Consider the following 133150-nt stretch of genomic DNA (forward strand, 5'->3'; position numbering starts at 1 on the left):
TCAAAAATCACCCTAAGTATAGCTGCCACAGAACTCTCAGGATGCTATTTGAGAAGCTACAGCCACCAGTGTAAAAGGGGCCCCTGAGCGCACGGCAGAGTGCCTGGTGTCTAGTCCAGGACCAAAGATTCTGACAGTACCAGTCAAACATCTCTGCCTGTGCTGTGAAAGCACAAGCTTAGAAACAATTAAGTCATGAAGGGCTTGGTGATTGATCCATCTCTGTATCTTAACTTCTGAGCCTACAAGAAAGATGGGGAGAGTGGCATGGGCATGTTGTGACAGGACAAGGAGGAATGGCTTCAAACTGAAAGGCAGTAGGTTTACATTAGATACTGGGAAGAAATTCTTCACTTTGAGGGTTGTGAGACACTGGAACAAAATACCCAGAGAAGCTGTTGAGCAGCTTTGCTGGAAGTGTTCAAGGCCAGGTTGGGTGGAGCTTTGAGCAACTTGATCTAGTGGAAGGCATTCCTGCCCATGGCAGGGGGACTGGAACTACATGATCTTTAAGGGCCTTCCAACCCAAACCATTCTGTGATTCTATGAATCAGTTTCACCCTGTACTTCACTGTGACACTGTATTGAGACACCAGTCAGAAAAAGGAACTTCCTAATCCATATACTGTCCCCATAAACAAATATATAGGTGAGTGCTGCAAGCCTTAAGAAACTGGAGCTGAAATGCAAAAACCTACATTTACATTTGCATAGTTGTGAACATTTATTAGTTACAGTGTAATGAAAATCAACTTTTTTTGATACAGGCAAAAGTAAAAACATACTTTATATAGAAAAAAATCACAGCTTTAAAAACTGACTTACATAGTTTAAAATGACTAAATTTGGTTGTATTTCAAGGCATTGGACTTTAATACTTAATTTTATGCCAAACCATCACACAGTGCAAGAAATATTCTGCAACAAATTCCATACAGCAGTCTTCAGAGTATTTAGTCTCACAGAATCTCATGGTGGCATACTGAATACTTCTCCATTTAAACAGAAAACATTGCTGAAGTTACATTTTCTTTCTTCACATACTCTCTATTACAAAAATATCAAATTGCAAATTTGACAGTGTATTCTACAAATAAATGCATCACAAGCAACAGGAATTGCAACTTTGGCACAGCTACTTTACAAAGTGTATTATAAAAATAAATTATATGGCAAATATCAAACAAAATCAAGCATGTGCCTTGGGCTTTGCAATTAAGAGTGAAATTCAGCTGGCAGAAAGACTGCTGCTCTCTCTCTGATTAGATACTTTTAAAATACCAGCAAGGCCATTGGTTTTTAAAGCTCTACCAAGAAAAAAATATATATATAAAACCTAATGGAAGCATTAATACTTCCACAAATAATCAGTAGCACAAGTGACCCTGGTGTTGATGGCAGAGAGCTTCTACAGTGGTCCATCCACAGGCATGGAAGGTAGTGCACACAGAGAGCTCTAGCGGGCGGTAACTCATCTAGAGTTCACGCGTAACTGGTGAATGATGACACTCTCTAAAAGAAAAGAGAGCAAAACATTCTGGTTTATGAAACTACAAACGCATTGCAGCTTACTTGAAAGAACAGTTACAATGGCAGTGCAAGGCATTTTTCTAAAAAAGTCTCACAAACTCACTCTCACATCACTGCTTGACAAAACTACCCTGGCTCATGCTACAAAGGGAAACTAAATTAGTACCTGTCGAGGGCTCAGAAGGCCTTGGCTTCCACCTCAATGTCAAGACCATAATTTGGTTGTCCATAATAAAAAAGGGAGTAATACAGTTGAATGGATTAAAGCAGAGGGACACCAAAGTTCCAGTTCCACATCCAAACTAGGTAGAGAAAGACTTGGAGCTGGGCATCTAGTATCTTGTCTAAGCAACTTCATCATAAATCTGGTGGCAATTCATCAATAGGGATGAGGAAGAGGTATGAAGTCATTTCTCATTTTTTTAAATTTAAACTTGGTTTAAAAACCTATGCTGTGTTTATTCCGTGAGTCTTCTTGAATTTTGCTTCTTGAATTTTAATGGAGATTAATTTCAGCCACAGCATGCAAAACTATGTGTTGACATTTTCTTTAAAAGGCTGGATTTAATTTTCCCCTGTCTGTAGTCACACACACAGTCCCAGTCCCTGATTAATCCCTGAGCTCTGCTGAAGTACTAATGGCCTGGTCTTCTGTTCTTCTACCTGTATATACAGCTCTTACTGCCAACTTATTTAATACAAGAATTTAACTGTCAGTTAACATTTTTATGTGAAAAGGAGAATTTTATGTATTTAAAATAATGTAACTGTACCAATACTAATTAGAGCTATACATTTTCAGAAATATTCATCTTAATTGAAATTACTTTTGTTACCTTCCTTTCTTAATACTCTGAAGATTTTTCAAAATTTATGGGGCCCAAGAAATGACACTATTGATATAATTTTTGCCTTTTACATTTTTATTGATTTTTTGCCTTTATCTGCTTCTTAACTAATATTTACAAGGTTTTTCATGAAGTTACATTCTAAGAAGAAAGAAAAATAAAAATATTTTCCATGTACTCTTACGGCCAGAACTTTGCCACTAGATGGCAGACCCCAGTGCTGCTTTTCATACGTGGTGAAGCAAGAGAAGGGCTGAGGCAACGTCCAATAAAATATATTAAGGCAAATTAAATAATAGAATTTCCCGAACTGAAAGTATTTATTTTCCATCCAACTTATCAATAACAAATTATTTTCAACAAGAAATTTACATCGGTTCCACCACACTTGAGCAGTGAATGTGAAAGAACCACAAACTTACTGCATGACTTCACCTTACAGCCAGTGCTGTTCTAACTTGAAGCTCTTGTGGAATATGATGTTAACAGCTACATTTACATATTCTTTTCTTAATATTAAAAATACTATTTTTAAAAAAATATTTTCTTAATATTCACTGTGCATATTTAATAAGGAGTTTAGACACAAAAATCTGAAAAATGGGCAGCAGAAAAATATCATGCTCTGTATGAATATATATATTATGTACACACACGTGTAGTTACTAAAAGAGGCGTCTGAACAGTTACTAAGGTAAAATTAGAATAGGGCTGGTTTTGTGAGAACTCTTTTGGGCCACCCTCTGTAGGAATATGATTCTATTTTAAAGATATTATTAAATATTTTTTTTTCAGCATTCCAGATTAGAGTATTTCAAGGAGCTAAGTATCCTCTTAAACAAAACAATTTATTTTAATTACAGAAAAAGAAAATGTAGTTAATGTAAAACAGATAATTCTGCTTTCAGTCCTACTGATGTAAAGCAGAACTTCTTGAGAAGCACATCAGGATACCAGTTCATATAATGAAGTACATCAAGTGACATTTTAACATATAAAGTTTAATTCCTCCTTACAATATATACAAGTATCACCAGATAATACAAAAATGAATGTACCACAGACAATGCACACCCAAGCAACAGAAGAGAATCATACATCAGTATTTCTGTTTTTAAAATCCCAAGGGGAGTGTTGTTTTGGTTTTTTTTTTGTTTAGAGAACCATTCACAACTGAGTGTTTCATACCCGAGAGCTGATAGTTCTGCACATGACACTAGTTAACCCTGCTTACATTTTAAGAAAATAAAAAAAAAAAAAAAACAAGGTAAGAGCAATGTGTAGGGAGTAAGATTCAAAGTGAAATTAATATCTATAATGAAAAATATTGCATATAATTTTGGCCAAGAGAGCTCAAGCAAAATTAAGAGAAAGAGGATAACTCACACTGACAGAGAGGAGAAAACCATTCTCCTAAATGAAAGCAAGTTCAAAAGATGAGCTCACAAAAACTCCTGCCAGCAAACTGTGTTTCAAAGCAACTCAATGAAATTGGCCACTGATGTGTGAGGGGAACATGTAATTGGTCTGAAAATTGTCCTAACTGTTGCAGCTTATGCCAAGTACCTGAAACCCAGCAGGATAGTAACTTACTCTATTACAGACCTGCTCTTCCACATCTGATCAGAATTACTAAATATTCATATAAACATTACTGAATATTCATGTAACTATTGAGCATATTTTAGAATCTGCATGGCATATTTCAAGCAGTGACATATGACTTGGCATCCTATTGGCATGGATCAAGATATTAATGTGGCTTTAGAGATTACTTCCATGGTGGCAATTACTATGTGCTGTAAGTGGTTTGAGGTTTAAATACAGTGACGCGTACTCTGGGCATATTACAAAGAATCACAAAGTGTTTGGGTTTTCAAAAATCACACTAACGGGTGTCACAAAAGAAAAAAGGTAACCAAAGTAAATAAAAATCTCTATTTTTCTTCTACCATTTGCTTAGGATGTTTGCTATTCTGAGAGAAATCTCTCTAGGCATTACACTTGAAGCTCTGCACTCCTTTTTCAGTCACACTCAAATGTATTTATCTACTAATGACTACATTAGCAATAGCCCTATGTAGCAGTAAGTCTGGCAATGGGATCTAACTGAGGGAACACAGTAGAAAACTTGTTAGGAACTATATTTAAAATCAGAGAGATCATTTGGAGAACTGAGGGAGCACCTTTTCAGTCCATGTGTGCTGCTCATGAATGGGCTGGAATTTTCCCTGCTATTCACCCTCTCCACCTTACTGCTGGGGCTAAACCGTGCATTACTACTGCTGGGCTTGAGTTATCACAACTGCTTATATATGGCCATGTCATCAGCCAAAACATGGCTTCTCTCCAGCTGACATTGATTATGACTAAAAGAACAAAGATTACACAGTCATCTTAGTTTCTTACAAAGCATTCTAACTATCATTATGATTCTGAGTGCATTATTTTGCTACTGAAATTGTTCCACTTCATTACAAAAACCAAAAAAAAAAAAAACAAAAACCAAACCAAATGACCGAAAAAAGTTAAGAGAGAGAAAGCATGATGATGAGTGACTCCAAATGATCATTTAGGAAGGCTGAGTTTATTATGCACTATAATCCAGTAATGGAGAATAAACATATGCCCTGTAAATCCCTAATATTATCCTTTGGATTGATGTGTCAGAGTTTGATTCTTTGGTGCCTAGTAAAAATTGAGGTCTGGACAAAGTTTGTCCTCGTGGCATTTGTGACATCACTCTTGTGTTCATTCTTTGATCCTGTATGAAGGTGAGCTCATGCCCTGCTCTTCCACACAGTGAGACACTGCTAAGGTCTTGCTCCTCTTCTCTGCCGTCCTTTTCATTAAACTGGAAAAACTTCTTATTCTGGAGATCCCTATTGCTCTGTCAGATTTGCATGAAATTGGTTGGTTGTTCAGTGTTATTCATTAGGGAAGGAGAGATGGAAGGATGGATGAACACAGACACTTCATTTTATAAGCCTCCTTTTCATCCGGACCAGGCTCAAAGGCAGCCTTCGGAACAGGGACACAACATCTGGAGGGGCCTCCTTCCTAGTTCAATATCCTGACCCCTCAACCACTCCCTTGTTTCTGCTCAGTGAATACTGAAGCACTCCATGCAGAACAGCACAGCCTTTCCAGGAGGGAATGAGAATGCCACCTTCTTCCTCCTCAGCTGTCAGTGCCACTAGTGAACCTGCCTGCAACTGATGTGGGTTTGAGTCTCCTCAGATACTGTCTCCTACCTTTTAAAAAAGGTTTCAATCAAAAGCTTTTGAAAGTAAGCAGCACTACCCCTGCATTTGTGTGGTATTTGATCTATTAGAAGGCATTCATGATCCTACAGTCACTTTAAAACGCCAACTGGTTTCCTTGTGCCCTCCTCCTTTCTTTTTCTGGCCTGTGAGTCTAGCACTAAGTTACATTAAACCCAACCTTTAGCTTTTTCTTTTGCTGGATTCCTTTAAATTCAGATCAGTTCCCCAGTTAAATTCAAACACCTGCACCAGTTCAAAGGACAACCACATAGTCAGTGAGTACTTTCTTGGCTGCAGGTGACAAAGCCAGGACTACAGCTTTTCAGCCCAGTGTGAAGTTATATCCTGACTTTAAGTGACCATAAAATTGTGAGTTGACTTAAAAGCCTCGGAGGAAATACAAGAATACCTGCATTATGGATCTCTGTAAGGTACAGTGGCTGCAGTGCTACATTTAAGTTGTAACAGAAACACTGGCTAGATAAGGTCTGTGGAAGAACATTAGGAAGATCTTCAGGATGCCTCTTGGGCTTAGGCATTGTTTTTAGATTTGGTTGTTTAAATTGCCTTTTGGAGCTGACCTACTGAATGGAGAATCTTACTGTAGTCACTAAACATAACTGTCTTCAGATTCAGAGGAAATTTCAGTGTAACACAAATAGGCTTGAACTTTTAATACTTCTGAACTATAGGCTTTCTTTTCTCTTCATGTTACCCTTCTTCTACCTTCAGGAAACAAGAATATTAGGTCAATTAAAACAGATGTCAAAGTTTTGAGTATAACAAAATACCTGGTTTTAGATAACAGTTTAACCAGCTGCCTGATTCCAACTCTTTAGACTTCTGCTGCAGAGCAAAATCTGGTTTTGTTGTGCAGCCCCTGGGGAAAAATAACAGGCTCCTAAGTCTGACCTCTCTGGAATTTCTGAAGTCTGTCTCATCTAATCCTACTGACTCTTCAGGAGCAACTCCTGCCTGCAATTTTGGCTGTGCCAGTCTGTGTGCCCTGGATTTCAGGTACTGTGAGGCTGGCTTGTTTTTTCAAATGAATTAGTTTCTTAGACTTCAAACAAAAACAAAATTTTCTACAACAGGCACACATAGAATATTGAGTATGGTGACAGTTAACTAAGGAACTAAGTTTTTTTTGACACAAGGAAGGCTTTAGGCAGCTGTATCAAGCTACATTAGCTTGGGGATCATGTTTGCAGTAATATTTGACTGTTTTGACCTTACAGCTTCCTTCAGTAACAGCATTTAAAGTGAACATGCAGAAAAAAGACATTTTTCTCCTTGAAATATCTGTTAAAAAGTCTGTGTTACAGAAAGAACAGTAAGATCTCAGCAACATTTTATTGACATACTGAGACTTTTAAATGATAAGAATTCCTTGAGAGGATCTGATGTATTTCTGACATATCAACTCACATTGCTTGCTGAAGTGCTGGGAATACGCGTTATGAAATAATGCTACTAATACTACTCTGATTTTTGAATGTCATAGGAACTAGAACCTTAAAATTAACAGGCATTTAAAGTGCTACACATGTGAAAAACCAAACCTATGCCCTTTATGTGAATAATAAAATGCCGCTTTACAATGGGATAATTGTAAATATTGGGTCTGAAATTGGAGAGCAATGCAAAGCAGATGGAAAACTAAACATTACTTGGATTGAATATAATTTTCTTGACCTTCAGTGACAGATTTCTTCCATCAAATATCTTCTCCCAGGCCAAATTTCGTATTTCACCCACCAGTGCATTTTCCTTTCTGTGAATTTATTGGTGGTCTGACCACCTTGCTTTCTGTTTTAACCACTAGACCATTCACAGCTTGCTGAGGTGGTTGAAGCATTATACCACTTTAAACCCATCATTTATTTTTCTGGTCAGCTTCATTTCTTTTGGTTCCAACTTTCTTCTGTGAAAATTGACCACTTAATGGAAACGTGCTTTAATAATTCTACTGTTATTAAATAAACAATCATAACAATCATCAGCATCCACAGTATTTCCATGCTGGAAAAATTCCTTAAAACATGCTTAAAAAAATGCAAACATACAGATGAGGAAATCACAAAGAGGGAAGGAAAAATGATGAATCACCATGGTATTGTAAGGTGGTCTGCATTTTATGACAAAATATTTTAAAACAACTGAAAGCTGAGGGTAATTTCCTTACCAAACCCTCTCTCTTTCACTATCTGTACCTGAGCTATGCCTTTAGATAGCAATTCCTGCCACCAAGCAGGCTGTGCTGACTTAGCCTCTAAGACATAAGGATGCTTGGCAAGTAAGGTTTAAATATAAGACCCAATCAGGAAAACTGAAAACCAATGGAATGAGTTGCTTCATAGCCTTTAGTGGTCTTTGGAACAGGCACAAATGAATTGTATTAATTTTTTCCAGATAGTGTTTCTCAAGCTTTTGCTGAGGACTAAACACCTTCTGGCTCACAAGCCTTCATCTGAGCCCTGAGCTAGCAGTATTCCAGTGTTTGTAAGTCAGGGACCTGGTTCTAAGTGTTGTCTACAAATGTTAACTCTCTCTGGAAGCATTAATTGCTGAAAAACATTGTGCAACATCCTTATGCCCCTGATTTTAGATAGTTATCTTGAGAAAGCAGCTCCCTACTGAGAAATGGTGATTTTGATTGGAGGCTCCTAGAGAGAAGGCCACATGGTGCCCATCCTTCCTCTCTTCCCCTCCCACACACGAGGTACTGGCTTTCATTAAAACAGGACCTCAAGTGCGCATGGCAAGTCTTCTGGCATTGCTTCCCTAGGCCGTGTGGCATTTCAACAATGTGATCAAGGCAGGAAGGAAAGCAGACCATGCAGCAGCAAAGGTGAAAAGTGATCCATTAAGGTGGAAAACAATCTAGTAAAAGTGATCAAACCTCCTTTGATCTACTAAAAAGTGACCAAGTCTATCATTAAGAATTCCTGAACTAGATTAATAATCTAGTGCAGTTACCCCATTCTCACTTCCTAGACAGAAAACCTTCCTGGCATAAAATTGCCTTTTTGACAGCTTTTTTTTTTTTTTTTTTTTTTTTAACTTGAGTAAGAAAACAAAAGGATTCTGTTATTTAAGTAGTCAGTGCACACACTTATTAGTTTGTTGTTAAGTGACAGCTGCTAGTACAGGCAAACGTGAACAACTACACAGACAGGGGAACTGACTTCCATGGCAGCAGTAAAACCTGCAAAACGTACCCCCTGAGCCACTGCCATCAGCCCTGACCCCCGCCCAGGGAGGCAGAGCTGCTGGCTGAAGATTTCTTCAGTTCTATTTTCATAGACTGAGTCTCAGCACGAGGCTCGAATTTTGTCACATTTCCTGCTCCTGGGGCTGCCACTACTGGCTTTCCTGCTTTCATACCTTTTGACACAGGAATTCGGGTGGGTGTAGGTCTCGGGGATGACCCATCCTGTCCTGTCTGCAAAACAAAGAGACAGAGAAAAATGCCACACATTAAGGACTTTCTCATACATGTTCATCTTACACCTTTCTTTGGTTCTTCATTTACTTTTCAAACAACAACATCCCAAATCACACCTATTAGCAAAGTAATATTCACACTTGGAATCTGGCCATGGCACATACTGCTAGAATACAGCCAAAGGCACAGTTGTGATCAAACTAATTTCCCAGAGGTGAAGTGTAGTGTTTTGACTCAATGTCACAAGGATGGGAATTTGTGCAAATTTCCCATTCTCCAGCATGACAAAGTGCAGGATGGCCTTAGAGGCAACTACAACATTGGCTTGACTGTCAGGACAGGCAAAATATTAGCATCTTCCTAATAGACTAGCATAGACACTATGACAGGTCTTCAAAACAGCATAGTCAGGTAAGGCTAACGATGAATGTAGGGTAACTGCCGAATTTTAGGAGCTGGGGCACGATCACTCAGCATTGTAAATAAAATTGAATTTTACTTCCCAAAGTATGCTAAGCTTATGGCTGGGGCCACTTATTTCTGCACTGGGAAGAGCAGGGGGTTGGGAGAGAAAGAAAAAGAGAAAATATTTGTATTTCCTTTTCCTGTGGCTATGACAGGAGGGATGGGGGAAAGGGTTCTCACAGTCCAAGCATAGATCATCACTTGAGAAACTCTAGCGAGGGTGAAGCTGCTAACCCAAATTTCCAAGGATACCTCAAGGCAGTGTGCACATGGCCATTTTACTATCTCTGCCAGTTTTCTGCCCTGGACAACAGCCTAGCAAGCACACTTGTCCTCAAGTTTGAGTACTTAAGAATTAAAAAAACCCCCCAAAAAACAGCCAAAGTGGTTGGCTTGGGGCTGGCAGAACCAACACAGCTCCTGTGTCCTTCTGGAGCCCCAGGTGGAGACCAGGCCAAAACTATTCCATAGCTTTGGCCAGACAATGATGCACATACTCTTCAAGGTCAAATCTGGAGCTACCCCATATGAACCATATAAGTATTTTCTTATATTTAAGAAAATACTTATAAACTTGACAATTGTGGAAGGAAAACAGGCTTTATCTCCTGCAGTGTGCAATACAGATACAAATGATAATGGCAACAACTTCAGTCTCTTGGCTAAATTTCCTACAAGACTGACATTTCTGTTCAGATTATGGATTAAGATTTTCATCTGACAAAAGAGAACAATTCTCCTAAAATCCTGGAATGCTAGCTAGACTTACCTGCTGAATGACTAAACTCTGCAACTTGTGACATATAAGCAAAGTAAAACTTAACTGCTCAAATAGACTGGATTGGGGGCCTATGTCAGATGCAACAAGCTTTTGTATACTTAAAAATGCTCTACAAATGTTTTTCAGCCAGTGGCATCAGAGCTTTCTGTCTGCGTCCTGAACATGCAAAGGAAAACCATTCCTTAATCTTCTAAGAACAGTTCAAAACCCCATGTGTACACTCAAAAAAATCACAATTGGAAAACTTGAATGCTGTCTGCCTGACAGGAAGGAAGCCATTTTCAATAACTAAAAGCAACATTTACAATAGTAGTCTAAACGCTAATATGGAACTCACATGTAGATGTCAAAACAAGTTAGGCGCATACAATTCTGTAGGGCAAAACATGCAAATGCATTCCATCAGCCTTGGAAAATATGTCAACATCCCAGGGGACCCAAATGACAAACATCTTGTACTCCCTGAAAGAGTCCCACAGTGAGTAAACATGAGGCAATCAAATGGAGTAGCTGGAATCTCAGGCATTTATTCAGCTTTATTCACATGTAAATTATTAACTAAGGATTTGGGCGCTTTCAAGTTACTCATTTCAAGCCTAAATCACTCAAAAGCACTTTGAAAAGAACTCTAACTTGCTTTAAATTTCTTAGTTGCCTTCATTCCAGCATACTAACGTGTTGATCACATGGAATCTAATGCCTGCTTCCCAGGCAGCTGCAAAAGCATTTTGTGTTTGCCAAGTGAGATGGCACAAAGGTGTCTCCCCAGCCGCTGTCCTCTTGGGCACGGGAAGGGGCAGCAAGCAGAGAACACATCCAGTCTGTAGCATCTGTGGCAGAGAACCCACACCACTGCCTGTCTCTCCATCACTTCTTCCAAGAACTCAAAGCCATTCCTTCCAGCTGTTTGTCTGCAGGCTGCTGTCTTCTGGTTGGTCTGGTTGGGACGTGGCTCCAGCCAGAAACTAACCCTTACACAGCAGGAATGGAGTGCCTGAGACCCCGTGAGACACTGGGTAATGCATGCTGGATCTGAGCTGGCAAGGCAAGACATGGTGCTGGAACAGGGACCCAGTGAGGTTACACAAGACATTAATGAGAGTGAGAGGAACACATGCAGCTGCTATGGTGCAGTCATCATCAGCTCTCACTGCAGACGCAGGTGCATTGACCTGTGAAGTTGCAGTAAGGCTGGGCAGTCCCATTAAAGGAAAAAAGCAAACTGAACATACAGAACATGTAGCATGTGTGAGTAGTTTGTAACAAATCCGGCTTGGTGCATTTTATTGACGCACAAAGAGAATGCTTTCATGCACATACTAGCTTCTGGAATATTTTAAGTAAAAAATGCTTTTTCAGCCTTTGTTCTCAATCTGATCAGGCCCCTGCTTGCCCTGGACAGAAATGGTTCAGTTCAGTGGCCAAAAGACACCTTGTGCAATTTGAAATGCCCTGGGCTACTCAAGCAATGTACACAGGGCTGGCAGACAAGACAGATGACCCAAGGAGACCTAAAACTTTTGATAAAGCAGCTGGAAGGCAGGTACATGATTTGACAGCACTGAAAATAGCACTAAAATAAAGTATCTTTAGGTAACTTTATCCTCAAAGGGTGGGACTTGAGATCTAGTCAATATAGTCAGCAGAGCCAGTGGGCAATTCAGCTCACACAGAAGCTAGCCCTGTCTCAGCTGGATCACCCCCAAGTCACCTCAGGCCAACACACATGCCTCAGTGCTGCCATGGGGACTGATGACTACAGATTGACTCAGTTGCCCACACTGATACTTCTCGTGCCACCTGAGGTGTCTGTCCCATCAGCTGCCACTGCAGAAAGGTACGGGTGGGTTATCCCTCCCAGCCTCACATACATCTGAGTTGCCACAAACACACAGCCAGCACCATAACACCTCTGCACAGGCTGAGCTGCCCCCTGCACCTCCAGGAGCTCCAGCAGCAGCTCAGAGCAGACATGGGACACCTACACAGAGCTACATTTAGATGCCAATCTCAAACTAAATGCTGTCCAATTGCAAGTGGCCTTACAGCTGCATAAACACTTGTCCCCTTCGCTCTGGCACCTAGCAGCTTCTCAGCTGGGCCCTCCTGCCATGGTCACAGGATGCCGTGCATGGTTGGTGCGGTGCCACCGCGCTGGCTCTGCTGCAGCCGGGATTCCCTCTGCTCCCTGCAGATTTGCATGGCACTGGAGTCAGTGCATACCCTGGCAGCATAAACAGATGGCACTCAGTGCCAGGCTTGTAGGAGGAGGGGAGCGCAGGGATTAAGGACTGACACCCATCATGGTAGCCAAAGAAGATCCACATTCACCAGTAATCTTATAATCAAATGTAAGGCCTAAGTCAAACAGGATGTAGGCACCACTGTTTTGGGCTTTTTTCACAAAGAATACTTGGGTTTATTCTGTGGGATTTTTTTTCTGCAAACTATATGAACTGTCCTGGGTACAGAAATGTGTGGCAATGTACTAAGGGAAGACTAACAAGCAGGCTCATTTTCATCTCTATATGCTCTGGTCTCTTTGGTCCATTTGCAATAAAAAAAATAATATCCTAGGTCTGCTAGGATAGTCCAAGTATTTTCCTGGGAGTGAGTTTGATTCTAATCAATCTAAGGACAATTCAACACCATTTTTTCTGTTTCTATGGGAACTATCCAAATCCATAGGCTGCCGTAAAAAAGGCATTAATACATTGTACAAAGCATCTTGTGTGAGGACAGTTAAGACAAAAATTAAAACCAGTGAGCTAAGAAAGCAGCTGTGTATCAGTTAGTCTTGTTCGATTTTATTAACTTAAACCCTCAAAATTGTATCTGTTGGTTTTGTCTGGGGTTACTGAGTAAATGATCACAGCTTCAGTTTTCTGACTAGGGGCAGTGGAGTGTGTTTGTAAAGTTGTCATTTGCAAAACAGATGGTGAATACACTTTTTTTCCTTTCCAAGAGGCCTGGGAGGAAAAGACACATTTGAGCTTGTTCAAAGTTGCCTGCTCAGCTGACTAGAGACACTAAAAAACAAAAGGAAACATAAGATAAAGTAAATCTTATGGCTGAACTATTTTCCTTACATTCCAAATCAGGGAGGATAAAGTAAAGAAAGAATCCAGTTTTTAGCCAGAAAAAAAAAAAAAAAGTTTTGTCTGCCATGGTTCACTGCATCATGACAGTAGAGACAGACATCTAGTTAAAAGAAAAAGTTTAAAAAAGTTTTCCAGGCTTCTGAGAGACAAAGGAGTTAGTAAATTAATTCAAGGCTTTAAAAAAATTAACAGTTGCCTCTAATATGTAAGGAAACACTGTATGATAAATTATCTACAATACATTGTATAGGTGGGAAGAGAGAGCAAGTGCATGTGTGATCCCAAACCGATCTGTGTAATGAATGCAAGCTTTCTTAATTCAGAGGCCTTAAATGGGAATGGCAGCTTCTCTCCAGAAGTGTGAAAGTGTATCCTAAATGCACATCGACATTTCAGCCTGGGAAGAGATGGCTGATGAGGTGTGTTGTAGGGCTCTGCTGACTCCCGAGCAGCACGGACAAATGAGGAGGGGATGACTATTCAGTATTTGTCAAGATAGAAGAAAAAGGCTGTAACCAATGAAGGTATTTCATAAAAGGTATCAAACAAAAGAGCTTTTCCCAAAGCCCACAGCTGAATTCACTGCCCCCTGATGTTGTGGAAACAACAGTGCAAATGAGTTCAAAAAGCAATTAAATGAATAAATAGAAGAAAACTCTGCCATGGTCTATTAAAGACAAAGATGTGGCTACAGGCTCTGGTTCAGAGAGAAATACCCACCTATTGCCAAAAACTGGGAACAGACACTGAGGGAAACATTACTGTGTGTTTATCCACTCAAAATAATCTTCCCCTAAGCATCTGTTGCAGACTCTGTCTAGCTAACTAAGTTTTTGGACTAATACAGTACTGTTGGTTTTCTGTTCTGGTTAAATTCTTTCCCAGGCTATTTCCTACTCAAGCAATAAAAATGTATGTCCAGTAATAAACTGGGGGAGGACTATCAATAAATACTGCCCACTATGATTAAAAATAGAGGTGACAAGTCTTTCACTATGAAAAAGAACCTGGAGTACAACAACGGGAGCCCAAAGAGAAAGCAAAAACAATATGCTACAGGAAGCTCTATTGTAATACAGCACTTAGAGAAGTTCAGAGGAACAGAAAGAGCTCTACTATTCGCTGGCTAAAGAGGCTTGGAGCTGTAAGCAATGATAACACATCTGCTTATTTTTCATTTGGAGCTCAGTAATATAGCAGATATTAACTGAATTATATGGGGATCATGGGATTATATCAAAGAAATGCCAGCCTGCATAATTAGAGTCCAAAGACTTGCCAGCTGAGCCAAAAAAAATGAGTGTATTTTCAAAATTTAGATATTGCACTCATAGAAAATAAAAATATAGTTTCCTGCTCTGTCATGCCCACCATTCTTTGTCCCTCTGTCTCTCACTTGTAATTTTGCTGGGTTGCCATTATGAAAATAACTTTGAAGAGTGTTCTGGAAGTTAACTGCTTTGGGAGATAATACCAAAAGTGTACCAGCATCCAACATTGGTACAAAAATACATGAATTGGGCAAATTCTGATTATATAATTAAGCTTGAGCATGGCAGAAATGTAGGGAAGACAAGAATTTCTCCTCACCTCTCCCATTTTCCCTGCTGGTGTCTCAAACCCGAGCTATGGTTTGTCCTTTACCCTACCATGAAGACCATACCATGAGACCACAGTGCTTACCACTGATTGTGTTCCTCGAGTGGAAGATGTTGTAACAGGCGTTATGGTGATAGTACTTGTCACCTTGCTGGCAGCTGCAGGTCGCTGGGACAGGTTGTTCCGAGGTGATCGAAGGACAGTACCAGTCACCACCTCTTTCTCTGCCGCGATGTTCACCGGTCGGACTGTTATCACAGAGCTCGTGCCATCAGGCGTGGCACTGGGAGAACGTTTAAACTGGGAACCCAAGTGGATGTGGATTTTGTTGTCTTCTGTTGTAATAATGTTGGCATTGGCATTGTACTTGCGGATTGGAGTCGGGACAGTTTGCTTTTCTGGTGTGACTTTGAAAACAGCCCTGCCCATGGTCATATCCTGTGACTGCGGAGAGACGGAGATTTCTGCCGGCGCTGCAGACGTCGATACTGTCATGATCTGAATTGGCGATGCAGGTCTGTCAGCGAAGGGTGCCCTCCCTCCCTCTGGGGACTTTTCCCTGGAGAATGTTGTTATAGTGACTGGAGACATGGAACGATCTGGGCCCATGGGACTTTCACTGCCTTTTCCTTTTTGTGGCATAACATTTGGAGAGGGAATGATGGTTATTCGTGGCTTCTGATTTCCCAAAGTAGGAATGACAGTGGTACTTGAAAAAAATTCCTCTGCGGATGGACTGGTTATCTCCAAAGTTGCTGTACTGTTCTCATGGTCTGGTGTCACCCGAATATGAAGAGGTTGACCTTGCTTTGGTGAAAGGACAACCTCCCCGGGATGTGCTGGACTACTATGGGTTCGGGCTCCTTTATCAGGAGCTGTCTGAGCCCCAGTTTCCCTCTTTTTCATCCATGGTATCCAGGATTTCCTCATAGCAAGCTCATTTGCTGCCGGAGGATATCTCTCAAGCACTGAAGAACGCTCCATGGGTTTTTTCAGACCTACCTGTCGCAGATTGCTCATGATATGATTCTCCTCCTGGAAGGATTTCCTTATGAACACTGCTGGAGTTTCTTCTTCTGCTGCTTCATTGCTCAGAGCATCTGTCTGCACGCCGGTGGACGTCACAGGAACATCAACCATTCTTCTTCCATTCATGCTGGGCCTCAAAGCGCGGCTGTAACGCTTAGAAAGCTCCAGCTCTCTTGTTAGGTTCAAAACTTCCTGTCCCATGCTCTTGTTTTTGTTTTCCTCTTCCATAAACCTTTGCTGTAGAACTGAATAATCGACTTGGAGCTGAGAAAGCTGGTCTTCTTTGTTCATGAGCTCATGGATTTTTTCCTTAAGTGCTTGAACTTCTGCTTTCAAATCTCTACTTTTGGCCTCTTCCAGACGAAACCTGTGTCTCAGCTCTGCCTCCTGGCTCACCACTTCACCTTTTTCTATTGCTTTCGTTTTGGCAATCTGGAGTTTCATCTCCTCCAATTGTTGAGAAAGAAAATTAGCTTTATCCTGCTCAGTCCTAAATTTCTGCTCTAGCTGATCATACTCATCTTCAGTCTTCATCAAATCTCCTTCAACCACTTCCAGTTGTTTGAGACGTTTTTTCAATCTTTCAATTTCAATGGTAAGTTCCTTAATCTTGTTGTCCTCATGACAACCATGCTCTGCTCCTTTCCTAGTTCGACCTCTTGTAATTTCTCTTTCTACTTCCTCCATACCATCAATTTTTTTCTTCAATAGGTCAACTCTACAGCTTAATTCAGATGATTTTTCTTCTTCACTTCTCAGTTTGCCAAGTAACTCATCCCTTTCCTTTGTCAAACCAGATACTTTTTCCTCCATTTCAGATTTCAGTTTCAAAAATTTCTTACTTTCTTCTATCAATTTCTCTGTTACATCCATAACTTTCCCTTGTTCAACTTTAAAATTCTTGTTTAGGCCCTCAACCTTTTTTTCCTCCTGTTTTATTTTTTCCATCATATTTTTTCGCTCATCAACCAACATTACGGTAAATGACTTCAGCTTTGTAAGGTCATCTTTTAAGCTTATTTCAGCCTTTTCCAACTTGCTTTCAGATGTCTCAAGGTCCTTCACTCGAGTCTTCACCACTTCCAACTCATTTATCAAATCTTTAGTCAAATTTTTTTCTTTCTCCAAGTTTAAGTGTAGCTGAGTGCATTCCGACTTACTTTTACTGAAAGCCTCTTCCAGCTTCTCTAATTCTGACATTCTTTTCTGCAGTTTTTCCACTTCAAGTTTCAACTCTTTGCTATGATGCTCTTCCTCTTGCAGTTTATTTTTCAGCTCTTTGCACTGGGATTCAGTTTTTGTGATCTCTTCATCTTTTCCCTCCATTTCAAGCACACGCTTGCGGAGGTTTTCCACTTCTGCCATTAAGCTAGAGTTCCCACATTCCCCTTTTGCTATTTTATCTCTTAGTTCTTGAAGTTCCTCCTCAGTCTTTTGAAGATTTTTGTTCGTTTCTTCTAGCTCCTCTATTCTACGAGTCAACCCCACTAGCTTGAGCCTTAGTTGTCTATTATGTGACTCTTGATTAGCCAGTTTAGCAGTCATCTCCTCATGTTCTTGACAAAATGATGATGTTTTATGTTCAAGTTCTGCCTCTAATTTCATCAGTTTTTGTCCATCTTCTTTTGTTTTTGCACTAATAATTTTAAGCTTTTCTTCTTCTTCCTTTAGTTTTTGGGTTAAGTCCTGTATTTTCTGGCTTTGTTGACCAAGTTGTTCAATATGCATTTGTCTTTCATCCACCAGCATGAGTGCAAATGATTTGAGCTTGACTAGTTCTTCTCTTAGTTTATTGATTCTCTTGGTATGCTCTTTCTCCTTCCGGGCTTGATAGATCTTCTCCTGCTCAAGAAGTTTCTTCAACCTAAAACAAGTCAAAAGAGATGCGTTAGACTAAAATGTATATATATATCTGTGCGTGTATCTCTCTATTTTTAAAATTACCTTTATTTTAGCTTCTTTTTTATTAATTAATAATTAATTTATTAATTTTATTTAGTCTTCAAGAAAAAACTACTAGAGTTGTGTTCCCAAACCAAGTATTTTGAATTACAAAAGTTAAATGAAAAATACATAAAATTGTCTAGAAATCTGAAACACAGTAACATTTTATACATGTACAGATAACAAATACATCAGGATTTAATTTCCTTACATTTATTTCTCTGTTAGGATGATGTTAGTAAAAGCATATAATATCCCAACAGCACAGGTATTATCTACTCACTAACCCTTTTATACCAAATTTGTTTTGCAAGGTGGATTCCTCTTTATGCCTTGCATACAGAAAAATAAGGTAAAAGATTTAAACTAATTGCCATATGCAGCCACATATAAACAGACCAATCCTGGTTACAAACAAGCCAACAGGACAGAAGATTACAGTAGCACACAACTGATAACCATCTGGGCATCACTGGCATATGAAATTAGCAGGAAGATAAATTTTCCAGCAGAGTGACTATTATGCTAAAAAGGTTTCTTCTTCTACATTTCATTTAGTAGATGGCTCTGGAGTTTTGTTGTGAACCACAAGCACCAAACTAGTCAAACCTTTGGCTATAGCTGACCTCTCTGGAAAATGCGCTTCTCTGTATGGTCTTAAAGCTGTGTTTTCAGACAATATAAAAGCTCACCATATATCCAAATTAGGTGTCTCCTTAGAAAGACAAGAATGGCATACATTACCCAGCCTTAGCCATGCAACACGGAGTAATAGAACTATTTTATACCTGTGATTTATATTCAGGATCTGCTGACACCAACCTAGCAAGTTCCTGCAGATGTTCTAAGCACAGATTTATGAAGCTAGTGATCCTCAACTGAAAGAGGTACAGATAACACAAGGATGTATCCCAACCAATCTAAGAGCCTTATTGTAAAAGCAGCAGTCTGACTTAGAAAGACACAGGTATGCACACTGAATTTACTATGAAATAATATTTTTTCCAAACTGCTCTCACAGTACCTACAGTCCCCACATCCTCTATCAAGACACCTGATAATTCAAAACCATTTGCTTTGCTTACCCTAAATCTGAAGCTTCTCAGCTTCCTTTTTATAACTGAGACACACATCCAGGTGGCAATAACAGAGCAATTAATGCCTGGTAATTAACTTGCAGTAACTGGAACATCCATATGCTAGCAAAGATCAACTTTTATCAATATTCTTCTCTTCCATGTTAGATTGTAGATGACAGCAGGTGGAGCACAGATATATATTCCTCTCTGCTACTCCAGCAATGAAGTGGTGCCAAGGGCCCCAGGGCACAGTCATACACAAAGGATGTCTCCCAGAGCCCTCACCTGAACTCTACACTCCTAGCAAAAGCCAGACTAGCTCGGTACTCAGCAACTGTTAATGTTTCACTCCTTGTTCCTGGGGGACGAGAATCAAAAGGAACTTTAAAGAAAAGCTGTAAGAAAAGAGAAGGAAATCAGAAAGCAGAACACAGGATGCAGTAGGTAGGGAAGGAGAAGGCCGAAGAATGCATTTCAAAACAAGACTCAGATAGGATGTGGGAGTAAAAGAATAGTAGGAACCAGCAGTAGAAAGAAAAACAAACAAACATTGCAGCCAACCTTGCTGGGTCACAGATTATTCTCAAAAGAAAAGTCTCTTTAGCTGTGGCAGCTCTTTGGAAAGGACTGAAAAGGCATGCTGGTGGATGCCTCATTATTGGTCAAGTTAGAATGTCAAAAGGTAAAAAAAGACCCACTGTCACTCACAAAGTGTTCACTTTTCACACTGAAGAAGGAACTTTATTAGCATGCAATATATTCCCTGGCTGCTCTGTCACAGTGCTTCATGTAAATGTTTCAGCAAAGAACTCTTTCTCATCTCCTCCAGGCTACATTTTTAAAGGAATAGCATGCACCCTTCCATAAAAATACTGTCTGCCATGACAGAACAGTGTAGTGAATCTGGTGGTCCTCTAAATGGTACATCTTCCACAGTCACAAACATAGCAGAATGTTTCCAGCCACCCTTGTCCCACAGAAAAATTTTAAGGTGACATCTATAAATTAAAAAAGCCCAGAAAACAGCTTTAGAAAAAAAAAAAATAAATCTTGGCACCCCAATGTCTAGAGATGCTTAGAAAACTGTCTTTAATTTGTAATTCCTAGGCCTGCACATGTGATTTTTACCCAGCAATTGCTCCAGGCAGTACACACCAGCCAGGCTGCTTAGCAGAGTGCAAAATAATGCACTGACCACACATGGTTCCACGTGATTACCTGAGAGTCTACTGGGGAATACTGCCAAGAAAGCCACTGGAAAAAAAGGCAAATACCTGTTAAACTAAGACAAGAAAATGTCAGTCATGAGGCTGAGCAAGAGAGGAAAGCATGTTAGCCCTGTCACTGCCTTGCAGGAGTGCTAGCAGTGGGGAATAAGCAGCTTGGTCCCTCTGGGAAAATAAAGCAACATTCAGCACTTCATTCTGCCTCAGCTTTAGCATGGGGAAACTACATGTCTTAGATATGACAAGCCAGCTTTCAGAGAAGATACTTAACAATACTTCTGTTTTTCATGTTTATGAGAACTGCTTCTAAAATCTGGATCTGTGGGGAAAGAATTGGAAGGCAGCATACAAATATATGTGTTAATTTCCAAAGTAATTTGAAAATCTACACCTTACCAGTGTTATTTCTAGACACTAAAATAAAGTTGAGTTTAAGCTTGCTCCCACTTTTCCATCTTTGTACAACTTTCATACCTCAGTGGTTAAACTGGAATTTCAGCGGACTTCAAGGTGAGGTTGTCCCCTGTTGACCCTCACAGCACATTTGCTGCTATCAGGCTTCTCATCGCACTGCTGCTGCTAATGTTTGCTAAGTAACACCGATGTACATGGGCTCCTATGCAACACTAAAAACCCTTCAGACTCCCAGCATCTGGTCTTCAATGTGCTAGCCAGAGCAATTGCATGCTGGATTGTCTAGAGGCTGAAAGCACCTGCATTCAGGATCAAAATCAAAACAAACAAAACCTTTCATACTGAAACATTAGATAGAACCAAAACACTGATAATCCAACAATTGATACCCCCAGCCCAATCTCTGCCTGTGGTGTCTTGGTTTGTGTTTTGTTAGAAATAGAAATGAGAAATGTTTGGATATGACTGGATAACTTTCATTCATCAGCAAGAGTCTCAGGGGTTTGGCATCTAGACCCCAGAATGAAGCATGCAGATGTGATCCAGCTCCCAGCCCAGAGAGGGACAATACTGCCTGCTCTTCTGTGGACAGCACTGCTGCAGTCTGTGTGGCACCTCTTTTCCCCCAAATTATTACAAGTACCACAGCAAAGTGTGCAGCCTGAGTCAGTCCCTGAATACGCAGGGACTGTGTATTCATTGCTGCCATGAGAGTCCTGGTGGCCTCTCCCTCTCCTTACTATCTGTCCTCCCTACGGTAGTTGAGGAACAGGTCCACTACTCAAGACAACAGGCCCATTACCCCGTGCAGTACTGTATAAATAAGCAGCAAACCCTCAGGTGTAATGACTGTGTGCAACTGTTAACTGCCTCAGTAAAAAACAAACACCCCAGGACACTGCTGATTTTGTTCTATAAAGAAAGTTGCCCGACTGGCATGGCGCAGGATGCTGGAGTACAGAAGCTACTGCTGCAAGCTGACATGGTCCCTGCTGCACAAGGAGCTGCCTCTCCTGGATCCCCACCAGCCTGAGCTGTTCACAGCCACACCAGGCAGTGCTAGGGCAGCAGGAGAGCTCTCTTGGCAGGCGTACTGGGGAGGCAGCAGCCTGAAAACTTTCAACAACCAATCTCAGTTGCAGAGCAAGCAGACATTGGACTGGAGGAAGAGCAACTATGGAATTAGTTTTAACAACTTTCATGAATGGTGTGCTGAAGTAGCAAGGAGGAATATAGGAGAGGATGGGCAATAACTAGTTTCTCCCTCTCCTCCTGCCTTTAGGTTTGGTGCTGAAGTGTTTCACTGCACAGCCTTTCTGCTTCCCCTTCCTGCCTCCAAGCTGTGAATCGATCAACAGAAGTGCAGTGGGATGCTGATAGCTACAACTCCCTCCCTCCAGAGATGTAGCTTCATTTCTTTAGTGATGGCTCTTCTCAAAAAAACATTCACTTCCACATGTTTAAAACAGAGCATGCAAAAGCAAATAGCCCCCCAAACATTTATTGAAAATCATATCAGGTGTGTATCTGCCTGTTTGTACTTCTGTCAAGATGAGAAAACATCACAGGTACTCATATAACCTTTTCCACCTCTACCATAGAAACGGGCATTCACCTACACAAGGAAATCCTGAGAAAGCAGGGCAAGCCAGATGATTCCCTGAAAGGCCATCAAAAGCTGCTCCCGTGGTTTGCATACAGATCAGCACCACATTTCAGCACCACAGTTCAGCTGTGTTGGCCTGTTTTAACCCCCTGCTCTGCAAACAAACAAAGCCAAGCTTCCCAAGGTGTCTCCCCAGTGTTTTATTAAGCACTCAAAGGAGGGGTTAATGTAGAGGGCAATCTGGAGAAGTGGAGAGCTATTTCTCCTGCTATCAAAACTGGCAGCAGGAGGAACAGCAGCCAGAAGAAAGAGGATGAAGAGACAAATAGATAAGGTCTCTAGGGGACCTTATATATTGAGTTCATACACAGCCTGAAGACCCACAGAGTTTCTCATTGCTGCTCTAGCACAAAGCCATGTGACTTACCATTCCTGTAGTACCTTACTTTGCCATTTACATTCCAAAAAGCCTGTTGCTATGGGGTGTAAGGACTTCTATCCCATTTCACGGATGGCCAGTAAGTGGGGGTTAAGGCAAATACGTTAATGAGGACTTGGTCACTCTAAGGATCAGCTGACTGAGGACTGATGAAGGCTGCTTCCTCCTGAGGGGCCAACAGCCTTTCTGTGCCACTCATACAGCAATCCCAAGGGAATTTCCACAGGGAAAGTAAATGTCTTCGCAAACTCATCTTTCCACTTCAAACCCAAAGTTTTCTATTGTACATGCAGAGTTAAAGAGACTGGACAACTTCCTAGTGGTAGCTAGAAAGCTGCTGCCCATTAAGTGATGTGAGAGTCTGTAATCCCAGGACAATGAAAACCAGCAAGAGGTGGTTTAACTCAATAAAGGAGTGCCCTTTTTTTTTTTCCTGTTTAATGTACAACAGCTGATTTTGAAGATTATTTCTACAGCCACTGGGAAATCCTCCACATGTCAAGACTATTTTCCAATGCTTCTGTGTTTGGGGCCAAGCTGAGATACCCAAAAGGCTGAATTTTGCTAGTTCTGAGTACTTACAACTTGAGCTAAAGTCAAAGAGAGCCAAAAGATGGTCTAGGGCTCTAGGAAACAAAGGGGCGCTAGGCTCTCTAGGAAACAAAACAATCGGACCTAAGACTTAAATTAGGTGATTGGATCACACTTTCGAATCACCAGCTTCACTACTTCGCATATATCTATCTCAGCTGGGAGAAGAAATATGTAAACGAGATCAGATCCCATGGCAAGAAAAAGAATAAAGCACATCTGTGTTACTCTCCTTACTATCCATTATATTTTAAAGGTAAGGAATGAGAAAAATATTTGAGTGACCTTACTACAAAACTTTCCAACTTCTTGTTCAGTTTATCACAGGGTCAGCTCTGAAAACAAACAAAGCTTGTATAAACAAAGCTTGTTTAAAAAATTTCTAATAAACCTGATGACAATTTTTTGTGGCTACCTAATATACAAACTCAAAGGGTAAAAAAGTGCATGTTCAGCTATGGTGCTAAATTAACTTTTGGAAAGTGATTGTATCAAACTATATAACAAACAAATTAATATTCTTGCTGCTTCTAAACTACATGATAGTTTCCAAAATATACTGAAAGTAAAGGAAATATTTCCTTCTGTAGGAGAAAACATTGTTTGTAATCTATAACAGTTTATCTTAGAAATAGTGTTTCTAACACTGATTTTGTAAAATTTAAAATCCAGTTTGCTGAAATACTTAATTTGTGTTGAAAGTGTCTTACTCCAACTGAGCAGTGACTGAAGGGTAGTATTTTGGAATACGAACACGTACTAAATTCAGTGTACTCCTCACCTTTCCAGCACAACGGTCACGTAAGAAAAACACTAAAGATCTTTAAGAACAAAACCCGACCGACATCCTTTCAGACTACAAAACAGTATCACCCACATTAATTCCGGAGGTTAGAGGAGGGGAAAGGGGATGTACAGAAAGCAGGCACACAGTGTCAGAGAGCGAAGGCGAAGCAGCATTCAGCTGAGATGAGAATCGCCAAACCTGTCTCCGGGCTGCGGTTATCCTTCCCTGACCCCTCGGTGCGCTGCTCGGGAGGGGAAACCGCAGAGCACAGCCCCACCAGGTGCACCTTCCAAGGCTCCAGCCCAACGCTGATCAGCCCGGGGCCGGGCCGGCTCCTCAGCGCTGTCCCGCTCCGTCCAGCCCGCCTGGAGCGGGGCCGCCGAGCATCCCGGCGCGCCCGCTCCGCTCCAGCTTCGCTCCGTCCCGCCCGCGCCTACGCCAATGCCCGGTGCGCTCTCCGAACCAGCCAATTGCGCATGCACACAGCAATTAGCGGCGCTCAAATTAAAAATACAGCTCAAAAAATAATTTAAAATGAAAAAAAAAAAATTCTCTTACCTTATAACTAGACCTATTTTTTCTTTTTTTTTTTTTTAAGCAAGCAGAAGAGCGAGCGAGGCGGGCGATGCCGGTGCCGCCGCTGCCAGGTGAGGCTGCGCCCCGCTCTGCGCTGCGCTCGCCCGGCCGGGCGGGGCTGGGCCCGCCTGCCCTCCGCCGGCGATTGTCGCTGGCAGCCCCGCCGGGACCTGTGTAGCTACAGCTCATAGGGGAACGATGAAGAAATAACAATTCGATCGCAGAGAACCGCTGGGAGTTGGTTTTGCTTAACTGGAGTGCGAAGCACGAAGCGCCGCTGCTTCCCAGTCCCAGCTGCCGATTCATTCCGCTGGCTCAACAAAAGTCCCTGTTGCTTTTCTCTTGTCTTGCCGGTGTTTGAAGTGCCGGTACTACTGCTGGTACGCGCTGCCTGATCTTAAGATCGGCTGATAAAGGCATGAATACATGAAGAAAATCCCCTGGGGATTTAGTATGCGGGCGTGTTTGTTTTTGAAAATCCATGCATAGTAGCAAGCCTAACCAAGTCTGGTGAGGTCTGAAAAGCACCATTCTGCTAGCTCCCTGCTTTAAAGAAGTCCTAAACCAGCTCTTTTGTTCCCAGAAGAGCATAAAAGAATTTGGAGATTCCGTCTATTTCCCTAATGATTCCCTGTATTGCTCAGTCACTTTTTCATACTTCGTGAGGGGAGCTAGGAAGAAGGCTTCCCTTCTCTTTCCCTTTCTCTTTTGCCTTTGCTTTCCTCTTTCCTTTCCCATTCACTTTCCCCTTTTCTTAGGAAGCTTTCAATAGCCGAAAGCACTGAAAGCATAGAATTTCAAATATTATCCACAAAAAATGGATGTGAGTTTACATTTTTGAGAAACTGTCTAATTTAATGATTTTTCATTATTTTTTTCTTAGGACCCTTATTCAGCACATAGACTGGACAGGGCTCATTTGAAATGCAGGTGCTTAGAGACTGAATTTATGCTTTTTATTCAAGATGTTATGTACCTCACCCTATTCAGACTCTGCTGAGAACAGAATTCTTAATTTCTGGGTGGGAGGTATAAGTACAAAGGGACCAAGGTTTTGCTTGGGATACCTGCTCTGCAGTACACTGGGTGTGGGCTTCAGAGTGCAGCAGGGTGGTCATGCACGCAGATCACAATCCCTGTGATTTTGCCTGTGTCCAGGAATGGATGCTCCAGACTCCTGCACATCTGAGCCCAGATCCAATATGCTTCCCAAAATGAGAACCATTCTTAGAGTAAAAAACATTCACAATCCATGTAAATTAACTTCACATGACTTAACTAGGACCATGTAGGAAATCCGTCGCACCAACGCAACAGTAAAGTCACATTTTCCAGGGAAATCTACACTAGTCTTAATCATTCTCTCCCATTTCATATTCCTTTACCTCATTTACTAAATACTTTCCAAAAGATGAAGCTGGGGTCCTACAGAGCTCCTGTGTGCTCCCTCCTGTGTGCAAAGTTGATGCATCCTGGTTTGTTTCTATTTTTCCAGTGTCAGAGGAAAGGCTTCTGTACCAAATATGTTTGATTGTACAATTACGAATGATCACATGCATTGAGCATACCAATGTTCTGCTTACTCTACTTACTTTGCAATCCCAAAAATTGTTTGGTAGAGCTAAACATTCTTTAAAAAGAGGAAATTGCATACACAATGGCAAACACTAATATATTGACCAGTGAAATATAGTGGTGTGGCACTTTAATAGATCATAATGTATGATATGCGTAAAAGTCTGCACTCTAAGTTAATAAAATAATTTATAGCAATAGCAGGGTGTCAGCCTTGAGGCAGTTTGATACTAGAAAGGCAGAGAGCACTTTGCAAGCAAGTTTCAGAACTATCTGCTGACAGATGGGTTTGGCTGTGATCAGCAGCCAGGAGCAAGGCTCTGTTCCACCGGCACTGCTGGCTCGGGAGGAGGATCCCTGGTCACACACCCCATCCCAGCTGGCTCTGGGCTTTGAGCTCATTGCACAGCTCGTCCCTGTCCCGCTGCACCCGCTGCCTAGTCCCAGGTTCTCCTCACCTCTGCACTCCATTTTTAGCTCCCACCCCTCCCAGAGCAACAACCCTTCTAGGTGTCCTCTTGTATCTGTTCTGGCTGTTCTTTTGTCTGTGTTGCCACGCTTGGGCCAGGCTGGAATTGCAAGCGACACATGTTCCCTCATCTGTGTATTCGTCATCTCAGCTCTGAGCTGAAAGGTCAGGGATGTCAAGAGGATGTTAGAGAAAGTGCAGTGTAGTAGTGGTGAGCCTACACACCTGCACTGGTTAAGTCTGTACCACCATGAGATTTCACAAAGTATTCTCCCATCACCATTTCACCTACTCCGGGTACCCACCACTACACCAGTAACCAGACCTATAGGGGTATCAGGTAGGATGTCGCAGCTAAGGTCAAGCAGGCCACTAATATTTACAGCTTTTCTTTTACTGCTTAGAAATCACATTGTGTCTATATAAAAATAGAAAGGTACTCCATAGGTTGTTATTTCTCAAGAGTACTTCAACTTCAAGTCACTTCAAAGGCTGGGAAAATTTAACTTGTTCATGAATTTTTTTGTTCACAATTTAATTGGGATGAAGTAGTTCAAGAAACACATTCCTGAGTAAAGCAGCACTTGCAACATTGTGAGAGCAGATAAGAAAAACAACAAGAAATAAAAGCAGCAGAGGGAATAGATAGGAATCCCAAATTTCAGGTCATCTCTGAAAGTCAGAAATGATACTTTGCATCTGGCACAATTGCCTACTACAGAGGAGAGTAACTGAGAAGCAAAAGATGGAATTGGAAATAAAAAAATAATAATGTGCTATTAGACAACACATTTCTGTGATAAGCTGCTCTCTTTAAAAACTTCCTAACTATGCAGCAGTAGATTCCTCTTGTGGATCTTTGAGATTTATAACAAATTATTGCCTGATTATAAAATTCTCTTTAAACAGAGCTTTGTAACCTTCCCAGCAGACTGCCCCTGCTCTTGGTTGCCTCTTTACCTTCAGTGCAGAAACACGTGTAACATTTATAGTGAAGGCAGAAAGCTTGCAACTCTCTCCAAGTTCTCAAACATGTTACAAAAAGCCCAGAAATTTCTGTTTGTGCAAAGCAAAGCTTTTCCTAAATTTGTGTTTACTTACATACATGAAAAGGTACACTGTGTGCTTGCCAGACTTTTTTTCTTTTTTGTTCATAAAAGCTTCAAAGCAGTGAAAATCTTCCATCACTATTTTGTTTTCCTTTATTCCCCCTTCTCTTGGTTAAGTCAAACTCATTTGGTAATTCAGACCTGACCTCCACTTTCTGCTTACAATTGTCTGCTCTAAGTGCAACAGATACAAATTGATTGAGTGACATCTTGGTAGAACAAGAAAATTTTGAATGTTTAGGGAGGGAAGAGGCTGATTTTAATTTGCTGCTGAAGATATAGTGAGCAAGGTGATCCATTGGGCCTTTTGGAGAAGAGAAATAAATAATGAAGATAAATGCAGTAAATTCTTGAAACATGACTTTGTAGGAAAAGCCTGAGAAAAATACTTCAAGTTGGACTCTGTGCTGTTGTATCTCAGGCAATACACTTTATATGGCATACGTCATGCACATTAAAAAACTTCATTTGGTGAGCTGCCCTGACAACTGGCTTTGTTCACCTTTGTTCTTATTTAAAACAGGTTGTTCCATGCAGCTGTTAAAGAAACTGTGCACACACACACGTTTGCACACAGGCTTTTTTATTACTCCTCAGATCCTTCAGAATAAGTTGTGCTGCCTATGTTTTAAATTATTTTTTTGTTTATTACAGCATGAAAATCCCCCTATGTTGGGATCTGCTGTGTTTTGTTGAAACATGATTCAAAAGTTTAACAAAAGCATTTCTGGCTTTTTTTTTTTTTTCCCCTGTTGCACTCTACCCCCTTCCTTTTGGTTTTCTGTTTTCTTAGCACTTGTGTGTATTCTTTTGATAAGTGGAAAGCTCAGTATCTTCAATAGCACTGGGATTCTTTTAAGTAAAAGTGATTACAGCTGAAGCAAGACCTGCCTATGCCATGGTTATTTCTTCATAGTATGATTTGGTCGTATTTTGGGAATAAGCACCAGGAGTCTCATAGAAACCTGTTGTTCCCTTTAACAAGAGTGTCTTGGGAGCCAAGGGAAAAGGTGTCTGGGAGCTTAGATGAGGACACCTGGCAGATTGCCATTTGCTGCCCTGGGTGCACCCACCATTGTTAGTGCCGGCTGCTTCACCCACCTGTGCTCTGTCAGAGCACCTCACTGACACCTCTGCCTGCTCTGGGCTCCACCTTTGTTCTTCTAAGTTACTTGCTTTTGAGGTGCTAGGTGTTCATGGGGAAAAATTAGGTGGAAGAATGAGCTCAAGTCTTTAAAAGCAGGGAGAACTATGCCTATTCTCAGTTTACCCAGAGAAAATTTGTCTTGGACTCTTTGCTCCAATTGGGTCCAGGGTGTGAAATTAATCCTGATTGATTTTCTCCTTTCTGTTGCTTTTGTTCTGTTGGCTTCAACCTGTCTCTTTGCTATTCCTCATTTTTAACAATCCAAGCCCATCAGTTTAGTTCTTGTCACATTGCTCTCAGTTCTGCTGATCTTTCCTGGACTTTCTTTTATGTTTCTTCACACTGACCCTTCCTTCAAGCAAGGTAACCCAGTAATTCACTAGGATTGAAAGGCACTTGGGTCCTACACCTAAAACTAAAGGTTTCTACCTCACTGCTCTGCATTTGATACACCACTGGAATACAGAATTTGATAGAGTGAGTAAAACTAGTGAGCAGGAAAAATGAGAGAAAACAGAATTCAAAGAATTCCTGCTTCATTTTAACATCAAACCATACAAGTGATGGAGTGTCTGGAGTCCACCACGAGAGGACATTGGAAACATTGGAAAGTGCACCAAAAAAAAAAAAAAAAAAAAAGAAAAGAGTGACAAAATTTAAAATCTGGATTTAGGAAATAGCATCATTAATATAATTGCACACACTGGGCTAGTCAAGCATGGAGTAGCTAACACAGCTGTACAACAGCAATGCAGCTTGGGAGCAAGTAACTATTCAAGTGGAGTAAGTATAAAAACTCATGTCTGTCAATGTAGGATCTCAGACTTTTTTAGAAATACAGCCTTTGTCTGCATTTGTTCATATCATATTCAGCCACTTTTGTCACAATGACATAAGAATAATACGATGCACACCTCTAAAAGCAGAGAAAAATAATCTTATGAAGATTCCTTCTTGATTTTTAAATTACTTCCTTGTGAGCATTATATTATCAATGATTTAGCAAATAATGAATCCTCAGAAAAATTTTCAAGCTCTGTAAAAAGCAGCCAGCAGCTGCTTTTATGATCTAGAGAGGGACTGATAGATTTTAATAACATCAGCATCAAGTAATCCTGGCTGTCACAACACATCCTAATATGTCATGTCCCAGCTCTCAGTCTGAAAGGCTGTGAAGGTATTTCCATTATTTTTCATGCCAGGCCCCTCAGCTCTTGCCCTGAACACATAGGAGCACACACTTGCCTACCACATCCATCCCACAGCCCCACATTTGCTAGTGCTTTGTGCCTGTGCAAAAAGGAGGTGCAGCATAAATGAGCACATCTCCCCTCAAAAATCAAACCAAAAGAAGAACCAAACAACAAACCCATCACAACTGTGAAAAAACACCAAATAAATCTCCCTGCACCTAAACAAAGCTTTTTGATTACCGCATAGCTATTTACTACAGCTCATGCAATTCTAAGGTTTGCTGATTGCATTAGATTTGTGTCTATTGAGGGACAATTAGAGAAGAGTCTGTCCCCACAGCTCCCCTCCCCAGCCAACACACACGGCCTAGACTCACCCGAGGTTTGAGCCTGCTATTTTAAGCTTTTACTTCTAGTTACTTAGAGCAGAATCCAAAAAAGACTCCCATAAATATCTTGAATGCAATCAATGAAGCATTTTAAAAGGAAAATAAAACAAACAAAAACAAACAAAAAACCCAAACAACCCAAACCAAAAATGCCCAACCAGTACACATATAAATATGAATGGTCACAGGCATCTGATTTTTGAGCAGATCTGTATTTTGGTTGCCCAGATCTGCAGTTGCACATCCTTGGTAGTCCCGTCATCTTGCCTGAACTGAGCATCATTCTTCACCTGGGATTATTTGGGTCTTATGAAGTACATAAAAGTCTTTAAAAGCAAGGGCCTTGTTCTGAGGATGAGGGAGACATGGGCTGACCACAGCCCTTGCACAAGAGCAGGAGCTGTCAGTGCTTCCATTCAAAGAAACACTTACTTGCACCAGCCCCTGTGCATCCCTTGCCACAAAAATAAACGTGTGGTTTTCTTTCTCTCCTCAGTCTGAAATACTTCTAAGTTTGCACTACCGCTTTCCAAGATCATGTCCTGACTGTAGCCTGTTGAGTATATGAACAGCAAAAAAAAACAGGTCAGGGAAAACTCAGGTTCTGAGATGGAGACCAAGCAAGAAGAAACTGGGCCTATTTCATACAGTAGGTGGGAATTAGAAGGTGCTATGCTTGCCTTTGTCTTCAAATTACTTTCTTCCATGTCTGTATTGTCCTCTGAATAACTGCAGGGCCTAAGCAGTCTGGCCCTGTTGCTCTCTAATCAGTTATTCAGTCGTTAGCTGTTGACTTCCACTGAGCATCCTCACTTAGAAATCACTATTGTTTTTTAAAATCTTCTAGTGACATAAGTGCAAATGATCCTCAGGCACTAGGAGACAAAAGCTTACAGCCTCCTTGGTAGAATCAATGGGCAATACTGACCAAAAATAATTCATAACACAAAGGCGTAATTTGGTTGTGGAAGTTATATCAAAAATTATAGTTATTAAGACTATGGCTATTATTATTGATGATGTTGTTTTTATTGTTATTGTTGTTATTATTACTATTATGGCTTATTGTTGTTGTTGTTACTATTGTTATTACAATTACTATGATGAACCAAAATGCATATCTAAGTTCTATAAAAATATTATTTTACAAGAAATATATACTGCTGACAAGTTAATTTTCTGGAGAGCAGACTCCCATGCAGAAGCTATAATTACACCCAAGAAACTGCTGTATGTAACACATTTATATATGCATGTATAGACTTCTACAGGTACAAGCATACACACATTTTGGAATTCCTACTCCGATTCTATTAATCCCATTAATCAAGAAGAGCTCTACTGACTTCAAAGGAATTGCAACAATGCCAGCTTTGTGCTCATAAAATACAGCATCAGGATGAATTATTTCCTAAGACCTGAAGAAGATGGATGTGGAAAGCTTGGGTGTGTTAATGGTTGGTGCAAGGCAATGGTGCTTGTCACTAAAAGCGAGTTGGAGCGACAGCACCTGTTCTGTCAGGACGAGGACATGAAATAGTGACAAGCCATAGGACACGAGGCAGTGAAAGCAGGACAGGCTCTCCTCTCCTGCAGCATGAGCTGTGCTCATCTCACATGAGCTGTCCTCCACTCCACACCGCCCGCCTGCCTTTCGCTCCTAGGACACTGCTCTGCCCCTGCTGCTTTTGGAAACCACGCCTGTATCCCAGGCAGTAATTTTCAAAATGAAAAAATGTTGAAAACTATGCATCATTTTAAAACAAGTTAAGTCATCTAGGAAAAGCCTGACATTTAAATGATGAAAGAGAATACATCTATCCTTTTCTAGTTCCTCTGAAAATGAACTTTTTAAATGGAATTGTACAGGAACTTTCATTCTATGATATACGTACTTGTCACCAAGAGATACTTTTTCAGCTATGACATAATTGCTATCATCAGAAAAACATTGCTGTCATTGGGCTATAATTTAACCTCATTTTCTGCTCATTTCTTTATCTTTCCTCATTAAGGCATTACATGATCAGCTACGTTACTATTAATCATTCCCTAACATAAGCAACTGCATAACAAAGCTGTGTGAGTAATTGATTTTTCAGTTTCAGAGCTAAACAACAACAACAAAAAATATTTTAAAAAGCTTAATTTTTTTTCTATCATTCAAGTTAGAAAAGTGTTTCATGTGGATTTCAGTGAAACATTTGTTTGTTTCAGATCAATAATTTAATTTCCACTTTTGTCATTTTAAGAAAAGCGGGGCATAGAAAGGACTGTAGCTTGGCCCAATTCACCAAACCAACAAGTGAAAAATACTCTCATTTTCAGAACTGATCTGCCTGGACCAGTGAATTCCTCTGTCTGGGAAATTTGAATACTCAGGCCCTGATCTATAAGAAGATTTTCATCTCTTTGGTGAAACAAACCCCAAGTTATATAAGTGACGTAAATAGAACAATTAAAATAGAACAAATTTTCCCATGAAGAATGGGAACAGATGCCCCAAGGAATCAGTGATGTGACCAGGAAGGTCTCCTCTGAAAGGTGGATTCAGGTCCCAACAAGTTGACAGAAGGATTAAAAGTCTATCGTGGTCCAGGTGAGTGGCATAATCACAAGGTTATTTGATTTGTTTTTTTGACTAGCTGGTCTTGTGAATTAGGTCACCAGATCTTCTTTGTTGATATTAGTAATAGTCTTACATCCAAAATGGTATGTCTTAATAAGTTTTTAAAATCAGTTGAAATACTACCTATGGAAACACAATATTATAGTCAGGCACTTACTCAGGTACATTACAAGTCAATTATACATTTTGCATTTCTCTGGCCTCACATTTGCACAGGCCTTGGCAAATTTCACAAAAACACTTTGTCTGAATATTTGCACCCCCTGGATGTTTTATTTCTGCCTTAAGATTTCTTCATATACAAGCCTTAAAAAGAAATGAAAATTGAAATGATGCAAATATATAACTCATTATTTCTAATCTCCACTGCCGCTGGAGATACTGCAGGAATGAGAAGAGATGCACGACTAAGCGCCCTTTTGGGGAAAGAAGATGGAAAAAGCAGTACATCTGTTTAGGGTTAGGAAAGCTTCCATATAGGCTCACTGATCAGAATAACCCCCTAGTCAGATGATGTCTTGAGGTTCTTCATACAACTTACAGAAGTTATCAGACCATGCAGAACAGGTCTTGGATATTAGTAGGGCATTAGGGCAGTAGGTCATATACTTCATTAATTAGACTGTGCATCTCTGCACAGGTAAACTTTCATTTAAACATAAAGCAAATATCCAACATGTTCAAGCTCAAGAGCCTATTATATATTTATACTTGTAAATAAGTGGTATCTATTTAAGTTTTTTAGAAATTCACTGAAACCTAGCATTTCAACAGAAACCTGTTTCTAATCTTTCTGAATGAGGAAGCAATTTTCCCTACATGACCCTGATTCAATTCTTGTTTTCTTTGCCTAAAAAACGACAACTTAAAAAGATGGCCTCAGTAGAGCTGTGAAATGATATTTATTTCAGTAGTATAATAACTCTGAAACTTGCCAAAGGCCCCTTAAATGTTAAAATTGTTACCTATTGCACCCTGGACAGAGTTTGAGTTCGTGAGTAGATTTTGAATGAAGTAATTTTTTCCCCCTGTCTGACCCTGGGAGCATTTGAATTGATGATTTTAGCAAGCAAACTTGCTAGGAATAATGAAGTACATATAGTTTTGTATAATAATTCTCTCTCAAGGGCTGTGAAGCTGATGCCTACTTAGAAAAAATTTTGGAAAAGTAGCTGAAACAACACATGATGCCATTTTATATAATCCCAGAAGTGACTGAAAGACTGGACAGTTTTGAGGACTATCCAAGTGTAAAGAGATAGATTTGGATTAGTCCCAGCTCACATTGTGTAAGACTTGCAATACTTTCATATTGTTTCTCCACAGTCAGATGTAACTGTTTGTTCTCTCATTTTCAAATTTCCTTTGGAAGCATTTTGTTGGAAGCTGGGACCAGATTCATTAGTTAAAACATAAACTTTGAGTCGTCACCGCCTTGCAGTCAGCTAGAACTGTAAAACAGGACATGCAAAATGGATGACCTTCAGATTTACTTAACTGTGCAGAAATTGTATTTGTCATTGCCAGGATTTTTAATTCATTTCTTTTAATAGAGTACCCCAGAATTTCTGATCTGTGATCCTGTGAATATAGTACATTGACAGAAAATAACCAGCTTTTCCAAACCATACCAATAGCATGTCAACCTGAAAAGAAAAGAGCAAAAATGCACTGCTGCCCTTGTCTTCTACATTATAATATTAAAAGTTTAGAGGTGCACTTACTGAAAAGTAGACAGAGTGACTCAGTGTTCTGGTAAGGCCAGTAATGTGTGGTAAGATGAGTAACTGCTGTAGGCAATTGTGGAGTCCCTTTGGGATGGCTTTTCCTTTTTTTTTTTTTTTTTTTTTTTTGGTCACAATTTGGGAACCAGGACACAGAAACAATCTCCATATAAGAAAAAAAGCCAGAGTACAAATATGGCTAAAAACTCTTGGGGGAAAAAAGAAAAAAAGATAGCAAAAATATTTCTGTAAAGTAACCTAATTTCCAGACTTTAGAGGAATCACCAACAGATTACAGTTTATAGGCCAAAATCTGTGCTATATGTTTGGATCTTATACCTCACCCCAATACTTCTGTATGGGCCTATTCTTAACACAGAATTTGGCTTTATGGTGGTAAGTCACAAAAATTTATTAGTCCTGAACACTTCATATTTTTGGCTTGATTGTTCTCTAAACAAGTAATTGACTGATGGATACTCTGCCCTGCTGTCTTCCTGCCAGCTCCTTTATTTTACAGACTTCATAAAAATTGAGGGAAAACACAAACTGGAAAGGCAACACACACAAGATCTCCAATCTGTATCACACTCCAGCCTTTACACTTGCTTGGATCCATGAAACACAGGGAAACAAAAAGGCAAACACTTCCCAGTGACAGGCTTGGTGCTGCCGTCTCGTGGGAAAAGGGAGAAGGGAAGCTTTGGTAATAAAATCAGAAATGCAAAAAGAGGAAAAAAGGGAGTTTGAAAACTTGTTATCATCAACACTCGCATTTTTGTTTCACGAGGGCTGTGTGCTTTATAGCTCACAGATCAGTTCCCTTTGCAGGTGATGTGGGCCCAGAATTACATCACCAGCAGAGCAGCCAAGAGCACCTCAGTGCCAGCATGACTGAAGTCCAGAGGAATGTATTATCACAGACCTCCGAGGGCCTTGCCAGGGCATTCCTTGCTGGGGGTGCTGCAATGGGGAAGGCAAAGAGGAGACAATTTTACGTGAAGACTGAAAGGGAACTTTGTGGAGGAAAGAGCTGGGGTCACAGTCTTGCTGTCTCCTCTAGGCAGATCTAATTATGGCCATGTACTTCAAAAAGAGGGTTTAACTAAAACCAGATTTAGCAGGGCAATGCTTAGTAAGTACAGACTGAATCCTCAGCCTTGCCTTTGAGGAAAACATGAAATGCTTCAGTGCACTGAGAACACTCGCAGTGGTTGTAAAGAATAATTTGAAGCACTGAAGTAAGCAAGAACCAATATTTAATCCTCATTACTTCAGTGAAGTCTTACAATAAAACATATCTATCCTTTAGTACAGACAACACTGAGATACTGGGTGTATATTTCCTGATCACTGTGTGGTGGGGTGACAGAGTCTCAGCAGTCTCAGGAACCATGCTGGAAATTATCAAATTATGCACAAAGCAGTCGCATGGATCCCCCATAACAGAGCTCCAACAGAGCCTTTCTGCCACATCACACCCTCTGTTCGGCAACCCACATCTCATCCATATAAAAAAATTCCCTCCTACTCCCATTTTTGCAGGCTTTCAGGCTATTTCTTCTATCCATCCTGGGTGGCAGGACTGGCTCAGTGGTCCTCACCTCAAGCCTCTTTCTGAACCTTTAAAATCAGTGGGAGCTTTCCAGTGCTTTTAATAGCAGCAAAATGTGCTGTCAAACAACAGGATTAAAAGAAGGGCACAAGAAAATAATATTCCAGAGATTAGGACCTCTAAAAATGTCAGCATTATAAACCTCATCTCCTAGGTTAATCAAAACGTCAAAGAAATGCTGAGATTACAAAGAGCTCTACCCTTTCCCCCCAGGAATAAAAGCCCTGCTGATCAAATGAAAAAGTTTACATTTGATAAACTAAAGACTTCCCCCCAGCCCTGCCCCCAGTTCCCTAAAAGGGAAGGCAAGATAGCTGGGACTAGGCAGCGTAGAGAACAGCTAAGTACCATTTCATGTTAAGCCTGCTTTATACAAGAATTTTTGGGATCATGAAGTACCAATAGCTGGTTTAGCTGTGCCCAGCTCAGCCAAAGTCATGCCAGCAGCTCCTCCCCAAAGCACTGATGAAGTTCAGGAGGGTGCCTGTGCTGGGAAGACTTAATTTTATCCCTGAGGCTTCTGATGCCTGCTGTGCTGCTCTCCAAGTGCCCACTGCAAGCCACAGCATCAATGCAAGTTCTGACCAGACCCTTCATCCTCCACTTCTCAGATCAGAGACTCCTTATACCACCTTCTATCATCCAAGTCTTTGAGGGGGCCTGGGAGCCTTCAGCTCTTCTCCATATTCCTCAGCCTCCTCAGAGGCTCCAGGAAGATGTCTGCTTCTGCATTCCCCAGAATCGGAGATACCCAAGCACAATTTGGTGTTAGAGGTACAGCAGCTGAGGTGGACAAGTGTTGAAAAGGGAAATTTGATTGCATAGAAAAATAGAAAATACTGTCCATAACTATGGACATTTTCATTAATAAGTCCATCATTAAAGACTATTACAGCATACTATAAGGGAATTTTTAAAGCACTTCAGCCACCATGTCTGTAGAAGCACCTCCCACTAAAAGTACCAGATTTCTTTCATCTCCACCTGGCAAATAGTCATCACTACTCTTTTCCTGTAACATGCAAACCTTTTCCACAATCTTTCTTCAGGTCAGTTGCACTTGGTCTTGCAGAGCCAACAACAACAGTGAGGCCCTTCAGCCTTCTCTGTTTAGCCCCACATCCCCAGCTGCCTATATTTTGAATATCCCAGTGAACAGTTTTCTCTCTTTTATACTTTTCATGTGTCATTATTTTTGAGAAATCATGTTTTCCTGTTACATCCTTCCTGTATGAGGCTGGCCTAATAATTAGTCGCTCATAGGAACTGTTTGCTTTCATGTCATGTTGTTGTAGATGGATCAGAGATAACGTATGAAAGTGCATGTAAAAAATATTCCAAAGTAAATACATTAAGAGAATGTTAGACATACATTAGAACTGAAGCATATTTCTTTCTTAAAGAATTCCCTTTTTGCTTTGTTCAAACTTTCGTGAAACAGTGAAAGCAGACGGCCTGCGAAAGTTGATGTAGACAACAATGGTTAGGGAAGGTTGATAAAATACTGTGAGGAAAGAAACTGCTGAAATTATTTAGATCCAGTATAGAAATGATTACTCCTCTCATTGTAGCAGACTGCTGTGAGGTGGCCATCCTGCAGCACTGTTCTTCCTCTGGCTCACCCTGTCTCATTAACATTATAACTGTGAGTGCAGCAGAGTGGCTGACGGGCAAAGTTCAACTCTGTGTCCCTTTTTGTTTTCATGGAGACTACAAGTCTGTTCAGCTCTTAATAAAATAACCCTCAAAGTACCACTGTAAAATGAATTATATAGTGGTACTTAATAATGCCTATGCAGGACCTTAAAAAATGCCTTTGGGCAGGTCAGTTCTCTCTCCCAATATGTAAATTGAGTATGAGTTTCTTGTATACTTTAATCTGTTGCAATTTAATTTTTCCACTTCAAATTCTTTCTTTTTGACAAAATCTATTGCCATTCTGGGGCTTTCCTAAGAAGTAATCCTATCACCCTCTCTTTCTTTGTGAATATAGCCCTGGAACAATACTACTTCTAGTTTTTAATACCTACAAAGATGTGAGTGCAGCCTCAGTTTCATGTACACTCAGAAAATAAAGGTAAGAAATTGAGATTGTTTAAGACTTTATGCTTAGCGAGTGGTTTCCAGCCCATCCTGATTTTGCTAATCTGCTCTGTAAGTGATCTGAGAGGAGGAACTGAAGAGGGAGGTACATGCATCTTGGTTTTCTATGTTTAGCTGCATGTCATGTTCTTTCTGCTTGGTCACTACTATCTTGAAACAACTTAGTGTCATAGACAAACAAAATGGATTAAATAGCAAACATCAGATTTCTGGTGTTACTCAACATAAATCAAAAGGGCTTCAGCACTGCAATTATTCCCCTGCAGCCACCAGTACAGAGGCACAGCTGAATAAAGCCAGTGGATTTAGTTGCTCTTAAAGATCTGCTTTCAAGAGAAATTAAAATTCAAATTTTCCTTTTCTTATTGCTGTTTTTCCAAAAATTGTAGAATGTAGAAAACTTGAAGTTTGAGAAAGCAGGAGGGGTAAGAGAAAATGCCCACGGATATGGGACATGATATCTTGACAAAAAGCTCTTTAATCACTTCATTAAAGGAAGTCAATCAAAACCACGTCATAATAGCAGACTTTAGTGGCTTTCACACATTGAGAGGGAAAAATAAGAAGGCAACAATTGTCAAATTAATGTGAATATTAAAAAGTAAGGACAAATGTAAATGGTATTTTAATACCACTTTTGTAGCATTTTAGTGGATGCATGTCCACACATACATGATATTTAGCATAAAGACAAAATGTCTTCTATAGAATCAGATGTGAAGTTTGTCCTTACTTGAAAATACATCTTTTATTTCTTAAAACAAATTTTTAAATATATTTTTACATTTTTCCTTTTCTACTGTGAGGATCAATATGCTAAGATGGAGAAGCATTTTTGTTCTTTAAAGTTTGCCAATCAAACTAAGGAAAGTAAAGACAGAACAAAACCAAAACCTATTAAACCAGGAAATACAGTCACTGTAGCTCATATGCCACCTACTCAAAGTTGGCACTGAACTGAGTTCAGGAAATACACTAAACATTTCTGCTCCTGGCTTTTTGAAAATGTCTGCCACAAGCCTGTGGTTTCCTCAAGAGCATTTATTCTTTGAACTTGCCTTAAGTATTTTTCTTAGAGCCTTAAAAAAAAAAAAAAAACCAAACAAAACAACATGGATTGATTTCAAGCAGTTTGGTATAAGCACAAAAATTTCATACTGAAAAACTGAGGCTGTTACTGAGTGCTCAGTCTTCAGCTAAGGTAGGTGATCTTTCTTTTCTTAGAGACACAGAGAACAAATTACTCGTCCACAAAGCAGGATAAACACTCCAAAAAAAGAAATGTGGTGTGTATGAGACTATGAGATAAACACTGCAGATAGTCCATCACAGGCTGGGCAAATTTTGTAATGCACGATAATATTTTCTTCCAGATAACTTGCCTGAGGCATGGGTCATCAAAATATGAAACAGAATGCAAATTGTTTGTGACTTTGAAAGCATAAACGCAATAGGTATGGCAGAGTCCCACCACCTGTGTGCCAGTATCCTGATGTGTGTTGTGGTTTTCCTTACCCTGCCCTCCCGCTGTGACAACAGTGCTCTGTCCTTCACAGAACTTAGCACTTAGCTAAGCAAGCCAGTCCCAAACTTAGCCAACATAAATAACATCTGATCAAAAGCTACCTGGAGGTGAACCCAAAACGAGCATGACTAATTCAGAACAAATTTGTTTTTTAAGTCAAGCTCACACTACAGGAACATGCAATGGTATTCCTCCAGCTCCAGACTTGCACAGTAACGCACTTACAAATGATAGGAGTGGACTAACACTTAGAGATGTTTTACATGTAAGTTTAGTGTCATTGAAATACAGAAAATACCAGGCCAGTCACTGCTGAAGGGACAAGCACTGGGACACTGGGGGTAGTCTTTTACTCACCTCTCCCGCTCCTGTTCCAAGAGGTTGGTAAAGTCATCGCTCTTGTTCATGTAATCTGTATGTTTATGTTTCTCATTCTCTAGCTCGTACACGGTGCGGCGATGGCACTTCTCTGCCAACAGGAGCTGTTCCAGCATGCGCCGGTATGTCTCTTTCTGCTTTTCTTCAAGTCTGTCCAACTGAATTGTAGGAAAGGAGAACAGACTGTTTTAAAGGTCTCCTTGCTTACTTCATCTAGTTTATTGACCAACAATGTTGTGTTTGGTAAATGCAAGTTCCATAATTATATATCTTGGGTTTTACATAAAGCAGTGGCTAGAAATAAGAATAACTGCCCTGTTATGATTTATTTAGATGACATATTAGCAATAAACATTTGCATAGTTTTCAGATACACAAAGGAAAGAATTTAACTTAGTTTTAGGGTAACAAATAATATTGTTGCAGTGCCATATTTCCTCTTGTGGTGAGGTGCTATGCACACTTTCTTCATTTCACTAGGAAAAAGATGTATCTCAGAACTTAGAGCCTGGGAGGCTGAATTCACACACCTGTATGGGGACTAGACACTTCCATGTGGAGCATAAAATGTAATCTGAAGGCTGAAATTTGAGTTATGTGTCTGTAATACACCTGTAAGTCTGCTGAGATAAAGGTCCAAATTATTTAGATTCTGTCCAGATTCAGTTTTACATTGCCAAATACAATTAAATATAAACCTTAGGAGTTTCACTTCAGCCTGTTTTTTGACAGAAATTCTCTTTGTTTGTTCACAGCCCTTTACCCATTTTGTCTTCTGCATTTTTTTTTATTAATTTAATATGCCAACTATTATTTAAACAAACATTAAAACCAGGGAGGTGTGTCTAAAAAATTGCCAGGGCAATTTTTAAATCCACCACGGCTGCTCATGTTGCTCCTTTTGCTTTTTCCTGGGTGCAGATGACCAACTCCAGCCTCCTCCCTGCCAAAGCAGCCCTCAGCTTTGGTACTTGTCTGCTTGCCTGCCCCTGGCACGGTGGTTGGCAGAGCCTGTTCTGCTCACTCCCAATCCTTATCCTGTGAGAATCTCATCTTCCTCAGCGCCAGCTGTCCTGGGCTGCTGTTGTTTCACAGCATATCTCAGTAAACTGAGGGAAATAAGAGAGCAGGAGCACCATGGCAATTTGCTCTCCAAAAGCTGACCATGGCAGTCAATATGAAAAAGTCACTGCATTTTAAGAGACAGGTTGGGTTCAGGTTTTCAGAGTAGATTTTTGTGCTTAATTTTTCTATTTTATTTCAATATAAGCCTTGTGAATCTGCATGACAAAAATTTTACATTGTGGTCCCTGTCAATTATCAGCTTCTTTGGAAAAAAGCCTTGCTAAGTTCTTTTAATCTTGTTTGAGAGTATTGTATGTATGATCCCACATACTATGGTTTGGTTTCCTTATTTACTAACATCCCAAAAATTCCAGGAGATACTTCTATGAGAATACACAGTACAAAGATATCCCATGGTAGACACAACTCCTGGTGAACAAATTAAACGTTCTAATTGGATGAACTATGTTGTTGCATGTTCTTTCCTCATGACCTGGGGTGTTATGCAACTATGAACAGGAGAAATGGCTGTTTATTTTGGAATTCACTCTGGCCTCAGACATTCTCAGGTTTACTCTAATTCTCAGGTCTCCTTGACATTCATTTATTGCTTAAATTTTAAAGCAAGGAGTCCTATAAGTCTCCTTTAGGGGCTGAACTGACTTTGCAGTCCTAGAGTTTAAGTAATATAAAATGAATATGGATTTAAGATCCCATAAATATAGTCAAAGTCAATCTCCAAAGGTCTTCTTTTCTTAACTACCCTCATGACAGTTTTCTAGTATGCCAAGAAAATCAAGAAGTAGTTACCAGTGCTTTGAGCAGTAGAGGTTGAAGCCTATAGAAATGAATTTAAAAACTAGAAATTTAACACCTGAAGATTTAGGTCTTGCTTAACAGCACCAGCCTTAGGAAGCATACAACCTTTTTATGGTTTGTGTTCAAATCCAGTGGCTTCACTTAAAAATTATTCTGCATATGAGTGAAAAAGATTTTATTTTTGGTGTACAAATTCTGTGTTATCCTTCGTTTACATGCTTTGCATACCTCCAAATTATACAGAGTCACACTTTTGGTTAGGTTTCCCCCTGCACAGACATATTGTTGTCAATCAAGAAGCTGTTACCTCTGAAATTGGTTTCTCGTAGACATCTTCCCCTACAGACTTTTCTTGGGCAAGGATGGCATCCCTGTGTAGCACTCGAAGCACATTCTCTGGAGTTGCAAACCCATAATGAGCTTCTAAAACTTCAGGTTTGGTTTTCTCTGTCTTCAGCATGTGGATCACATCCTCCCTTGCCTGTAATATTGCAAATCACTACCATGAGTCAACCTATTAAGCAAGAGGGAACATGGAGAAAATAGGGGCATTTCATATGTACAGACTGCATACACTAAAATAAATTAGAAAAATGACAGGCTGTCAATGCAAATACAAAAATTTTGGGAGATCTCAGATTAAACATTATCTGTCCCATACAAATATTGTACTTTAAGGGATGAATTATTCTGTTCCTGCATGACATTACATTTGAATGCTATGAATTTTTATCTGGGTTGCAACTATAGCCAGGGAACATCATTATTCTTCATACACTGGATCTCAGTTGTTGCCCATGCTGTTCCCTGAAGGGATGAGGAAATGAGGAGAACAAGCAGCACAAGTGAGCTGAACTAATATTTCTCAGACAGCTACTTCCTAGTCACTCCCTAACTAAATTTGCAACTAAATACTCTTTTCAAGTAACTTCAAAAATAATTTTTTTCTTGGTTTTTTTTGGTTTTTTTTTTCCTTTAAAGAAAACCCTAGACATGTTGCAGACCCCAGGTAGTGAGACATGGAAAGCCTGAGTAAATCCTCCCAGCCATGGAGGATGACTGTGCCACTGGAGCCAGGGCTGGGAGCAGGGGTGCACCTGTGGCCAGGGGCAGCCTGGGGCTCCCTGCCCCAGGTGGAAGCCCCCAGTTCCAGCAGCACGAGCAAACATCTGGGCATCACCAGACAGTTCTGCAAGGCCACCTGGCTATGAATAAGGAGTGTTTTAGGGCTATGCTGTGGACAAACACTTAAGCCAAGGCTCTGTTTCTAATGATACTTACCAACACCTGTTAAGCCATCTGTAAAATGGGGGCAGGGCACCCGCTTGTCTTTCAAGGCATGTTTATGAGATCATAGTCCAGGGAGAGACTGTAAAACCTACAGGTTTTTGGTGGGCAAAGGGGTGCTCCTGGATTTCCCTAGAGAACACCTTGTCCACAAGTGCAAATGGATGAGGGACTAGAAGAATATGGGCATTTTTCTCTTGCTTGCCTTTCTGACAACCCATGTGAGCTTGGGAAGTAAATTAAGCACTAAGGAAAGGTTCAGACATTTAAGAAAAAATCCTTTATAAATCCTGCCCCTATGTAAACAATGACTGTTTTAAGATGTATCAACTGACCAACTCTTCTCGCTTTTCCATGCTGTTCATAACAGCATTCAATTCATTCCTGTAGGAAATCTTAAATCTTTACCCAGAACCATAGAGGCACCACAGCTCAACAAAACTTAACTTGATTTTAGAATGAGCAAGAAAGTAAAGTCAATACATCGAAGGATGGACCCAAGACCGAAATAGTCCCCACCTCAAACTTGTGCCGCCCAGACAGCAATTTTTGAAAATGGCAAAGACCCTTTTTTTTTTGTTTTAAATTTAAAACAGTCTAACATGAAAATAAATAATGAACTTCAGGCAAAGATCATGCCATCTAATTAAGAACTAGCCCAATTACACTGTATAACATTTTGTAACCTTAACTAAAATCTTTGCACTTGTCCACAAGATACAAAATGCAAATTGGAATGGTATTCATGTTATTTCAAAATGAGAGTGGGAAAGGTTCATCACTCATGGATGTTACAACTAATTGAATTATGTGAGCTAGTCCCAAAGAAAGACAGGAGAGCATGTGCACCTCACTACATCACATCCTGAGACTGTGCCACTCTCATTACAGGAAAAAATGTTATTTTAGGCAGGTTCTTGACAGGTTTCAGAATGTATTACTTTTCTCTATCCTTGTAGAAATAACAGGTGACTTAGTGTCTTCATCACTATGAAGGCCAATGCTTCTATATTGAAGAAAAAACCTTTAAAAAGTTCATTAGGATAGCATGGGAGCATGGAGAGATTTCTAAATATCCAGATTTTATGATGTGTTGTCAGAAGCCTTTTTAGGAAGAGGCAGTTCTGAGGCCGTACCTCAGATGAACTCAGGATGAGTTCATTCTCTGACCCTGTAGCTGTTGGACCCCGGATGGCATAATTAAACACTGGCAGGGCTGGGCAGAGCAGACAGAGGCAGCTCAGGATCGGGGATTTAACATTGTGAATTGGCAGATAAAAAGCTGGACTCCAGTCCCTGCAGTGGTTATTTGATACAGAAATAGCTGGTGGAGGCAGCTGCTCTGCCCAGCAAGTGCCCAGGCCCTGTTCAGTTGTGTGCTGCCTGACTTTTCTTCAGGCCTCATTAGTCTGTCATCACTCTGTTAAAATGGAGCAACTTTAGCACAAGACAGTAGGAATAAGAGTCCCTGAAGTCCCTGCTAACTAAGAAAGGCTTCTGGATGCTGCAGGTTTGGGTCACCAAGAGCCAGAAGGAATCAAGCCAGAGGGAGCCAAGCCAGGGGAGTGGATGATGCTGAATGGAGGAACTGACTCCCCAAGAAGGAAAATAGGAGCCCAAGCTCAGTTCAGAACTTTGAAATAAAAAACCCATTAATTGCTTCATCTTTAAAGGGAAGCAGTAATGTGCCTAGCTCCCATGGGGAGGGTACCTAGCCCAGAATCAGGCTGGGTGGCACCATCCCTGGGGGCACAGTCAGCTGTCCTCTCCTGTACCCCTTCCTGGGTACCCCACACTCTGCTGGCCCTCGGGATTTGGATGATGTTAATGTGGCAGGCTGCCTTTTGCCTTTTCTGGGCTCAGCCATTTCTCCTATCCTTATCTTTTCAAGGGTATCGGTTAATTTCACCAAGTACTTTGTTTCAGTTGTGATAACAGTTTGTGAAAAACAAATGACAAACAGACACACAGGTTGCTAGGAAGCATTGGACCAAAAAGGGAAGCTAATGCTAATAATAAACTGGAGACAAATTTGCTTTTATTTGGTCAGAAACAAGCTCCATCATAGGGAGATTCTGAAGGGGAGCTAACCTATGCCAAAGAGTCATCCAGGCAACATCCATCAGCCTCAGGGTTTGTGAATTCCAGTTAGTCTCTCTAAAACTCCTCAGGATAATATAGAGGGAAGGAGCTGAAACAGCATGCCTGTGCATCTTGTGACTTCATATTTCTCCAGATGGCCAATTTTCCCCTGAAACAACTAGAAGAGAAGTCAGATAGAGATGTTTTCTTCCCCTGTATAGTGATCTGCAGGAGGTAGACCATTTTTGGAAAACAGTCAGGGTAATCCTGCAGAGGAGCACTGGGGCTACTTCAAAATTCATACCTGTGAAGAAACATAGACTCAAAGTGGGGGCCCTAGCTAAGAAGAGGGGACTTTGCTGGCAAGCTGTTTCTGACGATGGGCATCTACTGCTGGTGCCTCCCTCGCCCCAAAGCACGGTGCTGTTTTGCATAAATTGTAAGCTAGGAGGCAGACACAAAGAAGATATTTCAAACTGCAAGTAAACTTGTGTATAACTCACAGAGAGCAGTTTTTAGCTGTTTTGGTAGAAGGAACATGATGTTTGGCACAGGAAAATCATCTCTCAAGTCCTGCTTTTGTTTTGTTTTGTTGGTGCGGTGATGAGAAAGAGCATCCAGGCTTGAGAAGACCACATATTGCAACAGCTAGTAACACAGTGAAACTTATTTGCAAAAGTCCAGAAGACTGCAGCTAGTCAGAAAAGTGCTTTAAAGTCAAAATACGTAATTTTAAAAAATTACTTTTATTAGTTTTTCATTACTTCAATTGTCCTACAGAAAACACTGAGCTACCTTTTTGTCTATACTGTTAAGATTGTGAGTTCTTGAAAATAAAGAGACTTTTCCATTAATTAAGTGTCCCAAGTATCTTATTTTCTAAGCAGTAGGAGGAATAAAGGCAGATTAAAGATGTACTAATTTAACTCCTTCGGTTGCTCCTGCTGATAGAAGAACAGCAAAGTTGAACTATGTCTAAGCCTGTTTTATGCTCACTGAAGGTGCCAAAATCTAAAGGCTGATGACCTCAATTCTTGAATACACCCATGAAGGGCCTGAGATGTTGTGGAGAACTGCTGTCCCACAAAGTTTTGCCTGCTCTCCTTTCTCTCCCCTCTATTCCCCACTCATGAGTGCACTTACCAAAGAGATGGGGTCTGCGTTACTACCTGGGAACTCCAAGACAATGCTTCCCTTCTCTCATGAGTGCACCCTGCTTGCCCAGATGGAAGGCTGATGTGAGCCCATTCCTCACAGGGCTACCCTGAAGCACTCACTTTTTGGCAGAATAAAGTAGAAGGACTTTCTTTTGCTCACCGACTTGAGCGGAGCAGGGGGCCGTGTTCCAAACCTCGCTTTACTACATGCCTAGTAAAATATTTAAAAGATATAGAAAGGATGTAAAGAGGTTCCTGCATAAAATTAAAACCATTTAGGAAACAATAGCATGACTCTGCTGCTTGTAAAAGGGGTCCTGCAGCCTAGCAACCAGATTCTTGGTCAATGGAAAGACTGTTACATGAGCTGGGCGTTCAGACGTGCTTCTTCCTCATGCCCTGCCCTGCCAATTTACTACAGCCCTCTCTGCCCATTCCCACAGTCTTTGGCCTCTCCCATGAGCCTGCTGACAAAACTCAGCACCCACTAAACACGGAATTTTTGCCACAGACCATTTGTCACCTGGGAAATGGGACTGAACTGATCAAACTCGTTTCATATAAGGCATCTAGTAAATTGGGGAAAAAATTCAGTTGCATTCAAGATGGGTTAAATGGAGTTGAAGTAATCACTGTCAGCTAGGAGTGAAACCCAACTCAAGAGCATTTACCAATACATGTCCTAAACTTTTCTCTTGATTTTTTTCCTAAGTTGCCTTGCTGCAAATTTATAGTTTGTCTTTCTCAAAATCAGTTACTGGTAACTATTACCTTCATAGCTCCACATCTGGAGGCATCTAACTACTTTACACCTAACTACTGTAGAGAAATCCCAATATTTCAGTAACATGATAACAATCCTCTTCATTAGATGAAAGAAGTTTTGAAAATTCAGGAGCAGGAGTAGTGTTTACAAGAAATGCAGTTATGTAATATTTTGGCAATCTGATATTTCCAGCTTTTGAATATTTCTTTTCCGGTTATGAAGACACTTTATCATACCTACAGAAGGAAGTGCACTAAGTAGCAGATGTTTAATATTTATAAAGCTGTATTTTCCTTGCCAGTGTTAATGACAAAAAATAACTATGAAACCACAGACAGGAACCTTTACTTCTACTTGTGTTGTTGTTGCTTGCATTGCACACAGTTCAGGTTATTTATAGCACAACAGCTGCTCTGTTCAGCATCCGAAACTAGATAAGGTCACAGGTTATCCATGTAATGTTGGGGTCTTACCAGTGACTGATTTCCTAAATGCCAGTAGGCTTTACAAATATTTTACCTAGAGTTAATAAACATCACACTCAAGGCATCCAGAGGCAGATCAGGAAAATGTTCTCACACTGCTTTCTGTGCTATCCAGAACAAGGTGTGCTGCTACCAGTGCAGGAATAGCCTTATTTCTGATAAGTTCCATTAGAGACCTCAGAAAGTGGATATCACTGGCTTTGTTAGTTGATTTTAATGAAAGAAAGCACCTTCAAGTAAGGGTACTCAAACACCTGTATCTGAAAATCTTTCCTAATACCAATCCACTAGTCCCTGTTTAAGTCCATTAACTTCCCTTCATTCTTATCTTAGGAGGAAAAAATATAATTAAAAGGAAAGTGTACTTTCTCAATTTTGTCTCATATTACTATAAATATATGCACAGAACATAATAAAAACTACTCCTGACAGCTGGACTGACATTTTTGTTAAAGGCCTGATTGCTCACTCTATCCCTTCTATTGTACAAAGCATGTTTCAAAGCAGGGAGGTTAGATGTCCTATTGCATATTGCATCACATAAAGATCATTTTGCTAAAAATTCAGTAAATATTTTTTTTCTTCTATACCAGATATCTGAAGTAGCCTTGTTTGTATCACTCACCCAGTGATGCAAAATGCTGGCTAATTATATAAAATCATATAATCATAAAAGTCCTGAGTTGGAAGGTACTCACAGAGAACATCAAGTCCAAACCCTGGCCCTGCACAAGACAGCCCCAAGAATCACATCATGTGCCTGAGAGCACTGTCCAAACACTTCTTGAACTCTGTCAGGCTTGGTGCTCTGACCACTCCCCTGGGGAGCTTGTTCCAGTGCCCAACCACCTCTGGGTGAAAAACTTTTCCTGATAGCCAACCTAAACCTCCCCTGACACAACTTCCAGCCATTCCCTCGGGTCCTGTCCCTGTTGCTACAGAGAAGAGATCAGTGCCTGCTCCTCCTCTTCCCCTCTTGAGGAAATTGTAACTGTGATGAGATCTCCTCTCAGTCTCCTCCAGACCAAACAAACCAAGGGACCCCAGCTGCTCTATGGCTTCCCCTCTAAACCCTTCACCATGTTCACAGCTGTCTTTTGGACATGCTTTAATAGCTTTATATCTTTCTTATATTGTGGCACCAAAACTATGCACTCAAGTCAAAATAAGACTGCACCAGTAACATGAATACATCAGGTTTTTTTGCAAGGAAGACTTTAGGTACAGCAACGTTTATTTAACACCTTTCATCTTAGCTTAATTTCCTAATACTTGAAACTGTGGATTTCACTTGCATGAATTTTTTTTAACTTTTCTGTATTCAAGTCTAGGTACACGATGTACTCTGGAGGTAGAGATTACTTCGGTGATGAAAAGTGACCATTGTTGATTTTGTACAAAGGGTAAGTGAAATGTATATCCAGAAATACAAATGATCCCTCATGACCCTGAGGATATTGAACAGAACTGTCCTGTCTTCTCCACACTGTGCAGAATTTTCTGGCCTTGTATGAAGCCTTTGGAGCTCTACACTGTATTTCATTTTATTATGCTTTATCTTGTGATAGCTCAGAAAGCTCTTCTAAAATCAATACTGGAGAAAAGGCACACGATAGACCAGCTCAGCCACTGCATAAATCTTCTGAAGTAGCTCCAGAAGAAATACATCAGAAATTAATTTGGCCTCTTATGTTTGAAAATGTCCCTGCTAAAGATTGCAAAGCTGAGGAGAAGCAGCGCTGAGCAATGTATTACTTCTTCTAGCAAGCCTCAAAACAGATCAAATGAGCACTAGAAGACATCTGTCTGTTATTTCCTGCCCACACAGCTTTGTTCTGCTTTATTGCCAGAGCGCTCCATGGATGATGTCACTTTTTTCTGAAGAAAACAGGCCACCAGAGCCTTTCACTGACATAATTAATTATCTGTAGTCTGGGCCACAGCCAGCAAAATTCCCATGGCAAGGCCCTGAGAAGTATTAACTCCACACTGCTTGATGTTTTCAGAATTATTATGGTCTGGGATACCCTGTCTTGTCTTTTCACACTGAAAGAGTGCTTTGCTTGATATTATCAAGCCATGGGGCAGTTACTGCCGCATATAGAATTACAGTGTCATGATCCAGTCAGCACAAGAGACACCAGGGCAAGGAGTGACTGTCAAGATATGTGCGTGACTCTGCATGTTGGGATATGTTCTACATACTCCAGCAATGCCTCACAATGGCTAAATCCACTGGTTTGCATTTGTATCCAGTCATAGCATTTTTGTCTCAGCCAACATTAACTGCATAATATTCTTCACATGGCCTGAAGCCCAGCAGCAAGCAGAAACCACAGACTGATCCAACTAGCCATCAAGCTGCCATGTTCCTTTTGTAACCAGAACTTATTTTGTGATCTGTTGGAAGTGCTTTAGGAGGGGGAAAAAAACTGACTAATGAAAGGGCAGTAACAGGAAAAGCATTTATTTTCCTCTTTCTTCTCTTATCATCTGGCCCTATTAGTAAGTCTGGACCGAGACACAAGGGACCCATGGATCATGAACCTCTTTCTTATGCTTCACACATAAAATTAACCCCAGCATGCTCCAATTTCCATTCTATAAAGGAAATAATATTTCTCATGACTGAGATTTAATTTCCAAATATATAGAAGATCTAGAAATGCTGTGAATGCTACAAAAAATATGGCACTCTGACATCAATATCACTGTTCTCCTATTCATTTCCCCCCGGCATGTTATATTTTTTTTTTCTCCAGGTACAGATTCTTCTGTACTATCATCCAATTTGTTGAAATCCATTAGAAACTAAAAAGTATCTTCATTAGATGTGAAACTCGTCTTGTCTAAATTGCTCTTTGCAAATGCTACATTAGCAATATAAAGAACGAAAGCACCTGCAATTAGATGCTTTAACTTTCTGACTTGAATTTCAGGGATGTATTTCAGGCTGCTGTTCTGAGTACCCTGTCTCCAAGAGGAACAAATCAGCCCAGGCATTTTTTTTTTTTTCCACAGTGATTTTGCTGCCTTCTGGCAAGAACAAGCACACAAGGAGCAGGATGGAGCAAGACAAGCTGGAGCCAGCAGGGCTGTAACCACCAGGATGATGAAGTCAGAGGCAATCCTTCTGCCTCCTCTGCGGAGACAGGAGCATGTGGGACACTAACAGACCTAAGTCTGTGTACATGTGTAATAAACTGTATACACAGCTTTCTCTTGTCCAAGCATTTTTTTGGCTTCAACATGTTTTTGAGTACTCTGTGCTGCACAATGCACATCCAAGTTACTGGTGGCTGATGAATGGGCAAGAACAGTAGGACTGCATTACAGCAAGCATGCACCAACACAACCAATTATTGGAATGGAGTTGTCAGAGGAAATGAGGGAAGTGGCCAAACTCTGAGTGTGATGCAACTAGGGTGGATGGGCAATGGAAGGCACAGAGTGAGAGCTCCAAGCCATGCCCATGATGGCCCCACTTGTCTCCAAAATCCCCCTGATTCCCCCCAATGTCTGTCCTTTCCTTTGCCCTCCCCAAGCCCCACTTGGGGACATCCTTTTCCCTCTCTATCCTCCCACTGCACTCCAGGAATTACTCTGAAGCCCTTCAAAATAATATATTACCCGAACTGCTGAGATTGCCCAAGCCAATACTGGAGAATTGGGGTTTCTTATTCGCATCAATATTTCTGTTTCTGATTTGTTTAAACTTGAAGGTGACAAATGTCTGGAAGTTACCATGCAATTATATTTGAGTTAGTTCAGTTCCACTCATTTTTCTGGCATGGAAGAATTAATGCTAATTTTTTGCATAGAAAACAAATAATTTCCAGGATAAGAAAGACATCGCTTGCAAAATCCAAACCCTTTGTGTCTCAGGAAAGGACTTCCCTGCACAGTGCCTCCCTCAGCTGTGCATCATTTTGGGTGCCACATCTGCCCAGCCTTCTAAAATAAGTCAGAGTTTTTATTTTGGACATCATGCAAACACTCAAGGCAGCAATTTTGTAAAATGTGGCAAGACACAGGATGGTCAGCAGGACCTGCAGTTTTCTATGTGAAAATGTTACATTCCTCTCACTTTAGTTAACCAATAGGTGGAGCCTTTAGCCCTAGAAACAAGACATTTTCTCAACCATGTTATCACAATTATTATGTAAAGATTTATATTTGCATTTATTAAAGCTTGTTTTGGATAAAAAATAATCTATTTTGCTCTCAAGAGCTTATCTGATCCCCAGCTAGAGGACAACAGACAAAAACTTAATATACACAGAAATGGGGCAGCAAAGTTAACAAAAACAGGTTCATCTACCATTGCAATGTTAAATTAACAACTGGTGATTCAGAGTACTGGACAGCATTATGACACATAAGACATATGCTCATTGCAAACTCTCCAAAGAATCCCAGATATTTTAAAGCCAGAAAGCTCATGCATTTAACATTGATTGCAAAATGATCAGCCATGTGCTCTCCCACAGAGATAACGTTCAAGAAAAATGAGAAAAGATACAAATGTCCTCTTTGCTATTGCACTGAATATACAATTTCTAGTAAGTAAATGTAAATAAAAATAAAAATAGTCAAATTATTTCATTATTTAAAGCTAATTTTCTAAAATTTGCAAGAGAAGACCAGTTTGGAACAAAACCAAGACTTAAAAAGATGGTTGTGGACAATTCTGTTCTGTTTTGAACAGAAGACTAAGAATTTTTGGAAAAAACCCCAAGCTGTTCATACTCTTCCTTCTACTCTAGATAAGATGTTCAATGGATCAGAGACACTTGCCAATTATTCCTCTCTTCTGATCCTTCAGGGCTAACTAACACAACAGACACAGCTCAGTTAAGTACAGCTCAGGCATTACTCGAGAACGATGTTAAAATATCTTTGTGAAAGAGGTCTTCAGCCTACAACTGTCCAGTGACAGTGACATTTTACTGAGGATCATTACTTTGAAAAGCATACATGTAATTCTAAAGCAATTTTAGTACCAAAGAGATGGATGGCTATCATCCCTGTAGTTGATAGTACCTCTGCTCTTTATTTCAGATGGAAGAGGAAATTGCGTAAATAGCACAATTTAACTATATTTCAGTATACTGTCTTGTCTTTGTTGGTTTTTTTGTTGTTGTTTTTTTTTTTTTTCTCTCACAAAACAGCCAGGTTCTATTTTAAAACTGATGATTTTGGGACTTGCTAGACAAGTTCTTACCTCCTATGGTATGTTCTGCACTTTGCACAGCAGCAAATGCAAGCTACAGAAAATAAACCATACTATTCTGGACAAAATTAATCTCTGGTTATAAATTATTCAATAAAAATAGAAGAGAGCATCTGTGGTCTGAAAACATTGGGGTTTTTTTGTGCTGCAAAAGCATTCTTCACCAGGAAAACACAAACAAACCAGGGGTCACTAAGAGAGGAGAGAATTTTTTTAACTCATTGTACTGATATGCCAGACATTTTTAGGGCTTGTTTTTAGGCTCTTATTTTGCTCTACTGTGGACAACATCTTTCTCTTCATTTTCTTGCCTTTTTTGTGCCCACTTTCCATGTCTCTGGCTTGGCTCCATTTATCTCTGTTGTATTCCCCTTTAGCTTACACTCTTTTTCTTCTATTGCCCAGCCTCTTTCCCCTCATTCCATTCTGCTTAAGTCACCTCTCCCTCCTCACATTAACCCTGTCTTCTCTTTTTCCCTGAAGCTCTGTACTTGCCAAGGTTTTTCCCACAGGGAATTTGTATTTCATCTATGATATGCTCATAAATTCTAAATTATTTCAATTCAATCAACAAGATTTCACAGATACCCTGCATGCACTTTTCTCTGGCTTTACCTATTCTTTCTGCCTTGGCTCATCTGCTGTTTGTTAATCTGTGCTATTTTGCTAATGACCATTTGAAAACTCTTTCTCTTCACTGCTATCTCTGGTACCAAGGCAACTTGCCCCAGCTTTCTCTTTTGATTGCTGCACAAGAAACACATCTGGTTTCTACCAACCTATCTATCCCACATTCCTTGCTTGAGCTTTAGGCAGATCCATATTTATTAATATTAATCCAAGAGTATAAAAAAATGGCACTGAAGAAAAATAAAGAAGTCTGTACGGTGTTTTTTGACTAAACAACTAGGTGGCTCTCCCAGTGTTACAATATCTTGGAATAGTCAATAAAAAAGCAATTTGAGGCATTACATGCAAGTTTACACATTTCAGCAAGAGGAAAAAGAGACAGAGAAAAACATCACAACAGCTACAGAGTCAAATTCCCTTGCTTATACTAGTCAGACTGACAAGTGATGGGAAGGCCAAGTAATGCCATGCCTTAAGAGAAAGGCAAATATGAAACCAAATGCACAAGGCAACAGAGAGCTCTCTCCTACAGCAAGAGGAGTTCACTCCATGTGCAGTTCCAGCTACAGACACCAAGAAGGGTGAGCCCGGGGTGTACCTGCTGCTGGTCAAGGGGTGATGAGGACATGGAGAGCCAGAGGAAATAGAAAGGATGTGCTACGGCTAGCACAGCAAAAACAAAGGCTCAGAGGATGCAAGGCAGGAGGCAGAGAGGTGGATTTTCAAAGCAGGATCACTGTACAGCAAAGTTTAATAAAGGTTTCACTAGACATAATTAAAATTGTTTCAGAAATTAAAATGGAGAAATCAGAGAAACATTTAAGATTTTCAGCTCTGGGACTATTTTCCAATAAGAGTAGTCAAAGTAAACAACCCACCTAATCTTAAAACACGGCTTACAAAGTTCACAACAAAGGTAAAGGGAGTATTTGCCTAAAAAATTAGGTTATGGGATTTGATATACAGTAGATCTTCTACAATTTTATCTCCAGAATTCTCAGGTCAACCCATGCATCTTCAGCATAAGGATGAGGGAAGCCTGAGCTGGGAAGTGACAAAAAGGTAGAGTAAGAAAAAAGGTCACAACTAGAAAAATTAAGAAGGGAAGAAAAGTGAATAGAGAAATTTAGATCTTAGGAAAAAGAGCTGAACAGAGCAATTATAGAATAAAATGTATTATATAATTATGCCTCTGTTGGATGAGAGAGCTTCTTACCCCACAACTGCCTTGTTTCAGCCACCAGCAACCAGCCTCCCATACCCGCCCTTCAACAAGCTATTGCTCTGACACCTCCTGTAAGCACTCAAATTAACCATTAAATGAAGTCTTGATTAAATACTTGTAAGGAAGGGACTTGTTTGACAGCAGAGTGATTTGGTCTCTCCCTTTGAACAAGGGATCCTATAGAAAGAGGTTTACCACTGAATATCTGCTACACAGTTTTTCCCTTCAAATACCAAACCAAACCCAACCCAGTGTTACATTGGACCATTTGGAAGTCTGAGGACTTGTCAGAAATTGAGTCTTTTGATTAATTTATAATATATATAATATCTATAATATCTATAATATCTATAATATATTATATATATAATATATTAATATATAATATAATATAATATAATATAATATAATATAATATAATATAATATAATATATATTATAATATTTATAAATATCCCTTGCATATTTCACATACTGTTCCTCAAGACATCGCATTTCACATATTGCCCATCTGCTCCCTCTGGTCTGCAACAGAGGAAATGTGCAGCTGGCAACGTAACATGTATTTCCTTTACATGGCTGCATGGCTTTGAGGAGCTCTGCTCCTCAATAGTGCCAGGCTCTCAGGAAACATTTCCCTCAGGCCTAAAGCATGCAAGGGACCTCAACAGCAACGAGGGGCTGAGCTGCAGGGGATGAATGCCATGTTGGCACTGGACAAGCACAGTAAAACATGGACTATAACAAAGGCCTTGAATGGAAAAGTTGCTCCTTTTTGAATTGGTGTGAAATATAGGAAGCTGTCTCCCAGGCTTAAATTGTCCTTCCAGCAATAGGCACAGAATCTGGATAAGAAATTATTTTTCTTGAAAAACCTAATGATTTATAGTGGAATGTTGTCTTTATAAATATTCTTTTATTATTGTGGGTTTTTTTCCCCAAATATGCAATAAAAGTCTGAGTTGTAAACATGTAGGAATACTCCTCCTCATTTCCTTTTGGGCCTCCAGTCAGGAAATGTTGAAAATCAGTGTTGGTATTGCTGAAGATTAATGGCTGCTGCTCAGAAACCCTACAGAAAGGGAATATGCTCCTGCCAGGACAAATACATAAGCCATTGGACAAAAATCTGTGAACCACAGATAGTATTATATCATCATTGTAAAGATTCACACTGCCTGTCTTGCTCTGTAATTAATAATATTCACATGTGGGTTTGACTGAAATCACTGTAACAACCAGGCAAATTAATGCCATGCCTTCATGGTTCCATTTATTCTACCAGTATTTGAAGTTTTCTTTTCAAATCAGCTTTATAGTATTTAAAAATTAGATTTTTTTTTTCCAGGTATAGGAAGCAATCTTTCATGGATTTTTTGCCACTATATGTTCAATGTGGGTTTAAAGACCATGTAATCACTACTTTTTTTATATGAGCAGTTAGATCTCACAAGAGAAAATACACTCCACTGAGCTATAGGGCCATTAAAATAAATCCCTGTCATCAGTTCATTTGCTTCCCACTCTCCTTCAGAGAGGCTGTACTTAAGAGCTCTCCTGCCATGTATATTGGGACACATTCTCATCACTGCAGCTTCTGTAAACTTTTTCTTCCCTTTTGTTTTCTTACAAAATAAGGCATAGGCTATGGTTACCTCAGATGTTTATGAAAAGCTTTCCTTCCCTATATTCAGTAAATGCACAGGGTCCGTCCAGAAAACATGAAGACAGGCAGAGCTGAGTCCAACTTGGAGCTAAAGCACAAGCAAACTACCTGAGGGTATTATAATTTTAAAAAACAATTGAGGTAGAAATAAGGACATAAATATAATTTCCAGGGCATCTCTCCTTGGTTTTCTGGCACGTTTGACTTCAAAATGAAGAGCTAGGGCATCAGGTTGTGGAGTAAGTTGCTCAGTACTGATACCAAGAGCAATGTGGTGTGGGTCTATGTTGTCAGATGATGTGAGTTGTGAACTATGCACATGATGCATATGAATACATTACCATTTGCCTTGCTAACCCCACAGTTGTCACTATCACAGATTACCTCCCATGGTTTAGATCACTGTTTGAGGGTTCCAAGGCAGTCTCACCCTGGTGGTATGGGCATAAGATGCCCCCTGCTCATGGTTGAGTAAACAATTTTGGTATTTTACCCCTATTTTTTATTCAGAAAATACATCTCCCTACAGGTACAGCCTGATGTTATTCTCAAAACAAAATCTTCTTACATATGCCTAGATAATGTTTGCTTTGCCAGTATTGAAATTGCTTCAAAGTAAACCCACAATATGATTTGTCAGTCCAACAAAATGCCAGCCAGCCACCAGAGATGTCTGAAAAGATCTGAAAATAAAAAGCCATGAAATTACTCAGTGCATTAGGTCACTGTGACAGCCAGGAGGTAATACCAGAGTATTTACTTTGGCTGAAGCCTTCCTTGGCTCATCTTCCTTTGTAGTGTTAAAGCCAGGCTCTCATCTCAAGCCAAAGTGCTGTAGCTTGCCCACTTCAGAAATGGGTCAACACAGGTACCAGGGAAATAACTAAAATGGGGGGTTTGACATGAAATTAAAAACTTGTGTTGATTAAAAATAATTACTCTTTTCCCTGCCTGGTTGCAAGGAGCAGAAGAACAGATGCACTCTACAACTACCAGTGTGGTTGTCCCCATACCCTCCTACAAGCCAGGAAGCTTCAGCAGTGCCTGGCATCTCTTTGGGATCTGTATGTATGAAAAACCCTAAAAGTAATGTCCAGGATCTATTCCCATCATACCCATAGGGATAATGAGAACATGAGCAGTCCTTCAAAGCTTGTGTAACTACCCCACAAAGTAAAAGACTATGGTGAAGAACAGGAGGGCTACTCAAGCAATAAAGACCACATTTATTTGCTACACAGGAAACATTAGTGACTTTCTTCACCTCCCCTTTCCAGACCACAGAGGTGACTTCAGGGTAAATCCTTGTGAACAACATGAGCATGATACATTTCTATTGAGGTTTGGCTCTGTTCACCACAGAAGCTGCACACTAGCTCCATCTCTAAGGAAATTACATATACCAGTTTTTGAATAAAGTCAAATGAAGCACAATAAAAATGGTTACTTTTCTGTAATGGTAAGTTCTTTTTTCCTCTGCAAAGTTGCATTTAACATATTTTCTTCCTTTTTTTTTTCCCTGCAGTTTGTCATTGTAAAATGACCGTTCTCTGACAAAATTATTTTGAATGTATACTTCTTGCAACTTGACAGTAGTTTCTAACAAACTAGAGGTGAACTATGTGCAGAAAAAGTGATACTTAATGATACTTCTCAGAGTTGTGCTAATGGTGACTCATGTACCAAAGAAATTAACAGAACAATTGCTTCTTGTAATCAGATAAGATAGTAACAAGTTCAACATTAAAGTAATAATGTTATGAATGTGGTTTTCGGGGGAAAAGTAAAGCCTCCTATGAAAAGCTAAATAGTAATGATTAATTGGAATAAAAGTATTAAGACAAAAGGTTTTCACACAGGTTGGGTGGCTTTTTTCTGCTTGTCCATAGGTTCAGTGAAAAAGGTCACTAAAGTACAACCAAAAGAATGTATGAATTTGAAAAGCAGTCCTACTACAAAAGGGGATAATTTTTTTTTTAAATACCATGCTTCAGCTTCTTATTTTGAAATTCTCTGGAGGTTCATGCTACGGAGAGTTCATTGATGTATTAGCATTAAAGAGAATCTCAAAACTGGACGGACATTTGGGGACAAGGTAAGTGTAAAATCTGGCTGACAGCCATCAAGGACTTACTACTGGGCTGAATTAACATGTAAACCAGGACAACTGAGAAAGCTTTCAAGTAAACACTATTCCAAGAAGTAAAATTAATGGATCTTTGAAAGGCAAGGAATGTGCAAAGCACCAGACCCCAGAAATCAGACAGGACAGGCAGAGCTTTGTCTGAGGCATCAGTAACATCTAAATATGCAAAAGTTCCAGGGGAGATTCTAAGTCCATTTCTGTGTTTCTGACTTGTATAGTTGCCTCTTGAATATTTTCAATAATGATTGTAATTACATTCCCTATATTTACTTGTCATCCCTCCACTCCCTTCTTCCCACCTACAACTGATTCCCCTGTGGTTGTTTTCAGCCTCGCCTGCAGATCCACATTTGTTTGTCAGGTGTTTCTTTGACAGGTGTCTATAATTTATCTTGCTTGGGTAGCTGCAGTGGCAAATAAAACATCACTTAAAACTATAACTGTTAAACACCAACTACCACTGTTCTCTCCTTGTGGTCCTTTGCCTTAAATATGGATATTCCTGTTAGTTGAGCCCTGTGCTCTTTGGACAACCTAAAAATAGGTATGTAGAAAATATGGTTTAGAAGATCTTTAATTTACCTGCAATTCTCCTTCCATTATACTGAGTAGTTTAATCAAGTCTTCTTTAGAAAGCTCTATGGACTTCTTGTTCTTTCGCTCACTAGGACCGGGTGATTTTGAGTGCCGTTTGACAGTTGCTGAAACCATGACCTCATCTTCCTTCCGATGAGGTTTGTTCTTTTTCTTGGCATCCTCCTGAAGTTTTTCATTCTCTGCGTGGCTGATGACAGGCTTGGAACTGGAGAAGTGCCCATTAGACGAGCTTTCTCTACCTTGGTTTCGGGACCTCATCCCTGCCTAGAAAGAAACAAACATAAAGATGCATTTATAAACAAAATTACTTACAAAAAAAAGAAAGCCACAGTGGAAATACTGCCTTTGGTAAGAACAACAGTCTTCTAAAAACTGGAGAATACTGTCATGCTCAAGAGACTGTGGTAGAAAGCTCAACCATTCCAACAACTCTGTGTGTGGCAGAAAAAAAGTCCTGAGGTAAGATTAGCCATTTTTTTCAGCAAGCCAAATGCTGATATGAGTTTAAATGTATGGAACTTAAAATTGATGTGGGACAACACGTTCCAGTGTTTCCTTTTCTTCAGTTGACATGTTGATCACTCACAATTCAACACTACAAAACAAAGCAGGTTGTCAAATAGATCTTATTTAACATGTAGATTACTTGAAAAACAGAAATGCAATTAAATATTTGAAAAGCATATTGCTGAAGTGTAAATTCTCTATGAGAGTGCAGTGCCAATGCATGACAAATGTCAGTCTGCTCTTTCTCTGAAATAAGCAATGATTTTATTGCAGGTAACCAAGAAAACTGAAGAATGCAGAGTAAATCAGGTGGCAAATACTGCACAGGATTATTAGACTATAAGTTCCATAAAGGAAAGTTGAAAAGAAATTTGAAAAATGAGCATGAATGATATGAAATCACTAACAGGTAAACACAGTCTTTCCAGAAAATTCAGGGTTTCTCCAAAGGTCTCATGGTTATTCAATGCTCACATTTCTGTCTTCTTAAGCATTGAGTCTTAGACTAAAACAGCAAACATTCCTCAGCTTTGTCACTTGACCAACTGTATAGCTAAATTTTTAAAGCAATAAATCTAATGAAAAATATTCCACTGCTTCCAAGTATTTCCTGTCATTTAAATTAATCTCTGGTGTTAGTTTGCAGTTTGTTCATTAGTCAAACAGATGCATCAATAACATCACACACACTTCTGATAAGGAGTTCAGAGCAGCAGTTCAGTAGTGATGGAGCAAAACCTAAAATACACTGACTTACCAGCTTTGCTAAATTACACTTGGTATGCAGTTGCTTGCCTGCATATTTGATGAAGGCCAGCATTATAAATCTCTTGCCACAATTAGCCTTGCACTTTTGTAGTTTCACACTCAACATGAAGATTGTCTTTTTATTATGACTGGTTACTCATGTCTTCACTAATTCAGTGGAATTCATCCAGCAGCATAAATAGGGAGATAATTAGATTCTATATTTTGGAGTGAGAGAGTTTCACAAAGAGATTCCTTGCATTGTAGGTCTGCTCTTATCTAAACAATATGTGATACAGGTATACAATGGCCTTTAGCTTCCTGAATGCTTATGCAGGGTGTTTTTCATCAAACAGTTTGGATTAAATACATGAATTACACTTTCTAAAAACAGATCTCCATTATAAGCATGAACAATACCTGAGAACCTCAGGAAATCTTTTGGGTTTCAGATTTATAATGGAAAAATAAACATAGTACTGTTTCCTCTCAGATAGGGCTTTTCAATTTGTTTAACTTTAATGGGTTTGAAACTTTCCAACCATGCTTCCTCTCAGGAGAGAGCATTTGGGATTCAATCTGTCTCTATTTTCTAAGTGTTTCCTTCTGAGTCCCTATGGGTCACTGCCTCCAGCCACTTTCATCTCTAAACCAAGCCTATTTTTTATGGCTTACAGTGAATAGCTTCATGGATCCAGAACATCCCACATGTTTTAAGAACAAATATTTGAAGACTGTCTTGTATATGTTTTGCAGTGTAAAACAGATTATTATATTACAGTATATTCTGCTTAGTAGCATGCCATTTTAGGGATTTCTCTGTAGTAAGACAACTCAAGTTATAGACCTGAAGATTCATAATTCATGTTAAATTTAACTTATGTCTGGTTGAGACACATCATCAACCTGAAAATTGCATAATCAACCAGATACACTTAGCTAAGTATGTTAGACTTCATGAAAGGTGGTGTGTCACCCAGTCACATCATAACTCAAGACAGCCACTTTGATCCATCTGTCCTTGTGGGAGCTGAGATAACAATTCATGAGGCCATGTAAAGACCGAGCAGTTGACTTATAGGCTTATCAACCTGTTAACAGAGAAATTAGGAATGCATATTTCAAGTGTGCTTATGCTCATTGTAAATCAGTAGAGGCCCACAAAGGACAAATGCAAAGTTATGTTCATTAAAATGGCAACAAAGAGGCTTAACCATTTGACCTGGTGTTCCATATCATTTCGCTAATTAGCATATGATTGCTGTACAAGGAGATCAAACTTGGCCTCTTTCAAAATTTCTTTTAAATTTGTAGATTTATTTTGCAGCAAGACTTACTGACAGTAAGTGTGGCAGACAGTCTGTCACACTCAGGGACACTGCCCCTAACAGCCTTTCTTAGTGTGAAAGCCTGCCAAAATTAGAGAAATGCTAACACTTACTCTGTTTTCCCTTATGATGCTGATACTTTTTCAACACATTACCCAAATGCAAAAGTGTCATGTGCTGAAGCCAGAGATGCAGGTGACAGAAGCTTAAATGGTGATAGAAAAGGCCAAGGTTTTGATATTCACACAGTCATTTCCAAGGAGTTCAAGGGCCAAAATCAACGGCATGATCCAGCTGTTGTGCAGCGCTCCAGGAACACAAAGCAGCTGAAAGAATGACTGAGTTTTAATTAGAGCAGCGTGAAGTAGCCAGAACATACCAGTGATGTTGGCTGCAATACTGTGTGCTGGGAGGGAGTGCTCAGCATTGTCATCTTGGATATCCGTCTGCATTTCTGATGGCATCGCGATAAAGAAAAGTTTCTGAGTATTTGCATGACATTATTTCAGTATGCAAATATCCAAATCCCAAAACTTTGCTTATCTGTTGTTTCACCAGGGTTCCAAAACTGATTCTGGGGACACTGCCAGTCTAATACTGGTAACAAATGACCTCCTGCTGTCAGTCCTGATCACATCTCCATATCTTACAGCATTCCTGATCTGCTGAAGGGATTGTGTTCCCTAAAGAAATAACTCATATGATTTATAACAACTTAAGAATTTACTTTATTTTTCCCACTCCTTATCATATTGCATACTAAACTGGGAACCGTTTTTAACCATTTCCAGTCAAACAAGAAGACTTTATGTGATCAGTCATGATCAGTCACCTTGATTGTGACATTTATTGGCTACTCATTTCAATATGTGCTCACAGCACTGGTACTCTGCATGGGAACTCTTCAGCCCCTCCTCTGGTTCAGCCATTTCTTAAGCTTTATGTACAAAGGACAAATGCTATGATTATTTACATGAGCCTGTGTTGTTGTTCTGGGCATGGATCCTTCAGTTTTCACAAGTTATAATCCACACAAGATTTTATGAAATAACCTTTATGTTAGTTTTACTGACATCAGGAGGAAATCTGTGAGGAATTTGCTGAGTACGATGTCAGGAGAGGACAGGCTGCATGCTATTCCAAGTCTTTCCCCCACTGATGGCAATTTGTTCTCCCTTGAAGCTCTTGAAATGGCAGGTTAGATTAGGCTCTGTTACTAGTTCTGTTAGAATCAGATAACACAAAGGGGTTCTTTGAACTTAATGTGTAGCCCCTCTTGCTAATTGGACATGATGATTTTGGCTCCATAGTACTTTCCCCTGAAATAATAATAATAATGTAATAATACACACATGCACAAGAGTTGATTGAAAGCCATGATATGGTTGTTGCCATTGGCAATAAGTTTGTAGTCTGGATCTCAGTTGCAGATCTAACTGATTAGAGTATGACATGAAAGTGGTGGGTTTCTGACAGGCTAACAAAGTATTGTAGGGACAGTGCAACTGGGTTAGTGAACCAAAACTGGAATTTCTTTCTCTGATGTGGCTTTGGGAACTGTGTCTTTCAGGGGCTCTGCTGGGCAGGAATTTGGAACAGAGCAAAGTGATGTGCAGAAGTGCCTGGGTACACAGGGCTGATGGAGGAAAACTCAAGCACTGAGCAAGACAAATTTCTGCCTGGTGATTATGGATCAATATATAGGACTAGGAATGAAAAATAAGTTAAATATTTTTATTTATTTTATATAAATTTATTTATTTTAAATAAAGCAGGGACGGGAAGGGAAGGGAAGGGAAGGGAAGGGAAGGGAAGGGAAGGGAAGGGAAGGGAAGGGAAGGGAAGGGAAGGGAAGGGAAGGGAAGGGAAGGGAAGGGAAGGGAAGGGAAGGGAAGGGAAGGGAAGGGAAGGGAAGGGAAGGGAAGGGAAGGGAAGGGAAGGGAAGGGAAGGGAAGGGAAGGGAAGGGAAGGGAAGGGAAGGGAAGGGAAGGGAAGGGAAGGGAAGGGAAGGGGAAAAGACATTTTCTCAACTGTCAGGAGGAGAGGAGGATGGGGGCGTCAAATTGACCTTGTTGGCTTAGAAGTCCTCAGCAAGGACCACCCTGATGGAAATGGATGGCTTTAGCCCCAAGGGATCTAGATAGCCACAAGTAAGTTTACCTGGCTTCAGCAGTGTGACTTTCACGGGACAATCATGTAGAGATACAACGGGATGTTCATACCAACTCAGAGTATGACTAAAATTACTAGTTTTCATATTGGTTATTACAGGTAATTTTCCTGTGCTCTGCAGATGTTCATTATTTTATCTGGCTTTAAGAAATTAAAAGGAATCACATTCCCAAGAGGTTGTGATAGGAGCAGCAGGAGCTGTGGCTGTGCTGAAAGAGCAATGCTGTGCAGTTGGACTCTAAGGCTGCGTGAAGCAGATTCTGGATGTGACAGACTCTGAACTGTGAATGAACTAGGCCAAGAGAATGCAGACCTCATTCCTGCATTTGCTTTTGCAGATGACTCCTGTGTTTGTTTCAGTCATGATGGTCACAGGAGAGCCATAAACCTAATGACTAATACAATGAAGAACAGAAAAAATATCTGACCTTAGTAATCCTGGAGTTTCCTGAATTTCTAAATTTTCAAGCCTAAAGTACTAATCCATTGTGCTTTCTAACCCCAGTCTCTTGTTCTCATATGCATCATGATTTGAGCAAACAAGAAAAGGTCTCTGTTCTTTTTGACAGTGTTATACTTTGCCAATGTGCTTTTGTGAGAGCACATGTTTGCTGCTTGCCCTTCTTGTTGGACTCTTGGCACAGAGCTATGGATACTCTTTTAATCAGGACAATTCTCTATTTAATGAACAGCTTGAATAACCAAACCACAGGACTGTAATTCCTGTACAGACTAGGAGAGGGCCTGTGTCTAGTCTAGCTATGTAAACCATTGTTGCTTTCATCCTTTCACCTGGTCTGCTTACTGCCCTGGAAAAGTGTTTGCCATACAGGTGTTAGGAGAAACAGCACCCCAGTGCTGAGCCTCATGCACTGAAGAATAAATATTTGTTTCATCCTGTTGACACTGCTGCCATGGTGGGGTTTGCTGTTTGCAAGTAGTGTAGAAAAGTAGCAAAGTTATAGCAGATGTACTTGCTGAGGTGATGCATGAAAATCAGCAAAGCCTTTTTGTTTAATCAAAGATTTTTTTTTTATTTTAAAATTGGTTCTTGTAATAGTGGGGCATAGTAACACACGGATTATGTTCACCAAGAACTATATCAACAATATTTCCTATGTTTGGGGAAAAAAAAAAAAGAGCAATAAGCATAAATGTAGTCTCAGGAATAAAATAGATTTCTGGAAATTCCATATCCATGCGTCTTTCTAAATAAGTATAATCAGCATGAAAGCAGAAAAGGATTTCACAAAATTAAAAGAGGAAACACAGTCATCACCAAGGTAGATTTATACCACTTTAACTCCATTTTCTTAATTCCAAGGTAAACTCTTCTCTAGCTAAATTATGGCACAGATTTATAAAGGACAGAGTTTATGCTGGTATAATTCCATTAATTTTGTCATTTTCAGGAAAACTTGTGGTTTCATCTGGAATACTTTTACATGAGTAAAGCATGCTGACCAACTAAGGAGTAGCATAGACTTGTTTCACAAAGATTCATATTTCCCAGGCTTCATCTGGAAAAACATCTTGGATGCATGAGGCATGAGGAATGATAAGCTATTAGATCATAATTGAGTCAAAAAAATAAACTTTTATATATCGCCCTATGCATGTTTTGATTACTGTGCTTCCCAGCTGCCAGAAAGTACAAACAGGAGTCACAGAGGAGACAGTTCAAGTAGCTGACACCACTAGACAAACATGCCACAAGGTCTGATGAGGGCTGAGACATTTATTCTCTGGAGTGGCCATGTGGCTGAAAGGGACTAGCCAGGAGCACGGAGGGTGGCAGCAGTGCCAGCTGCCTGCAGTGCAGCCTTTCTAGCCCATTTCAGCTGAGCTGGGAGAGGTGGACTAATCATCCCTTTTCCCAGCCCACTGGGGTGTCCCATGCCCAGGGATACCTCTGATTTGAAGGAAAATTAATGTTTGGAGGAAGGTAATGCTGCTTCATTCTGGGGCCTTGCACCCAGCTGATGAAGCCTGTCTTGAGACACAGCCACTCTCAGAGCTCTGGATTGAGCACTGAGCCCTCATGATTCCTCACATATTGTTTTACAGCTTTCTGCTCTTTTGAGTTAACCCATTTCAAATCAAACTGTGAACTTCACGTTAAGACAACACTGGCAGTGTCACCATTAGTTCCAGTCCAAACCTCCTAAACATTTGTTTTATCACCTGACAGCCAGAACGTGCCTGGAAAATGGTAAGAGAGGTGATGCAGATTAGCTGGCCTACCAAAGATTTTTCACTCCTGCAGTTGGGAAATCTCTGGTGTTAGGCAAGCACTGGTCAGTTCGTTTTGTTGGCAGCATAGAGCCAAGCTGATAACCCACAAGGTGAAATACACCATGGACACAGGAACAACACTCTAGTATCTCTGGTAAGTAGTTTCTAAGGACACTGCTCCTATAACAATGCCAGCCTCCTGCCAAGGTGGTAGAAAACTGCTGAAAGCAGCAGGAGCAGGCTGAAAATCATCACAGGTCTTGCCTTGTTTGTATCCTCACTATGACCAAGCAAAATACCTAAAAATTATCTGTCACTGAGGGAATACAGCACAGAAACTAAAGTCATTCCCTGAGCCTTGCAAGACTGCTTTAACCTAGGAATCAACCATGGGGCATACATTGGCATTCCCAAATACAATTAGGAAATGAGGAAGCCCTTAGCTTTCTACAAAGTAAGTTTCAACCTTCCACTTTGAAATTACTTTTTATTTCAAAATTAACTTGTATTTTTAACAAGTATAAGATGAAACAAGAAGATAAATGTCCCAAAAGCAAACTCTAAGCTTTCATTTTGCTGTCTCTTTCTGACCTGAGGTAGATATTGAATCTATTTTCTTTTCAGTAGCCATAATTTTCACCGCTCTGATTTTGCTGAAACCAGTAAAATACAGCTACATTTTACATGTGACTAATTTATCTTTCTTTTGTTTTTAAAAAAAATACAAAAAATAATCACAATGTAGATGCCCTTACAGATTTTGCAGCAAAAGGAAAAAAATATTAGACAGAGGAACTGTATCTTCTGCAAATAAAGTCTCCAAGAGACAACAGTGTAAAAAAAAGCCATCTGCAGCATCTCAAATTTCAACTGTCAACCAAAGCAGGGAGCAAGTTCCAAATCTCTGTCAGTGACTCCTTTGTAGGAAGTTTCAGTTGTTGATAGACACAGAGTACCAGCTTGCACACGAATGCCTTGTCATTTGGTGAGATGTGAATTTAACCCCCTCCATTAGACTGGGATGTCTTCTAGCTCCCAAAAGATTCCTCCTCTGGGAAGTTTCAAAAGGTTTCAAAACAAGGAGTTAAATATATTTTCTGATACTAAACCTGCCCTTCGGTTTCACTATCAATTTTGGTGGTTTTCCAATAATATTTTTCCCATTGGGAAAAAAAAAGAATCCTCTGGCTGCATGTATACTGGAGATTAACCATGCCCAGGACTCCTCTCTGACTGTGAGGCCAGCTGTCCTGGAAAATACTTCAGGCTCTTAAGCCCTCTTAGCATCCATAACATGTTGGCTGCATCCACACTGCCCACTGGGAATTGCTCCTAGCCCATGCTGACTCCTGAAACGTGCTCTCAGAGGGGTTGGGAGGCTGTTAAGAGCCTGGCCAGAAGAGTGCCAAGGACCACTCCACTTCCAGCATGAGAACAGAGAGACATTCACCTTCCAGTATCTGTGCTCATGCCCCGTCACTGTTTGATTTACAACCTTTCCTTTCCACAGCCTTAACAAACAAAGGAAATGGAAAACTAATCAGCCATGCTAAGGAAAAGTGCAACTCACCATAAGTACACAGTCTGGAGAGAGAAAATAAGCAGTGGGTGGTGGGAAAACAGAAAAACCCCAAATTTTTCAAGTTAGGTCAAAGGATGCAGAACTCTAGTACTTATTCTAGAGGCATATTTGTAAGTTGCTACTGAGGAATATTTTGGTGATAGAGAGGTTTAGCAGAAGCAGGACGAGTCAGAGAAGCTGAAGCAGAGAGAGAGGTTGCACAACAACCCCACTTCACACCAGGTTTATCCTGGTTTTACTGGGCTTGGTGGCACAGACTTTGAGCTCTTCATGTCACTGATACGGGGACCAGAACTGGGAGGCTCCAGAGTGGCCCTTGCATTACTCAAAGCCCTGGCCTTCACTTGTGATTACTGTTTGCAAAGAGGTAAAAGGAAAGGAGAGTCTTACTTCATTCCTGGCAGTGCCAGCCCAGTGACTGTCATCATTTCCCTGTAATCCTGCAGGCTTTCCACTGACTTCAGAACTTGTGGCAAAGAAAGTAAAGAAGTAAATGTCAGCCTAAAAGATTTAAATAATACCGATGTCTCACACTGACAGGAGCAGCACAAAAACCTGCAGATATTGCACCTAAGCATTGAGAATGGCCTCAGCCACTTTAATAGTTTTCATTTTTAGAAACCATATTTCATTGCCTCTTCTAATGTAATGTCATAGTTTCAAAATCCCTAGACAACAATTTCTTCACTTGAAAAGAATGAAGTTAAAGAGTTATCCTGAATGTACAGGTTGAGCTGGTTTTGATGGCTTTTTTAACAGCCTTTTAATGTTAATCTGATTAAATCTTCACCTGTTTTTTTAATTCAGAGCAAAACTTTAGGCTAAGCTGAAAATACAACATAGTTACTTTGAGTAAGGAAGGAAAGGTGAAGGAAGAAGCAAATAAATATTTCTGCATGGGCTTGGTCTTCCATTAGCATTACTAGGATTACCTGTTGCCAGATTCTTTAATGTCTGTGACAGTTTAAAATCCAATTTCATCAGGGATAAAATATAAGTTAATTGTGTTTTTCTTGTTGCAACTAGCCAAACACCCTACCTTTATTAACTTCATTAAAAGGGCTTCATTTTTTTTTTTTTTTTTTTTACTAGGATGGAGAAAAACTTTCTCAGATGCTTTTCTTAGAAAGTAATTTCAGTTCAGAGACATGGAAAGATATTAAAAAGAGATCCAACAAACAGAGTGGGTGTTTTACAAGCCTACGTGATGTTAAAGTTGTCTGCACTGGTATAAATTCATACTGCTCAGCTTTAAGTATTTCACTTGTGTGACTTAGGTAGAAGTTTAGGTTTAATCATAATCTGCAGCATCTTTGAAATGGAGTCTGAGCTCTCTGAGGCTATGTTAGGACTGCAGGTGTGTCCTCCTGTCCTCCTCAGTCAGGCAGTTCCAGTGACCACTGCTAAAGCCCACCTTGGCTCCTATCAGGGAAAGCATCCCCTGATTACCTTCCCATGGTAAAAGGTGCTGGGTAGAGGGTGGTGTTGTTCCAGTCTCCCTGTGAGAGGATATGGAGTCCTCTCCATGGAGAGTTTTGCCCCGCTTAGTCAGCCTTAATCTCACTAAAGAGGTTGCACCCTTAATTTGGGCACATCAGTGAACTGACTGATAAACTGAGGCTGGATCCAGAAATGCATCATCACAAAGACCGATTTTGCTGATGGGTGGGGAGGCAATAGCAGGTATTTGGCACCTCGTTATCAGTATCTGACACAGTGCCACACTTGGTGGCAAGTGTTAAGACATGGCAGAGACTGTGGGACTGTGTCCACCCCTCACGGTCCCTGCTATAACCAACCCTGCCAACTTTGTATTAATGAAGTCAGGAAATGAAGTGGCTCGTGCTGTTGGGATGGGTTTTCTACAAGGCATCAGACCTCTGCTGCAGGCACGCTTCTGCCTGAGAGGGGCAGAGAACGCAGTATTTCTAACAAGCACTGAAAAGAGTCAATAGGTGACCCTGACTGAGCTCCCTAACTTGGGAATTTGGTACTCCAGCTACAACCCCTCATGCTAAACTCTTTTATTGGGAGGAAGAGTGGGGAGAATTTGGCTGTAATTGTACAAAACAACTAATTTAAGAAAGAACAATAAAAATGGATCTACATTAGCTTCCTTTCAGTTAGGGAAAGTGAAACTAGAAACTAATTTTTATTAATGAAAAATCTGAAAAAACTAATCATAAAATTTTCAAGTTCCTATTTAAGAAGAGCTGTATGAAAGAAAAGCAGTGGAGATCTCTGTTGTTGAAGGGAATTGGTAGGATGTCTTTAAATATTAAGGCATCATTGGGTCTTGGAATACAAATTTAAAAGAGAGATTTGACATTTCACTATAATGCCAAAATTTTGGTCACCATCCCAAAAAAAAAAAAAAAAAAAAAAGGGAGAGACATGAGAGATGCATATACAGATGGCATATTATTGGTAGATCAGGTAAGAAAGCAGCACATAAATACATTACTGGTTTTATTTTCTTTATTTAGTGAAAAACTGTCTGACCCTGACATTATGTAGTGTCATATTGAAGGTGCTATACTTACGTAAAAACAAGATTTCATTTGCTATTTTACATTTAACATTTCACTTACTGTTTTACTCCCAGTGAGAATAAACTTCACTCAGGTTTGTATGCCTAGTGTAAGTGTCTAAGTGAGCTCTCACTACCACCGCTTGCTGTGGTAGTATTCACTACAGAGACCACAGATAAGAGATTTTCCTTATCTGCATTTGTCCACATGCAGACTGCATTAATTTCAGAGGTAAGAGGGTTTTTTCAGACCTGCCCAGATGAAAGTTAAAGGGCAGCTCTACAGAGCATCTAATAGCCAACTGCTAAGCACAGCTGCACCAAAAAAGCAAACTCAAACTAAACAGCTTATCCTCCACTGTATATGTACTGAAAATATTTCCAAGGCTTTCAGAAAAGTCAGAACGAAGTCCCCATGTTGAATAAATATTTCCTTACCTTTGATAATTAAGAATATTTTATCCCTTTCCCTACTTTTACTAATTAAGAATATTTTATACCTTTAAACCTGAAAGATTCTGCTAAATGAAATAGAATTTGAGAAATATATACACCCTATGCCTCTATATTAAATTGTGCAACTCATTTATTCAAAGTAAATTCAAAAACATGGTATCCTACTAAATCTTTTCAATTCATCCTGCACTGCTGGAATCCTGGATGCTGAGAATTTTAAACTTTCTGTGCTGAAAGGCAGACCCACAAGAGCATTTGGCCTGAGGCTGTGGAGAAGACTTCCAAAATTGATTAGTAGCACTGGGATTACAAGTGTGTAGTTAGTTAGAAGTGTGTAATATCACAGGGTGGAAAATTTATTAGGTTTTTAGAATATAGTAATGGATATGAAGCAAGATGGAAGCTTTAGGGTGGAGGTAAGTTGTTCTTTTTCTTCCTTCTTCTTCCTTCTTCTTCATGGGTTTGGATGGTATCTTGCAATTGGACAGAAAAGTCCACACTGTAGGTCTTGAGGCATCAGTTATTGGGTTAAAAGGGAAAATAACCTAGGTGTCATTTCTTAATTGTGTAGTTTAGTTTTAGTTCAGCCTAACAAGACCTTGAAACTGTATATCTGGGGCCATTTTTGTGGTTTTCCTGCATGCAAGGTCTGGTGCAGATGGCGTGCTGAAGTTTTGATAAGATAACAATAAACAAGAAGCTGAAGACTGAAAAAGGCCAATGCATCTCTCGTTCCTGACACAGAACTGCTCCAGGAGGGCGTCCCCTGTCAGGGGAGCCCCCAGGGAAAAGCCCAGCGTGGGGCCAGCGAAGCCATACTGCACATACCATTGACTGCAAAATAATCCCAACATAAATTTAAAAACAAAGAATTGAAAAATCAGTCAGCAGTTTGTCAGTGAATTCTAGGCCTGCAAAACCACCCTGCTATGAAATGGCCAGAGAATTTAGAGAAACACTGTGCAGCTGGCAGATGGCCACAAGCTCAACCTAAGGTAGCTGTCATGATTGCAAAAAGTATCCTTATTCTGACTGTACTTACTGGTACTGTTATTTCTTTTTGTCATCAAGAAAAAGCAAAAGCCTCCATGGAAAGGTGCTCAGCAGCACATCCCAGTGTTGTGGAATGACTTGGCTGCAGCACAGGCACTGGAATCAACCCAGCCATACCCTGTGGAAGCAGCAAACACCAAGGATTTGACAAACCTTGGACTTGTGCAATAAGCATATATGTCAAAGATAAAGAATTACAATCAAAGGGATAGGAAAGCCTAGAAAATAAAAATATTGGGAGAACCCAACACTTAGGATTATGGTACAAAAGTCATGAACTGGTGTGGCAAGACCCCTGTCCTCTGCACAAGGTCTTGCAAATGATTTCTGCAGGGAGTCAAACAACAATTTAAGTAAGCAAGAACAAGGCTGGGGAGCTCTGTGTAAATACTTGTCACTGACTGATCTCTTACACCTTGAAGATGTATTTCTAGAAAGGAAAAAAAACCCTGAAAATTGTTCTTCTCGTTGTATACTCAAAAAAGCTGAGAAGTGCCATTATATTAGTCTTTCTCAAACCTCAGAGAAACTTTTCCAAATGTCTGTAGAGGCAAATATTAAATAAATGGCTTGCTGAAATAATGGAACAGTTGTTGGACTTTCTAACATGCATATATTTAAAAGAAAGAAAATATACTGGAAGGGGGAGTAATTTTTTTTTGTTAATTGTTTTAAAGTCCATAACTAGAAATACATTGTTACAGTTTGTACTCACATCAATTTTACATCAGAGAAAAATAAAGTTTTGTTTTTGTAACATTGTTAGATAAAACAGTAACTATATAAATTTAAGAAAGCAAATCACTTATGCCAAGTTAGTGTCAATTAGCATTATGGATGACAGTTTAAGGAGGATTATATGATGTATTGCAGGTTTCAAACAACTAAAAATAGAAAAGCTATACAAGCCATAAAAATTGCACAATATGCAACTTTCAGTTCCAGGAAGGTTGTGTTTGCAATCCTTGACTACAAATGGAGTTGCTTTCTGACTGTTGGGATAGATCTTCTGGGGCCATAATTAATACAGACAGTCCAGAGCTTTCCAAATGACTCAGACATTTAAAAATATGATATGAGACTGAGCTTAAAGCAGTGAAATTTTTATAAAATAATTTAGTGTTTGCCTTCCAGTTTCTAAGCTGGGTTCACAATTTCAAAGTATGTTCTCGCACCTTGAGGAAGTTTAAAACTGGAAATAGAGAATGCTGTGTAACCAATGTGTTACTAGCAATGGGGATTTTAGAAGACAGGAAAAATCCAAGATGAATATTGTAAGGCATGTAATACAGTCATGGGATTCCATGGTGCCTGCTGCAGAGTTCTTCATTACACCAAGTCCTTAACTCAGGATGCTTATTTTTAACTCATTATGCTAAAACATTTCAGAGAAAATAATGTGTTTTGAGGATGCCCTTGGGAATCAACAGTCCCCAAGGGCTTCAACAGCTCTGCAATTCAGATGAGCCTTTGAAAAACTCATAGTTTCATGTTCACATGCTCTTGGTTTGAAATAAGTCATTTTGGTTACCTCCTGGAGCTGACATCTGCAGAAAGCTCAGGTATTGCTTTCCAGCCATGCCATCACACGAGTATGTCCTGAATGTTGCTTATTTAGGAGTGTGGCTCCACCTGAGAGCTGTGTGTCAGCACAACAGCCCATGGTTTGCAGGAATACCTGTGTCGAGGGATGCTCCCAGGGCAGGGGCTTCACTACAATCTAGGTCCGGAGTGGGGAGGAGGGAGTCGAGGGTAGAGGTGTCCCTGTGCCATCGCTCTGCTGCTCCCACCTTGGGCTGGCTGGGGTCCCTGCTGCTCCCTAGAGAAGAAATAAGGCTCAGGGGCCACATGCCAGGACAAAGAGAGAAGCAGCACGTTCTGCTTGTCTGCCAGCCAGCCAACAGGCCAGCTAGAAAACACAGGCTTCCACACCTTAAGTGGCTTGAAAATAGTAATATATTTTATTTAGAGATGCCTGTTGACTTTATCCTTGTCGTGACAGTGCACAGTGGCCTGAAGAATCCAGGATACACAAGGTGAGGCACTTGTAGGATTGATACAGTACAGCAACCAGGGGGTGAAACCTCACACTCCCTTTGCCTCCAAAGAGCTGTAGCACAAGTCACAGCTTTCTGCTGTAATTTGGCAATTAACACCAAGAAACCCCTCCATCCCAAAAAAAGCAGCTGTAATGAGGGAAGGAAAAAGCTGGTAGGTGATGCGCTGGGTTGCTCACTGAATAGAGCAGTTCTGCAGAGTATGTGCAGGGCAATGACACAGCGTGGTGACAGGACAGCAGAGAATTAATGACACTGCAGAGTATTAGTGACACTGCAGGGTATTGGTGACACTGCAGGGTATTGGTGACTCTGCAGGGTATTGGTGACACTGCAGAGTATTGGTGACACTGCAGGGTATTAGTGACACTGCAGAGTAGTAGTGACACTGCAGGGTATTGGTGACACTGCAGAGTATTAGTGACACTGCAGGGTATTGATGACACTGCAGGGTATTGGTGACACTGCAGGGTATTAGTGACACTGCAGAGTATTGGTGACACTGCAGGGTACTGGTGACACTTCAGGGTATTGGTGACACTGCAGGCACTCTGCACTCTGCCTGCTCAGTGGGAGCACGGGACTCCCGCACTGGCTGAGCTGCCAGCCTGCAGCACAGCAAGACATGCAGCCCGGTTTCTCTCACAGCTCACAAAACAAGGGAAGGTTGGGGACGTGGTGACAACTCCAAATCCTGTGGAGCTATAGATGTGCAGGGAGCTAGGAGCTTTGCTCCAGGAGAGCTGGGGATGTTGCTGGGCACATGGGGATCAGAGCCAGCACACTGGACAAAGGCGGGGTCTCATGTTGATAAAAGCTCATTCATGCATTTGATTAGGTTGCATAAACAAACAGAATTGTGGACTCCCTGAATTCTGCCCTGACCCTCCTGACTGAGCAGCATGGTTATGGCATAAACAAAGTTTTGCAGGTCAAATACACTCCAGACACAGCTGGCATGGAAACACCAGAGCCTGAGGTCTGAGCAATGCTGCATCCAGGCAGGCTCACTGGCAGGACTGGAGGGCTCACACAGATTCTGAGGGCTGTGAAACCATGGAGGTCTTTCCTGGGCAAGGAAAACATGGTGTTCTGGGAAGCAGTGCTCTCTTTAAATAAAACAGTAACAATTTTGTTCAACACTACAAAATTACTGTTATTTAAATAATTTATATAGTTCTAATAACAGTATAGTCATAAAAGGAACATTACATTATTCAAGGAACAAAGCAGAACTACTGCAGTATCTAAGTCAGTTGCAGTCAGAGCAGTGTATGACCCATTTGCCTATTATTTCTTAACAAACTGTATGTGAATTCTTGCAAAATAGCAAGTATCAACTTGGAATTTGTATCTTTTTTCCCTTGCTCTGAGTGGAATGAACAAGAGCTACTGGATTATGGGCAATATAAGGAGAGATACAGTAATGAAATCTTAACCAACTGTAACTGATGCATACACTAAATTGATGCATATTAAAGAAAACTTAGCTTTACAGAAAGTTATTTTACTGGTAAGTATTTTCATTTTCTAGAAAATTTGCTTAGAAAACTTCAATCTTGAGCAGCTCCTTCTTGGAAAAGATTGAGCAATTACCCATCTATTTATTTATTTGTGAATAGCAGAAAACATTTCCTACGTGTTATCACACTATTATACGCACAAGCCCTGAATCACAGGTTTCATGACAACTCACAAGAAGCTGAATAGAGACAAATTGTATGAGGCACATGGGATTTACAGCAATTAATTCTTTGGCCTGTGAAAGGTTTGTCCTTCAAAAAAATTCAGTGAGAGTTTTTTTCCATTAATTTGAACGGAGGAAGAACTCAAGACTACTGTCTTTAAAAGTATCTAGACTTAGAAAAAGAAAATGAGTCATGTTTTTGTAATGAAGAGCTGAATTTGTAATGTAGTTCACACAATGTAAGAGAAAAGAAGAGTTTGCTGTCAGCAAGCACACCCTAGTTATTAAGATACAAAAAGGGTGGACCAAGGCTTAGTGGGTCAAATTCTGACCTCATTTGCCTTTACTCTTCTGAGTTTAAAGATGTTACTCTGGATTTTCATCAGCCTAAATGAGATTGAAGTCTGGTGTTCTGTAAGCAAAAAAAGTGGCATTATTCATGATTTACAGAAACCTTCTTCACAGAAGATATTGTTTAAAATAGGCACTTCAGGTACTTTATTTCCACTATTCATTGTTTTAAAGTCATTTTATGAGTGTAGTAATTACATCTATATCTTCCCAAGAAGAGACATCCTGGAATACAGGACTTAAGTAATTTTCATCCTCTGACACTTGACCAAGCAGCAGGATAAGGTAGACATGGTATACTCTTTTTCTTCATTAAGCATTAAAATATCTCAAGATAATATTTATGCCTATACATGTCTTCTTCATTTTAATTAAGTGATGACACAGCAAATATAGTGAGCAAAAGAAGGAGTCAAGGTGAATATCACTGCAGTAATTAAAATTCCCCATTATACAACATTGTGTTGTATTAAAAAGCCCATGAGATTTTGCTGCTGAGCTGAATACAGATGATACTTCACTCACAGACATCACAGACAGGTGCATCAAAATGCTCCTAAACCCCTGTTAGACAAATGAAAGACAAAGCTTTGGTTGCAGACTTTCCCACATGAGCAACTTAAACGTAGCAGGGCTGCGATAACATCACAGCTTTTTGGGCTGCCTTTTCCATCCCAGCTGTTGAGAGTTTTATCGCGTGCACTAAGCAGAATATTTTACTTTGTTACTCTCAGCAGAGTAGTAAGAAGCTATTGATTCTCTCTAGATTAGTTCTCTTGTCTTTCCTCATTGACATACACATGCTCTCTCTTCCCCACTGAAGCATGGATCAGGAAACCAAACGCAGCAGAAAGCTGAAGTTTTCTTTGGCAGGTTTGCCAAGAAGCCCTAATGAAAGGGGTCAATGAGAGTCCCCATATTCCCATCGATCTACAAGCCACCATTCCCAGGATTTTCAAAGGAAAGCAAAGAGCTCTCAAAGCTGCTTTTCACTCCAAGCTCCAAGCCCCAGCAACTACACTGGGGTTCGTACAACAAAGGGCAAGTCCTGGACAGAGTGTCTGGTGGGTTACTGTGAAGGTCTGGCTGTGCACAGTTAGTCAGAATGGGACACAAAATGAAGCTGATTTTGTCAAGCGCCCTACACCCCACAAGCACCACTGCACAAGGCTTTGGAATGCATGAAGGGGCACCTCCTTCCCATGACCCACAGGCCACCATGGGGGCAGGAGGCGTGTGACAGCTTCTACTACCAAATCAGCCCTTTGACTATCACTGTTATTATCCGAAGTGTTTGCTAGAATTATAGCTCCATTTAATTTATTATCAGTGCCCCAAGAACCCAGGACCTCACATAAGCTCCCCTGGGGCCACCAGCCCCAGTCCCAGGATTGCCACACATCTCCACACAGCCCAACCCTGCCCTGCTTGTCCTTGGAGGCCACCATGCTGGGTCCACAGCATGGTGGGCTGGGCTCCTCCTACCCTGGGCTCCTCCTATCTCCAGGAATGTGCCTAATACCAAGGCCTGGGGCTATCCCCAGCTGTCTCCCTCAGGTCTCTCTTCCCCAGTGGATTGCCATCCCCAGACCTCAGAAAGCAGCCACTCCTGCAGTGCCCTGACATGTATTTCTTTAATTGTCTAGTTAACTGCTTGTATTCGCAGTTGGGATTCTCCTTTGCTTTTATTCAAGTGTTTTAGAAGTTTTTCATTTTCACAGATCTTCATATGTGCATGTAGTAACTTAAATTTGTGCTTCCCTTTTCCTACTGTATTTTGCAAAAGCTCTTTTTGCCTTCTGCCACAGGGTAGAAAAATGGAAATCAGCCTGTTTATTCCTGAGAAAAGAAGGACTGTAGAAAAACAAATGCTCCCCTAGTATCTCTCCTTTACACTTACAGAGACATCCTGTTCCACACTGATCCTGATTCCAAGCACTGGGATGCCAGGCTCAGAACGACTGGGGAAAGTTTCTCTCTGAAGCTCCCCTTGAAACCTGATTAAACTATCAAGTCAGTAAGGATTACAAGTAAAACAGCCAAAAAAAGATTGCTGTCACAGTCTTAAAAGCTGGCAGACAGGCCTCAAGAGACATTGGACACTGGATTTGACGTAACATCCTTTTCTCTGTGTCCTGGGAGGTGGTACCCACATTCTCTTCTGCTTTCCATCGGCTCACACCAACAGGAGCACTCTGCAGAGGTAATTCCAATCCTCCAAACTCTGTAACTGAAATTTTTTAAGGGCAATTGTACCTTCTCCAGGAAAGGTTCATCACATACTATAGGGTGTTCATAGGACTTTTCCCAGTCAATAATTGTCAAAATTTGTCAAACAAACTTTCAAAATGCTGGTCCCATTTCTTCAATGATCACTGTCACAAATCTAATGAAATGCATACAACAGTGGCTGAAGATCTCAACCAAATAAAAATTTTCATTTATTTCCCAGCTTTTGATTGAAACTGTAAAGCCTTTTATACTGCAATTTCAATCAACAATCTGGGGGGGAATAGCCACATTATTTCTAATGAAGATCCCCTCAGAAGACTCAAAACCTTTACTCAACCTCCTAAATATTTGGCACAGCACATCCTTGCAAGCCTGAAATTATTACTCTGTTTGCTAGGGTTTCTTTTATTGTACTATTATGCAAGACTGTTGTACTTTGTCATTTGTAGCACATTACCTCAGACTTGTCCAGGTACAAAGATGGACTTCTGGGATGATCAGGGTAATAGAGAGCCTATCATATGAGAAGACAGAATGAAGAGCTTGGCTTGTTTAACTTGGCAAAATAAAGGCTGTTAAGGGATCCAGTTGCTGTGTATAAATATATCAGAGAGGCAAACATCAGGGAGATGGGAGAGCCATTTCCACTAAATTACAGTGTTGGCAATGGAACCCAATGGCATAGATTGGCCAGAATTCAACATATGTGCAAAATAAAAAACAGGTTCTCACGTGGGACAATGAGATTTGGGAACAATTTTCCAGCTCGAGAAAGAGCAGCAAAACTCCTAAATGCACTCACAGTGGAACTTGTTAAGTGTATGAAGGGGATCATAAAACATGATTCCTGCAATAGTATAACAATAAATTTGATCACCCATTAGATCTTTTCCAGTCCTGTGTTGCCATATAAAGTTATAATATCTCATGCAGATTCTGTACACTTCAATCATGTATGCTTCAAAATGAGATGTGCCAGCATACTTTATATGTTTCAAGCTATTTAAAAACAAAGCAAACCAAACCAACAACTCTAACCAAATAGTTCTGTTTAGCAAGTGCATTTGTTCGGGTTAGGGAGAAAACTTAAAATAATTTTCTCTCCCACAATGACAATAAATTCAATAGAACCCAAATATATTACAAAATAAAAATCTTTTACATTCAGTTTTCCCTACCAAAATTCCTAAGATTATTAATAATTAGTTCTACTTGTCATCTAGAACTGTTCAAGCTTTATTACAATTTTTATAAAATATTTTATCCATGGATTTAAAACTTTTGCAGCTGAAGTTCAACTGTTATTTATGGTATTCTGCTCTAAGCTATAAATTAATTAAGGACAAGAACATTTTTGTGCTAATGCATTTTATGTTGGAGGGTATCCAAAAGATATAGCCAAGGGAACAGAATTATGATTGTTTCTAATTTATGTTGGTCATAGCATGGGTTGAAGGGAGGGAAGACTTTTTTTAAAAACAGAGTCTTCTGGTTTTGGAGATACTTAATTTTTTTCATGCTTAAAAGTTTTCTTATGCTGAGCTTGAGGTAAAAACCCATTAACTTTTACAAAGCAGAAAATTTCTTGGGTAAAAATAAATAGTTTGTAAAAATCTACTTCCACCAAAAGCAGTAAAACAGTTACATAAAAATTAATCATTTACGAAAAGTTTTTCTTTCTAAATGCAAACCCATACACACACACACAGAGAGCCCCTGTGAATGGGACCAAACTATAGCCATGACAGTACTATACATATTTTCACTTTCCTGTAGCTCTTTCTTGGAATTTTGATGAAAAGACCAGCATGCTATCTTCATATAAAGTGTGCTAGCTCAGTGAAGGTAAATTTTACTATGAAGATGCCCCAAAATTACTATAATATCATTAATTAATAAGTGGTAATTAATAGTATCAAATTCTGATTCACTTTACTCTCTAATAAGATGGCTTCATAAACCTAGCTTGAGGTTTCCTGGTTTTATTAGCAGTTCACTGCCTTAGCCAGCATTAAAAATTAGTTTAAAATCTCTCACCACTTTCTTGCAAGCAATGTTGAATTCAGCTCTCAAGATTCAGCATTAGATACTCAGGAAGAAAGGAAAACATGTCTCCATTGTCACCAGTTAATGGATGGCTTAGGATCTGAATTACTGACTTCTAACATCTTTTCCTATCTTATATAAAAATTCTTCTGAAAGGTTTCTAAGTTTCTGACTTCAATCGAAGACGGTGAAAATCAATTTACATATGTTTACATAACTTCGCATGCATTTCTTGATTTTAAAATTTTTTTATCGTCTGCACATTCACTTATATTGGGAAGGAACATCCACCCATCCATCTTCTCTAGCCTCTTGTTATTCAACATCCTTCTCCCATGCCTCTTCACACCATTTTCTCTCAAGTAAACAAATCAAAAGTTTCGCTTTTGACTCTGACGTTGCTGGTGATTTTCATCATAGTCTCTGATCCTATTCCCATTTGTCCTGATTTTGGCTAGGATAGAGGTAATCACAGGAGCTGGTATGGGCTGTATTTTGGATTCATGCTGGAAACAGGGCTGATAACACTGGGAGGTTTTCCTTGCTTCTGAGCAGAACTTGCACAGAGTGAAGGGCTTTTCTGCTCTTCATCCCACCCCAACAGAGAGAAGGCTGGGGGTGCACAAGGACTTGGGAGGGGACACAACCAGGGCAGGTGACCCCAACTGACTAAAGGGGCATCCCAAACCATATGGTATCACGTTCAGTATATAAAGCTGGGGGAGGAAGAAGGAAAGGGGGGACATTCGGAGTGATGGGATTCATCTTCTCAAGTGACTGATGCCCATGATGGGGCCCTGGTCTCCTGAGGATGGCTGAACTCCCGCCTGCCCATGGGAAGTGGTGCATTTGCTTGTTTGTGTGGCTTTTGCTTTACCTGTTAAACTGTCTCTATTTCAACCCACAAATTTCCTCACTTTTACTCTTCTGATTCTCTCCCCATCCCACTGTGGGGAGGAATTGAGTGGCTGTGTGGGGTTGAGTTGTCAGTTGTGATTAAACCAGTACACCGTTATATATGATTAAGGATTTAATCAGAAGAGATAGGCATTTTTCAAGTTGCTGATTTGCCTCAGCAGTCCACATTACACATATACATCAAAACAGCCATGTTTTCTCCTTAAACTGCTGCTTTTGTCTCAAGCAAAATTAATTCTTTATTGGAACAGAAGCCATCCATATGCTTTGGACTTTTTCAGAAACAAATTGGTCACAAGTAAATGAAGACTGATCAATTTTCAGAAGACTAATATTCTGAAATATTTTCTCTTACAGGGGAAAAATGTCCATGCTAATTTTAAGAAAAAAATTGATCCATATTCAAAAGAAAAAGTTATATACTGACACTAGATTCTGTATTTACACATTATTAAATCTGAGAAATTCTGATACAATCCTCATGGGCCACATTACTTTGCTCATGTTTGTATGTCAGAGACAAGAGCTTCACCAAGGAATCTCCAGCACTGTAGGTTTTAAGTCCCTGTTGTGAATGGTCAAAGTATAGTAGAGCCTCTGCAAGGAATGCTAGTTTCTGTGCTTCTCTGAAATATTAGTGAGAAACAGTGTTAAGGATGGTCAGAAAATGTATGATACTAACTCTAGGTTTAGAGTCCTTCTTTTTTTTTTTTTTTTTTTTTTCTTTTCCTGTGGAAGACAAATCTGTTCTCAAGTATCAGATGATTTCTGTGCATCATGGCAGCCAGCATTGCTTTGGCTTTCCTTGTTCATCCACAGCTCAGGGATCTGAGCTCTGCAGGGCTCTGGCACTGACTGCCTTCCATCCTGGCCATGTGCTCCTATCATATTCTGGAACCTGCTCTCTTTTGCTGATTATTGTTGCTTTACATGGGCTTTGAAGCAGTCTCCACCAATAAACAGAATGGGATGGTTCTTCACACACTGAAGAGCAGAACTACATAACTCCTCTGCAAATGCAGAAGTTAACATGACTTGGGAGGAGACATTCTTGGCAGAAATACTCACTTATGATTGCTACCCAGATAAACCACATCAGGTTAAGGCAATCTCTTGAAGTGAAAATAGCTGGAGACAGAAAGAGCGCTCGGGGGAAGTTTCAAATTTGTGCCATGCACTTGTTTTCCCCTGCTGGCAGTTTTCAGCTGCTGGTTTGAGTGTTGGTTGGTTTGTCTGCTTGCCTAGAGTGGAGCACAAATGCAATCCCCAGCTGCCACTAATTATGCTGCAGAGTTCCTTGCAGCTGATTGAATTTCAGGGGTTTGCACAGAGAAGCCTTGAACCTCATTTTGGGAAAACCAGTGGTGGCTTACTACTAATTCAGCAAACTTCCCTCTCTTCATCTGATTGCTTATGACATGACAGGGAAGTAAAACGGGAGGACTTAATGCTTAGCTATTTTAAATTACTGTGGCTTGGCTGGTACCCTTGAAAGCAGGCTTCTTTGTCCCACTGTAGTTCTGACATGAAAAACATACTGTTATCTCGGCAAGGATGGTTTATTGAACTGTTTTGTTCAAATACAAAGGACTTCTATTTTTAGAAGCAAAACTGTAATTCATACCCTACAACAACAAAAGCCAACTGTATCCTGAGCTGAGGTACACAAAAAATTAGAATACCTCCCGGCAGGTATCTGGAGCTGACTTATGTTAGTCTTAAACCACAAAAATTCATTGCCATTTCTAAGCGGTTCAAATGTGAAAGCTATTCTTGCAAAACAGTTACTAATGGGCCTGCAAATAAGAACAGAGCAGCAGGGAACTGCAAAACGTTATCTCAAAAGTACTTGCCTCACCCTTAAATGAAATCCAAAAGCAACTCTTGCCATGGACAGAAAAGAAGGGCAGAGCACGTTGCTTGTAGCTGAGCATGTGAACAAATTGCATGCCATAGCTCAGATGTCACAGCACTTTTTCAATAGCACTTTTAAGCTTTCGCTAATGCCTCAAGCACCTAAAATTAAAGGTGAAATATCTTGGATAGGAAGGATCTTAATCTTATGTATATTTAGATATTTATATTTATTGATGTAACAGTTGTTCCTCAGAAGCTGTTCTGTTGAATTAGTGCTGGAGCTGCAAGTTTTTAAACAATCTGTATCCAAATTTTTGTAAAGCCAAAAAGGCTGTTTAAGATAAAAGTACTGGAAACATAAATCATGTTTTCAGAGTTACAATTTAAAAGTGTACTGAGTTGCTTCTTAATTGCAGAACAATCTTATATCTGAAATCACTAGCAATGTTCATGGTACATGTCACAACTAAAATTCCATTTAAGCATATTTTTTAAATTATCTCTTCTTTCACTTAGCCATTTTATTCAAGAATCCCTTTCTCATGGATGGGTTGGTAAATTATGCATCACTCAAAGCTCTGTAAAGAATGTAGCCTCTGCTCTGCTTTATGTCAGATCATTTCATCAGCTCTTAGAGAAGGATTTGAAAGGCATGTTGGCAGATGAAAGTCTCTTGGTTTGCTCTAAAACCGTGATTTTCAAATTTTAACAAAACATGCATTGAACACAGGGCATTGAAAACTTATGGAAGAAAATGGGTGGTCATTTTTACTTCATGCTATCATTTCAGGATGGAGTTGCCTCTGAGGTTCTGCTTCGCTTACAGGAGTGAGTGGCTCTAAGGCATCAACACAGTCCTTTCACAGGAGAGGAAGGCTAGGGAATTCTTCTAGTGCTGCAAATTCCAATGCTCTACTTTTGCATGGAGAAATGTAGAAGGCCTTGCAAGGCCTGATATTGCCACAAATACAAGACTTGTGTGCTGCATTCTGCTGAAGACAAGGGCTCAAAGGGGTTCTTTGAGTTTCTGCTTGGTTTGTTGCTGTTCAATAAAGAACAGTCCTCCAAAACCACATATGGTTAAAATTAACTTTTTTTATTGGCATATTTTTTTATTGCTTACATGTTGCCTTTTGAAAAGGAGATAGTCTTGTGAAATCATATGCCCAGTTGTGCTTGTAGCTCTAAGCACTGTTTGTCCATAAGGAACTAAGGAGACCCAATGAGGTGTTATTAGCTTCAGCTCATCTGACTAAAGTATCATCTGCTGTGCTCATTTAATGAAGGTAGTTCAGGTGGAAACACTGATCCCTGAGCTTTATTAAAATTGCCTGTGTTGTTTTTACTCATCAAATGAAAGAGAAAGAGGGAAGTAGATATTAATAAAAGATGCATACAGAGGATATATACTAAAGTAATGCCTAAGAAACTAACTCAAAAAATCAGTTTAAACGTGTGCCACAAAATTTCTTCCAATGCTAGAATCTTCCAGTGTTAGACATTCAAAATATGCTTGGAAAACAGTCTCTCTAGCTATAATCTATGAGAAGTCTGATTCGATAATAATTAAGTATAGCTTTATAATGTTTTATGCAATTGTTCAGATGATCCCAGGCATTTGTTGTGCTCAGATGAGTGTGACATGAGGGTTATATCTAAACTAGGAGATTAAGCAGGGCCAGGGCTTGGTCCAAATTTTGGCATGGACTAACCAGGTGTCTTCCTAGAATGGTTCAGGAGTTAGTCCTGCCTGGGGATTAGCCTAGCCAGAGTTTGGCAGCCTGAACATAGTCAACCTGTTCTGAATTCTACCTTTAGTAATGTAGGTTTGACCAGCCAATGACTGAGGGTGAGAGAACCATCTCAGAACAGCACTGGTGTTGTTTTGTGTCACCCACATTTTTAACTGCGTGTATTTCTGTGTAGCTTTCAAACTGTGAGAAGTGGAAGATTTTTGCTTTACAGAGCTGCAGCAGAACTGCAAAGCCCTGGCTTTGGAGAGGAGGGCAAGCAGGGAGCAGCAGGGAGAAGAGGAACAGCAAGCACGGTACAAGTATGGAAACAGCAGCTGCCGTAGCTGTTTCTACAAGAGCAAAGCAGGTTGAGCAAATTGCCTTAGGAGCCTGCCCTGTGCCCAAATCCAAAGGGAAGAACTAAGAAGACAGCTTTGCAGGGAAGCGTGGTACCTTGCAGATGGGTGAAGTTGGAAAGTTGCAGCTATTAGAGAGGGATTGGAGATTGAACACTTCCAAAGCTCACAGCTGGAAGATGAGCTGAGGTAGATGCTGGGACCCAGAGAGATGTCCAACTTGCCTGTCAGGCAATGGTGAATGCCAGGCAGTACAATGGCACAAATCTCACACCACATAAAGACACAAACTGAGATAATTCTGATTACAAATATGAATCAGCTGAAGATTGAGATAAATTCCTAATTAAAAGCATATTTACACTGGCAAAGTGTCAGTGTGATTGTTGATTATTCTCTGCCTTCCCAAAGGCAACAATTCCATCTCACAGCAATGGAATGGTGATGGCCAATATTTATTGCTGGCAAAGAAACCCTGACAGACAAGGTACAAAGGTATCAGAAAAGGGCTTGACACCGTGCTATTCCTCATGTGACTCTCCCTAGCAGCAGGAGCAATCATGCTATCCACACATCTTTTGCCACCATGACATAGGCTCTGCTAAGGAAGTATTGTTGAAACAGAAAAGCAAGAACTTTAATCTCATTTAGTTTTGAGTTGTAAGCTGAACCACCAGATGAAGGAGTAACTGTGGGAAGAGAACCCACTAACTGTGAGGTGGAGGTGCTGTCTGGAAATGGCATGTGCCTAGGTCACCTGCAATAGGTGAGACAGCAGGACCTGGGACAGCTTTCAGCATGTGTGGGCTATTCTGAGAAGTTAGTTACCAATCTCTACCAGCTATCTTTTCACAAGATATCCTTGGTGAAATGCTCTGTTCCATGGCTTTTAGTCTGGTACAATTTTCACAGGAATGGCAAAAGTCAATTTGCTGCCACAGAGCAGTTTCCTGGCTGAATTTCAGTAGATCACTCTGGAACACAGAGACGTTAAAGCTCTTCAATAAAATGGTTATGGGATTGTTTTCACATGGGCAAACAAGAATTTTCTCTCAACTAATTCTTGGAAATGCTCAAAGCATTCTAGCTGAAACTTCCAAAAACAATTCAGACTCAGCCAGACATCCAGCCTGAACAACTGAAGTTTGGCAAAGCTGTAAACAACTGGGCTTCATATAAGACTAGATTTTTAATGAATAGTGTCATGCAAACTTAGATAGAGCTTTGTTATCAGCTTGCTCTGCAGTATGTGTTTTCTAACATTTCATTTGTAAATCAGTTGTCATGACTGTTATATTATAGTATTTTTATATAGCATTTCATATTTGCTCACATTTATACTTCCAATTTTTATCTATTGTGAATTACCAGTTGATTAGATATATTTTACCAATAGTAAAGCAAACCTTCAAACTAAGAGAAATCCATCAAATGCCACAATTAACAGAGTTTCAGGCTATTCTCTAGGTAAGAGAAATCTGTCAGATGCATAAAAGTATCTCATGGAACACCTTGATTTTTACCAGCTTTTTCTTGACTTTAAGGAAGGACTTGCAAAAAAAATTTAAGAGAAAGATACTGAAGAGACTCAAATGTAAATAATGTTGATAAGACTGTTTATCAACAAATCCATTGCCTCCTTTCTGTGTCCTAAAAGAAGTATTTTTAAAGAAGCTAAAAATAAAACCAGAGGTTTTATTAAATAAATTAATATATTTTTGTTTGTAGTCAAAAAATCAGAAGGGGAGAGTGTTCTGACTTTCACTATCTTATTTTTGGTGGATTTTGTGGCTTCTTAGAGAATACATGAAAAAAGGATATGATCACAATCTGTGAGCTGAAATACACTGCACATTCTCAGACATGCTCTAAGAAATTTCTAGATATTCCTTATTATTATTTCAGCCAAACTTGCTAAGTTTTTTTTTCTGTATTTGATTTGCAAATAATGCCTATTTTGGCAGCACTCAAAAAAGATGTAAAAATAATATAATGTCTGCAATTTATGTTTTCCTGCCTGCAATGTTCTATGACAGCATTTTTAAGATGGATCAGTCTGACACTGCCAGACTTTCGTGCAATGTCCTTGGGAACTTTGACCTATTAACTACAGCAGATTTTTAATGCAAGCTGTTTCAGGCAGGCTTGTTTCCATAAAGAAAGTATTTTGATTTGAGGGGTCACACAGATGAAATGGCACTTGTCAGAGTTAGAAACCAGATGATTCCACTGAACTTGCAGGACAGAACTGAGAAGTTTTGCCTTCCTTGAGAAACCTGTGGAAGGAGAGTTGCACCAAAGAAGAGAAAATGAATTCAGTATAACACCACAGTGCCTATATTAGATATTTCTTGAACTGTCAATGACTACATAATCTAATATTAGATTCTATTAATATTATCTAATTAATATTACCTGACACAGAAAACTGTGGTACAGTGCTTTCTTCATAGTATAGTGACACTGTATTATTTCTTTGTATTGGCAGGTATGTGTTATAGTGGCAGCTTTGTGCTTGCTTAGGTTCTGTCTCTGCAGAGAAATGGGAGTATGAGGTTAATACCAATATTCCCCAGCCATAAATCAGGTCCCATGGGCCCTAGAGAAGGGCTAGGACACCTTCACACTACCTGCAAAGGCTCAAGGATGTGCTTTTCTCAGTCAGATCCTGGTGTTACACCTCTGCAACCATCCTGCTGCTTGCCTCTTGTGGATTCCCACCACAGGGGAACTGGAAGCAGAGCAGTCTGATTAGAGCCTGCAGCTGAAATTATGCTAGGCAATTTCTTCTGCCTAAAAGAATGGGTTTGAGTATCCTGAAGGAGATTTGGGTAAAATTCAGCATAAAGTTGAAAAGAAACATGAAATGAAAATGTAATATATAAACTACAGAAACAGTTCCTTTTCCTGTTTCTGATATTTTTTTCCCCGCACTAAGATCACAAGAAGTCAGAGGTACTGTGGGAGAGAAGTAGAACAATTTAAAGAAACTTATTTCTCTACCATCTTTTACCAAAAGTCCAAATTTTTCTGTCAAAGCCCAATAGTGTCTTAAATTCATAAAATGCAGAAACTGTTTTTCAAATTTGTCTGCAGGATTCGAAAATGGGTATTAGAACAAAAATGTGTGAATTCTGGGTGACAGGGAGTCAACCAACTCTAGCACTTTGCATGTAGCTTTGGGTCTTCCCAAGTGCTAGCTCTAGCTCCAGTGAATATTTAAAGATTTCACACAAAGTTTACTTTTTTTCTGCAAAGTGAAACAGTCAAAGTATTTTCCTGGGAGATATTTTAATGTCTATACTGTAGTCAAAAGGTACTGTAACCTTTTCCTTTCTGATTGTTTTGGTGGTTTTTTTTTCATGGTTCCAAATTCCCACTTGTCTTCCTGTTCTTTAAATTTTAATAGATCAGACACGTAATAAAAGCAGTATTTTGAAGTCTAGTAAAATATTAAATCTAAACAAAAACTAATGGATCTCACTGCAAATCCTAAAAAAAAAACTAAAAAAAACCCAAACAAAAAAAATAGCCCAAGAAAATATAGCAAAAAATTCATTTTTCTTTTTTTAATTCTGTCATCAATCAAAAAAGTACAGATATATTATAATTAATTTTCCTGAGAATTTCTCTGTAGGACTAACTGAGCAATGCCCCTTTCTCACTTTTTCTTGTCTCTCTTTCTTACGTGCTGACTGCTTACCTGTCCTGCAGCTTCTTCTTTATAACAGATATGGATGTTCAAGGACAGAACTAAGAGCACTGTAAATGTTCTTGTTTTCTCCCAGGGAGGAAAACAGTCCTGCATTTTTGAATAGTTCCTTTTGTAGGTGGATCACCATAGTATTAATGAGTGCTTGATTATGATATGAAAACTCCTACGGACCAAGAAGTCAAAGCCTGTTTGCTAGGGAATTATACATTAAGATGGATAAAATAACTTTTATGTTGGCTATGGTAACAAATATAATTAAAACAAAAATATAAGGTGACAACTAATGTAAAATGTAAAATATCAGTTGACATATTGCAGAACTATATACGCCAAATTATTTTTATTCCCAGGCTCAGGTGCCTATTTTCTTAGCATGTGGGAGAAGAAATGAAGGGAAAAAAGAAGAGCTGTTGCTGCACCATTCACAGATGAGAAATGAGTGATGTGCTCCCCCAGAACACGACCTGCCTGCAGCCCTGTGGCTGCTGCTCCATTACATGTGACCAGCAAATGATTGCACACTTGCTGAGTTGCACAGTGATGCAGGAAAAGCCACAAGGAAGGCAGCATTTTCAGCCTAAGGAAGCCTTGAGACACAGTTGATGTTGGGGTGAACTGAAATGTTATCTGTCAGCTGTAGCTGTCAGCAAAAATATTAAAGGAATAGCAGCTGCATCATGCCACAAGCAGGGGAGTGGAGCAGCCGCAGCTCCAAAATAGATTTTAGAGTCAGACAAGAGTTTTCTTTTCATGAACTCCAGTAATAGTCAAGGACCATTTATTTTCTAAGCTGCTTTGAGCCAGTTGATAATGCTACTGCTTTTAAAATATTTCAAACAAATGTTTGAGATGCAAGTAAAGAAGTGCTATTTAGAATAGAACATATTGAAAGGTATGTTACTAAACCTTTAAAATGTATTTTTTCTTACTAATTGTTTTCTGCTTCTGTGGATTTAAATTTGCCGTCGCTGTTTTATTCTGTAAGTTCTGATACAGCAATTAAACTAATATGACAATCATAACCATGTTTCTCAGCTGGAAGAAAAATTATTTGCTTAATATAGCTTCTGTAGCATTTATTCTTCCTTTTCAGATCATTTGATTAAGATACTAAGTTATCCTGGAGGTATTTATTAAAGAATAGCATCTTACAATCCTTTTGGATAGTCATTAAAGAAAATAATAATAAGCAGTGGTCTCTTCAGGATCTTGAATTCCAAGATAAACGTAATAAACTTTGTGGCAGTGTGTTATTGTTTACTGCTTGGAAAAACTTACGCAACAGCAGAATATTACTCTGATTTTTGGGCTGCTGCTAATGAAGTACAACCAGACAGGGTACAGTTGTTATGAGTCAGGAAATGCGGATGTTCCTGGACAGAGGCCAGGGGGGCTTAAACACACAGAGATGAGATGCATCCTTTGGAGGAAATACACTAGGTTGTTTTGAAGCATCTCAAGCTGCCTGATCCAAGAAGCACCCAAATGACCACCCAGAAAAGAGGTTATTACCTCCCAGTTTCTCAGGGTCCCTTGTTTTTATATCAGGAAAACAGCAATGAATTAGGCTGTCCAGGGGAGCTTAGAGATCGGCTATTAGGTTCAGCCATGAGACAGTAGGCTCAAAATCCTGAAGGCTTAACTTTGTTCTTTCACTGTGAAAAGAAGAAAAACCAATCCCACAAAAACCCCCACAAATCCCATACTCCTAAATTAAAACAAAATACAAACAACCCAACAACAACAACAGCAAGATAACACCAACCAACCAACTAATCAAAAACCCCCTGATGAACTCATTCTGCCATAGTATGGTATGAGTTTTTTGTGCAAGAATGGGTGTTACCACTGTACACATGAGGAGAAGCTCCACTCTCCACAAACCATTTGCTGAAATGCTGTTACATCTCAGTACATGGTACAAATGCAACTCCTCTTCCTTCTTTAGAGTATTCTAAATGTCATCACTGTGGGTCACTATTTTTTTAAGTGAAATGAGCTAAGATCTTTTAAAAGAAACTGGTTTCTCTTCCTTTCCACAAATCTTTCCACACATCTTCTACACATCTTTCTATTCCCTTCCACACATCACCAGAAGACTGACTTTTTTCATTCTTTTGGTAGGCGACTTTTCCTTATCTTCCTGCAACCCCTCCCTGTGTCATTCCTCAGAAGGGGACTTCAGCTTTCACTCCCCTCCCAGCAGAGCAGGACATGCATTTTTCTGTGCTGGTAAACCCAGGATGTGGGTTGCTGTTTGGGCTTCTACATTTCACACCTTTTTTCAAGGGAACCCTCACAATAAAGACTTGAGATCCCTTTCATGAAATCAAAGGAAAGGTCATTTATCACCACATTCTCTCCTCAATTTGAGAGGCTCACAACTAAACTGAGAAATTATTTCCAGACCTCCTGCTTTGATTTGGGCTAGTTTGGAGGCCATCTGTGCAGTTGTCACTGCTGTTCCACCATGGCAGGGCAGAGTGTGGCAGGCCCACGCTGCCCTCAGCCATGTTCCATCAGCCATGGCCTCTTCTGAGTAGTGGCACATCCATAAGGGTGAGACTCTGCCCTGCTCCCAAACTCACTGTCCCTTCTGTCCACTGGCATTGCCAACCACATAGATTCAAAATCTCTAATAAAATCTTCCAAATCTTCTTCTTTCAGGACATTTTAAAGCATCGTGGCACCAGGTCATCAAGAGATCAGAGACTGCAACTTCCTTGAACACATCAGAATTGTATTTTCTTCTTTCTCTGGTTTTAATTAAAGCTGAGTAACATGTTATGGCAACTTAATTCCTTGGTTAAGTCCTTATCAAAAATCCCAGTCGGCAAGAGTCACTTGAGCTGCCACCATTGCTTTAACAAAGCAGGCACAACTGGAGATGCTGGTTACCTGCTCAGCTTGCAAGAGACAGGCAGCACCACAGGACATTTGTATTTTCCAGGTGCTCCCTCTCCCTCCCTCGCCACAGCCCCATAGTGGCTCCAGAGCTTCCAAACACCAGCTAATTTGGGCAGTCACATTCGGCCCACCCCTTCCCTCAAAACTTCTTTTTCCTTCAGGATTATTTTTTTCCCAGCAGTCTCTTCCTTGTACTAGAGAGCTTGTCCTGAGCACTCCCAAAATAACAACAAGCTCACAGTCTGACAGCAGCCCTGTGAATTACTTCTGGTACAACTGAACCTGACGGAATGGTTTTGGTTTTCGTGGACCATCTTAGTATTGACATTAGTTTGGTTTCTGTTCTGGTATAGTTTTGTTCTTGAAGCTTTCTGGTCTCATCCCTGGTTCTCCTTTTCTTTGCTGTTCTTTACCAGTACGGCTTATTTATTGTGACCTACAACTAAGGGCACAGCTAAGCTTCCCTCTGGGGAGCTCCTCTAAAAATACATATTCTTGTCATGCAGACTAATTCAACTTCTATTCCTACTTCTCCCTGCAGATTCTGGTTTCTAAGGGGGACTATTTAAGTCTTCTTATTCAAAGCTGTTGACATGATGTTCAATATTGCAACATCTCAGAGTGTCAAAGTCAGTACTCTGTTTATTCTTGTAACATTCCAGGTTGTTATTAAAAGTGGAAAAATAACTTGCTGAGAGTCATACAGGGAGTCACTGATGTGAAAGTCAGCAATTTAACCAACATTTCTCCTCCCTGGTATGACAACTATCACCTCACATTCTAAGGTAAAATTGTTTTAAGCAACAAAATTCAAACATAAAGTGATTTTGGGGAGGGAACCTGAATTTAGCAAAGTGTTTCTGGTGAATAAGGAATCTATGAGATGTGCTGCCACTCTTACAGCCTTGCAGTTCAATCACACTCTTGCAGTGTGAGTTAGGCTTTGTTTACACAGCTAGTGCTGGTGGCAAGTAAATTAACCCTCCTTGTGTGCAATTATGCTTGCCTTATTTCTAGACATCCACTGCTGTCCTGGAGGGATTTTTGGAGCTGATAAGAATTGTTGCCATTCTACCAATTCCTTAACAAACTGTTACAAAGTGTTGTGTTACAGTGAGCATATTCACTGAACACTTTGCTGATCATTCCCTTTATTTCTATTTATTTTCCTAGGCTTCTTTTTTGCTAAGAAAAGAAGAAACTCATTACCCTGTCTAGAGCTCTCACATATTTCTCTAGCACTCCATTAGTTCTTATGGACCCGGAGTGATAAAAGTTGTGTGACTGATAGTGATACAGAACAGGGGCTAGAAACCTGTATCACTTCAGGGAGTTTGTTTTTTTGGAACGAGGCAGCCGTGACACTGTCACAGAAAGGGCTCCAAACAGTTCCTCCTGGGCCCCCAAGGACCACAGCAGAACAGTCCTGTTCTGTAAGTTCTGTAAATTTTCATTTGCAAGTAGATGGAATTCTGTACCAAAGAAACTTATATTGAACCCCCTCTATGGTTCTAATAAAAAGCTGTTCCAAAATAATTTGATGTTGTATAACATGTTATCTGAAAGAAAAGGAAAATCACTTTCGGTATTTTTTTCTCCAACCTGCTAGCTACTTTTGAAACCTCTGCCCATATGGATACAAGGAAGGGTAGTTAAAGGTATTTACCAGGTAATTTATGGTTAAGAGATTTAGAGTTTAGCTTTAAAACACACAACTTCCTGGCCTCCTGCTAAAGCGCTTCCTGTCTGTCCTAGACTGTTCTAGTATCTTTCAAAGCATAAACTCTTCTTCCTAAATCTTACTACCTTTCTCATTAACTTAACCCCACCAAAGCTTATGGCAGCTTTTTTAATTAAAAGGCTGCAAGGGTGTATGACGAATGTGTGTGTACCAGCTCCTCTTGTTCCTCTCTGTAGCCAATGCTGAGTTTGCTCCAGACAAGTACAATGGGATCCGTACACAGCTCTGTACATCACCAGCTTTGAGAATTCCCTCTTTTTTTCCCTTCATATGTACAGATGATGACAATATTCTGGTTAAAGTTCCAGTTTGAGGAACAATATTTATCTACAGAGAAGATCCCTTTGAGTGTCACAAGTCCTCTGCTTTGTCCTTGTTTCCTGCTACAATAGTCACTAACAGGTAAATTTAGATGCTTCCACAAGTTGGGCTATTTTAAACTAGCCTAAGCTAGTTTCAGGTTAACCAAGAACTCCATCTAGGAATCCTGTTTGCCATATGTGCATCATGCTCTGCTCCTGATTAGGATACAATTGGAAAGAAATGTTCAGTGAGAAAAAGAACTCAGTCATGGAAACAGTGTCCAAACTTCCCTTCTTCAAAAGCAGCATCTCTGTTATCCATCCCTATATATTTTCTTATTATTTACAGTCTTAATGCTAGCTTTGCAGCTTATGGGACTACCTGGACAGAATAGACTTATCAGTTTTCAGAATTGTTTTTTTGCAGAAACATGGTACCTCAACAGTGACTCAGTCTAAATGTTTGCCTTTCAAACAGAATGTAGCAGGAAGAAGGAAGAGGGTATGCACTCTGAAAGCTGGAGTAAACTAAGAAAAAATATTACATACAAGATTTTTTTGTCATTATTGCTATTTTAGGACAGTAACACATCAAACACAAGAAAATCAAACAAAAACAAACAAACGAAAAACCACTACAGGTGGGTTTTTTGCAATTTTGAAAGTGCCAAAGACCTGTGATTTGTTACTATCAAGCTATCTTTTATTCAGTGTATTATGTATTTTGATATACACATTATCATTTCTTGCAAAATATTCCATAGCCAGCCATGTCCCAAACTTTCTGATCCAAAGATCACAAAGATGAGAGACCTTAGATTATTTATAAATTAAAAATACTCAAGACACATGAAAATAATCAAAGCCCTAAGCAACCTGATCCGAGTCTGGAGATAGTTCCACTTTGAGGGAGACTGGATGACTTCTGCCAGTTCCTCCCACCCGAATTATGGTTCTGTAAATAAGTGGCAGAGGATATGCTATTATGACCCTGCCTTTTACTATTTGCACTCTGATGCCTTTTGTACCTGGGATTCCAGCCTCTGTCTGGTGCCACTTGAAGCAGCAGTGGTTCCCACTGCAGCTGCCTCAGAGCACAAGGCTCCCCTGGCACTCAGGAGCCCCACTGCCCTTGTGTCCCTCTGTGTGTCCTCTGTGTGCAGGGACATCTTGTTCTGCCTGTGTTTGACGTGCTTGAGGACATCCAGCAGGGCATCATTCCCTTCCTGCCATCTCCTGCCCAGAGTCAACAACTGGAATGCATCGTTTTCTCTAAAGAATTTTATCAGACTGTGGAACCGAAATCCTTATCTAATGGAAAAAAATGCATGTTTCTTTTCATTACAGAAGCCCTTGTTGAAAAATAAAAGGAGAGATAACACACTATAGAAGAACTACTGTAGCCTTTTCCTTAGTAGCTAGGTCCAAGAAGCTTTGCAATTACAGAGGGTAAGACAAGTGAGATTTTTGAGATAAGTATGAATGACAGACACAGGAATAGAATAACTTCAGCATGAGAAATATATGTTTAATTAATTTTTAGCGAGCCCAACACTAAACTAGTCATCATTAACCACATGTTCTTTCCCACCCTTTTGCTTATGTCCTAGCTTATGGCTTTTAAAGGGTTAATTTTTGACCAATCTGGATTGTCTATTTTTAAAGTAACAATGTTCTTTGGGACACATAACTAGATAGTGTGAGATTTTTTGAATATCCTTTCTACTGTGTTCACCAATTTAAACTTGAGGATAAATTGTGTATGTTTTTTTTTCAGTGTATATTTGTTGTCACAGTAACTGCAGTTTTCCCAATAAATGGAAATTGCATCGTTTCCTTAGCATTCAGGTTTTTGCACTGAAATAGCACCATGAACTCACCATTACTTCTCCCTTCCTGTTGTCAAGTTAGATCTCATTTAGTTGCAGGAGCAGGCACTAAAACAGGTTAGTTTAGATTTGTGTGCATTAGAAAGCTGAAGCAAGTCTGCTTAGCTGCATTACATCCTATGACTCATGCCTGTGTGGGAAAGACCTTATTTTCACAGAGATCTCTTAGATAAACAAGGCAAGTTGGCAGCAATTCGATTACACTGATGCAAGCAGTCTCTGCTTTCTGTTGCATTCATTTGCTTTGTATTTTCTGAAAAACACAAGCAGGCTGATAAACTCTAGTGAGAATTCTTCTACCAAGGACACATGAGCTTTCATTTTCAATTACTTTTTTTTATAACAGGAACAGCCTTAAACCCAGTTTCTAAAAAAAACTCTATTCTGTTACTGCAATAAAATCCATTTTTTATCAGTTGGGTTTTTAAAAGTTTGTTAGTGAAGCTGTAGCTCTTGCTGTTGACAACCATAACACACTAGTCAGATACCTCCCTTCCACAAACATACAAGCCCCTAAATACTGTGGATTTCAGATAGAAAATGGATTTAGATTCCAAAATATCACTTTTACATATGCGCTGGAACAGATTTTTGAACAGCATAAATCACAAAACATTACACTCTTTGTCACCATTTCCCCAAAAAGGAAAAGTGAAAAAAGTAACCATTACTGTAGTACAGAGCTTCAAAAGTGTGTAAATCAAACTGGACAAGTTTAGTGCAAATTCATCGAGGTTTCTGCTTGTTTTGAGACCCCACCAGTTTACATCTGAATGACTTCGGCCGCATCTTAGATAATTAAGATTTTCATTGTCATTTTATCAGCTTTGAAATGAAACTCACTCGGACAAAGCGCAGCAATCTTTTGGATTCACACCCCCCTTTGCCTCTGTCAGCACACAGCAACCAGACGGGTTGTCCATTTAAGGGAAAAAGTCCAAGCTCCAGCCTATTTCCCTGTGCTTTGGATGTGTTTGTCCCACTCCTTCAGCAAAGCATTCTGTTGTGCCAAAAAGTGTTTCCTTCCTTGCAAAAGTCATGCGCACATGCACACATTACTCCTATTTCTGATGAAGGTTACATTAAGCTTTTAACTGTATTTTCTCTGTATTTCTGAGTGTGTAAAACATTGTGAAGCATGCCACAATCGACGTAATCTTGCAGATCACCTTTACAGCCACAATTTGCATGCTTTATTTGTGGAAAAGGTTTAGAGACATAGTCCAGACAAAGCAGATTAAGAATCACAGGGCCAAGCCAAATTGAATTAAAAAAGGCAGCACATCTGTCCCAACATAGGATGACTTTCTATTTGCACTTATATTACTGCTTATTTTACTATGATGCTGAGAAAAAAAGATAATATAGAGAATACAGATTATCTGCAGAAACAAGAGGAGTAGGTGCAAAGACCCAAAATAAAAGGGAAAATCTAATCAAGTGTCTTGAAATGCAGAATTTTCATAAATACATGAGGCATCATACATTTTCAACATGATCAGAGACTTTCCCTCTCTCTCCTGAACAGGACACAGCACAATTGTTTCTGCCCTTCACCTCACAGCATAACTGCAGGACCATGTTACAAGTTCTAGTGTCACTAGCTTGATACAAAAACTGTATTTAAGTAGAAAAAGAGAGATTAAAAAAAAAATCTTAATATTTTATGAATTTATTGTTTTCTAAGTTATCCAATGTATTCCAAAATGAAGAAAAGCCTGTTGTCCCCAAATAATTACCAATATTCTGTATGAAATTAGGAAACAACTTTCAGTAGAAAACAATAAGAAAAAGGAAAACAGAACACAAGCTGAAAAGTTTAGACATTTGAGCTTCTTGTAAAGAAGTATTTAAACATTTCTATGCAGTAGAATATCCTTATTTTATCTTTCTAGCTTTCAGCTCTTATCCTAGGTTTTATATGCTAAACATTTTTTGGTGAAATAGGAAGTATGAATAGATGGAGTTCCTTCTCATTTGTAATGTTATTTCATCTGGCTTCTTCACAAATATTCACTTTTTTCTCCAATCGTCATTTTAGATCTATAGAAGGACAAAACCACTGCCCAAAATTCAATCAATACATTAAAATAACAGGGAAATCAGCAACAACAGACCTTGAAAAAGGAAGGGAAGAAACAAGAAATTGGAAGAAAAATAAAATGTCTCTTAGAAAAAAAAAAAATATTTGGAGAGGAATAGAGACAATCCATTCTCTTAAATTCTCTTGAGGGGACTGGAAATGTATCAGCTAATTTCTGAATATTAAAACCTAATATTATTAAAATCAATGGAAATATCACTCTGAATCAGTGGCATAAACCTGACCTTTGACTGGCACAGCTCTGAGGCACATTCTTAATTTCTGCCTGGGGGTACCTGAACTGAGTTAGATAAGATTACCAAAAGCCTTAAATTAAGCATGTGTGGAAAGTCTGCAGCAGAAAAATCCTGTATCAGGAGGAATTTCACTGATAGACCTCTATCAGCAAGAAGCTTTTATTATGGATATGGCTATAGTGGTGAAATGTACCCCAGAGGAGCAAAACAGGGCATACCAGCAAATCAGAGATGTCCTAATATTCTAATGCTTCCAGTCCACAGGCTGCTTCCAGGAAGCACATCCGTTTTTGCAGGAATCCTACTTTGGCTGACAGAGTTCTATTAATATGAATGTTTAGTCTTTCCATTTGTGTCAGGTGTGACAGTGAGTGGCATTATCTGACACCTCAGATGTCATGAGGTGTCATCAAGCTCACTAAAATCAGTAGCATAAGGGATGTACCACTACACACCAGAGCCAAAGGTCAATCATCTACCGCAGATGAGCAGGAGGAGCTCAGAAAAATCAAGGCATATGTAAGCAGGGACAGAACAGTGCTGAGCTTTAAAAATGTATTTCAAGTCTTGGAATTTGGTGGTAAAAACAATCATATCCTCTATAGAGAGACTGAAACAGAGGTGATGAAAAGCCAGTTAAGATGGTGACTTTAGCTAGGGCTAGATCAGCTAAAATGATAACAAAATTAATATAACAATGAAAAATTAATTATACATAATAACCATAACTATGAAAATATTATAATTAAATTTAAAAACCCACCAACATCGTCTGGAAGTGGATTCAGATAGGAAGGAGTCTTTAGGACCATGAAAGGCACCATCCATTCCAGTTATGTAAATAGAAACAAAATCAAAATTGTGCATGAGGGAGAAAATAAATGGGTATGCTATGTCTACTTATTTTCCACAAAAATCACTATGTGTATCACCAAAACATAAATTATTATTTTATTTTATATAAAACTGACCTTGGTTTCACTGTAGTCATTAGATTTCCTATCTTTCAAATATGAAACCATCTGTTGAATAGCCACATTATATAAACCACAGATTTGATTGGAAAATCCCAGAGCCTCTTTGTGGACACCTGTTGAAAAGCGTAATTTTAGCCTTCTCCTCCATTTTGAAGTGGAAAGGAAGACAGATGTATGTAAAACCACAACTCCATGTGTTAGTTTGAAGTTGCTATTAGACTGTTCAAATGTCACTTCATTTGACAGTTTGTAGGCTAATAATTTGCTTTTTGATTTTAAAAACTTGGCTAAAAGTAAATTATGCAAAAAAAGGGAAGTTGTATAACCACACATTACACTGAGCAACAATTAAACCAAAAAAGGAGCCAATATTACCATAGCATTTTCCCAGATTTTGCCATCCCTACATTTTCAGAAGGTCAAAATTGTCATTTCTCCACAGTTTAATTTGCCAGTTTAATTTTATTTCATGGAAGAGAAGCAGTAATTTTCACTCTAATGTCAAGATGACAAAGACTGTACAAATCATATTGTCTCAGATTTATTTCTCACTGTGTAGCCTTCTTATGAAAAAATAACTTTCTTAGGATATGTCCTTATTAAAAAGTAATTCTGAAGTTTCCTTTTGAGAATTAGACTTGGGATACCATAGTGCTTTAGTAATTCCACAATAATGATTATCACATTAAATGATAGTTGCCAAAATTTGTTTCTGTTTAGTGCTTTAGTGTGCCCCTTACGATGAAATAAAATGTACATTGCGTAACTTTTTACGTTTAAGAATTTTTTCCATCCTAATACTTAAATTATTTTATTATTTCACAAACAGTTACATTCTCAGTCACCAAGTACAAGTTGCTTCAGAGTATTTTAATTCCATCCAATCCATCCACAGCTAAGATGTGGTATTGATGTCATTTATGTAGTATGCAGGGATGCAACTAGAATTATTTGCTAAAGCAAGACATTCTCATCTCCCTGAGGCAGTCCCAGAGTCCACAGACTAAGTGTCAAACACCACAGACAGTCAGCACAGACTCACTTAGTTCATTCCTTCTTTAGGACAAATATTTTTCATCTGAGACAATTCTACATAAATCTGTGAGCAGGGTTTTAGCACAGGGTAAGTGCATTCTTTAAATCTCTGCCTTCATAACTAAATTAATATTGCATATGAACTCACAATCAGTATGTATCTTAAAAATTCTTGCGTACTATATTTTTTGTTTGCAGAAAACAGCTTTAAAAGAGGTGGCAGGGAGGAGTGGAATTCATTCTCTAATTGACCAAACAGCTTTTGTCAGTTAAAACAAAGTAAATCACTCTAAGCAATTCCTTCCCCTAAATTACATGACCACTATGGGGCCACGGGATATGCATTTCCAACACCACACAGGGTTCCATCCTGCTGCCAGGAGAAAACATCTGAGAACTGGCTTCTCATTTATTTTGCTGATAGAAAAACATGCTTTAACAACAATGACCCAGCTCGAGCACACTTCGGTACCATGAACATAAGGTCAGTCCTTGGGTTGGTCGTATTATGCTGCTAATCAAAGCAGCAGAGATTAATATTCATTCTATGTAAATAAGCACAAGAGAAAGAACCAAGAGTGGTTGTCCCAGAGATAGTATAAAAGGTAGTATAAAAGAACCAGGTGTGTCCTAAAAGTTAGCAAGGAAACAAAAAGTATGAATGCGCTGGGCCACAAACTGTTTGGTTAATTCTGTTACTGAATGGCTATTTCCTTTTATTTATCACACAGGTTGTCACTGGTTTTAATAGCTGCTAGACTATCACCGGTTAGAGATGATATGTATTCTATTATTAAATGTTGATTTGTCTTCTGTCTGCATGTAAGCAGATATAAACAAGATACACATCAACATTTCTGCACATTTTTTCATATTACTACTAGCTAGTTCATTATGCTTATTCTCAGAACTGCAAAAATAATTTAAGCAATGCTTTTCTATCACGAAAACATAAAAAAACCTCTAAAACTTTTATCCCAGCTTTCATCTAGTGACATTTCCAAATCATTCAGAAGACTGTTCAAAGAGGGAAAGAGACAATAGACATTAGAAAGGAAAATTTTTGTAAAAAAAAAAAAAAAGACAATAGAAAATAAAGGTTCTTGTTAAAAAAACAAACAAACAAACAAACAAAAAAAACCCGACGGAATGGTTAATTCAGTCTTACCTGTCAGCAACACAGACCTAGGAATGTATCCTTTAGATCACAGAAAGATCACAGTAGCCTGTCCCACAGCACTACCACAGGAGTAGAATGATCCAGCTCAGGAGAGCACAAAGATAGAAACTTTTCCCACTTTTCTAGGTCTACCAGCAGTTGAAGTAATGAAGGAAACAAGGTAGAGAACAGAACACCGGAGCTGCTTCTCGCAGAAATCCCAGGCAGGAGAAGTAGGAGGTATACTCTGTCTGTGTCTCACCCAGACTTTTGTTTAAAAGTTTTTTCAACTGTTGCTAGGTGGTGTTAGGCTTTGGCAGTTTAGTTCTCAGATTGTATTTCCCCTCTTCTGGTCTCTTCACACAGTGTTACAGCAATGACTTTGTTGAGCTCAGCTCGCTTGTGCTATATTTAACCAGTGTTCTCAGCAAGTCAAGCCTGTCAACAGCTGAGAAGTTTGGAGCAGGCTTTGCTGAGTTCCTCAGCTGCTGAATTATCAGTGGATGTTGCACTGCACAGCACAGCTACTACATTCACTGAAAGATTGTGGGGAAACTGTCAAATCCTTTTAAGGGCTTCCAGTGACTTCACAGGAGTAATTACTATTTAAAGCACTAAGTACAAGATGTGTATTTAGGCATATATTTTAGACTGCTAGAGAAAGAATACTTGTGTTCACTGCAGATGAGTTCAATTATTTATACAGCGAGAATTTTCCTAGGACAAGTAGGAAGTTTATAATTTGAAAGGTATGCACTTCACTTGAGGAAAAATTACACGTGGGAAGAACTTTTTGCAGCATAATTTCTTACAGAGTTTAAATATACTAAGATGACATGGAAAAATTAATGAAGGCTAAGGGTGGAAAGTTTTCACTGTTTATTCCAAAGACAACCTTTTTCTCCCAGACCAAGAGCTTCCTGCAGTTATTCCTACACTGTCTCTCACTGAAGAAAAGGAAAGCCACACAAATCATGATTGGTTTGACAGGAATATTCAGAACACATTACTCCAGGGCTGTATGCATTCTGATGTATCCACACTTGCTTCTGGATCTAATTACTATTCCAAATTCTAAGCCATAAGTCTCTTAGTCAACAGACTAGCAGTAACACTGGACAGATTTCAGCCCACAAACTGTCATGATATCAAAGATGTTGCAGATCTCGGACTCTAGAACAAGGTTCTACCATCTCATGGCAGAACAGCCTCTGTAAATATCTCTGCCAAGCACTTCAGGTTAAATGCAGAAAGAGCCTCCTTTGGAAAGCTTTTCTCTAGTGATGATTTGTGGTATTGATCTAGGGCTAGATGAAGAGGCAGGGAAGAAAGAAGACAGAAAAGAAAAAAAGTAAAATTATACAAAAAAATTTGTTTGTTGTTTTTTTATAAATGAGGACACACCAACCTTGCAGAGCAAAAAAATATTTGAGCCGGTCATACCAGTACCCTACAGTGATGCTGGGTCTCTGTGCAAGGAGTAGGATGGGGAGGGAAAAGGTATCACACTGTGGCAATTTCAACATGCAGGAATATAATTGGCCACAAGGATGTAAGATATCAGAGGGTGAGTTCAAGCCCTTATGGGAAGCAGCTGTGGGATTAGCTGTAACCCTGTCTCTGCAATGACTTTTGCTTGATCTGTGTCATTATCTAAGCAATCAAGTAACAATGAAAAAATACTTTCATTCCCAAGTTGCTCATAAAGAGAAAGTTAAGTAAATATTAGGTATTGTGTCAAGTAACTGATATTTAGACATTGATGACACATTTATGAAAGCCCCAAACACTTCCATCATGTCAAATATATTTTGTTTTGGGCACCAAGTAATAATCATTAATTTCCATTTGCATTTCAATATTTGACTTGGACAGAAGAGTAAGAATGTATAAAAAATAGGAAAACTTCTGTTTTTCAAAAACAGTTATTTGGAAGATTATTTTAGAGATACAATATATTGGCATAAAGTTTGCTGGTATATGCTTCCACTTTGAACTGAAGTGAGATACAGATATCCACATTCTAAAATGAATCTCTAACTTAGTTTCCTCATAATACTGAGGTGCTCCAACCAGATTAATAACTTTCTGACTATTCTGGCTTTAACTTCTTGCTCAAAGTGCAATATTAACAGCACTTTATTCATTCAAGTATAATAAATCAGGCAAACAAAACAATTAACTTGGCTTATAGATCTCAGAAAACCAAGTGATTCTCAGCATTTCTCTGCCATTAGTTACTGGCACATTCACTGAGTGGAAAACAATACAACTTCTTAGGAGGCTTTCTCTGCTGCCAGCCCTGGTGGGTGAGTTTCAATAGTAACCTGCTGGTGCAAGTCTGCTTATTCCTGTACACTTGCAAACTCACTCCCCAGCTGTGCACCACAGATATAATCCTCTAACACCAGGGGAATTTCAGAAAAAAAATGTAGACAAAACAGGATAGATTAGGTTTTGCAAGTGGGTCAGAGAAAATATAAAGACCGTATGGGAAAGGGTGTAATTAATCAGAAATACTGAAAGTGTACATTTTTTAACTTTGTGCAGGATGAAAATGGTTCTCATCTAAGTTTTTCCCCTACTGAATGATAGAAAAAAAAAGATTATAAATAGACAGATTGTGTAGGGTGGGAAATAAAAGGAAAAACAAAACCATAAAAGAGACTTTTTAGTTTGGCGTCCTTTGTTAGGTCCTAATGTCAATAAAGAGTACCATCCAAAGTGTTAGTGACATCCTCCAAGTCTAAAAAGCAACTTTCTTATAATTTCTGAAAATTATGTTATCTCTTAGTCAAGAAACCAAGATAATGGAGTCCAAAGTAAATAATTCTAAGAAAATTTGTATTGGAAGACAAATATCTCAGTATTATTTCAATCAAACCACCAAAGGCCAGAGCAATGCAAAAAAAAGGGAACAAAATGTGGCACTAGAGAGAAAAGAAGAACAGCAGCAGGACTTGTTGCCATTTTCAAAGATAACGCTAATCACAAATACAGATGAGAGCCTGTCACTGTTCACACAATCATATTTCTTTGTACTTACATTGCTAGAAAATGAAAGAAAAATTTTTATTATATGAGCTGTTCTAGAGAAATTCCAGGCTTGAGGCAGAAATTACTGGCAGAAAATCTATGGTTTTTATAGAGAAGATCAAAACAGATGTCTTCTTCTGACCTTACTGGTTTCTCTTGACCTTAAAATGTATGCCTGTAAATAAGATTTTTCTGGAACACATACAATAGTATTACTATGTAATTTTTATCTCGGTCATCCATCACTTTGATGTACAAGTATATCTCATTCTCTCAGTCATAGAGGCATTCAGAGATACAGCCTACTACCTTTGTCCTTTTGAAATATTTTGCATCAGCCTTTAGGAAACAAATCTATGTGAATAGACTTAGAGTATCTTAAATATATGCCCTGAAGAGCTCTAATATGTGTATAATTCTCTGTGGGCAACCACTATGAGTTCTTCATTAAGCTGCTCCTTAAAATGCATTGAAGTATGTAATCAATATTTTAGTTTCTAACAAATTATTTTTTCATTTGCTTGAAAGGTAGTGTTTTGTGATTACCTGCTTTCATACTTATTGCCCACTTCCATAAATCTCTATTATTTTAGACTATGCTACTGCTTTTAGCTTTGTTTTGGCTTTACAGTATAACTTGTGCTTCCTTACAGTTTTTTGGAAGGAAGGATGTTGAATCATGCTTTGATTAATAAGATCTTGGCTATGCCCCCTCAAATATATATTTTGGGATGGATAGGTATTGATTTTTTTAGTTTTCCAGATATTATTGTCACCTTATAAAATCCAACACCATCTTTTAGATGTTAGGTCTGCTATATTTTCATCTCAGCACCTGGTTTTTTATAACCAAAGAAAGAAACATATTTCTGCATTTAGTTCATAGATTCAGTTTAGCTGTCTATTTTATAATCCTGCCAAAAAGATCCCCACCACAGTCACAAACCTCCAGGAACACTGGAATGTTATAGTATTTTCTGTAATAGTTTTGCATGCTTTATCAGTAAAATGAAACCAGTGTATCCTTCATTTCAATTCTTCATATGCTATCTTGATCTACATATTGTCTTCAAAGAACATTTTTTGATTTTTTTAAAGTTGCAATTTTAATGAAAGAAACATATTAAAAGGCCTGCCCATTGAAGTTATTTTATATTTATTTTTCCATTGTCAAAAAAAAAAAAAATATACTGACGTCCCATAGGATGTCTTCAAATGAAGTGTAGACCAAATATGGGGCAGATGGCCCATTGGACTTAGGCACAATCCTGCCTACAAAAAGGACAGAAAAAATGGTGATAACTTTATAATCACATTTGAACACTTCTGAATCTAAAGCCCCAGAACCTGGCTCTCACTACAGCTGGGTCAAATGGAGATAGTAGGAAGCACCAGTCTGTAGGAACATGTCAAATCAGACCTCTGGAAATTGAGTAAAAGCATCTTATTAGCTTCACTGCCACACCCCAGGAGTGGTGTGCAACTTGCCCAAAAACTAAGATAAAAATGAGCTGAAAATGGACTATTTGCTTTTAAGGCCAGAATAAACTATTTTTGTAAGCTAATAGAGCCTCCTACACAGGAAAGATTGTGGAATTTTCTTCATACAAAACAGCAAGTTGCAGTGAATTAAAGCACATCTTTGAGAAAACATGGATAATTGGCAATGTATAATGCAGTTCAAGAGTAAATTACGCTTCTTGTTTCAAGCAATCTTTGCAGGTTGGATGGATCTATGGGGCACATCTATGTGGCAGGGATGGATCTATGGGGTGGATCTATGGGGCAGGGTGGATTGATGGGACAGGGATGAACCTATTTCCAGTTTGATGTTGGCTGACTTGAGCTCCTAGACCGTGATGGTTAGTCAGTGGCCTTCAACCTCTCTAAATTTGTTTAATTCTAAATAAATTCCTGTGGTTATTAACAACACTGAAGAGGAAGTCTCTTTACAAGCCCCCACCCCATACAAATTAATAATTTTCAAGTGAAATGAAGCACTCTGAGGTGTGTGTAAACTAACAACGTTATACAGTAAACACGTAAACCAGAAGCAAAGGGTATTTTCTCCTAACAGACGCTCTGAATTTATTATTAAGGCCGTGACACGGAGGGTCACCCTCCCCAAGAAGGGCAGCTCTGTCCTTGACAGCAGCGCCAAGCACTGCTGATGTGCCGCTCTGCTCTGCCATCCCCGCGAGCACAGTGCCACCTCCCAGCGCAGGTGCCACGGGAGTTCTGCTCTGTCACCCAATTCTGTACCGCCCCTTCCTTCCTTGCTTGGTCTTCTGTGGGTTTGGGGAAGGATTCTTCCACTGCACATCCCTGGATTGCAGCTGTATTCCCTGGAAGACGCTGGCTTCTGTCGTCCACTCAGTGCCATGTACGTGGCTCACTACAAGTGGTTACATCCTACTGCAATTAAGACATTGTAAGCCAACACTCATTTCATTAGTGCTCCTCCAGATTTTACTGACAAGAGCCTAAACTCATTATTACCTTATCTGTGGATCTGTAGGACTTGAACTGCTGTGGAGAAAGAAAGGGCTAAAACATATATAAGCATCCCAGTAGTTTAAAAATAGGTGCCTGCCTTAGTCCTCTATCTAGGAACAGCTAGGCTAGGAAGAAGTGGTCTTTCCCAGTTTTGTTTTCCTGGAAGCCTCAGGACAAGATGCTCCAAAAATAAACCATAGATGTATTCCAGATGTAAATAACAGTCCAACTAGCTTTTTCCTGAGGATCTGTTTCCAGTCCCATGACCAAACTGTACACAAACACCTCTCAGAGGCAGTCACAGCATTGATAAAAATAATTTGTGTGCAACTGAGAAGAAGAACAAGAGGAAAGGGATAAGGTGTTTAGAATCAGGCACAAATCTGCACTTGAGGAATATTTCCACAAGGGGTCAGAAGTAAAGTTTTGAAAGGCAAGATTTTAATCTCAATGAAGTATCAAACACATGCCATTGTTAATGTAAAGAAAAAGAAAATATATGTAAAACAGCTTATTGGACATAATTTACATTTTCTGGTTTTACTTTCACAGGTGTGGGGAAAAGGAATCTGCTTTCTACTTTCCTTTATTTAAAAGTGTGGTGAACACTAATGAGGAGGTCTCAGTTACATTGGTGTTCTAGTAACTTGCTTGTGAAAAAACATTGCTTGCCAGTGATAGACAAAAGTACTTAAAAATAACTTGTTTTTATGCAGTGCTGTTTAGAACAGTTCCCAAAGCACAGCATTTACTGGGGAGTGTTAGGAGAGATCAATTTTGCTTTTTTATTGACTGTTGAAAGGGCAGGATAATATAGATAACAAAATATTAATAGTAACAAGTGCAGATGGAAATAGGAAATCTGGGGGGAAAGAAGGTTCTATTGCTTTAGAGTCAGTTTTGCCCATAATGGCATACAAACTTTCTGTATATTTTGGCATGAAAACTATAAAAATACTTTTGTTTTGGTTTGATTTTGGAAAGAGCAGAAAGATTTCTATTTTTAAATGATATCTGTTGGAAAACATCCTCTGTGAAAAAAAATCCCCAAATGCTCCACATTTCATCATGCCAAAGAGAAAACTAACAAATCTAAAGTTCTTTTGTTTGTAGAGCAACTGCTTAGGAAATCTATCTGAACCAAAACCTGCAATGAATGTCTGATAATCTCAGTACAGACTGATGTCCAGTACCTTTCTCCTAACACAAATTACTTAGATGAAAACCCCTCTAAGTTAGACGAAACTGCCTGAGACTCCTTAGTCCTCGTAATTAGAATTCAATTTTTTAGAGAAACAGTGATAGGAGATGAGATGGGGAATCCACAGGCAACAGGGGAATGTTTTAGTGTACAATGCAGAAATCAAGAAAAGGGATACAAGAGAGGAAACTGAACCTACAATAGCAACTACACTGCAGAAGCCTTCCTCATAAGACATCTCTTCCTAAAAAAGGAAAGGGAAACAAACCAAGTACCTTAAACACTCCTCATCCTCTAAACTACTGCCTTTCAGGGTATGAGAAACCTCAACAGAACAAGGTACTTACTGAGCCAAAGGTAAGCATCAAACACCACTGACAACCATGTAAGTTTCCTTCTTTTTCATTACCTGACTAATTTAAGCAGACCTATATTCAATCCGTTCCTGAGGATCCCCACTTGTAGAAATCAAAAACATAACAGCACAAAGATTGCTTAGCAGAGAAGCCATAGACAGCACTGCCCAAAGAAATTTGTAAAAAAACAGTATCATACTATTCATTCTATCAGGTCACCTTTCTCTTTACAAATTAACATGTTACTACGTTCTTCTTGCAATGTCTTTTTTTGATTGCGTTTTGTTTTGTGGGTTTTTGGAGTTTTTTTGTTTGGTTGTTGTTGTTGTTTTGGGGATTTTTTTAACAGATGTTGCAGAATCAGACAACAGTTGGGATTCAAAAGAATCTCTGGAGGTCATCTCATCCAATACTTCTGCTCAAACAAGGTGACCTAGAGCAGGCTGCCTAGCACCATGTCCAGACATCTTCTGAGTATCTCCAGGGATGGAGTCAGCACAGCAAAGGAGCAGTGCCTCAGAGCAGATCTGTCTCCCCTAAATCAGCCATGAATTAGGTACCCAGTCTGAGCTGCTTCGTTTTGCTTCCTTCCTCTGTAGTAAATCAACATCAGCCGTTGAGAGGAGATGACTGACCACTCATTTTAGAACAATAAAAGTAATCTGATAAGAACCTAGTCTGCCGTACTATTCCACATCTTATATTTTTCCCAGAGTAATGATTTGGGTTTTTTCATTAATGTGTTTAGTAGTATTTCTCATGTGTTATTTTTCGCAATGCATTATTAAGAAGTAAATAAAGTTTAGGCTTCACAAGAAAGTGAAATAACCAGATAATTCTTTAGAATTTCAGAAATTTCAGAAGTTTAACTTCAGAAGGCAGAGTTTAACTACCTAAGAAAAGTCCAAAGATTATCTTGAACTAGGTATTTCAGTGATACTGAGAAAATTTACAATTCAATTAATATTCAGAGCTGATGCACTTTATGCTACTTCTGTTGTATTATCCCTAGAATCCACATTAAGCCTAAGATCTCTTTAACCAAAACCAGATCTCTTTTTGGCAAATATTACCCCCACATTCCTCCTTTATAGAATGTGGGAGGCCAAGATTTTTGAGTATTTTGTGCTTCCCTCCCACATATATAACTCTACAAATTGAGGCTTGCTTTATTTTGTCATGTTTTCCCCCACAACTCTTTCATATTAAGCAGATTTTCTTTCTCCCTAAGGTCTAAGTAAATCCTTCCAGAAACTCAAGAATACACTCAGGCATCTCAAACTATTCTTCTGTATATCTGTCAGAAGGATGGCCTCCAGATCATCCACCGAGTGCTTCTGCATTTCTTGTGTTTTATTAGTGCTGCATCTATGATAGGTTGGGGTATAAAAAATTTGCAGCAAATAACAAATCTCCAAGGCATCATAACTAAGACCCTTTTAGGGACAATTTACCCTTCAGAAAACAAAAAGTTAGTCTCCAGACCATAGTGACATTGTTGGGAATTAAATAAAATAGAATAAAATGACCATTTTAAGATAAAACCAAGACAAATCAGTAAAATATTGCAAAACAAATAAAATAAATCATTCTCAACAGAGAGTAACAAAGTACTGAAGCAAAACCTGAGCATCTGAACAAAATATTAATTCTGCTGTAGCTGAAAGATATGGCTGGTTTGTCACATATTGTAAATAATCTAACCAGAAGAGGGAAAAAAACAGAAAAATGTCCTGATGTAAACAAGAAAAGAAAGCAATGAAAATGTGGGAAGGGCAGTTTAGTGCACCCAATATATTTTAGCAGGAGTGCAGAAGCTTCAGTGGTGAGGGCAGTCTAAGAGCCTAACTAGACAGAAACAACTGTTTTGTGCAATCAGTTTGGCTTACACTCTCAGCTGTCGCACACTGTGAAACCCAAGTCTTTTCAAATCCAAGTTTAACAAATAGATTATATAGGAGTGTGAGTTTCAAACCTTTACCTGCATTGAGGTTTACTTCTACTATTCATAACAAAAATAGGAAGTGTCACATAGAGCAAGGGGTGGCAACCAAGAGAGAATCTGAGCTGCAAACAAGGGGATTTAATTTTTTTTGTACATATATATAAAGATACACAACAAAGCAATTTGTTTTCAATCATTTAAATAAACTTCAGCAAAGTATGGATTATTGTCATGTCAGAGGAGAAGTATGATGAGAAATAATGAAGTAAATTAGTGAGGGGTTTTAACAAGCTTCCTGTACTGATAATAGAAGCCAGTTAACCATTACATTTTAGGAATCAGCTGCCTGTGAACACTGACTAATATAAAGATCTTAGGTTTCCCTGGGCCTGAGGGAAAGATTTTAGCTCAAGAAGCTGAAACACATCTGAAGGCACCTTTCATCTCTAACAGGCTAAAATATTGTACAAATATTTTCTTTTTAGAAGCATGCAACAGAAAGGAATGGGCAGCCTGTCTCCATGTACAATAAAGGTGAAGGGCAATCAGAGTGCTGGCTTTCCATCTGATTCTACACTTATAACCACTGTATATCCTGCCACTCACAGGATCAGCCTAATCACTGTGCTCAAACCACAAAGGAAATATTCTCTACAATCCTTCAGGAAGTGCATAAAAATAGAGGAAAAAATGCAGAAAATAACCATTTTGCATTTGCTCATCAGCATTTTTAGGGGTAGTCTTAGGGATAATGGAGTGCACCAGGCAGCAGCAGAGTCAAAGTAATGGTAAGTGGGTACAGCAGCACATCACAGGTCTTTCACACCCTGGGAAGACCTAAAACTGATGGGACAAAGCAAACCTGGACAAACACTGCATTGAATGTAGTTGGCAATCTATGCAGCACTCCTGGGCAATCAGATTACTTATTTCAAATCATTAGGATGCCACAGGTCGGACTGAGATAGATGTAGAATGAGATTTATATATGAGAAGTTTTGTTAGGATGGTGGGAAAGGATGCAGCTCCTCACTACACATTTTTCCTCCTTAATATAAGGGAGTTACCAGTAGATGATTTTAGTAAACTAGAAAGGCAAGTCAAAGGATGGCCAGAGTTTGAAGTTACGCAGAGGCAGCCTCCACTGTGCTGCCAAGGACATTGGCAAGACTAGCCACCCCTAGGAAATCACTGCATCCTAAAGAAAAAGGGATTCACTTCCCAGTAATGAGCAGTATCCCCTTACTTTGAGGTCTTTCTCCATCAAAACATTTATTTACAAAGGCACTGTGGGAAGAAGTTTTTCAACCACTGTCTTCAGGTCATGGACAGAAACTAGAGGGACTTTAGAGAATACTATCTGACTGTTTAGTCACTCTTATTTTTGTTATCACTGATTACCTGTGCTTTTTTATTTAATCCTAGCTAGTGCATGTCCTTTTATTTTATCTTGGATTTTTTTCCTGGATACATGACAGGAATGTATGGAAAAATAGGTTACTCCACAAATACTATGACCTGTACTTTTGAAAAGTTCCACAAATTATAAAATCTAGTAAAAAAATATGTGGTTCATAGAAACTACAAACCTGTTTATAGAACTGAATATCAATATCTCTCTATTCTTTTATGTAAATTTTCTGAGGTCCCAGATCTCACCTCAGGTTTATTTAATGAACAAATAAGTTCAAGAGAAGGCAGCAGAATAAGTTTGACATATTTTTAATAATTCTTCAACATCTTTGTCTTCACAAATTAGAATTTTATAAATATTATGAAATTTCCTTGTAACAACAACATAAGCACAAGTATAGCAAACTATATTTATGAAGAACGACTTCAGAAACAAATAAATTTTTGTCTTCTCTACTGTCTGAATAAAATAAAAATAGATGAGATGAAGCATATTGAAGGAAAAGAAGGAGCACTGAAATGTTGCCCAGAAAGTTCACTAATGAACAAACCCTCGCAAATGCTTCTTCTTTGACTTCACCACAATCATGACATTAATTCCTGTGGAACGTAAACAGGTTTTTTGTCTTCTGTTACCAGCTACCAACAAAATGAGGTCAGTCTTTGCCTGACATTTGCAAAAAATGGAATCACAGAGAAACACATTCCCCTCGACTGCCCACAGCTTCTAAAGCTTCTGAGTCTTTCTGTGGTATGCCCCATATTAAAGCAGCAATCTGCTATTTGTTAAAAAACCAGCATGACACTTCCTTGATTAACTTGTGTTACCTGCGTAGTTCCATCAATTTAAAAAACTTCATATTGCAACTTTTCAGTGTATTGTAATGTGAAAATGTTTCTTAAACTTTACCCCACAGCTCTGAGACTACTTCATGAGGCTCGTAGTGGTTACACAGAAATATGTAATTTTAATACTGTTCAGAAAAAGAAACCCCACAATTACCCTTCATACAAGGAGTGCATCTGTGAGAAGTCTGATTAGATACTCTCAAAATGAAAGAAAAGGAAAGAAAGGAAGAAAGAAAAGGAAAGACAGAGTACTTCAGTACTTCAGACAGACCTAAGTTGGTAGCAGACAGACTTATCTATGAAGGCTAAATGAAATACACTTGTATATTTTATATATATGTCCCAGTTCATTATATAATATATTAAGCTTATTCTATTATAATATTCAGTGTAGAGGGAGTGAGTGTAACTGGTGAAATAACAACTACATTTATTATACCTTAACTTGAACAAAAATCTGTTACATTAGTCCTGAAAAGAATTACATATATTTTTATATTGTCTGCTCACATGTTCTAGTGACAAATATTAAAAGCCTACAAGATAGAAATTTTTTTCCTGTAGTGATCTACTTACAGGATTGGCTACTTAGGCATTCACCAAAAAAGCTGCCTGCAAACTTTGACAGCCTCCTGGATCTGGAAGAGACCGGTGCCACAAATTGAGGTTTTCCACCATGACCAGATCTGAAGACCATCCACTCCCTGCTAGCACCATTAGCAACAGTAAATTTAATAAAAGTAAGAAATAAGAATTTTTTTTATTAACTATGACTAAAAACATGTCTAAACAAGACTCACAGATAAGGGAAATTTGAATTTTCATCAAAACTCATGAGAGAAATTCAAAACCTAAATTTGCATTAATTTACAAAGGTGAAGCAGGAAAGGCTCTATGCCTGTAGAGAAGTGGTCAGAACTGGGGCCATTACTAACAAGATGAGCCTTTGGGCTACAGGCATTGTCTGCAGAACTAAAGCACTGGAAAAGTAGCTTCTCATGGATATTTTCTCTTATTACAAAGCCATCAAAGCAAAGTGCAAACTGAATTGGATTTGTCAAAAAAAGTCCAGCAGACCACAGTACTCTTGGTGGAGATACACTGAAGCAGCATATTTGTATCTGAGACTAGATTTCAAGCACAGTAAATGTTTTGAATAATTGGTCCCAGGAGTTAGTCTCATTCTAAACATGAGGAACATTTGCAAAATTTCTAACTGGAAATGAGTGTTGAACATCATCAGACTTTGGAGTTATTCATCTCCAGGGTTTTAAGTGAAACCCATCTGTAGAAATAAATCAAGATTGAATACAAATGGTGGCACTGCAGAAGAAACCTTAGACTGTATGACTGCATTGCACTCACAATGCCTTTATCATCTGTCCCCATTTTTAATATTATTAAATACCCCAGAGATCATTTAAAGTGTGTATGAACTCCTAGTCTGAGTTAATAAACTAGCAATTACTGGTATGCTGTTACAAAAACAATATGCAAATATATCTTAGTTCCTGGACTCACAGTGATACCTTTTAAAGTTGCATGAGATGTTTTTATTACTATTTGTAACAAAAAATATTTGTTGTGGTACACCCATTTTCAATTTTCTACCGATTTTCAGGTAACCTGTATGGGTTATTAGTCGTATGCTCCTTTTTATACATCCTCAGTGACCACAGGATGACATCTAGTGGTACTAGAGGGCTTCTGTCTTTGTTTAAACTGTTAAATTTGAATTAAACACACATTACAGTTTCCAGGTTGGGACCTTCCTTCACATATAGGAACCATAATTCAAAATATGAAAATAATTCTTGAGAAAGAGGGAAAAACCCCAAAAACCAGAACTAAATCAAATCAATTCAAATCCCATTCAGTTGTATGCTCTCTTCCTTCCTGTAGAAATGTATAATCTTCTGCCACAAAATCTGTGAAACAGTGATAAAAATACATTCCTAAAACTCAGAAGTTAAATTATTTATAACTATAATAAATATACTAAATATCTTACTATCATGCACCTTACATATATGCATATGTATATATAAGCATATATTTAAAAAAAAAAACAAGTCAAAAAAACATAGCCTTTAACAACATCATAAGTTACATCAGGTCTTCTTTCATACTGTGTTTGATATGAGATCAATATTTGAAAAGGTATTAATAAGTAGATTATATTTTTTCTACTAAATTAAAATTCAAAATTAACTTTTCAACATTTTAATTCCATATATACTATAATATAAAACTGAATTAAAAAAAAAACCAACAAACATTTCCTTACCATCACCTTTGCCACTGTATTCCAAAAGTTTCTGGTCATTCTACTTTGTTACTAAAAGCAAAATCAAAGAGAAAAGATCAGACACACGTCCTAAATGATGTTTTAAAGTGCATAAGAAGTAAAAATTCCATTTATATCCAGAAAGATTTTAAAGGGTACACTGAAATTTGCAAACAAAGCGTGCTGAATGTTTGCCATCTGTATCTCTGGTTAGATTCTAGAAAATGCCTTAAAGAGGACTTTGATTCTGTTTAAGTGTGGGATGTACTGTCCACAACAACATTATGCATATTTTCCCCTTACATAATGTCCTGGACACAATGAATAAGTTCAGTACACATCAGATATACAAGTGGGAGTAATGGTAGCATGGAATAAATATTTGGCATAATAAATACACTTCTGTTTCTCTCATTAACTATTACCATAGGGCTCTTAAAAATACAAGAAATATACATAACAGTTACAGAAATGTAAATAGGGCGGTTCTTAAGAAGAAAAAGTCAAAGGCAAGTTGACATCTCACTTTTTAAAAATAAAACATAAATTTCAACAACAAGGCTTTGTAATGCCTTTCACCTGATCTTCGAACAATCACCACTCTGTAGTTCATCCCATGTACATATGACCTGCAGACTGAGAAAAGAGACTGATGGCATTCATTCATTTGTACCAAATCCACACATTTGAGGATGTGTATTTATACATATGAAGATATATAATCCCATATAAGTAATTTGTGTTTGAATTTGTCATCAGAATTTAGTGTCACATATTTTAATCAAATGCCATTTCCTTTGACGGTTTTTATCACTACATTTATATCTTTTACATACACACACACACACACACATATATAAATAATGTGAAATTACCAGCTAGGTTCTAGTTCCTATTCTTTCTCATATCTTAAACATCTGAGCTTAAACGTATTTTCTACTTGTGATCTCAGGTTTTTTTTTTTTTTTTTTTTTTTTTTTTTTTTTGAGATGTTTTATTTCAGAAAAAAAATCTTGCCATCCTCTTGTAAAGATTAATTTTCACTCAGCTAGAAATAAGATTTTTTTCTTTAATCTTGTCTTACATAGAAGACCTGATACTTCTGAAGATAGGTTGCTTTTACAGTGTAAAGCCACTATTTGTTATCATACTATAATCTTCTGAATGATCTCTTTTTGCACATGCTTAAGAGGCAAGTGCTTAAAATCATACCTGCTTGTTAAGAGTTTTGCAGATAGAAGATTCTGTCTGTACAGACCAATCCCCATACTGAAGGAAGACAGAATATTTTGGTGAAATTCATCTCTGAAGTGCATTTAGACATACTTTGATTCATCATCTCATGTCTATTTTCAGTAGGTGTCACTGGTAGCAGTTCTGTTACATGTGGTTAGAAGCAGAATTCTATGGAATTATTACTGGTTTTCTCTGTACAGAAAACAAATTTTTGTTGTTTATTTCCTAGGTAAAAATTCAGGAGATTCTTTAACATCTCCTTTGACTTAGACACTAGCATGTATTAAGTGTAAACACTTGTGTAAACAGGTGTTGAGCACAGACTTATCTTGACAAAGCTGGAGCACTATTCCTTTATCAGTAATATGTAACATAGTGAAGCCTAATTGTAACATAAATAATTTTGGATGCTGTTACTTTGAATTTGGTAGCGAGGTTAAAAGAGACAATAAATATATTTTTTTTTAAGAAGGAGGTTTATTTATGGAACTACATTTCTACTGGTTTAATTTATCTTCATAAATAAATTCTATTTTTAAAGGGTACATAGTGTTAACACATGATTACCAGAAACTGTGAATTTGAAGTTTTGAAAACAGGCTTTAATTAATCAAATATTTCTCACTTGCCTTTTTAAGTTATAAAAGTTATGAAAGTTATATTAGCTAGCAGCAGTGGTCAACTGAACACTGTGTGAGTAGCAAGTAGAACGGAAAATCCATGACAATATATTGTTTAATTTCATTTCTTGCATTAAAAAGTTACAAATACAATCCCCCAGAACGAGCATTCATTTTGTGACTGAAATAGTTAACTAAACCCCTTACCAGCCAATATTGACGAGGAAACCAAACTGTAGGCAGAAATGTATTTTAAGAATTCCCTAGGGATGAGTCTGCTGGTCCTGCTGACGGCTGGGGGAAGTCAGAGAGCTCAACAGCACTGATTTGCCCCCTTGTGGCAGACTAACAGAAATTCCTAGTTTAATAAAATCTGGAGTCCTGCTAAAAAGAATTAATTAAGCGTTCAGGGGGTGAAACTCGAATCAAAGTTATCTGGCTAGCTCAAAGTTCTCCATGCTATTGTTGAAATACAGCATGACTAAATACAGACTGCTAAAAGTCACCAGAGCTATACCTCGTGATGCTTTATACCAATTTTCTAGTTTTATCCTAATACTGTGGTCCCTTGTGTCACAGAGTTTACTGATATGAGAGGGTATTTTACAAGGTTTGTAAATTCTTCTAATAAGTGAAATGTTCATACATACTTTCATAGTTAATTTTGGCTATTTTTAAGATAAAGACTGTCAAGAAAGGGTTTTTTTTTCCTATGTTAATGGCACAATCTGGACAAAATTAGTTTAATAAAAAAAGAAATATTTTCATCTGAAATTCATCTGCTTAAAAGTATAGTTCTAAAAGCATGATTTGAAAAGGTGACAAAGTAATTTTTAAAGAGCTTTGCTCTTTTATTATTGCACATACGTAGTTTAGAAAGCCAAGACTGTCTAACTATTGACATATTTAGGAATTGTTCCTCAGCTCACTAATTAGAACACTCCCTCAAAAACTTGAAGGGTCATTCTTCAGTTCCAACTTTACAAGAGAATGAAAAAACAGATTAACATAATCCTTTACTTTGTAAACATCTCATGGAAGGAAAGTTTTCCACTTTACTCTGAAGCACTGAGAAGTAGACTATAAATTTTTATGTTTGCTTAAAATTTTGTATTTATATTCTTCAAATGAATAGGTCAGCATTATAAAACATTGCCATAACAACACAATTTCATGAGTTGAAAAATTTTCATTCCAGAGATGAGAAAAGAGAGAAGTCATAACAAAAATTGCTTAAAGGTTCTGCTTCCACAAGTAAAATGATATCTATATGAGGCAAGGTAAGAAAGAATTTCGTTTACGTTCCCTGTTCTCAGGAGATAGCAGTTAAGGGAAAGTGCCATATAGCTGTTTCTGCAGTAAGTGATGAAGCTAATAAAAAAGAAGAATGATCTGTGGATGCAATGATTATAGATGCAGACTGCCTGAGGTGTAGCTGTCACTAGAAATTCCTGAGGAGATTAACACATTTTAGTAAAAGCCAGCTCAGTGGAGAATTTGTCTCACTGTACTCCAATGACTGCACATAATATCCTTTTCCCACTATAGGACATCTTCTAATCTTACTTAGTCTGATTGCAAGTTTAAAATAGCTTGTTAGTTCCTTGTTGCTCACACCAGTGTAACACCAAATTTTGATTCTTCCTATCTAGAAAACTGGACACTTTATCCTTAGAGTTGTGTGTTCAATCAGCTCATATAGAAGAAAGAATTAATAGCTTTAAAAATTCACCAACTCCAAGGCATCATTCTGCCTTTTCTATTTTGCTTACCTGCAGTGATCTACCCTATTACACAGTCATAATCCTAATCAGATGAGCAGCAGCCTGTGTAGATACTCTGCAAAAAAACAGATGCAAGTGTCCTGCAACTCTGCCTATATGGTTACTCTGGATGGGCCCCCTCTGCCTATGTTCTGTGCTGATGAAGACATGCATGAGTGCAGTAAAAGTTGTGCTGTGCCAGGGCTAGCAGGCTACTCAGTGGCACGGTTATTTGGCCAAGCCAGGCCCTGGACCCAGGTACCCTCACCTGGCTCTCACTTGCAGTGTGAGGCTGAATCAGCTTTCAGCACTGGCACAGAAAGACTGTCTAATCACAGCCTGACATTCAGTCATATTCTGAACGTTAATCAGGGTCCAAAAGCCTTAGGATGCAACCTGTTGTTGCATTAAGAGTACAGAAAATAAACCCTCTTGCTTTCCAGCTAGTCCTGGAAGATTAAAGGTGTTTGGGTGCAGCTAAGCTCAATTTATTATTATAACCAAGATTGCTGGTGACAGATTCACTAGATTTACAAAACGTAAGCATATCATGCTCTGTACAAGTGCTCAGGAGTATACTCTCACACAGTCAGAGGTGCAAATTTTAACAAAGAGGCATCACTGCTTTGGGGAAGACAGAGGAGCAAGCCCATCAATTTGGCTGCATGGTGATCCTATTTTCTGTCTCCTGACATGGAGGATTTCAAATGCCAGTTCACACTTTTGGCAGAAGTGGAGGTGAGACTGTAGTCAAATATCATGTCACTGCCATTATAGATGGGAAGGGAGGGGAAGACTATTTATATGTAAAATAGTTACAAAAATAGATTACAAATGCTATGGGTCTTGCCCAAGAGTGTATCTGTGACAAGTTAGTATCAGTCTCTCTTCCATTGCAGTGATAAGGGTCATTATGCTCCAGCCTGACTACCTGTCAACCCATCAGAACACCATCATGCCCACGGTAATCCCTTCATACATCTCGTGGCATGTTTCGTGGCAGTAAGCCTCATTCCTACAGCTGCCCAGAAAAATCAGTGAGGAAAGGAATAAAAATTTAAATTAATCTGGAGACAATTGCAGAGGGCACAGAATTCTAACATTATCCAGTATTTACTTCTTTAAGAGTATGGATTTATGTGTGATTCAGGAAGTCAGATAGCCAGCCTGTATTTTCTGCTGAGTCTGTCAGGATACAATTCATCTATTCAAACAGGGACTCCTACACTAGAGAAATCTACATCTGAGCTAGACATCTAGATACCCTTTATAGTAAATGAAAAGAAACAGGAGATTTAAGGAAGCAATTCATCTCATTCTAAAGTAGATAGTTAAATATATCTCAAATGAGTCATACCTCAGAAGTGCTTATTTCTCTCCATTAAACATAAAAGAATGACAGAGCTCCTGCCTAGATGTAGACTACAATTTTGCATTCATCTAAAAACATGAAAGACAAATCCCATCAGTGCTTATGTTTCTTTAAGTAAGGGCAACTATATTTCTTAACTGTTAGGAGAATTTTAAGGCATTAGAACTTGTGAAAAGGTCAAAGACTGACTTCTCAGGGGCCAGCTAGCTATAACAGACACTTACTTCTATAGTGGACTTAATAGGAGAATTCTTACTTCAAAGGACAAATATTTTGAAATTACATACATGTGAGATATTTTGTTCTCAATAATACCTGACTTCATCCACACATTTTACAAACATCAGTCAGTATTATCTGTATTATGCTGCTGTCTCATAAAAACACAAAATAAGACCAAGTACTAATTTTCTGACTTCATTTTTAATAGCAAAAATAAATTGTTCCATTCTCCAAAACATTTACTAACTGGTCCTGATGAAGGATTTAAAAGCTTTATTTGGATCTCCTGGTCCTCTGTCATTCTTGTTATATTTCCCCTCCCAGTTCAGGATCTACTGACTCCTTGCTCCAGCTATTGAAAGAGTTCAAGCATTTCTTTCTGAAACTTGAATGAATTAGCTCTACCAACTTCTTTCAAGATTTGGTACTAGTGATCAATTTAAAATTAGGATAGAGTGAAACTAATTTAAGCCTAATTTTCCTCTCCCCTGCTGACTGCTGGTTCTTAGTAACAGTATTATGAGTGTGCCAGTTTAATTTACTTTACAGCACTGATAACTCATTGCTAATCTTTAGTGTTTTGATCTATGAGAAAACAACTTATTTAACAGTTATATCATTGTTACAAACAGAATAGTAATTACTGCACCAGAAGATCCAGTTAATAAGTAGGCATGCCTCAGACAGTCACTGATGATAGATCTAAGGCAAACTAATCCTAACCTCTGCTGAAGAAAGACATCCACAAACCTTTACTTCTGAAACATAAGTTGCTAGTTTCTGACTTCCTCTAAGGAAAAGCAGGGGTTATTGCTTTAGCCAAAGAGATCTGTATCAGAAAGCCATTATATTATGCCTTGCTAATGTCCTGCAGATGGTACACCTGGAGTGTAAAAGCACCATGAACACCATCAGGGCCTAAGATAGGCAAATGATGGCAATAAAGTTAATTTACCTTTGGCAGTATGTCTTCTTACAGGTACATATAAATTATGGGTAATTTAAAATACTTTTCAATACCATTTTTGTTTATGGGTTACTACTGTTTAATTGAAATTGAAAGACTGCATTTGTTGTTTGCAATATCAGTTTCAAATACATATCTCAACCTAAATGTTGGGAAGCTAACATATTTATTTACAGTAATCTAAGTGCTATGATCAATATGCTTACAAATATGCTACATGATGAATAATGGTAGGGAAATGTTGATGCCTATGAAGTTCATAACAAATAGCTTGAGCAAAATAAGAATGGCTTGACCAGCTGCCTAAGAAAAAAATGAAAAGGTTTGTGAGTTTTCAACTGAAAATAATGCTTATGTTCACTAGATTGGCAAACTGCTCACTTCAAGTAACATGGCAACCAGTAACACAGTGTCTATATTTAACCATAGCAGAAACCCCAGGTTTCATTAGACAGTTGCAAACACATTTTTGCACCCAGCCAAAGATCTTTCTATCTTTCCTACCCCTTTACCACCACTGAAGATCAGCCAGAGCAGGGCAATGACAGAGGCCTTCTTTGAGGGGTGGCTCCACTTTCCAGCATTTACAGGAGGGGAGGGAGGCAGTGCTGTGCCCACTCAGGGCTCTCATGCCCCTTGAGCTGGCCAGCACCAAGGCAACATTTGAAGTGACATTGGGCAGCTGCCAGGAGTGGACATTACCTGGAGGTGCTCCATAAAATCCCACTGTAAGGCTCTCCAAACAAGGGATTTTTGTAAGACGTTTCCTTGTCCTGTATCAAAATTCACTTTTTCCAGGCAGCTACTATGAGCCTGTAAGTGACTGTGTATGAAGAAATTTAAAAATATAACCAACCTAAAACCCCATAAGAAAGCAACACTTTTGCTGTGGACCCTCAGGGCTCTCCTTCCCAGTGAGGAGCTGCTGTTACTCCAGCCTTAGAAGAGGAAATAATATGCTGTTGGCTGTGGACTTTGTCATGCAGGTTATCACTAGATGGAAAGTTTTGAACTGTTTCAACCAGGTGGACAAACAGGCTAGGAGATCAAATATTCCTGTTGCTTCTGCATTTACCTAAGAGAATTTGCAAGACTGTACTTCCCAGTATATATGAGGATTTAGATAACTTACCCCATTCATTGCATCAGATACCACTTCATCCTGCTCTCTGACATATGTCTTTACTTTTAACAGCAGTCACACACTTGTACACTTCAAACTTTAAAGCTTTTTTCCTCATTATGTTTCTATTCGTTGTTTTCAACTGAGCTATTTCCTCACTGTGCCTTACCAAACTGTGTCTAGATGAAAGCTGCTCATTCTGGACATTCAGATCCCCAGGATCTCATGCATTTGCTTTTTTGTTTGGGTGAAAAAGAACAATCTTAACTTTCTCCCACTACTATATTCAATTAAGATTCTACAATTAAACGTACTAGTTTCAACAAAGTTTAATCCAGCAGAGCACAATGGCATTGCTGCATTGTAACAGTCCTGTAAGAAAGAGGCTATTATTTGAATAGTTCCTCCTCTCTATGTTCAATATTTCAAATTGCTACCCACCTTTATTTGGACACATTGTCTCATTGCTGTCTAGTTATTACTACAGGAAACCAGATACTTCAGGGATTTACCAGTCATCTAATCAAGTGTCAGATTTCTTCAGAGCTAACACTGGTTAAGTGCCAGCAGTATCCATCTACTTCACTTCTAACAACATTCAAAATATGTCTTTTTTAATGAAAAGACATACTTTGCAGACCAGCTGAGGAAATGGATGACATTTCTCTCTTTTGTGTTGGTAGAGTTTTTCTTCTCTGTATTACCCTTGTTTCAAAATCCTCTTCAAATTACCAGATTGTCATCTGGTTTGCCACAGTTTTATATCAGTGCCACATAGAACACTTCCAAACATGCATTTTAAAGGTGCAGAAAAATTACCAGGGATCTCAACTTTTCACCTTCATCCAGATCCAACAAAAATTTAGGACTTGATTACCTTTGAGCAGCAGTGCCTGGACCCAGAGTCCAGAATAGAAACTGAAAGAATGAGCTGAGTGCTGAGGAACCTTATCCAATGGCTGTAAAATATTCTATGTTCTCTGAGACAGTCCTGTATCAAAAATATCACAGCTGAAGGATGAAAAGAATGGAATCAATGTTAACTGTCTCTGCTGGTTCAAATACACAAATAAAGTTAAGTTCTTCCAACAGTCTTTATTTATAAATCAGGTATTATTGTCTGCATCACTTGAATACTACGTCAAATAAGGTACAATTTGTCTTTCTGCAGTCAATGTAAACCCTGAATAATCAAAGTACTGTTTTGTATCTGCTCAAAAGAGATGGTCTGTGTTGTCCTATTTACTCCAGAACATATCTGTACTGTTAAGTAAATATGAAATCATTGATTAGACATTGGTATCAGTGCAGTCTGGGGAGACTCCTGGATCTAATCCATAAGACACATTCAGATAATACTCAGAATTATCTGAAAATCTCACTCCTTTTTGTTGGACAACACAGCTCGGATTTATCCTACTTGAAGCAACAAATTAGGCAGTAAGGAATCTTGACTGGTATCTCTAGGCCTACTGTATAGTCAGTGGAGGAAGACAGGCAGAGGGCAGATCACATCTCAGGACTGGATCAGTGTTGGAAACACTCTTCCACCTCCCAAAATTGAAGAGAAATTGTCAGGTGTACATTTAACTTTGCCCCCATTTTTTAAGTGCCTATAGTTAAATGCAATGATTTCAGGCCCTGAAGTCTGTTCATTTTGAATTCCCACATGCTTCTAAGTGGCTGCCGACCCTGAAATATAATTACTTATAATTGGTGAGTCTCCTTGTATTATTTTTTAAGAAATACCAAAATTTTTCTTCCCATAATTATTTAGCCATTTTACACAGGCTAAAAGATAACTGGGAAACTAAAAACATGCCAAAAATTCACCTGCAGGCAGGATTTATGTTAATGATGTTGTAACAACATGTTGCAGCTTACTTATTTTTTTTCCAGTATTTATATATGTACAGTAGCTCTACAAGCCACAATGATATAACTTCCTTTGAAGACACAGAATATGACAAATCCTTGTGCAGTTAACTCACCTATTAAACTGATGTTCTATTTATGGAATAATACAGCCCATTCTCTAGCAATATGTGGTCATGTAAAAAAAAGACCCTATCACACAGACACAGGAGGAGACAGAGTAAGGTTGCTATGGGAACCTTAGCTCTAAATGGTCTGGCTTTTGTTGGCTTAAAATCTCAAACATTGTGTTGCATTAATTATGTTTTGGTTGAGCTTCTTTGCACTGAGTATGAAATTTGTTTTGCACGCTGTTTCAGTCTTACATGTATATATGCAACATTTTTAAAAACAGAATTACATGTGTTAGCTAACACATGAGAGAAGAATGTGTTTTATTATCAAACTGTGTCATGGTATGGAGGAAAATATCCTCAAGAAATAAGGGCAAGATTTTCTTTTTACTTATCTAGCTAAATCTCAGATAACACTGTCCTCCATTATTGAATATGGATCATGGATCCTAACAAACTAATATAGCAGAAGCAGCAGTGGGAGGCAATCACAACAAAAGGCAAGAATGAGGTGGCAATTGTGGGACAAAAAGGATTGGAGAAGTCTGTTGGAAGTATGGGAGGGATTTTGGTATCGAGAGATTAGCTGGAAAGAAGCTGAAAACAGAAACTGAATGAACGGAAAGAGCCAGAGGAAAGGATTTTAGGGGAGACTGAGGGAAGGGAAGAATGAGCAATGACAGAAGTTGAAGGATTGCATTTAGTGCAGGAGCCACAGGGAGGAAAGTGGATAAAGAGATTCTGAAAAAAAGGTTGAGTCTGTCTGTTGGGGAGGAGAAAATGGTAGCTGACAGGTGCTGTAAAATAAACTAATTAGCATAGTAATATAACTCAAAATACCCTCAAATTATGAAACTATTGTTAATCAGTCCTACAAATGAAACTAGATAGCATATATATTGTTCCAAGGCATCTTAAAATCTTCTGCTGTATGAAAACACCAAAATTTCATGCATTCTACAAACTAGAAACATTCTTCACAGGACATTTCATGTGTCATGATGATGATTTCAATGACAATTTTCCTCTTGTAAAACTAGTTGTGGGTCATGAATAAGATTTAGTTTTCTTTTCTTTAAATTACATTATCTATTCTTAAGAAGATTATATTTAACTTGCTGAATTTTCCCTAGAATGATGACAATCTTTATTCATCTTTATGGGTGGTACAGAGTCTGGAATTTTTATGATGAAAACTGATACAGCACTTTAAAACTTTTCTATGCTGAAAACCAATACATTTAATTTCTATACTACCAGGCAACAAACAGGACAGACATTAATAATAGGTCAGCTCCACTTTAATGTTCTCATATGGTAACCATAATTTAAACAGTCTGTTAAAAGTTTCACATTGTTTTAGCAACCATAGACCCTAGGTCAAAGTACACGTATCTTCAAACTGACTGAAACAGTTTGGTTTTTCTATCTTTATTTTATTTGAAGATAAAGAAAACAGTGCTTGTGATGTAGATTATTTACATACAAATTTACAGAGTTCCATGTATTCAAGTAAGCAAATTTAATCACAAGTTACAAGGTTTTCTCAAAAATAAATAGAGATTAATGTCTTCATAATATTAAAAAGAACATTATCTTTCTTCTGAGATCTAAACAGTCTGAGTAATATGCTTACATATGTTCACAATATGCTTGCAAGCTGATGTGAACCTCAGGCTCCTCAAAAAGACAAAGAAATACTCAAATGGCTCTCAAGCATTTTTAGCATCAAATGGACCAAACACAGTATAAACCACTCCTGTAAAAGTCTGCAGGCCAGTCACATAATAGTTATGCTTGTAATTGTTAAGTTCCTCTTAGCTTTTGATGAAACCAACAGCAGTACTACTGATATTTTACTGTGAAGGACTGTGTTGTTATAGGGGGCTCCAATAATTTGTGCCAGTGGTAGCACCCACTCCCTGGCCCCAGCTATCTCTTAGCTTCTTGGCCTCTGACTTTTAACAGCTACATCTGCTTGAAGAAGAACAGGACCTAATGGTATCCATTAGGAATAACAGACCAAGAGTAACCAGATTCATCTTGTTTTTATACAGACAGCTAATGATAAGAATTAAGCATGCCTGGAATGAATCAAAGACAGACACTTAATGACTGACATTGTCATTTATCAAAGAGCATAAAAACTTGGGGAATCTTTAAAGTTAAAACAAATGCTTGTGATAGGCCACTTTACAAATTGGTACAGCTTGTTAACAAATACCATAGATCTCATAAGTCACTGTGAGTTAAAACATCCCCTCCCACTAAGATGTCCTTATACAGTATAACTTTGGGCACACAAAGGTAACTCTTAATTTAACCTCCTCTGTCTCAGGGCTCATACTGCTTTATGTCAATCAAAGTTCTCTACAGACTGCATCCGGGCCACACTACACCATGAACACCTCTTGTATCATATTTCATAGGGGCTAATTGAAATATAATTCTGGAGAAAACTTCATCTTGTCTGAGACTTCCAAGCACACCTTCTGCTATCTGACAATGCATGTATAACAGCATTTCATGTGGACTGGCGCTGTTAGGATATAACTTCATCAAAGAATATAAATGACATCTTCAAAAATAGCAGCGGACATCCACATCCTTCTAACAGTGGGAAATAATGTCTCAGAAGACCATTCTCATCTTGAGGAGAAACACTCTGGACTTCTACACAGATGTGAATGTCTTCTTACAGATCTCTGGGACTTGTACTCCAGTCTCCTGAGAATCACTGAAAAGCTCTGATGTCTTGCTACAGCTCTGCCCATCTTCTTTGGAATAGCTGGCATGTAGGATCAATAGGGAGAGAAAGCAGGTGATACTGACTCCAGTAAGAGATTAATTGTTGTGTATGACTTCTTAAAACTGAACCAGGAAAAATGCTAGAAAAATGCACTTTCAGTGTCCTTCCCTGACAGTCTGAGAGAGGCACTTGATCCTACCCAGGCTTATCCTACACAGGTTTATCCTAGCTGTAATTCTATTATTTTCACTGTCACAACAGAAGTACTGCAAACACCTAACATGGGGTTAAGGATAGGATTAGGATTAGAATTAAGAGAAATTACTTAAACCAGCAAGATGATATGCAGCACAGAAATGTAGAAAATCAGACACTTTAGATGGAGAAATAAAATGAAGTAATACAAATTGAGATATAGCTGCTAAGGAACAATGTTACAGAAAAGGATGGAGGATTTATACTAGATAAAGACTGACCATGATATGTGGTTTTGTTGAAAAATATTTTAGGGTATATTGAAGGAATTGCAGTATGTCAGAAGTAGGAGACAGTCATTCCACTGTATTCAGTTTTAGAGAGAGCTACATTAATACTGCATTCTGTTTTGAATGCCCCACCTTCAAATACAGACAAGTTAAAGAGACTCCAGGGATAAATGAAAGAAGGCTGAAGAACCTGTAGAAAAGGCTGAGATACACAACAGCGATCTCACAGTATAGAGAGGTTACTAAAAAGTGCACAGTGAATTCTAACTGAACAAGATAGCTATTTCTAGAAAAGATTGTTTAGATTAATATGGACATTCCCCACTCCCCCTGTTCTAGAGTATACTACCTGTGGAGACTGAAGATCAATTTTAAACTGAGACTTTTAAGGGTATATACTAGTGGCATTTTAAGTCATAAATCTAGGCAGAAGGACATATGAAATTATCCCTTTACCTCTTTCAAATCCTGTATTATCTACCTGCAGTATGGTTATTGTTATGTATGCTTTAACTGGCTCCACTTCCCACATGAGACAGAGCCAGTACAGTACTTAACCAATACCGTGCACTGACCGAAGCACATCCATCCTCCCAGCCCAGACCTCTGAACTCCTACATACATTAAGAAAGAAGTTTCAGAAGTTCTTCTGATTAGAAGAGGAATTTACAAGGAACAAACTCGGTGTCTTCACCAGCAGCATGAGCAGTAAGGGAGTAAGTCATGCAAATTGAGAACAGGGAGGATGCTGTGATATTTTTCACCTCTACTTTCATTATGATTGCTACAACTGTATGGCTCATAGTCATAGGTACAGAAATTTCACCTTTTTCTGTGCTTTGGAATGTATTTTTGCTTGTATGTGTACAGGATAATACTTGCCATTCTACAGCCCTTGGTATAGTTTGTTTTAGAAACATGATTCTAATATATACAAAAGTATTCCACATGAATAATATAAACAACTTTTCAAAAAATATTGCCTTAATTGCTTTGAATCATAAGTATTCTTAAAGCTCTAGACATATAGGCAGCTAATGAAACAGGAAGGGAAAATGTGATCCTTCTCTAACAGATGTGAGCCTGCTGAAACAGGATTAATTAGATATATTCTATTTATCAATTAGATACATTCTATTTCTTACATGCACTTGTTTAAATAAGCCATCTCTAGCAACAAAGTTCTTAAAGCTAATGGTTATTGACAAAGCATCTCCAAGGTATCAGCTACAAAACACTTTCTCTTTCTAATGGTGAGACCATTTTAAAGGAAGGACATCTGCAAGCTCTGCCAGCTGGCAATTAAGAACCTGTATTTCTCTTCACGTGTGATCATGACAATGACTCTGTAAAATTTCATACAAAACAAGTTTCAGTATCTATTCAATGTGTTTAAACATACTTTGGAAGTTGACTTAAGACATATTTCCCATTGATTTGAAACGCAAGAGATTAGAGCGACAGTATCTGACCCTGTGCATAAATGTATGTTTTGCACACTGGATGTTCCTGGATGCCTGACATGCCTTAAGTAACGGTCTGAATCTTGCTGTCCTTTTATTATTTATGCTTATTATTTTTCTCATTGTGCAGTCTTTGATTTTAGCATTTTGTGATGTAGATTTTTTTTTTGTTAGTAGACGAAAGACTACATTGAAGTTATGCCATACTATTTAGGATGAAAAATGAAACATTTTCTATTTTTCCTTCTTTAAATCAGTTAGAACTTGTGCTCTTATCAGTAAAATAATGAAAGAGTTACACTGAAAGACAAAGAAAACATTTATGCTGTTGCCTAATCTTGAAGTTGAAACGCAAGTAAGAAATGTATTTCATCAGTCGGTAGGCAAAAACATATTTCCCTTAAGCCATCACCTTAAAAATATTAGAAAGAAGTTAAAGTTTATTTTAGATTAACAGCATTGTCGCTACAGGAAACTTAGAGAAAATATGATAAAGTGAGTTAGACATTTTGAATAAACACTGGAAAGTATATTCTCTGTATCTTAAATCTAATATATTTTTCTTGAGCCTTTTATATGCTCCCCTTTTAACACTTAGAAAACTATCAGCATTTTAGTCTTTTGTTAGTTAAAAATAAACCTTTGCTTCAAAGATTTAATGTACATTTACCTTAAGTACATCACTAGAAAATAACCAAAATATGAAAGATTATCCCCTATTTTTCCAATGGAATATTCTATATTTGATTTATAACTGGCTATTTCTTCTATAGCATCATTTCATGCATATATTTGAAATAATTCTCTTTTATAATATTTTCTTTTTCCTCATTGATCATTATTATTTTTCTATTTAAGAGATGTAAATGATGTTTTGGACTGTGCAACAAATTCTCCAAGTTTTTTTCTCTATAAAAAATGACCTCCCAAATGTAGTCCAACCCTGCAAAAAGAAATTTTTATTTTGAAAATTTCTAGTGCTGTGTTGTAGATAACAATGTTGACATATGCCTCAATCACTCTTTTATACCTATAAAACTCACTTTGATGCTTAATTAGTCATTATGTTTTTTAGCCCAACACAGTTGCTTTATCTCACTGTCCAGTAAGAGAACTTGCAGATTTAAAGCAAAACTGTTTTTCTTTGAATAGTTCTAATGCAGTAAGGACCAAATGCAAAAGATACTTAAATGAATAATGGTCATTTTAAATTTCAAAATATTTACAACAGTAGCAGAAAACCTAAAAGGTATTTGTTTATTATGGTAACTTTGCAACAGCACAATGTTGAGTTTTGAGGTAAATTTGTGAGATTCAAAAACAGGTCTCCTTCAAGGAAGGAATTGGGAATAGTTTAGACAAAACCCCAATGATCTTAAGCAGTTCTTAGTTAATTATTACCTACTCGACACTCTATCTTTGATACCACAGTTAAACAAAAAACCTTTTCCACATCCTGATGTATCACTCTAAGTCCTAAAACACAGATGAACAGTACTCTCCCCTTTCGGAAAATTCCTGAAGAGCTAACTACAGTATGCCTGGAATAATATGAGAGGACCCCTAAAATTAAAGCAACTACTTTAATGAAAAGAACAAGATATTGGAGTGCAAGAAATAAATCTGATTGTGCTTTGAAAATGCCAAGGAAAAAAACTAGGCAGCAGGTCATGAGGACAGCAACAACACAGTTACTTTTTTAAAACTGAGAACACAGACTGTTTCATTAACATGTTCAAGAAACAGTTCTAAGAAAAATAAAAACCAGTAAAAATTAACTTCACCCCAGAACACTTACTTTCTGAAAGATAGGACTGTTAAGTAAGTTATTTATAGTCTATTGAGCAAGTTCATGGGCTGTAAATAACAAAAAAATATTCAAGGTGCCTATAAATTCCCTTAAATGTCTATATTCAATTTATATAGCAGTACAGAAAACTAAGTAATGTACATTACCACAACAAAGCTGTAAAACTGCAATCCCAATTCAATTTTATTCCTTAAGCAAGGAACTTGTGTTTCTAGGGAATAGCTACCCCCATTTTCTTGGCTAACCTTACAAAAACATAGAGGAAACATGAAGTAACTAGAAAGAATAAAAAATACAAAGAAAAAAAATACTTTTCAGTTTCTGTAAAGTAATTTTCAGTACTGAATTATCTAAGACACATTCATTAATAATACCTTTTTCATTGTGGGAAGAAAGGGAAAAAATAGATTTCTAAGGTGCGACAAAATTTTTCATCACTTCTTAATGCAGTAATCAGCTTTCCACCCTACACAGAGTTGTACCAACAGAGCTGTGCACAGGCAAGTGTTTGTAAATTCTGGATCTTACACTCTCCTGTGACAGTTAAATACCCACAGTGGGACTGGGTAACTTTTAGGGTATGCTAAAGGCCAGGATGCAGTGACCTGATGCATGTCATCCCTGGGCTCATATTCTGCAAACACAATTGAATTCTTCCTTCAGAGGGAAAGAAAACTCAGTAAATTCTGCAAGATTTCCTTCAGCATGAAGGAGAACACTTTCTCCTCCGCATTGTTCATTCTGTTACATTAAGAAAATCTTCTGGTTCCAGGCAAAGTTAAGAGGATCTGAAAATATTTTGGAAAACTTGAGTGCTCTCAGTATTGCATTCCGGCACAAATACTTCTCAAATGAATAAACAAACCACTCTAAGGCTGAGAATAGACTACTAATAAAAGTTTAATTTCTAAGTTTTGACTATAGTCTATCCTCTTGCATCCTTAAAGAGCTTCAAAATAAAGGAAAAAAGAACAGTGCAATGAGATTATCACTCTGGGCAGGTCTTTTCCATAAAAAAGTATATGTTAAATTATCAATCAAAAAGTCCAAAATGACCATGCATCTAGATTAACAGTGATAGCTTATTCCCTTATCCTTTCTACTTTATAAAGGTATTTTAATTTATACTGCATCTCAGTTCACTAAAACTCTGAAGCGTATTTGACACCTTGATCAATGAATCCACTACTGTGCATTAAACATTTATTCAAATAATTCCTAACTCTAAATCCTTAGTTTTTAAAAAATTGTGTAGAATTGTGTAGACCTGGATCAGGCTAGTCTCAACTGTCAGTAAGAACTTGTTTTTTTTGGATTAATTCCGTAACCTCAGCAGCAAATCCTCTAGCTGGACAGTGCCCCTCTGAGATACAAGATATTTTTGAAAATTAGATTCTAAATTTTTTTAATATTAGGTTTCCATTGAACAGGTGATTTTCTGGTTTCCCTGTAATTAGCTGGGACCAATTTCTCCTAATTGTTTCCTGTTAATCTCATTACTAATGAAACAAGGATAGTTTGTGATCTCTCTTTCAGGAAGCCTTTTTTTTCCTAAGGAGATTCTCAAGACTGAGATTTGTAGATTTGCCAGCAGTGTTGCAGCTTTTGGGATTCTTTCTAAGTACTTGCTAGCTCTGCTGGTGTGATGTAGCACCTGGGGAGCAGTCTGACATTTCCTGTTGTCTTCCAGACCGCTTTTTGCTGCTCGATTGTGTAAAAACTGAATGATCTCAGAAGTATTTTAAACACGCCAGGTGCATTCAGGAACAAAAATACCAAATTTAGAAGAGTTAAATGAAAACAACAATTTTCCTCTTTCTAGCCTTTAATCTTCATGTGGATTAGGTGCTTTAATTTACCTAATTTAGGATTTCAGTCTACAAACAAGTTTTCAGTTCAAGCATTTTTGGAAGCTCATTTTTCAGGGATTAGAAATGTTGGGAATCAGGTAACTTAGACATTAGAATCCCCAAATCTGCAGTAAAATTTGAGGGGGGAGAGGGGGAAGCAAATCAATAGAATCCCAGATTGAAAAACCTGTCGAATAAAGGAGTATCTGGATTTGCCTAGATATAGAGTGCAATAAAGAATCCTTTAGTTTTTAAAGGATGAAT

The 133150-nt window shown here is 38.8% G+C and overlaps 1 protein-coding gene and 3 long non-coding RNA genes across 16 annotated transcripts; 2 read left to right on the plus strand and 2 right to left on the minus strand.

The window, feature by feature from the left end:
* Positions 1–705: 705 nt before the first annotated feature.
* FILIP1 (filamin A interacting protein 1) lies at positions 706–115454 on the minus strand. Of its 13 annotated transcripts, XM_085576432.1 has the most exons (9): positions 101665–102169; positions 99456–99574; positions 59729–60007; positions 42777–42950; positions 40565–40743; positions 15123–17931; positions 9032–9089; positions 6436–6524; positions 706–1512 (listed from the first exon to the last, which is right to left on the minus strand). In XM_085576432.1, the coding sequence occupies exons 2-8, from the start codon at positions 99504–99506 to the stop codon at positions 6454–6456; spliced, it is 3621 nt and encodes a 1206-aa protein (XP_085432558.1). In that variant the 5' UTR covers positions 99507–99574; positions 101665–102169; the 3' UTR covers positions 706–1512; positions 6436–6453. The 13 variants fall into 13 exon arrangements, 12 of the variants coding, with proteins under 12 accessions (XP_085432558.1, XP_085432554.1, XP_085432559.1 ...); XR_014954226.1 differs by having other exon boundaries at positions 6436–9089; XM_085576428.1 differs by lacking the exon at positions 6436–6524 and having other exon boundaries at positions 8866–9089.
* Positions 43583–64143, plus strand: LOC146767830 (uncharacterized). Its single transcript, XR_014954229.1, has 4 exons — positions 43583–49649; positions 51268–60202; positions 60524–60659; positions 63896–64143. It is a non-coding gene; the product is annotated as an uncharacterized LOC146767830 (long non-coding RNA).
* On the plus strand, positions 64281–71703 carry LOC146767831 (uncharacterized). The gene is made up of 2 exons (XR_014954230.1): positions 64281–64475; positions 64597–71703. It is a non-coding gene; the product is annotated as an uncharacterized LOC146767831 (long non-coding RNA).
* LOC146767832 (uncharacterized) lies at positions 79194–96981 on the minus strand. Its single transcript, XR_014954228.1, has 2 exons — positions 88006–96981; positions 79194–87866 (listed from the first exon to the last, which is right to left on the minus strand). It is a non-coding gene; the product is annotated as an uncharacterized LOC146767832 (long non-coding RNA).
* Positions 115455–133150: the final 17696 nt, after the last annotated feature.

The sequence above is a fragment of the Lonchura striata genome, chromosome 3 (genome assembly GCF_050655825.1).
Source record: "Lonchura striata isolate lonStrDom1 chromosome 3, ASM5065582v1, whole genome shotgun sequence".
NCBI lineage: Eukaryota > Metazoa > Chordata > Aves > Passeriformes > Estrildidae > Lonchura > Lonchura striata.

Excerpts from the sequence above, each read along its gene's own strand:
- FILIP1 (XM_085576428.1), bottom strand. The coding sequence starts at position 99,506 with ATGGTTTCATATTTGAAAGATAGGAAATCTAATGACTACAGTGAAACC. Across the intron at positions 42,951-59,728 it reads TAATGGAAGGAGAATTGCAG|GCAAGGGAGGATGTGATCCA; the intron begins GTAAATTAAAGA and ends GCAATATTACAG. Across the intron at positions 9,090-15,122 it reads CTCGAGGAACACAATCAGTG|ACAGGACAGGATGGGTCATC; the intron begins GTAAGCACTGTG and ends TTTGTTTTGCAG.